A 143,594-nucleotide genomic window follows, 5' to 3' on the forward strand; every position below is an offset into this window, starting at 1 on the left:
CAAGTCCTCTTGCCTATGGGTATGAACAAAGGCTAGAGAAGCCTTGTTGTAGAAGCATGGCAGTGTGATCCTAGAGACCATTTCCAAAATTCCAAGTTTTGTATCGTTTCATTGGGTGGTAGCTTTGTGCTACAAAGGTTCACAACTTTGGATCGGTTAATTAACACATGAATGGCACCTTTTCATAGCACATCTGGGCCTGTACTGGCTAGTTTTGTGTGTTAACTTGACACAAGCTGGAGTTATCATGGAGAAAGGAGTCTCTGAGGAAATGCCTCCAAGAGATACAGCTGTAAGGCATTTTCTCAATTAGTGATCAAGGGAGGAGGGCCCAGTCCACTGTGGGTGGAGCCATCCCTGGGCTGGTGGTCCTCGGTTTTATAAGAAAGCAAGCTGAGCAAGTCAGGGGAAGCAAGCCACTAAGTAACATCCCTCCATGGCCTCTGCATTAGCTCCTGCTTGAGTTCCAGTCCTGACTTCCTGTGGGGATGAACAGCAATTAGAAGTGTAAGCTGATGAAGGGGCTTGAGACCCCATATGAACAACAATGCCAACCAACCAGAGCTTCCAGGGACTAAGCCACTACCCAAAGACTATACATGGACTGACCCTGGGCTCCAACCTCATAGGTAACAATGAATAGCCTAGCAAGGGCACCAGTGGAAGGGGAAGTGTTGTTGTAAAAATATAAAAATAATAAAGAGTAACGGTGTCTTTTACCCCGCTAGCTCTGTACCGCAGTGCCCAGATATCTGCTAGATATCTTGTCGGAAACACATCCCAGCCGCACACTTTCCTACACTCAAACCCTCACATAAAAGAACACACAACACAATTGTGTTAGATCAATTGGTAAGATATAATTGCCCACTTAAACATACAATGCCCGGTACTATCCATCCCTTGAGAACATTAATAACAACCTGTAAATACACAGAGCAGAATCTTAACATCACCTGCCATTTTGTCCTGCCACGGCTTCTCAGCCCCTCTCCTCCACCCTGTCTCCTCCTCTCTCCTAGTCTCCTCCTCTTCCTTCAAACTTCTCTCCCGCCCATCCTTCCTTCTCCTCCAATGACAGGCCTCCTTCTATCCTGTACCTGCCTCACCTGTGACATCATCCTACCGGGAAGCCCTTGGTCCTGCCAAGACTGAACCCCCAGTGAATGTGATTGTTGGGGGGAGGGTAGTAATGGGGAGAGGATGGGGAGGGGAAGCCCATAGAAGGGGAGGAGGGGGAGTTAGGGGGATGTTGGCCCAGAAACCAGGAAGGGGAAATAACAATCAAAATGTAAATAAGAGATACTCAAGTTAATAAAAATTAAAAAAAAAAAAAGTGTAAGCTGAATAAACCCTTTCCTCTGCAACTTGCTACTTGGTCCTGATGTTTGTGCAGAAATAGAAACCCTGACTAAGACAGAACCTGTCTTGGGTTTGGCTCTTATCTGGGCTGCAATGTGCCTGGCCTCTGAACACATCCGAGCCTACTTCTGAGGTTTAGCTCTTATCAGAGCGGTCTGGTCTGAAGCTCCTTTCTCTCAGGCATTATATTATCCCAAGTCACACAAACTGGTTTCGCTTAGAAGCAGGCACGGTGTCCTTAGAGATATAAAAGCTGTCATGCCAGGAGCAACAAGCCTGAGATGTTGGGGTAAAAATATTTACCAGACTAGATAGCTCAGTCAGTCCATAAACTGTGCAAGCATGTTTACTGTGCAAGCAGGAGGATTTGAGTTCAGCCCCCAGAACTCTCATTAAAGGCCAGTGGTGGTGCTACATGCTTATAATTCAATGACAGGGGTATCTAGGACTTGCTGGCCAGCAAGTCCAGTCAAACCTATGAGCTCCAAACTCCAATAAGAGACTAGATCTCAAAATACAAAGTAGATATTTCCTGAAGAACAACACCTATCGACCTCTGGCCTCCACACACACACAGAAATGCATACATATTGTATAAACTGACGACATGAGCACTCCGTGGTGTAGTTAAGGGGACGTTTTTAATAGTGGACAAGAGAGAGAGGACAGCCAGAGGCATCTGGAAGAGTTCAGAGCAGAGAGAGGAAGAAGTAGACTGAACGAGAGAGAGAGAGAGAGAGAGAGAGAGAGAGAGAGAGAGAGAGAGAGAGAGAGAAAAACTAGAGAGTACTGTAGCTTGTCTTTGCTACTTTGTGGGTTTTTTCTTTCTTCCTCTTCTTCACTTTTTTTTCTTCCTCAACCCCCTAACACTAGATAAGAAAGAAAAAGGAGGTGTAGGGAGCCGATGTTATCATTAGATGACTCATTAGACTACTTCTTGCTGACTAGGGGCACGAGGTTCCTTGGGACAAGTTTGATCCTCACCATCAGGATAGCCGATTTCTTCTTGTTGTTTCTTCTGTGCACGCAACCACTTCACAAACTTCAACCAACAACCCCCACCCCACCTCCGAATCAGGGCTCTAACATTTATATATCTTCTGAAAAGTCCCCAGAATTCCAAATGTCACACAATCATAGGAACTGTCTGCAGCTGGTGAAACCATGCCCCTGCTAGAGCATGAGGCAAATCATAGTCAGCTGCTGTGGACGGTCGGAAGCAGCAGCCCCATGTCCCGTACTTAGGAATAAAAGAAAAACATATTTTTATAATATTTCTGTGTTTTTTTTCCCAAGAAACCAAAATTCCCATTATAGAGTATGGTCAAACTGTGCAGACTTTAAGGCGGGGGGAGGAGGATTTTGAAATGTGTGACAGGTATTTGTGACACTGAGGGAGCCTGGAGGCCAGCATGCGCTTTGGTATGCTGACAGGCACCTCAGACAGTCATTTGTCCCTTCTGCCTTTTGGATTTGGGGAAATGGAGTTTCCTTTAGACCTGACACACATATGCGCACACACACACACACACACACACACACACACACACACACACACACACACACACACCCCACAGTAGGTGCTGTGAATAGAAGCACAAAGGCTCTTTGTTCTGTGCAGTGCGTGCCATGGTCTCCAGTAGTCACACTGTCATTTTTGAATGAGTTTACTAGGTCTGTGATAAGGCAACGTGAGAGTAAATCACTAAAGCTAGGGAGAGAGGCAGGTAGGGAGAATAACATCCACGGTGGCGTTAAAAAACATGAAACAGAAGTCAACGGGAAGAGGTGCCATTGAGACAGCCAGCTGGATTTCACAACAGAGAATCCCCAAGCAGAGCAGAGTGTCCCCTCGGGGAAACTTCCCTTCCAAGGAAAGAACAAACCGCACTAGACAGAGATAATATCAAAGGGTGTGCCCAAAACACACAGAAGAAGCTGACTGGGGAAGTCGAGGCAGTTAGCTGGAGTTTCTAATTGAGCCCTCCTCTCCACGGCTGAGCCTCCGACCAGACAACTTCTGCTTCACCCTCTTGCAGGCACTTTTGTATCGTGGGATGAACAATAGTAACCTCTCTGTTGGAAATCATTTACTCTTTATCTGTTCTCAAGGACACAGTGTTTTTCATCTGGGGCTGTTTTGCTCTTTCTGGGCTTGGCCAGCCCATTCTCAGACAAGTGGCCTTGGAGGACACTTTTAGTCAGACTTGCTTGAAGGTCTGGAATGGAGCTGGGCGGTGGTGGTTCATGTCTTTAATCTCAGCACTGGTGGGGCAGAGGCAGATGGATCTCTGCGAGTCTGAAACCAGCCTGGATTACAGAGGGAGTTCCAGGACAGCGAGAGAAATTCTGTCCCAAAACAAACAAAAACAAACAAACAAACAAAAGTCTTGACCGGTGAGCGTCTTAGTGAGTTCCAACAGCACATTATAATGACCAGGCTTAGCTTCTTGTCCATCAGTACTGAGGATCCCACCTCTGGTTCTCCCTTGTGAGGCTGTAGCCACTGACCCATCTCACTGGCTCTCTGAACTTTTTGATATTTGACACAACTCCTTACAAGTGAACCTAACACGCCCACGTGACCCAGCACCCTCAGGACAATTCCTACAAGAGAAGTAGGGGTTGTTGATTCCCGACTGCTGTCTAGGGAGTAGGCTGATGATAAATGTGGAAGTCATCCCCGCCCTTTGACCTTTACCGTGGGTGAAGGCCCGGGACATAGACAAGCAAACAAAGCAAGGCTGGCATGACAGATGGGATCAGGGCCATCCAATACAGGGGAGAGCGAGTCACGAGGATGCTCTGATCACGTGCTGTCAGGGGAAGCCTCTCGAAGAAGGTAACTCTGAAAAGCAGTTACTCATGGGCTGGGCAGAAAGTAACTCTGGAGGGGTGATAGTGCACTAGGGGACCTGGGAAGAAAGCCAGGCAGGGAGTGCGAGGGGCTGACCGTGCTTATTGCTGTGCGTCTTTAGAATTTTGCACTACATGAACATTCCCCAGCACCATGCGGAGTTTCCTACACACGGCAGAAACATGCTTAAGCATGTAGTCCTGGGGGAGGGGGTGCCTCCAGATCTCTTGGGGGTTCATTTGATATATGTTTGGCCAGGATGTGGAAGGGCTGCGGCTCTCTTCCTTCAGCACTGGTGTTGGGAGGGAGGCCTGGAGGACTCAGATACTCTCCAGTTGCCAGACATTAAGCTACGGTAGAAAATGGCTGGGTTTGGCTGGGTGTGGGGTGCTTGCCCTGCATGCATGAATCCCTGGGTTCATTCCAGTACCGCATACACCAGGTGTGGGGAAACATGCCTGGAAGCCAATTCCCTCCACAGCCCAAAGCACGTTAGAGAGCATACCGGGGCAAGAGGCTCCCTTGGTTTTTATTCTAATGCAGGTGGAGATTGTGTCTTTCCCTATCTACGCAGGGGCTGGTCTCACAGTCTTTCATGATTGGCTAGCTATAAAAGAATTAGCACTAAGGATCAGAAGGAAATGGGAAGGCCATTAAATCCCGGGAATTCGGCATGCCTAAAACAAGTTTATAAGGTGGGAGAGATTTATAGAATATTGGCTCTCCCTAAATTCTCAGCCAGCAGGGGCAAGGGGCTCCATTTCCTTTCCATGTCTGTTTTTTTTTTTTTTTTTTTTTTTTTAACAGTCCCTTATTTTCCATCTCACCTTGGCTGTGGGATATGGCCAGGGATCAATTTAAAAGTCTAAGGAATCCACCTACAGGCCCTAAACATTCTTCTGTAGAGTGGATGCCTTGTTAAGTATGCAGTCTTTTCCTCCTTTGATGGGAAATGTGGATCCAAACCAACTGAGTAACAAAGAGGCTTTATTGTTGGGAGATAAACTCCTGAACCAACTTTTTAACCCTTAGGATGATTGGCTAGTAAAGGGAGGGGTGTCTGCATCTTTCTGGAAAGGGGTGGAGATTTTCCTGGCATTCAGAGACTCCTTTCTTTCCTTATAGTTCCTTCCTTGTTGTCATGGAAATTGTGGACTGTTGTGGCTTTAAAGAGATGTTGGTTTCTCTCTCTCTCTCTCTCTCTCTCTCTCTCTCTCACACACACACACACACACACACACACACACAAAATGAATATAATGAAATTAGAAGTTGTATAAGATCACCCTGCCAGTGGTCTTAGTCCAAAACCAGTTTCAGCCAGTCTACTTGAAGAGGGTGGGACTTCTGTCTCCGGTGCAGCCTGGACTCCATGGTATGCAAGGTCAGGGCTGGTTAGTGTTGTCAACCAGCGGACTCTAGAGTCGTCTGAGGGGTGGGTCTCTGAGCATGCCTATGGAGACATTGCCTTAATGGGGTGGAGAGATCAGATCTGTCTTCTGATGATGATGCCATTTCTTGGTTGGATCTTAGACTTTATACCTGGAGAAAAAAGATCCCAAAGAGCAACAGAGATTCATCACCCTTTATTCCCGACTGACCAGGAGCTTTGAGGCGTTCCTTCTACACTGTATCACAAACTGTGAGACAAAACAAAGCCTTCCTTTCTTTCCTTTTTTTTTTTTTTTTTTTTTTTGGTTTTTTTTTTTCGGTGCTGGGGACTGAACCCAGGGCTTTGCGCTTCCTAGGCAAGCGCCCTACCCTTTGGATAAATCCCCAACCCCAAATCCTTCCTTTCTTAAGTTGCCTTTGTTGGGGCATTTTATCACATCGACAGAACAGTCAGACACTCCTGCAGGAGATCCAGGGTGTCTTAATTAGGGTTTTATGGCTGCGAAAAGACACCATGACCAAGGTACCTCTTATAAAAAAAAACATGTATTAATTAGGCTTACAGTTGCAGAGGTGCAGTCCATTGTCATCATGGTGGGAAGCACAGCAGGGTCCAGCAGACACGATGCTGGCAGAGTTGGGAGTTCTACATCTTGATGCAAAGGCTGCCAGAAGGACACTGCTCTTCTGCGGGAAGCCACAAAGAGCCTCTCTTTTGCACTGGGCAGAACGTGAGCATAGGCTCTCAAAGCCTTTCCCCACGAGGACAAACTTCCTCCAACAAGGCCACACCTATTCCAACAAGGCCACATTTGCTCATAGTGCCACTTCCCATGGGTCAAGCATATTCAAACCACCACACAGGGTTAATCCCTTTTCTCAGCAAAGCTTTCATCTGGATAGTGGAGACACCTCCGAGGACAGAAACAGGAGGCTTACATAAAGCCTCAGAGGGTCTTTACCTGCCAGGAGACCCCTGGGTGAGACAATGAGACTAAGAGGTTTATTTTTGTGGCGCTCGGGGATCCACCTTCAGCAGTGTCTTAAGCAAGAGATTGGAGGCGATCCGAAACTCACAAGCACCTTTTATACATTTTTTTTAAAAAGGCACATTACAGTAACAGCAACTAGGGAATTGGTTATGGGTAGTTAGGATGACCTTTTGGCTGATTGGCTGGGCCAATATCGGCTCATCCTGGGAGAGTACTTCCGTCGCCCAGAGGGCCCAGGTGCCCTTCGGCCAGTACATTTTATGGTTTTTCTGAGAAGTGTCTCCTCAGTCATTTCTGGGAAATCGTCCTGGGGCGGGGAGCGTGAAACTCTCCCTTGGGGCCTAACGCCCTTTCCTGGAGCCACCTCAGGGTTGGGTCAGAGTTGCTGAATCTTATCACTTATAGGAAAAGACCTGGGAAACTGAGGTAGCAGAGGCTGTTAATGCCACTGGGTGACAATAAGACCATGACCACAATTTCCGAGCCAAATGTGAAGCAAGCTTTACTAAACACTGGCTAGGTCCATACCCAGGCTTCCCAGAGAATGGTACCAAATTACAATAGTCAGAGGTTTATAAAGGCAAACCCCACAAGACTCTCTATTCTTCACCTTTGTCCAGTCGGGGGCAAGCACACATCCTGATGTGCTTCCTGCTTACGTACATTCTGTGGAGTTGAGGAAAGTTCCAAGAATTCCTCCAGAACTTAACCTATCCCAAACACACCTTACCCCACCCTGGAATTCCCCTAAAAGGCTTTAAAGGTGAGCTTGTAATCACTCAGCATCTCCATTTTGGTAGATGGAGATCCCTGCATGCTGGTAGGAAGTTCTTTGCCGAATCTTGGACCCTCCTACTTCCCGTTAGTGTAAGTAACAAGCCACATACGTCTGCTGATTAACAACTCAGGCTAGACTCAGACTTGGCTCGGGCCAAGTGGCAGGGCAGCTCTTGATTGGCTGCCCACAAGGGGAGTTTTGCCTGGAATTTGTCTTGCTTTGGACTTGTCCAATATTAGGAGGCCTAGTCCTTAAACTACAAGTTTGGAGTCTGCCTGGCTTAGTCCCTGGCTTGGCCCTCTCAGAACTTATATTTTGAGCAAGTGGGCTTATAAGTTAGAGGCATTTTTGTCTTATAGATCTCTTAAGCACAATGGTTTAAACTTGAAACACAACTCTAGGCATCACGAGGCCTAGGGTATATACACTCTAACGTCCTCCAGCCTCCTATGATGTAAATGTCTCTTTTTATCTCCTCTGTGAAGGGATGAGAGCTGCCTTCAAGGTGTGCAAATTCATGATTTGGGCTGAGCCGAGAGCATTTCTTTCTCTGTTCTAACTAACTCTGGGCCTAGGCCTGGAAGCTTCTAGCCTCTATATAATCTAATCTTCCAAATTGACAGATTCAATCTGGCTTCTCTCTATGTCTGCCTGAATTGCTAGGCTTGGCCTCAAACTAACTTTGGTAACATGTTCTAATCGTCTAATGGCTCTGAAGGACCCCAGGGGCTTTCGCCAACCTTACACCCACCCGCCTCGGGTCAAGGCTAGGCCAAGTTCCATTCTCCACCCAGTTCTCCGGAGGAGCAGGGACATACTTGAAACACTGAAGAATGTACTGACTGATAGACACCTGACGCTCTGGTCCCAGATAGAGTTCGAATGCGTGTCATAACCTGCCTGTTCTTGCTAGCCAGTAGATTCAAAGGTCAACCTGCTTAGCCAATGAGTTTAAACTGTAATCTTGCTGATGTAACCTGTACCTCTAAAAAGTCCAGAAACTGTTTGCTATAGCCATTCAGGGTCGCCTTCAAGTCACTCGAGGCTGATTGAGGGTCAACCCGATGTGCCTGAAAATAAACCTCTTGCGTTTGCATTGAACTCGTGTCTCACTTGGGGCAGTGTGTGTGTGTGTGTGTGTGTGTGTGTGTGTGTGTGTGTGTGTGTGTGTTTGTGTCTTCAGGTAGTTAAGCCTCACTTCTTCTCATTCTCTGACTCATTCTAGCTTGTTCTCTCTAAAACCTGTCTCTGTAAAACTGTTTTTTTTTAAAGATTTATTTATTATATATGCATACACTGTAGCTGTCTTCAGACATACCAGAAGAAGGCATCGAATTCCATTACACATGGTTGTGAGCCACCATGTGGTTGCTGGGATTTGAACTCAGGACCTCTAGAAGAACGGTCAGTGTTCTTAATCACTGAGCCATCTCTCCAGCCCTGTAAAACTGTTATACACACACCACCACCACCACCTTTTTCCTGCTCTTCCTCCTCTTTAGTAGGCTCTCCTGTGCCATTCTTGTGTGAGTTGGGGGTATCCTATCTCTGACTCACCACACCAAATCTCTGACTGGTCACTCTGTTTGCCCCTCAAGTAGATGTCACTTTTAAATATGGCTGCTTCCTTCTTACAAACTGACCTTACCTTCCTTGTTAGGGATTAAAGATCTGTACTTAAGAGCGTGTCGGCAGTCCACCCAGGCCATACCTTTGGATGGGACTCCTTGCCAGAACAGCCATGTTGCTAGATTTAAAACTCCTCTCCACTCTGATACCAAGTACGACAGGCACCTGGAGAGGATCCTGCTAGAGAGCTCGTGGTTATGTTCAGTTGTGTCTGGTCCCACCTTTTCTCTGCTGTGACCTTCTGACCCTTTCCACACCATCTAGACAGGCCGTGGGGGCCTGAGACCTAATTACCTCCACACACCCCGTGCTGCTTTTGTAATGAGTGTTAGAGAAACCCAGTTGTTAGGTTTAAAGTCTTGGGGGCTGGTGAAGCAGCTCTGTTGACAGATTACCTAGCATTCTGAAGTCCTGGCTTCCATCCCCAACAGAATAAACAGAGTGTGGTATTGTATGCCTGTAATCCCAATGGTCTGTGAGCGGAGGCAATGATATCAGAAGTTCAAGGTCCTCGTTGGTTACGTACAATGCGTTGGAGGCACAGCCTTGGTCTATGAGATTCTACATCAGAGAAAGCTATCAAAGGACAAGCAGTCTGAGTAAGACACACGTTCTATAACCAAGCACCATTCTGAATCAAAGTGGGTTTAGCATGCTTGGCCCGTCCATATATCCAGATTGTTGGGGGGGTCACAGGGTGTGCAAATAATGAGGAAAGGACCACTGAATTCAGAAATAAACCAAAAGCAACTTGTTCACCTGGGGTAGAGGAGGACCCTTCTAACCGTTAGGATCTCGGTCAGTCTCGGGAGCGGACATGACCTTGAAAGGGAGGCGAGTAGTCTCCTTTTGAAGGGCAATCCCAGGAGCAGATGTTCGGGGGATAATAAAGAAGGAATTTGTAAACTGAGGGTTAGTTCTCAAGCCCATGGTGTGGTGGACCACAGAATGTTGGCAACAGTAATCTTATCTAACCTATTTGGGGCTCACGAAGGCCAGGTGGTTTCACTGTGAGATGACTGCAGGCCTGAGGACACGCAGTAAGATGGGGGTCAGCAGGCCAGTGCCTGGAATTGCTCTGGGCTCTTTACACATTATGGTTGTGGCTAGAGAAAAAAAAGACGTCATACAGAAAGTACCTCTGGTGACTTAAGAGCCCACATTTGCTTTTTATACAGAGCCTGGTGCACTCACCAGTCTACTCCGGAAAGCGCAGCTGGGCGTGGCTGAGAGTCACTTTAAGCAGTGTACTCGCGTTGAGCTTGTTCGCATCGCGCCTGTTCACGTCGCGCCTGTTCACGTATCAGGCTAGGGTTCACTTGGCCATTTTGAGGCTGCTATAGGTTAAACTTGACCTATCCTTAGTACAGAGGTGGATGTAGGGCAAGCCTAGTTTAACAAGAGTATACTGATTGTAGCTGTAAGAATTCTGTCTCTAGTACATATGCAGGCCCAATAGCACTGCCCCTGTCCCTGGGAGACCAATGTCCTATCACGATCCTTCGGTGAGAGGGGCTGACAAGCAGATGGGTAAATCTACAGTTGCTGGTGCCAGTGGGAGAGCCTGCAGCTTTACTTGAGGTCAACATTTTACTGTGAGAGTATTTGTCCAGCGGACACACAGCCCACAACTTCTGCCAGCAGCCCACAGATTCAACTATCCTTAAGAGGCCCTCAGGGATATAAGGGAGGATCCTTGACTGCAGAAAAAAAAAATTAACAGGAGCCAGGAGGAAGCAAAGCTAGAGTTTATTAGATTTTCAATATGTTTAACTTTTTTTTATTCGTGTTGGTGAGTGGCACAGTGCATGTGTGGGGGTCAGATGACGATCCTCAGAAATTGGTTTTCTTTTCACCACGGGGACCCCAGATCACACTCAGGTTGTCAAGGCTGGCTCCAAGCATCCTTACCCCTTGAGCAATCTCATAGGCCCCAGTAACCCAGTAACATCCGGTGAGGCCTTGAGATTCCCACCGTTTAACAGCACCCAAAGACGGACCAGGCTTCCAACAAATGAACCTTTGGGCTTAAGAACCATTTAAGGCTTTAAGCTCTTAAATGAACCTTAAGAGCTTAAGTCAAGTTACTCTTGTGTTTGGCAAATATACTGGATCTTGAACCCTTTGGCTGTGCTGAATAATTGTACAATAACAAGGACTGATTTGATAAAGACACAAAGTTACGTTTCAAACATCACATTAACTGTAGTCTAACTTAGGGCTAACCGCCCCTCATGCCTTTGATAGCTATCTCTTTATTTCTGTATCACAAGTGTATTCCTCCTTGAACAGGAAAACACCCCAAGGAGTCGAGGAACATGGAGACAAAGCAGATCTTGTTCTAGCACCGACTGAGGACTGAGACTTTTCATGTTGGCATTTGTATTTAGTCAGTGTCTTAGTCAGTGTCCCTATTGCTGTGATGAAGCAAAACCAAAAGCAACTTGGGGAAGAAAGGGTTTATTTGGCCTACACTTCCGTATCCTAGTCCATCATCAAGGAAGTCAGGACTGGAACTCACAAGCAGGGCAGGAACCTGGAGGCAGGAGCTAATGCGGAGGCCCTGGAGGGATGCTGCTTACTGGCTTACTTACCCTGGCTTGCTCAGCTTGCTTTCTTATAGAACCCAGGACCACCAGCCCAAGAGAGGAAGGGCTGGACCCTTACCCATCAATCACTAATTAAGAAAATGCCCTACAGAAATTCATGCTTAGAACTTGATCCTTATGAAGTCATCTTCTTAATTGAGCTTCCCTCTCAGACAACTTTAGCTTGTGTCGAGCTGACATAAAACTAGCCAGCATAATCAGTTTGTGGTGGAAGGGAAATTATATGTAGGCCCTCTGGCTAAGGATGCTAAATGTTCACAAAATAACCTCGAACCTATTTGTGTAATGTCATATTACGAGATTTTCAGTTATTCACAAAAGTTAGAAAGGCCTGAAGGGACAATTAACAAACCTGTCACTTGGATTCACTAGTTGTTACATTTGTTTTAAATGCCTTTGAAGCCAGCAGATAGTGGAAAAAGCCCTTGCTGCCAACTTTTTTTCCTGTTTTGTCTTTTAAGACAGGGTCTCTCTATGTAGACCAGACTGACCTCAAACTCAGAAATCTGCCTGCCTTCACCTCTGAGTACTGAGATCCATAGCATGTCCCACCACCACCCAGCAGTGTCCCATTCGATTTGGATGTGCTGGTATGTGCTGGTTATCCCAGCTCTTGGGAGGAGGGAAGCAGGGGGATGAGAAAGGTGTTCAAGATGGTCTTTGGCTATATAAAATTCTGACCAGCCTGGGCTAGATGAGACCTTGTCCTAAAAACGAAAACCAAACAACCAACTCTCCCTGAATCCAGTTTAGGCATTCTTAGCTCTAGAATGTGGCCCATGTATTTTTGACAGGTTGCTGGAAACCATCAGTAGAGGCAAATTTAAACCAGGAGTGGGGTTAGGGTGGGGGTGGGGTAACGTTTCAAGGGTCTGATCGGTCAGCAGGGTCTGCAAGTAGCCTCAGGTGGGTGGAAGCCACGGATGACACCAAATGTCCTACAGCGCCCAGGGCAGTCATCCTTAAAACCCTATCACGTGGCCAGGCATTGAGGAGGCTTACCCAGAAGACCTTACCTGCCTGGGCTAACCTATCACATTCTAGGCAGGCTAGACAGTGAGACCCTGTTTCAAGCAAAACAACCCAATACTCTCTTGCCAAAGTTACCAGGTCCATGTCAGTAAGAGCTGGGTGGATGTGAAGGCTACTTTTGGGTGTCAACTTTCCTACATCAGGAATTAAAACCCCAATGACTGGGCCCACGAGTGACAGATTTCTGCTTAATTAAATCATTTGATTGGGGTCTTTGAGGCAAAAAGATAATACCTTTAACCCAGACCTTTTGAGATGGGAAGAGTCACCCGTAATGTGGCTCTTTTGAAGTGGGAAGACATACTTTAATCTGGGGCGAGCTTGCTCGCAGCCTATTTAAAGGACATGGGATAAGGGAGCTTTTGCTCTTTGCCTGTTTATTCTCTGTCTCACTAGCAAGTCCATTCCTTCACTATCATTATAACCTGCTTGAGATTCCAGCGTATACTGAAGACCAGCCGAGACGTTCAGCTTTGGGGACTGAACAATTACTGAATCCCTGGACCCTCTGTTGTTAGACAGTCATTGTTCGATTAACTGGACCACAGCCTGTGAGGTATTCTAACACGTACCCTTTCCGTACATATATATTCATTCTGTAAGTTCTGTTCCTCTAGAGAACAGAAAAGCCCAGGAGGATCACCAAGGAAACAGAAGTGTTCTGTACTGTCACTCCAGCCTCCTTCCCATCGCGCCCTTCCTTGTTCCTGTCAGCCTCCACTACCAAACATTAAACACAACAACAAAAGCTAATCATCTCTCAATTCTCTCTAGGATGGCTGCGTCTCTACTGAAATTCGCCCTCTCTTCGGTCTGTGACTATGTTGCTCCTGCCAAGAATGTCATCTGAGACAAGCATTTTAATATGAGCAGGCACATATCAATCTTACTTTGAAAGAAAAAAGGTGCCAGAGAAATCTCTCAAAGAGTTCAGCGAACTAACAACCGTGCTGCAGGTTTGGAGTGCGCAAAGGGCTTTCCAATAACGTCTCGTAATTCGACCTGGCAACACACTGGCAGGAGGCTTATTACAATGCGGCAGTGCTACGGCACTCGAGGAACCAGGTCGGTGACCGCCTGGATCCAGACACTGGGCTAGAGGAGGGTAGGAGACAAGAGCGCGCCAGGCTGAATGCAGACCGAGACGAACCTTCAGGTCCCGCATTTGACTTCCCCTCAATCCAAACCATCCCGGACGTTTCCTCTCTCTCCTTGCCCACAGCCAAACACGTCCTCAAAAGGCATCTTAACTGGAACCAGAGTCGCACGGATTGACGTGCGATCGTGGGAAGTCCTGGCTTGCAGCCTCGCGAGGAGCCCGGGGTGAGATCTAGAGTAGCCGCTGCAGCTAGGCCAAGGCCGGGTGTTTGCGGCAGGTGTTCGCAGGAGGCCCTGAGCTTTGCAAGCTGAGCCTAGTTCCTCGGCCTCTGCGCAGTGCGGCGTGCAGTAAGGCGGTGTGTCTTCAAGGGAGCATGGGGAGTCTATCCATATTTTTAAAGGGCTCGCGTCCTGCAGCCCAAAGCTGCTGCTCCGCAGTGACGAGAACGCACCTGCGCTGCGCAAGGTCATGTGACCGAGCCTCATGCATCTCCGCAGCTAGCCAGGCCCGAGACAGACGTAAGGTCCCAGGACAAAGAGGCAGGACGGTTCCTGGAAACCGTCCTCCCGTTGAAGAGTAAATGCCAACGCCCGTTACTCTCCGTTCGTGTTTGTCTTCCCGACCCTGTTCCGCTTCTAAGAGGGCCCGGGTGCGCGTACCGCCCGTGGCTCCCCAGCGCGTACCTGGCAGCTACCGGCGCGCGCCCCACCCTCCAGGTGAGCAGCGCCAGGCTCCGCCCTCGCCCCAAGGCCCCGCCTCCCACTCGCGCCTGCGCAGTGCGTCCGGCGGCGCCGGGCGCCGGGGCGGCGCGGCCGTCGCAGTTCGGCGGGCGCAGTGCGCGTGCGCCGTGGCGGCTGGGGGGGGGGCGGCGGCCGCGGCGAGGAGCGGGGGGGAGGCGCCGTCTGGCCGGGTTGGGCTGGCGGGGAGCACGAGCGAGCCACGGCGGCCCTGCTGGCAGCCCTCGGTGGCCGACAGGTGAGACGCGTGGGGGCCGGGTGCTGGGCTGTGAGGGGAAAGGAGGGGCCTTCGCGGCGCGCGTACCCAGGTGAGCACAGCCCGCGGGGCCCCGGGCGCATTGTCGCGGGCGGCGCCCCAGCGCCCCCCCGCCGGCCGGGCTCGGTGGGGGGGGCGCGGCGGGCTGGGGCCCGCGCGTGCGCGAGTTCCTTTGTTCGTTGCCCCCGCCCGGTCCCCGCCGCCCCCGCCAACATGGCGCTTGCGGGGTCCCTGCCCCAGCCCGGCGGCCGCTTCCCGCGCGCTTTGTTCCGTGCCGGGCGGGGGGCGGGGGCGGGGGCATTGCGTAACCCGGCGGGGGAGGGGCGTGGCGGGACCCCCGCGGCGGGTCACCGCGGTGACGCCCTGCCTGGGGGGCTCGGGCGCGGGCCTGTGTGACCTTGGGTTTGCCTCCCTGAATGCGCCGGATAGATGTGCGGTGCGGATACTGCGTAGCGCCGGGGGTCGCGGTCCCTGGCGGCTTCCTGCACGGATGGTGCGTTCTGGGCCTTTCCGGGAGGAGGGGGTGTCGGGTTGAGAAATGGCTTCAGTCATCCACGTCGTTGCATGCGCATCTCAAAGTTTGTTTACGCAATTGTTTTTATATTGATTTGGTTTCGATGATCTGTGGATTGGGGTTTTTCTGTGTGTGTGTGTGTGTGTGTGTGTGTGTGTGTGTGTGTGTGTAGTCTTCTGGTTTAAAGGCTTGTTTATTTCTCGTGTACATCGTAAAGCCATACAAGAGAAACGTTTAAGTGTTGTAAAGGATTTCAGTGTGACTAGCGAGGAAGATGGTATCCGTATCGAAATGCGAATGCCTCACTAACTTTCCTTGGAATTTTCTGGAAGAAGCTGCAGCCTGAAAGGATTGATGGAGAGTAATTGCCTTCTGCATAGCTTTTGTTAGGGAGAGAAAATGAAACCCGATCTTAGACGCTTTCTTACCTACACATCCTGAGCACACTTCTGAGGTGGTGAAATTTTGGAAAGATAGAAGAGAGGAGGTGTATCTTTAGCCTTCCTTTTCACCATCTCAGCATTTAATAGGCGATCATGATTTACAGGATGTCCATGATCAGATTTCACAATTGTGTATTAACGTTGCCTGCTATATTTATTAAAACGTAGTGTTTCTTCCAATAAGTAAAACGAAATTAGCTTAAAATCCTACCGAAATGTCTAAGAAATGAATCAAGCAAAAGGGCTTTTAGTCTAAATTTGTATGAAGTCTCCTGTACTCTTAGAACTCAGTATCCTTCAGCCTGGAGTACAAGCCAGTGAGGGGCCATCTTTTTATACATTTAGGGTTTTTGAAGTGTATGTGTATGGATGTTTTGTCTGCGTATTTGCCTGGTTACCACATCTGTGCCTGGTGCCCAAGGGGTCCAGAAGAGGGCTCTGAACTCCCGGGACTGGAGTCAGACAAATGTGAGTGCTGGGAATCAAACATGGGTCCTTTGGAAGAACAGCCAGTGAGTACTGTTAACCGCTGAGCCATGCTTAAGATCTTTTAAAAATAGATTTTTCACTGTTGAATTTCTCTAGTCAAGCCCACTTTTAGTGTTCAAAGGACATTTTCTAAGACTTTCTGGGATAGCTAAGCTCTGATGTAACCTCTTACATAGGATAGTGTGAGGTTCCACATCCAGTCTTTGCCCTTGGTCAGCCCTCACCAGGCCTAGTAACAGAACTGTAACTCCAACTGTTGGGGAGGTTTGGAAGTTCAAGGCCAGCTTGTCTCAAAAAAGTCAGACGTTGTGGTAGAGCAGTTCCTCTTCACATGCTGGACTCAGGTTTTGCCTCCCAGAACCACAAAGTAACTACAATGTAAACATTCCTTCAATAGAGTAGGCTGTTTCAGGGAATGAAGGCATTCCTTTCATGTTGTTGATAAACTCCCACCACATGTCCCCAGTCTGGATAGAGGCGGGGCTGGCTGTTTAGGTAGTGTCTTTAATTGCCAGCTCCAGAACAAGACAGCTGTATGATCCAGAAGCCCTGAGCCTGAGGCCCTGCCATTCTCTGTCGTTTTGAAGGATGAGGTGCCCTGCTCTTCTCTCCTTAGGATCACAAGTCTCAGTTTTCATTTTGGGAACTCTGAAAAATACTGCTATTAGTGGGCTTGGAACTTCCTTTTATGGGGCAGAAGAGGGCTGAAAACAAAGGGTGAAAGGGATTGGTGGACTAAAAGTTACTTCCCTTGCAAAGTGGAAACTGGGAGAAGTCAATAGAAAAACAGCTAGTTCCACATCATATCACTTCAGGATGGGGTTAGCAACTCACAGAGGGGAGAGAATTTGTTTTGTGGATTGAAATGGCCTGCTGGGGAAATCAGGTTGTCTTTGGTTTTTCTGAAGGTCAGATAACTTAGTTTCAGTTTGGGTAGCTTCCATAGGAGTGACTGTTTTGATCTCTGGGAGTCTGGTGCAAGACTGGGCTTGAAGACCATGGCCTCGGGACTTTCATTTGACTGTCCTATGTCGTGTCTCAGGTAGTAGTCCTCCCATTAGAGAACGGTGATGTGAGATTGATGCGATTTGTGTGTGCTTCTTTGTTTTGTGGGTGGTCCAAATTTCACCCTCAAACCATTTGTAAGAGTTAGTCTCCTGGGAAAACTTTTTTGTAGAGTTTGATCTTTGGGTTGGCCAACACAGTTACATCTGGACTGACTGTATTGTTAATTGTTTGCAGCATTTTTTTTCTACTGTGTTAGAAATAACATGAAGGGAGCCAGACATGGCTTATACCTGCAATCCCAGTGCTAAGGGATGGAGGAGGCAGGCGGATGAAGGTGCATGCATCACAGACCCATTGCTGTGGAGCGTTTGGGGGTTGGGAATGATACCTGCCCATTAGCAGAACCTCGGTTTGATGGAGAACATCGAAAAACAAGTATTTTCACCTAAAAGTCTATTCTTTCTCTCTTCCTAAATGAGAAGCTGCGTTTTTTTTCTTCCTTCTATCTGCTTTATTCAGTTTGGAAGCCTGGAGTTGTGAGAAACATGGCTTTCCCCTCTGGGTGGAACTCACCTCTGTGCAGTCCTGGGCATACACCTGGAGGGGAGGCTTTAAAGCCTTCCGCCTCTGAGCGGCAGCCTTCCTCCCAGGCTGCATTGCCTTGTAGAGTTCCTCAGTGTAGTTCCAAAAACACAGCTGGACAAGTCAGGGTTGACCCCTTCCCCTTCCTTCCCAGCTCTGCCACAGTTACTAGTGTCTGCTTTGTCTGTGAGATGAAGTAAACAGCTTGCTTGGAAGAGCCTTCATATTGAGTCTAGTTTAAGTTGTTTTTACTGGGTGTCTACTGTAAAATATTCCTGAGTCAAAGCTGGAGAGATTGCTCAGCTGTTAGGAGCACTCGCTGCTCTGGCAGAGGACTCCTGTCTGGTTCCTTGCACCCACGTGACAGCTCAGAAAGGTTTGTGGTTCCAGTTCTAGGGACTCCATTGCCCTCTTCTGGCCTCCATAGACATTGCTTGCACATGGTGCACATATACATACAGGCAAAGCATCCATGAGTGTAAGGTAGAAATAAACCCTTAAAAATAAATAGTATTGCCCTTCCTGTGAGTCCTGCAGGACTAAGGTACATTGTAAGAAGTTTGCCTTTGCAGTCTAATAGTTTGCAGGAAACTATAGTTATGCTCAAAGGGATTTATGTGCCCAAGAATATCTGAGAAGAAGATGTACAGTAGGAGAGAAAAGTTCAAATGGTGGGTGGGAACAGTAGGAACAGAGCTGATGTTGGTAACAGCTAATAGCCTTCAGGGAGAGGAAGTTATCCGTCCACTCACGATTTGAATTCCAGCTAAAAGTTAGTAGACGTTACCTTTACTCCCAGGAGGCCTAAGTACCATATCAGAAGTAGGCCAAAGTTCACTATACTTCATTCTTGGCACACAGTCACTCCAGTGGACACTGAAATGTGTTAACACCTGTGGTTTTATGTGCCTGATACTTGTATGACAACAAATTTGGGACTAGATTTTAAATACTGTATTTTACATGAATGTAGTAGGTATTTATAGTAGAATGTTGTAGTTGGTATTACTTGAGGCAAGGTCTCACTGTGTGTGGGACAGTGGACCGTGCACCATGCCAGGAAACTTGGTAAGGTAGAGCCTGTCTGAGATGGTAGGTGCCTCCCTGCTCCCTGCTGGATTCCTGGCCTAGAACACAAGACCACTTTCTCCTGGTAGGTCAAAAGTGATTTCTCCATGCTAATAAGGTACCTTGAGGCCCTGAGGGTTTAGCCAATAAGCTTCCCTTCCTGGACACTCCTCCCTGCAAAATTTCCGTTTCCCCCTTAGAAGTTGGTATGCATCCATTTTTCATGATAAACAGTCAATTAACGCTATGGATAAACGTAGACTGTGTACTGACTGGTTTTGTTTGTCAACTTGACACTAACTGAAGTTATCACAGAGAAAGGAACCTCTGTTGAGGAAATGACTTCATAGACCCAATGGTAAGGCTTTTCTCAACTAGTATCAAGGCAGGGAGGACCCAGCCCACTGTGGGTGGTGCCGTCCCTGGGCTGGTGGTCTTGGGTTCTATAAGAGAACAAGCTGAGCAAGCCAGAGCAAGCAAGTCAGTAAGCAGCATCCCTCCATGGCCTCGGCATCAACTCCTGCTTCCTGACCTGTGTGAGTTCCTTTGGTGATGAACTGCAATATGAAAGTGTAAGCTGAATAAACCCTTTCCTCCCCAACTTGATGTTTTGTGGAGGAATAGAAACTCTGACTAACACAGACTGTCTCTTCTATCAAGACCGCCATGGGGAGAATGGAGAAGGCCTTCGCCTAAAGAGCACAGCCTAAGTCTCCCATAGAAGGTTCCTCCATGCTTCCAGACAACCGCCTTCCTTCACTGATGAGCTGAGCTGGAGTGGCCGGAGTTTGTTGTTGTCCTTAGCCCTTGGGCCCTTGCAGCCTGTGGATCCCCAATCCTTCATTTCCTGACTCTTCTCTGGGGCACCCCAGCAGCAACTGGGTGCCGGTGGTCAGGGAACCTCAACTTGGGCCTTCCCATCTTAGATTGTGTTCTCCGACTCCCTGAGTGGTGTCTCAATGCTACCCTAAAGCCCAGCACCAGATGGTGGAGGTACAGGGAGAGGCAGGCATTCAAGTGCTCCCTGCATTTTGCCTCCCTGGCTGTGTGTCCCACACCCCAGCAGGAGTAGAACATGGACTGGCAACTGTGCAGCCCTTGGGCTGGCCTTGAACCCAGAGATCTGCTTGCCTCTGCCTTCCAAGTGCTGTGGCTAAAGGAACAAGCCTCCACGTTTCCAGGTGCTTATTTTTTAGGACAGGAAACTATATCAACGTAGGACCAGGACTAGACTTCTGTTCCAGAGCATCGTGGAAGGTGGGTGGACCTCTTAGAGACGTGATGGAAGCCAGCTGAGGCTGGGAAGCTGGTCTGGACTTACCAGCATGTTCATGTCATATTGAAGTAGATCTATTCATTGTGGGCATTAGTCACATTTTGGCAGAGTAAGTGAAAAACAAAGGTTGTTATTTTTCTAAGTACTGAGGATCAGGCTTTGTGCAGAACAAGGCCTTGAGACTTGAGACTAGTAATTTAAACAAAATACTTTTTTTAAAAAAAGATTTATTTATTCAAAAACCATGGGTGTGGTGGGTGGGGGAAGAGACAGCTCAGTAGTTAAGAGCACTGACTGCTCTTCCAGGGGTCTTGAGTTCAAATTCCAGCAATCACATGGTGGCTCACAATCATCTGTAAGGAGATCTGATGTCCTCTTCTGGTCATCTGTCTGAAGATAGCTACAGTGTACTTATATATAATAAATCTTAAAAAATGATTTATTCATTTTATGTATTTCTCTATCTGCACGTACACCTGCATGCCAGAAGAGGGCATCAGACCCCATTATAATTGTGGTTGCTGGGTATTGAACTCAGGACCTCTGGAAGAGCAGCCAGTGCTCTTAACCACTGAGCCATCTCTCCAGGCATCCATCCCCCCTCCCCCCTTTTAAGTCAGGATCTCTTGTAGTCCAGGCTGGACTCAAACTTGTGTTCCTCCTGTCTCAACGTCCCGAGTGTGCAGTGTTGGGATTCCAGGTTTACACTCCCACGTCTGTAGGTTTTTTGCCTGCAGTCACTTCATTGTAAAATCCAGGCTTTAGGTTTTATGCTGGGTTTGTCCGTCTTACTGTAGACTGACTGACTTTGCTACAGCTAACTTGAGTTGTATCCTGACACAGGTGATAGGGAAAGAATATTCTTTTTCCTACTTGTGTTGGTTCCTGGGACTTGTCACCATGATGGAAAGGCCCTGAGCTTTATGCAAGATTATCTTAATGAAGTTACTTGCTGTGAGGAGAACCACCCACTGAGGCCGGCATGGGTCCCTGACTGAGATCTTGGACTGGAGAACTGAAGGAAGGGAACAGATGCATTCTTCTCTGTTTCCTGATTGTAGGTCATGGTGCCCTGTGACCGGCAGCTTCAACCTCCTGCTACCTTGATTTGCAAGTGTTCTCTTGAGCTCTGAGCCAGAATAAACCTTTCTCCCTTAGGTTGCTTTTTTTTTCCCGGCGCTGGGGACCGAACCCAGGGCCTTGTGCTTGCTAGGCAAGCGCTCTACCACTGAGCTAAATCCCCAGCCCACCTTGGTTGCTTTTGTCAGGGTGTTTTATCACAGCAGCAGAAACGAAGTGGTGATACTATGCAGTACAGTCTTTTTGTCTTGGGGGACTCGGGGTTACTTCCCTTTCACCTGGATCATTGTAGACGCCTGATGTTTATTTATTTATTTGTATCTAGAGTTTTTATCATGCACTCACTCCTTTTCCTCAGCTTGTTCCAACTTGAGAGCATAGTGGGCCTTAACTTGACATGCTGTGTTAATGTTAGACATGGGGGGTTTGCTTCCTATTGTGAAATGTCTGGGCTTCAAGTTTTAGTTTTCTGCCAAATGCTTATGTTGTTTTAGCTCCTGTGGTTGGGAGTGGAGTTTAGGGCCTGTCAGCTCTGTTATGTCCTTGCTACTGCTACTGTCCCACTTCCATTGCACTGACTTGGGATGGACATACATTTTGATGCTGTGTGCAATCAAGATAAGTACTCGAAGGTTTTACATTGAATTCATCTGTTTTTCCTTTGATCTTGAAATGTGTAGTCTTAGCAACATCAATGCAATTGCATTCCCCCACATTGCATAGGTAGTCGTTTGAAAATAATTAGTAGAGCAGCTCTAGGATCTGTTTGACCAACAGTTCTTTCTGTCTTTAGAAACGTACCTACATCTGTTGTATTGTTGATATTCTGAACCAGAAAGCCATCTAAAAATGTTAGCTGACTTGGTAGTAGTGTAAACGCACTTGTTCAGGCAAACTTGAGCACCATCCTTATATTTCACAGTAGAAGGAAAAATCAACCTCCACATGTGTAATGTCATGAGAACACACACACACACACACACACACACACACAAAAGCTCCCTTGAAAAAATGTTCAGTTGTGGTGTAAGTTTGGTTTATTTGCATTAAATCCTTTCTTAGTTTTTACGGGTCAATATAATGCTTTTAAAGTTTGGTATTTTGAGACAGGGTCTTAAAACCTCTTGGCTCAGCTCATGTTCTGGGATTGCAGACCCAGCCACTGCATGTTATCTGCTTTAATTTTCTTACTATGTTTTTGTTTGCTTTTTTTTTTCTTTCTGCCCATGGCACATATCCCTGTGAGCAAACATTAATATAATTCAGAAATCCGAACAGTTTTCAGGAGTCATAGTGACATCTCTGTTGGCCCGTCATTTGTCCTGACTCCCCAGTGATGTTTCTCTTCCTTCTTGCTGTATGATTTTTGAAAATAGAAACACCTGTATTTTAATTTCCTCCTTTTGTGCCATGGGTTGCTTGATGTCCAATTCTAGGGCGTCGTGGTGGAGTCTTCACACTGCTTCCGAGCTCTGTGGAACCGTGAGTTGTTATCAGGAGGAAATGCTGGTTTTCTTGCCTTCCGTCCAGGCACAGTGCCTCTTCACTTTTCCTTAACTTTTGAAGTTTGAGGTTCAGTAGCAAAATTAGCATGAGTCTAGTGTTTTTTTTTTTAAAAAAATTAAATTAAAACATTTAAAATAATGAAGTTTCTTTTAGTATTTATTTTTATTTTCATTTCCAAATAAATGTGCTTGTGCAATAGTGTATTGTATGTCATGTGTCTGTGGTTCCTGGTGGAAGCCAGAAGAGGGCATCACATCCCCTGAAGCCATCAGAAGTTGTGAGCTACCTTATGGAGGTGCTGGGAACTGAATTCGGGCCCTGTAAGAGCAGCGCAGGCTCTTAGGTACTGAGGCATCTCTGCAGGCCTGGGCTCACCCTTACCATAGAGCCTGACGACTTTGGCAAACTTTTTTTTTCTGTTTTGTTCTTCCCTTTAAGTCTAGAATTTCCACGGTTTTTTCCCTAAAGGTATGCTATGACTCTCTTTGGCATATCCAAACTGACAGTAGTACTGTATTTGTACTCTTCCTGTGTAAACTGAGATTTGAGCATGAGCCTGCAGGTTCTGCAGTGGTGTGGATCTGGGAGCCCCTGTGCCCCAGGTGATTCCTGGGTGCACTGCATAGGTGGGTGGGCGGAAGGGGCGGGGTTTCATGCTGCTACTCAGCTTGCTTTCAGCCTGCGTTTGCAGTGGTGGTTGAAGCCTCCCTAGGGAAGTGCAGGCATCTTGTATTTGTTGATTTTCTCTTTACAATTCCTTATCTTCCTTTGGTTGTTTTTGATCACTTACTTTGTTGGGTGTGAATTGGACTGGAGATGCTAATGCGTCGGGTACGTGCTACAGTCTCAAACAGGTTTCTGCAGGTCTTGGCCTCACTGAAGTTCATACTCCTAGTCCTTCTCAAAGTAAGGGAGTGTCGTTTTGCTTGATAAAATTGAGTAGTTTTCTCAAAAAAATTGAGCTCTATAAAAGCGGAGATTGTTTTCGTTTTGCCCTTAATTACTTTCCTAATACTTCGTTCACTCTCTAGGTTTTGATTTGAATGGAAGGAACTCAAGGCTGTGAGTTTAAAGTTTGTGGTCCGCTCTGCAGGTACTCACCCACCTTATGGTGATGGTTAAGTAAGCACTCACAGCTTTTATTCTTCTTTCCCATGTTGGTGATTGACTCTAAGGGCCTCCAAGTCAGTCACCAACCTTCACCTACAGAGAAGCTAGAGGGCAGCCTGCTCAGCCTTGATGCTGCTCTGCACAGCCCTGTACCTGTGCAGCGCCACCTCCTGGCCGAGCCAGCCACTGGGAAGGAGATCTGGGAGTGCAGTTCAGCTCCTGCAGAGTTAATGCACTACACACCTTAGTGAGGGAGGGGCTCAGGCTTAAACCAGGTGTCCTGTCAGTGGCTGACAGCCATAGTGCAACCAGAGTGCTGATGGATGTTAATCAGCTTTTCCTGACAGGTATTCATCCCAGCCAAGAAAGGGCACCAGCAGACCAGACAAAGGATTTTGTGAATCAATGAGTTTATATTTGGGTTACTTTACCAGAGCTTGATTTACTTCTGCAGCTCCTCCACCAAGAAATTCCAAACTGGTGAGCTGTTTAGTGGTTTCTGGTTCTTGGAAGGGAAGGATATCTCCTGAGTCCTGTGCCCAGCCCTCTGGGAGAAAATGTTACTGGCCCCATTTTGGATCTCCTGAGGGGTCTTCCCCAGCCGCTCTGCAAGTACTGCGATAGTGAGTCTAACCCTAACGAGCTGCACAACAGTGGGGAGGGCATTGATGTGACAGCACTGGAAACCCAAGTCAGGTCCAGTGTGTGCTCAGAGTCAACTGAGCCAGACACCTTGGGAGCTGTGCCAGTGGGAGTGGCCTTTCTGGTCCAACCCACAGAGACCCACCTACCTCTGCTCCCTCCTCTGGCATTTTTCTCACAACCTGCCCCACCAATCTTCTAGACATGTAATGAAGTGACTTACCAGAAAAGTGTACAGTCTTGCCACTGTGCAAACAAAAGTGAGACTATGTGGGATGAGATTTTAAGTGTGGAGTAATTATGGTCAGAACATAGACCCACAACAGTTGCATATAGGTTTGTATATTACACAAGGCGCTTCACAGATAACCCAAGCCCAAGATTTTGTACATCTCAGGTGTAGAGCTAATACACTGATGATAGCATTTATTTCTTTGACAGATTCTTGCTGTGTAGCTCAGACTGGTGTGTGGGCCTTGCTGTGTAGTCCAGGTTAGCCTGAAAGTAGCAGTCTCCTACCTCAGCTTCCAAAATGCTAGAATTACAGGCCTACGTTATACTTTACATTCTCTGTGCTGTATACTGTGTCAAGTGACTAGTGTGGTTCCTGGTTACTTTGAGACTAAGTTAGGAAAACTGTTCAAATGGCATTTGGGGAATTACCAGTAACAAGAGGAAGAGAGGCTAGGAGATATGAAAAGTAGAATTAAAACTCCAGTGGTGGCTGGTGAAGTCCCAGGGCTCTTTGTGGGAAAGGCATTGTTGTGACATTTCAAGTAGAATTTGGTGGACTAGTACAGGGAGGGACCCCCTTTATCTGAGGGGTATGGGAATTTGAGCACAATTTCAGGGCAGAGTAGAAAAGGTGAGACCGATGTAAAAGCGCTGTCTATTCCTGTGCTCAGCAGTGACTGTCTGCATGCCTCTCAGTCCAGACCGGTCACTTATGGGAGAAGGGACCTTGCCGTATTGACCAGGGCCAAGTAAGGTGCCAGACACACTGGAAGTCTGCTCTCCCCAGTGCCCCATTGTGGCCATCCACGTTCTTCCTGAAAGGCATCTTGTTTTTCCTTAGTGGGAACTCTCACTTTCTCTCTGTCTATAATATTGATTCAGTATTACTTCATTTTGGATTTATCTGGCTTTCTTCTGAAAAAATTCTTCACTGTAGCAGTGATGAAATTAATTAGTTATACCTGAAATATTTTGACCAGTAGCTGTATGCAGAAATCAGTCTATAAACTCCAAGTGAATGGAGATCTTCAGACTCTTTAGTGTGCAGCTGTCCACTCTGTCCCTACTGGGGAACATCAGTGAGGATCAGTTTCTTATTCCTTCTAGACTTTGATGCTTGGTGTGGTGTAGACCAGGCTGACCTTGACCCCCTGATCCTCCTGCTTCTGCTTTCAAACTGCTGCCACCCTTTCAACATCATTTTCTCAAACCAAATCTAAGGTTTAAGTTTTTAGGTAGGGTTTTACTGCTGTGAACAGACACCATGACCAAAGCAAGTTGTATAAGGACAACATTTCACTGGGGCTGGCTTACAGGTTCAGAGTCCAGTATCATCAAAGCGGGAGCATGGCAGTATCCAGGCAGGCATGGTGCAGGAGGAGCTGAGAGCTCTACATCTGTCTGAAACTGCAAGCAGAATACTGGCTTCTAGGCAGCTAGGATGAGGGTCTTAAAGCCCACACCCACTCTAACAAGGCCACACTTTTTAATAGTGCCACGCCCAGGGCTGAGCATACACAAACCATCACATTTTTCTCCCTGGCCCCCATAGGCTTGTTCAAACACATGAGTCTATGGGGGCCATACCTAAACATAGCATAATGCAAAATACATTTAATCCAACTTCAGAAGTCCCCATAATCTATAGCAGTCTCAACAGTGTTAAAAGTCCAAAGGTCAAGGTCTCTTCTGAGATTCATCCAATCACTTAACTGAAATCTGCAAAGGAGGACAAGAAGCCAGTTGGGCAAACTCCAAACTCTGCATCTCCATGTCTGATGTCAAAGCAATCCTCAAATCTTCAACTCCTTTTACATCTTTGTTGACTGCAACATTCTTCTTTCTCCTGGGCTAGTTCCACTCCCTGTTAACAGCTTTCCTCAGCAGATGATCCACAGCTCTGGCATCTGGAAAATCTTGGGGTCTCCAAGGTAACGTCAATTGTTACAGCTTCTAGTTTCAGTGTCTGGATCCACACATGATCTTCTGGGCTCCTCCAAAGGACTGGCATCACTTCTGCAGCTCTGCCCTCTGTAGCACTCTAAGCTCAGGGTGATCCACACACTGTTGTTGGTGACCATCCTATGATACTGGCATCTCACACGGGGGTCTTTTGCTGCAACTAGCTTCACCAATAGCCTGTTATAGGTTCTCTTTGCCAAGCCTCAACTCCTTTGCATGAACCATTCAATCCTGGGCCATCAATTGCAGCCGAGGTTGTACCTTCACCAATGGCCTTCCATGGCTTCTCACAGCCAACCCTCAGCTGCTCAGTACCACCTGGGTGACTCTTACACATTCCCAATACAGCCCCAGCATGAGGTACAACCTTGGCTATCTCTGGAACATAGCTTCTTTGTACTCTCAGAAAACACTTCCCAGGAGATTTCATCTCAGTTATGCTGGTCTCTTCTAAATCACCACTGATTTCTTGACTTCGGATAACCGAAGCAATCAATTGTCCCAGTTATCCCTGCTAGTCTGGACTCTAAAGCTGCCAAGTTCTGCTGCTTGCTGGGGCTGGAACATGGGCCCCTTGTTGTTCTATTACATTATCACGAGCTTTTTGCTTTCCAACTCCTTTACAGCCTAAGTTGGCTGTCCTGGAACTTGCTCTGTAGACTGACTTTGAACTCCGAGATCTGCATGCCCGTCTCCCAAACTCTAGGTGTGGTCCACCAAGCCTGGATTTAAGTTTTTTTCCACCTAGAACTTGCTATGTTCTAGGCTGGTCTTGACCTCAGAGATCTGCTTGCCTCCTGGGATTAAAAAGCTTGTACTATCATGCTTGGACTTAAATGTAGCTGGGTGGTACCTTGTCCCAAGGTCACTATTCCCTTAATTTAATTTAATATCCTTGAACACAGGATTCAGTTCCATCTCCCTTCCTGGTGTCCCTTTAATACTTGAACCATATATTTTATATTTTTCCTTTCTCAGTCTGCTTGTTTAAAATGCTCTTCATGAGACTTAACCAGAGAACACAGTCTATGAAGGGTGTTTCTGAGATTTCCTTTGTCAGTGCAATTAATCTGAATCTCTTCACTATATCTTCAGGCAGACTCTTCAGACAAGAGCAAAAAGTAGTCATATTCACCAAAATACAACAAAACCACTTTCTAGGCCACATATTGAAATTCTCCACTGAAACCTCTTGGGCACAATTCAAATCACACTCAGTAACAAAGTCTTCCATATTCCTACTAGGATAGCCCATTAAGTCCCATTTAAAGCATTCCACTGCTTTCCAAATCCAGAGTCCCAAAATCTGCATTCTTCCAAACAAAAGCATGGTCAGGCCTTCGCAGCAATACTCTGCTCCTGGTACCAGCGTCTGTCTTAGAGTTTTAACTTCTGTGAACAGACACCATGAGCAAGGTAAATCTTAAAAGGACAACATTTCATTGGGGCTGGCTTACAGGTTTAGAGATCCAGTCCATCATCATCAAGGCAGGAACATGGCAGTATCCAGGCAGGCATGGTGCAGGAGGAGCTGAGAGTTCTACATCTTCATCTGAAGGCTGCTAGCAGAATACTGGCTTCCAGGCTAGGATGAGGGTCTTAAAGCCCTCGCCCACAGTGACACACCTACTCCAACAGGGCCCTGGGCTGAGCATATCCAAGCCATCACAGGTGGTACTTTTAAGAATTCATTTTATTGTTAGAGAGTGAAGTAAAGGCTATGTAGTCTTTCCTTCCTCTAAACTGACTGCTGCCTCCCTCCCCCACCCCATCCAGATGTGAGAAAAGTAGCTAGTAGACACTTCCCTTAGTTGTGAAGCATCTGTTCTAGAGTATGACTCCTTATATCGAGACATAGAACTGAACATGGGGGTGGGGGTGGGGGTGGGTAGGTTAATAACATCAGAAGGTTTCTGAGTGTGTTGTGACCAAAAATACTCGGGGAGAAACAGTGAATGAATCTGAGGCATTGGACAGTACTTGCCTGTGTTGTCTGTGATGACTTCCCCATGTGTGGACTTGTTCTGTACCTTTACTCTTGGGGTTGAGCCGTTCCCCCAGTGTCCACAAACACTGCCTGTGCTCAGCTTAGAGCTGCTGTAGTCATAGTGTTTTCACTGTGTATACAAAAATTTCTGATCCTCAGAAAACACACACATAATTTTCCTATTATTTCCTAGCTTGTAAGTATCAAATCAGTGTAGCTTTGGATTATATTGTATTAGTGTTTGACTCTTAAAGTTGCTGTTTGAATGGTTTTATAAGTGAATCATTGAGCAAACTTTGATTTAGAATTAGGACAGAACTTTGAACATTTCTGAAAACCCAATTCTTTGTACTGTTCTTTTCTGTGATGGTGCATTCTTAGCAGTGATGATCATAGAATCAGAAATACCTGCCAACTGTGAAAACATGGTGACATTCTTCATCTTGCAGTCTCAAACATTTCAGCTAAGGTTTAATTCTTTGTGTAAAAATAAAGTGCATTTTTATTAGTGAGAAAATTTGTTTTCATTTTTCAATAAGATTAGAGTCTACCAAATAATTGTTCTGAAGTAAATTTCACTGTGACTCTTCAATAAATGTGATTTGTGTATTTATCATGTTTTTATCTGCAGAGTTATGTAAAATTTCTCTTGCAAAGTTGAGGAAGCCCTGAAAAACCTCAGCTTCTCTGCTCCTCGTGTCAGTGTGGTTTGATAATTCACTAAGTAGGCACAGAGAGTACAGTCTTTTGTGATTACAACTTTGTGTCAGAAAAGGATGCGAAGGACCAGCCAGAGGAGGTCCTCAGAGTGAGGCTGTGAGGGCATCCTCCTGTGCAGTCAGGTCAGATGACCCCTGGCACAGCCGTACACCAGCATACGGAGTGCTGTCAGTCAGTAGAGCTCACATGAGCATGTGTGTCACAGACTACTGATGGTTCATGTGTCATCTTGATTGGTTGAGTAATTGGCATCTCCTTTCCTTAGATGTCTGGCTGCTGTCTGGGGCTCAAAGCTGCAGTCTCCGATCCCTTGATTGCCCTTTCTGTGTGGCTAGTCCCTTTCCCAGTATTTATAGTGTTAATTAGCTGAGAGCTCAGCTTGACTCTGAGACAGTCTCGACCTTGGAAGTTTTGGGATATAGAGAACTTTTTGAGGATCTGCATAAAGGCTGCGAGCTTTGGTGTGCCATCCATGATTCTGCTTCTCCAGGGTAGCTGAGGACTCCACCCTGAGCTGCACTGTGGTCATTGATGCTTGAGCGCCAAAGGCACAGGGCTAGTCTTTGCTGGAGTAGCAGGTCAGTGGCTGCCACAATTGGTGGAGCTTACCTGTTTGAGGTCTACAATATGTGCAGAGAAGGTTGGTAAGATCTGTGGCTTCTCTTGAGAGTCAGGTGCAGTGTATTGTGTCTTCCTGGGGCAGGGGTGCTGTATTTCAGAAGGAAGGTTAAAAAATGAGAGTATTGGTTTCCACCATCTGGATTTGTGGTCCTTGTTAAAAGTTGGTATCTGGGGCTAGAGAGATGGCTCAGCGGTTAAGAGCACCTGATTGCTCTTCCAGAGGTCCTGAGTTCAATTCCCAGCAACCACATGGTGGCTCACAACCATCTGTAATGGGATCTGATGCCCTCTTCTGGTGTGTCTGAAGACAGCCACAGTGTACTTATATATAATAAATGAATAAATCTTAAAAAAAAATGCTTTAAAAAAAAAGTTGGTATCTGTGGGTTTAGTCAGAGGGATGGATGGTTTTGCTTAAATTGTTAAAAGAGTGTTTTGACCTTTGAAGAACTTAGATACTTCTTAAAAGTTTATGACAGCCAAGGTGTTCAGCAACTTGAAGTAATTGAGTCCCTTTTATAATTTTTATTTTTTGGTGGTGCTGTGGATGAAACCTAGGGCTTCTCACATACAAATGATCTATCGCAGGGGATTCATCCTTCATCTTCACATTAACTTTGATGTCCAGAGGCCTTCATTTAGGCTTAGGTAGTGTATGAACAGTGTTACTTGGGATTTCTAGTGAGACTTATTTTACCCCCAAGAAGGTTCTGAATTGCATTTCTCAGAAATAAAGAATCTAAAGCCATTGCCCAGTTGACACCTTTTGCTCTTGACTTCTGTTCTTCAATGTGGGCTCTCCCCCACCTGGTGCCTGGATTTAGGTGACTTTGTCTCAGAGTGATTGTCCTTTTATGGTGGGAGGTTTTGAGAATGTTGAGGAAACTGCAATGAGCAGGTAAATGTCTGTCTGTGGATGGCTCCCTCCAGCTTCTGTGTGGGCACGTGTCACAGTGTACACTTGGAGGTCAGAGAAGTGTGGAGTTGGTTCTCTCCTTCCATCCTTATGTTGGTTCTGGGGATCCAGGTCAGCTGGTCAGGCTTGTGCAGCTCATGCCTTCACCCACTGAGCCACTTCGCAGGCTTCATTTAAAAAGAAATACTGTACTAGGAACGATGGCGTGGAGATGGAGCTCACTCGCCAGAGTGCATACATAGCATGCATGAGGCCCTGGCCTCCTCCTTTCTTTCTCACTATAAAACCAGATGTGGTGATACACAGCACAGGAGGCAGGAGGATCAGAGGTTCCAATGCATCCTGGACTACGTGAGACCCTTTCTCAAGAAAATCTTCCAGTAAATTCCATCCTTTAAACACAGCATCTGTGCTGCAGAAGCCAGTGCTGACCTCAGCCTCCCCCTGACTTTCCTCTTCAGCTCGTAAGGGACAACAGGCTTTTTCACTGAGGCATCTTGCTGGCCTCTTGACGGAATGAATTACACACAGTGGGGCTTCATTCTGACACTTTTACACCTGAGTGAGGTAGGTATTGATCAAGTTCCTCTCCATTACCTCTTCTCCCTCCTGCTCCTGCTCCTCCCTTTTCCCAGCCAGCTCCTTGTCAACTTTTCTTTCTTTCTTTCTTTTTCTCCATCTTTATTAAATTGGGTATTTCTTATTTACATTTCAATTGTTATTCCTATTCCGGGTTTCCAGGCTAACATCCCCCATCCCCTCCTCCTCCTCTTCTATATGGGTTCCCCCCCCCCATTCTCCCCCCATTACCGCCCTCCCCCCAACAATCACGTTCACTGGGGGTTCAGTCTTGGCAGGACCAAGGGCTTCCCCTTCCACTGGTGCTCTTACTAGGCTATTCATTGCTACCTATGAGGTTGGAGCCCAGGGTCAGTCCATGTATAGTCTTTGGGTAGTGGCTTAGTCCCTGGAAGCTCTAGTTGCTTGGCATTGTTGTTCATAAGGGGTCTCGAGCCCCTTCAAGCTCTTCCAGTCCTTTCTCTGATTCCTTCAACGGGGGTCCCGTTCTCAGTTCAGTGGTTTGCTGCTGGCATTCACCTATGTATTTGCCATATTCTGGCTGTGTCTCTCAGGAGAGATCTACATCAGGTTCCTGTCAGTCTGCACTTCTTTAGTTTGGTGGCTGTATATGTATGGGCCACATGTGGGGCAGGCTCTGAATGGGTGTTCCTTCTGCCTCTGTCCTAAACTTTGCCTCCCTGTTCTCTCCCAAGGGTATCCTTTTAAAGAAGGAGTGAAGCATCCGCATTTTGGTCATCCTAGAGTTTCATGTATTCTGTGCATCTAGGGTAATTCGAGCATTTGGGCTAATATCCACTTATCAATGAGTGCATACCATGTGTGTTTTTCTGTGATTGGGTTACCTCACTCAGGATGATATTTTCCAGTTCCATCCATTTGCCTATGAATTTCATAAAGTCATTGTTTTTGATAGCTGAGTAATATTCCATTGTGTAGATGTACCACATTTTCTGTATCCATTCCTCTGTTGAAGGGAATCTGGGATCTTTCCAGCTTCTGGCTATTATAAATAAGGCTGCTATGATCATAGTGGAGCATGTGTCTTTGATGTATGTTGGAGCATCTTTTGGGTATATGCTCAAGAGAGGTATAGCTAGGTCCTCAGGTAGTGCAGTGTCCAATTTTCTGAGGAACCTCCAGACTGATTTCCAGCCTTATCGACTTTTCATGTCATTTGTTTACTTATTTATTTTATAACTTGCTGAGTTTGCTTAGGGTTAGGTTAGCCAAAGGAGTATGGACGGCTAACTTATCAATGGCTACGTCACTGAAGAACACCCCCTCTCCAACATTAAGTGCCTATAGATGCTCAGATTCCTTAAGTCTAAAGGCCTCATGAGCTCTTCCCCATCATGGCATAACTGACTGGCCCAGTCTTGTGGAGATTTTAGGCAGACAGCTGCTAAAATTCAAGAGTGAAACACCCTTGTTATACTAAAAGTGTTCTGTAGTGTGCCCCTTCTCCCAGCTTGCACTTTCCTCCCCTTGTCTCTACAGCATTTCCTTGAGCTGCAGAGGGCGTCATAAAGATGTCCTATTTAAGTCTGGGCGTAGTGATGCGCACCTTAACTCCCAGCACTCGGGAGGCAGAGGCAGTGAGTGACCTCTGACTTGGTTAGCCTGGTCTACAGAGCCCAGGACATCCAGGACTGCCCAGAAATTCTGTCTGGAAAAGAAAAGGTCTTCTTTTTAGGGTGTGTTCCCAGCACTTTGACAGTTAACTGTCGTCCACTTCAAGAAGTAACTGACCAGAGCTGACACTGACACTGACACCATCACTGTGAGGTCATTAGGTTATCAGGGTTTTGCATCTTTGCACAGCACTAATAGCAGGTGTTTCCCTACTAGTGTCTGTGTTGGTTTTGTTTTTAAGGTAGGGTCTGTATCCTTGACTGGCTCGGCGCTCTGTACAGGGAAGGGTTGAAATTACCATCCGTGTGTCCGAGTGGATAGGTTCTCTCCTCATCAAGGTTCTGTTGGCTGTGTAGGCTTACCTCCATCATCACAGATTTCCAAAGTTGCCTTCGATGGCAGGTGTCATGGCCCTTTTAAGACAGACTTGGTATTCTTTGTAAATGACTGCCATGCCTAAGAAAATGACTCTGACTTCTTGTCGGAGCACAGAGGCCCCTTCTCATGTAAATGCGCTTGATAATGTCTGTTCTTCCCACCATGTGCTACTTTTCTCTGTCACCGAGTCGGGGCTTTTCCTTCAAACCTACACGTTCTCTGTGGGCACTGACTGTTGGTTGGTTTTACAGTTTTACTTAGTTCTGACAACACTGTCTACATGGGAGTTGTGGCATCAGACCCTGGAGACACCCCAACACTTCATCCAGCCCTGCTGTGCGTCTGGGTGGTCATCTTTCTTTCTAGCCCATAGGCTGTACCATTTGTTAGAACAGCTTGCCTCGGGAAAGGTGTGTATTTGCTATCTTTTTGGTTTACTCCACAGACCCCCTGGGATACCTACCTCTCTTCTCATTGACATGGGAACTCTCTGAAACGATGGTTGAGTTTTCATGAATCCTCATTACCTCGGCAGGATTGGGTACACTGTTGGCCATTGCTGACTGAGTCTGCAGCCCCTTTTTCCTCTCTGGAAGTTTGGGCTACAGGTTGAAAGTTCTAAACTTCTCGCCCTGGAAGTTACCATTGGCATTTGGTGTTGTGCACACATTATTCACATGAGGATCTGGTGTTAGCAATTAACCAAATTTCTTACAAAACAGTGTTGGTGATAGCAGCTGGCTTTAGACTCAGGTTGGCCTGAGGTAACCTTCCTGCCTTACCCTCTTGAGCACTCAGATTACAGGTGGCCCAAACCATCATGCTTGATGTCCAAAAAATTGAAATACTCATTTCTTAACTTCCATGGTACAGTGTATGTCACTGATTTGTGTGTGTGTGTGTGTCCACCCCACCCACAGTGTCACTGTAGCTCAGGTTTGCCTTGAGGGCTCTTTGTCGTGCCTCAGTCCACACCTTCAGTGCTGGGTCACAGGAGTGCTCTACCACGCCTGCTTGTGTGTGTGTTTACAGTAGAGCATTTATTCCAGCAAGTTCCGTGACCTTCATCAGGTTATTGTATTCTGCTGATCTCTTCTGTGTTTCCAGGGTGATGCAGGCGTGGTTTCTGCAGCATGTTGTGTGGAAGGCAGGAAAGAGCCCAGGGAAAACACAGCCAGTCATTTTTGCCATTCTGTGCCCACTTCATACAGTGCATTTTTATAAGTCACCTCAACATTTTACAAATGGTCTTTGGGATCATTACTGAAGGATAATCTTGTTTGAAAATTAACCTCCTGAGAGAGATATTAAAGATCAGTAACCAGCCTGGGTAATTAGCTTCAGTCAACAAAGATGGACCAACTCTGTAGTACTGTGGGAATCTTAAGTGTTGATGAATGTTAATTTTCCCCATTCACTGTGCCCTTGTACATGTTTTGAGTTTCAAGTCAAAACATGACCCCAGCTTGTAGAGTCAAGGGTCAGCTGTGAGTACTTACCATGGCTTCCTGAGTGTGTTCTCACCAGAGCGAGGGCCCTAGTTGCATGCATAAGAGGAGAGAGATTTAGTAGGTAACCTAAGAACCTTTCCATTGTCTGTTCCCCCTTTTTTACCTGTTTTTTTTTTTTTTCCTAAATATATGTATGGTGGTTTTGCTTTCCTCTATGTATTTTCACCATAGATGGAGAAGCAGTAAGAGCATGTCAGATAGACCTTGGAACTGGAGTTACAGGCAACTGTGAGCTCTATGTGATGTGGGTCCTGTGAATTTAACCCAGGAAGAGCAGGTCATGCTCTTGATCAATGATCCATCTCTCCAGTCCCCTGATCCTTTTTAGCAACTTGCCAGTAAGGTCCACTTGGTGACTTTCTTATAGCACTGGGGTAGGAGAGGAAATAGGTATAACATCTGCTATCCTAGAAACCACTACATTTGTTTAATTCTTTCCTTACTAAACCAGCCACATAATAAAATAACTTGAAGATGATCTGTGTCTCTAGAAAACTGAATGAATTAAATTAGTTCAGTCAAAAGAGCAATTCTATTTTCAGAATGCTGCTCTTTATCTGACTTTTCAAAGCACCCTGTGGCATCTATTGAGACGTGACAGGGCCCAGCAGCTCTGAATGCCATCAATGTGAAGCAGTTTCATGGACTTTTTATGGTTTGGGAACAAAAAAAAGTCATAAGGCAAGGCATTTTCAAGTATATTGGTGGAAATATCAGGTAGGCAAGCTACAGCAAAAATGGGTAATGTGTTATAAGTCCAGATACTATATGAAGACATTTTGTTCATTCCCGATGGTCATGAGGATGCTAGGTCACACACTGAGGTGGACAGTGAGTGCTCTGTAAAGGAACTGTTTGGCTCACTCCACAATCATGAAGTTCTAATTAGTCAGCAGTAGGTGGGCTTTTTTCTAGGAACTTTACTGCACATTATTTTGCTCCAAGAGTTCCCTTGTAGAGCTGGGGAGATGGCTCCGTGGTAAAAGTACTAATGCCAGCAGTGGAAAGACAGGGACAGGAGAATCCCTGGCAGCTCATCGGGTCAGGCACAGCTGGGGGTGGGGGGGACCCAGACAGGGCAGGGTGAAGATTGATGGACACCTTGGCTGCCCTCAGATTTCTGCACCCCTGTTCCACATGCTCCGATGTATGTACACATGACAACAGAACACAGGAGACTCATGTTTGCAAGTCCTTAGTTTCTCTTAAAGGTTTGTTAAATTCAGCTTCAAATAGCAACAGAAAATGTTGCCATGATAGTTGAAACCTAAGGAGAAGGACACACACTCTTCAGAATATTCGTGACTGAAACTTCAGTGCATTAATATTTATACAAGTTAAAGTTTTTCTTAATTTTTTGCATTAGTTTTATAAATGCAGAAAAGAGAAGTGGAATTATGGCTACTTTATTATTATTTATTTGTTTTTTAAAGCAAATTTAAGGTGTACTTTTAGCCATGTATAGTGGTACACATCTTTAATTCCATCCCTTGCGAGGCAGAGGCTGGTATGTTTCTGAGTTTAGGACAGCAAGGGCTGGTTGTGCAGTAAGGCCCTATCAAACAAAAAAGATTTGCTTTTATTTTATATGTAGAGAATGCTTTACCTTCCTGTGTGTGCCATCTGTCTACCTGGTCCCGAGGTCAGAAGAGAGTCAGATCCCCTGGAATTGTGGCTTCTGCATTGTCCTCGAGTTGGTTCTGGGAGCTAAGCCTGGCTCTTCTGCCATCTTTTCAGCCCCAGGAATTGGCTTTCAATGTGATACACTGTATTGTGTTTATTATATGCTGTGGATGCTCTAGTGGGGAAATTCATGTAGAGGAGAGTTGCAATTGGCTGAACCAATGACAGGACTGAGCCTGGAGGGTTCAGGACAGGGTCTCAGTTTTAGAGTAGCAAGGGGCCCTGGGTGGCTGTCAGTTAGGTGTGGTGGGAAGTCCTTTATAGTGCAGTGGTCAAGCCAGTGTGCTGGGTTGTGGCTAGCAGTGCTGAATGCTGCTCATATTACGAGAGAGTTGAACACTACATAAGAGCTTGCATGTTTTCCCTTCATAGTTAGTGCTTTATCTAAGCACAGCAGAAGGGGAGCTGGGCCAGGGACCGGAAGACTGGGGGAAACTGAGCACAGGGAGGAGCACCATGTGGGTTCTGATGGACCCTCCCTGTAATCTCAGCAAGAGACTGAATAGGGAAAGACGGTAAAACCATGGAGTGGTGCACAGAGCTCTGAAATTGTTCATTTAGCCGTTGTAAGTAACATACAAGACCTAACACAGGAGCAGCAGCACCAGGACCCACCCTGCAGCAGTTGGAAAAAAATGTCTGATTGGGAAATGTATGTGTGGAAATGTTTCACTCCCTGGAACTGAATTTGATGTAAATAGTACTGCGTTTCTGAAACAATTTAGTATCTGCGTGTGTAAGAACTTTTTTTAGGAGTTCTCTTGGGTTTAATGGATCTTTATGAGAGGTTGGGAGCAGAGAGGGAAAAATGAAGTTATGTTGTCTTTTTCCCAAGCTCTGGTCTGCCAGATTCATCTTACCTCCCTGAGGGACCTGCACCACCATCATCTCTCCCTGAGAAAGGGAGCCCCATTAAATCCTGGTGCCCAGCAGCAAGGAACTCTTATTTAGGCCATAACAGGACAGTGAGTGCTCTCTGGGCTCTGCACAGCCTCTTCCCCACACTGGCTCTGACCTGGGAGCTGTCATTGCTCCAGGGATCGGTGCCTTCAGTTGAGAATTATGCTTACATTTCCTGTTATGTCTAGAGGCTCACTAGGCATTTTGCTGTCTCGATGCTCATTTTACAGAGTGCTTGGGATTCCATGTGTTTTTGCTGAACTTGTAAAGGCGACACCTGGATGGTGGATTAACAAGAACACTGACCTGTGGGCAGCCTCAGCTGAGAACATTGGATTTTCACCCTAGTCCAGCAGCTCTGCTGCTCACATAGATGCAGATGAATGAAGACCCCATTCGGGAAGACACCTGGCCAGCGGTCCAGAGCTGATGCAGGTAAGCACTTGAGTGCTGTGTGTGTCAGCGCGCTGTACCCTTTAGAGCAGGGGTTTCACATAGCGCCTGGGCAGGGTGTGCCCTTCTCCATGTTTTATAGCTTGCTGCATGTGAAAGAAGAGCTCCGATCTCTTGAGTAAGGGAACCCTTAATACCACTATTGTTTTCTATACAACCTAGTAAGTGATAAAGGAATTTGAAGTAGCAGAATGGAGTGAAATCAAGGCTTTCTTTTTACGAGAACGTGAGGTGTTCACGTTCGCTTGTTGGATTCGGTGAGACTTAGGAGACTGGATCCTTTAGGGTAGAGGGAGGTTTTTTTTTTACTCAGTTTTTGTTCACTTATTTAAAGCAGCTTTGCTGCTTTGGATCTGAAATGAACGAGGCCTCAGGAGCCTGTAATTCCAGCGCTCTGAAGTGTGGAGTCAGGAGGACCAGGAATTCTAGGCCATCCTCCATTACATAGCAAGTTCCAGGCCAGCCTGGGCTACATGATGAAGTCTTGTCTCAAACAAAATAAAAGCCAAGCGTGTATACCTCCCCTGCAACAAGAATCCACTCTGATCTTTGTGGCACATGACTAAAAGCAACAGGAATAAGGGGTAGGTTTTTGAGATAGTATTTCTCTCCCTGGCTGTCCTACAACTCACTCTGTAAACCAGGGTGGGCTTGAACTCTGCCTCTCCAGGTCTGGGATTGTTACAGGCAGGTTTGCCCACCACCACCTGGTTTAAAAGTGTAGGTTTTTCAAACCCTCTTTCCACAAACAAAAAATGATCATATGGGATGTTTTATAAAATTAGCAGATGTGCCAGCTAGCCTGCCTTCCTTTCCTTTTCCCCTTCCCTTCCCTTCCCTCCCCTCCCCTGCCCTCCCCTGCCCTCCCCCTCCACTTCCCCCTCTTTTCTTTTCTTTCCCACCCCAGGATCTTGCACATGTTCATCCTCCTGCCTTGAGATCACAGGCATGTTCCACATGCTATGCTGACAAAGAATGCTCTTGAGTCCTTTTTGTGGCATTTGAAAACTGAAAAAGTCTATGACAGGGTTTAAGTGAGGTGGTTAGTGATTAGAACTTGTTGCCCAAGCTGGCCCAGGTCCTTGTTCTCTTGCCCATCAGCCCCACAGCCTGCATGCAGAGTATTTCCAATTTAAAGAAGTCCAGCTTTTGTATAACACCATGGGGAGCCTCAGACATACCTCACGCAGGCCTCCTGCTCCTCACTTCTGGGATTGTAGCTGTACAGCTATGCCTGGTTTCTTTCTTTGTTCTAAATGATTTCGTCTCCTCCTCGGCCCTGCTTTTGTGTGTTGCTCACTCTTTCCATTACCTCATTCTCTGGTTCTGTGATTAGCTCAACCTCTTGGTAAACCTGTACGTTAGGGTGTGAGTGGCGTGTGCCAGTCTCAGCCACCCAGCCTTAGGGCACAGGACAACTTAGTCAGCCTTTACAGAGAAAACTGAAGTGTGTGCTCAGTCCTGCTGGCCGACTGGGCTCTCTTAACTCCAGCAGTACCAGTCGAAGGGCTTCCTGCACAGCTTCCTGTGCAGGGTCTGACTATCCAGGTTGTCATCCTGTCCTCCCTAACCTAGAACAGTGCCGGTCCTGTGACTTTCCATTCTCTGATATCTAAGAAGCATGGTGGAGATTTTTGGTGTTTTCCTTGTGATAAGGACGGGATGAGCAGGAACATCTTAAAAACATCTTAAACTCTATACGAGTTGGGCTAGAAGCTGGAGGTTGTCTTGGTTACGGTTTATTTCTCGGAGCTTTGGCCTCTTTGCATGGCCTGTGTGTCCTCAGTCCCTGGACTGCACCATTGTTGTCAGTCATCTGACTGCGGGCAGCTGTACGTTCAGACCGAGGATTAGGTGATTTTGGCGTAGTGCTTACTTACTGCTGGTTACTCAGTAAACTAGGTTCTTAGTAAGAAAGTCAGCACAGGACATGATCTGTCGAGCATCGTGAAGGGCTTTGCTTTGAGGGACAGAGACAGTGACCTGGCATTTGAGGTGCCCACAGTAGAATCATGCGTGCAGGGCTGGGTTGTGAGGATTAGGATATTATGGGATGGGAGAGAGGGAGGGCACACCTGGTACGGTATCTACAGTTCTAGCGTGCCTTGAATGATTCCTTTCTCTGAACCTTGTCAGTGGTGTTTGAGGACACTTCAGGGATGGTTGCTCTCACTCCTGCTCTACCTGTGGCTGCCACACACTAACCCCCCTTTCCCCACACCCTTTCTTCCCTCAGTGGGTCTTTGTCTCTGGCTGCATAGCACCTTAGCTGTTGAAGTTGTGTGTGCCACTCCATCGAAGGCCCAGGAGCTGGCAAATAGTGAGTGAGGAAGCCTTCCTGCCTCAGTCCTCTGGCCTCCCACAGAGCCATTTTCTGCCCTGTGTTAAAGCCTTCTTCATGCTCTAATGTGTACCCCTGATGGGAAACGGTGCTGCTTGCTTTGCAGTGTCCAAGTGCTGAGACTTTATTCTTTCCATTTTCGTTGTGACTGTGTCTTATACTGCGAGTTCAGGATCCGGTTTAAATGCTCAGAGAACTTTGCCCAGTTTAATGCTGACCTAGGCAAGCAAATATATTTTGTATAATTTCAGGATGTTTTAAGGATATTATTAGACTCGTGGTGTGAGTCAGCATATAGCTAGTATATGTGGGGGAGTGTTAACCTGGACTCTAGAGGAAATGCATGTGACATGGCTTTCAAGCTGTCTGTGGGGCTTCTCAGGTATCTGTGGCCTTCTGGTTTTCCGCTCTCCTGTTCAGACCAGTTGCCAAGAGGACAGTTTATATAACTAAATATATGTGATACAGATGCCCCCCAGGGGGTTGCTTGTTTGTTTTGGATTTCAGGACTCTCTAATTAGGCTTATGTGTACTTAAGGTTATTGTGTTTTTTTGATTAATTAATCATACTGTATTGAAGTTCTTTTGGAATCCATAGAGACATTTGTCCCGAATTTATATCTGTGGGGTTTGTTTGTTTGTTTGTTTGTTTGTTTTGTTTTTGGTGCAGCTGGACTGTTTGTGTGCAGGGCCCCCTGTTGTGGTTGGAAGGTACTTGGGCTGTCAGTGGGTGGATTGAGGGTGGATTTGCTGTTTGACAGCAGATTTTCGTTTCCCTGTATCTGCTGTGTTCAGAAGTGCTTCCTGTTTAGCTCTTGTGGAGAAGATACTGTCCGTGGTGTCGGAAGTTAGTTTAGGGGTCCTCTGCACAGCTCCCTCCCTGCTTGTTCGTCAGTCTGTGCTCAGGAATTTCAGCAAAGCTCTACTTTGGCCGTTGCTTTTCCCTGCTCCTCTTTTCTTCATTGAGTCCTAGCTTCCCATGTGTTAGATAAGGGCCTGTTGCTCTCTGGGTCTCTAGGTAGGACTGGTTTCATTCTCACGTGTGTGCGCGCGTGTGTGTATGTGTGTAGAAGGTCAAACCAAGGGTCTTGTGTATTCTAGCAAATGCTTTAGCAGTAAGTTAGACACCCAGACCTGACCTTTCTTGTCAAGTGATTTTGAAGAAAGGTAGTAGGACATTTTGTGAAGCAGGTGCTGAGGGTGGACTTGGTACTCTGTTTTCTGTAGGTTGTTAAGGACGTCTTGCTGAGTCCTGTTTTTTATTTTGTTTTGTTTCTGATGACTCCACTAGTCTTAAGAGGTGGCTGGATGGGATTTAAACAGTGGTTAGGGTCTGTGATTTCTCAGAATGTATTCCTGTTCGGATTCCTGTTTAGCCAGAGTGTGGACCCCTGCTGGACCCCAGCCCACTTAGCTTTGGAGTTCTCTTCTGAGTATCTCTCCTTATCTATACTCCTTATCTATACACTATACTGCTACATGCTAATAACAGACGGTCCTCCTTAACTCCAGTGTGGCACTCTGCTTGGCAAGGTCCTGCCCACTTCAAATGCCACTATCCAGAAAAGGCTTTCAGAAATGGATTCAGGGTCATTGGTGGTTGCCTTGTTTGAGGGTTTGCTGTCTGCTCCTATAGGCCTTTTCTGCCTGGTGTCTCAAACCAGATGGTTCCTATGTTTTCTGGATTATAGAGGGGAAGACGAGTTTCATTCTGTACCATTTGTTGTTGTAATGGAGTAAGCATTAATTTTATACATGTAACTGGTTTTGTTTTTATGGCTAATCTGGGAGTGAAGAATCACTGGTCATTTTGTCTGCTCAGAAGTATCTACTTTTCAGAAGTCGATAAACATGTTCTAATACATTGGTGGTTATTGATCAATTTCAAGCTTTATGAAGTAGGGTTTCGTTTTTAACCCACTATTTGCTGACTCTAACTCGACTCTCTTGTAGGCCATGCTGGAGTCTCTGCAAACATGATGAAGAAGAGGACATCTCACAAGTAAGCAATGCTTAAGGCTGTTTCTCCATACCTAGCACCCGCACTACCCACCTCTTACAGAGCCAGGGCTTTTATCCTCTCTTCACTTAAATAAAGCCCAGGGACTGTTCATGCTCACCCTCCCTGTCCCTTCTCTTTCCCTGGGCTGGATGGTGTGCTAGGTGTGCACTTCACCTGTTAGTCTCTGAGTCGCCGTCCTCCTCTATCTTAATGGGAGCCAGCTGCATGGTGGGAAACAACAGTGGGGAAAAGCCCATGTGAAAGGTAAACCTCTAGGTGTTGATCTGCTGTAGACCAAGGAGCTGAACAGAGGTATCTGATTCTAGGGTCGCCTAGCCAGCTGCTATGTTCTGTCTTGTACCTGTAATTTATAATTTAGTATTTTTATTTATATGTAATATAGTTTATATAAAATATAATTTAAATCCCATTTAAAATAGAATTAAACACCCTTTTTTTCTGAAACATTGTCTCACTATGTGATCTGAGGTGACCTAAGACATGTAATTCTGACTCAACCTCCAACCTGCTGGGGTCCCATGTGTGCCTACATGTCACCAGACCTGGCATTTGGGGTGTATTTAAAATGACAAGTGTATCCGAGCCCTGTCGTTGCTCTGCATTCCCACTTCATGGAGATCCCACTTAACAGTGACTTGAGAACTTAGGGAGTGTAAGTTACCGTTGAAGGCCATCCTCCTCCTGCCATGTGAGTGGTCGGTGCAGTTACTCCCAGGCAGTCACAGAGTGTGTTTGAGTCCTTTAGTTGCATCAGTGGAGCTGAAGGGAAAAGGTTTCTTGGTCATGGGGTGCCTTCAGTAATGGCTGATGATTTAACCAGTCTTGTCTCACATTCAGTCGAGTACATAGTATACATATAATACTCACTAAAGAAATGACCTAGAAAGCAAGAAACTGTAAGGTAAGTGGTGTGCCTTTCCCTGAGATGAAAAACCTTACCTTACCTTACCTCACCGTCTTCCTGGTTTTGCTGTATCCATCCAGTGATGTGATCGTTTATGTGGGGCTCTCCTCATTGGCATGGTGTAAATGCTAAGCTGACTCTTGCCTCAGACAGCAGAAATACAAACCTCACATACTGTGCAGTGGGTGGGAGACAAGTGAGAGGCCACCTTTGTAAGATCAGAGCGGTTCACTCAGATTAGATTTTGCCACCTAAAAGAAGAATACAAAGGTATAGTGTTTTAGCTCCTCCACTCCCCCATCCCTTCTTGTTTTTGTTTTTTTTGTTTTTTTTTTCCGGAGCTGGGGACCGAACCCAGGGCTCTACCACTGAGCTAAATCCCAACCACCCCCATCCCTTCTTAAAACCTCTATTTTGAAATAATTACTATTGGTTAAAATGTCGTTGACTTAAGAGGTCAGACATTTGTTTGACTCCATAGTATGTGCATGTATTCGGTACAAAGGATTTCTCGTTCCCTTTCCTGAGTAATGCTACACATTCATTATCTCATGGGTTTGACTCCTTCAGGCACAAGAAATAAACACCTGCGTCTCAACGCTGTCAGTATAACTGATTGAGATATATGATATACATGTATAAAATTGTCAAAGAATAAATTAAAAACAAAACACTTCAGGGTTCACAGGCATACCAACCAAAGAGCTCATGTGCTCTCACATCTGCGGAGCTCCATCCGCTCTGTCATAGCATTGCTGCGCCCCAGAGAGTGAAATGAAAGTAGTTCTCACTGGAGAGTTGAAGGTGGACGAGGCTGAGGAAAAGCAGAGGTTCCTTTGTTGGGTGCTGGCTGTGTCTTGAATGAGAGGAAAGGACACTGCTTTGCAGGTTCTTCCTGTTTGATGGGTTGGACCAGATCACTGAGTGTCTGGAGCTTGGCATAGGTTTCTTTCTACATTTCTTAAAAAATGAAAAGTAAATGCAAAACAGAACCTCAGCTTCTCTCACCACCCCATCCTTGACAGGGCTGCCTTGTGGGAAGGCTCAGGGAGACCTTAGAGTTAGATGCTGAGGGAAATCAGCAGAGCTGCAGTCAGAGCTCCCACAGTTGTCCCTAGGAGGTTCTAGGAGGATTCAAGGTTCAACTCCACCTCAGCAGAAATGGTAGAAATGTCGTGAAATTTGACTGCTGTCTCTGCTGTCTCGGTTGGGGTCCAATCCAGGGAGGGCCCCAACGAGCTAGGCAAGTGCTATAGCCAGCTTTTAATTTTGTTTTCAGTGGGGATCATCTTGGCTATCTGCTGGGTTTGGGAGACTAGCATCAAGACCAGCCTTTCTGCCTTTTTTCCCCATGAAGTTATTTGGGATGCTGTTGCCATGAGTGAGAATTCGCTTGGGGAAGCATCCACGTGAACTCAGGTGCTGTGGGCACTCTTGTTATTTTTAGATGTCATGTTAACTCTCCTCCATTTGAATGGTGGATGGGTCTTCATTTTAGGGTACTGTCCTGAATAAACAAGGTACCACGTGTTTCACTAGTTTCGTTTGACTTTTTTTTTTTAAGTTATAAATTCCCACTATGTCTGTACCTCTAGCTAGCCCCGAATTCATGTAGATCAGGCTAGCCTAACTCAAAAAGATCCTGCTTCTGCCTCCCAAGTGCTAGGATTACATGTAAACATCACCACACCCAAACCACTAATTTGCTTTTAGAGAGTAAATGCTGGAGGTAGACAGTCTACAGTTTCCCTGGCAAGCATCGGACCCTAGTTTAACGTCCAACCCTTGTTGAAAGGCAGCTGCAGTAGTGCACATTTGTGGCCCAGTGCTGGGGTAGTGGTGGGAGTGCGGAGACAGGCGGTCTGCTGGAGCTCCCTGGCAGGTCCCCTATCCCAGTCTTCTGACTTCTGTGTTTAACGAGGGATTCTGTCTCAGAAAATAAAGTGGAGAGTCTGAGGTGTTAGCATCCAACGTCCATACCTAGGTGCGTGTACATGCACAGGCAGACGGACTACAGGAATGTCCACTGAAGGAGTCCACTGTAAATAAGATGCGAGCACACCACTAACCGGGGTGTCAATCACTACCCCTTTGTTGGTTTGTGGTGGGATCTTATTTTCACGGTACCCTTGTCAAGTTGGAGTCATGAACTCTTAACTGCAGATTCAAGAACTGATGCTCAGGGGTTGGGGATTTAGCTCGGTGGTAGAGCACTTGCCTAGCAAGCGCAAGGCCCTGGGTTCGGTCCCCAGCTCCAAAAAAAAAGAAAAGAAAAAAAAAAAAAAAAGAACTGATGCTCAAAGAGATTAGGGAACGTGTCTGAGGCTTGACTAGTACCCGGTAATTGAGCTAGGTCTAGAAGTGGGTTAAATACCACATCACATCCATCGAGCTTCTTGGGGACTGAGTCACACTCAGGTTAGACAGCACTTGGTGCAGGCGTCCAAGTGAAGCACAGTGTTAACAGGTGGTGTTAAGTCTGTCAGAACGTGGACCACTTTCGTCGTCTTGGTTGGCTCAGTTAAGTAATGTGGAGTTTCCTCAGGCATTGCTGGTATTCTCATAGGGTTTACATGAAACCAGGGTGTCTCGAATGAAGAGACTATTCTATCTCATCTTGTTTTTATGTTGTCATTTTAAATCAGGAAATGACAGCACCACCTGGGAATTTTACAACATAACAACTGCTATGTTTTTCTCTTTCTAATTGTTTGCATCTTGCAAAAAAACCCAAAGATTTTTGTTTATTTCTAAATTTTATAGAATCCAAAGAAAAAGAGTTGCTTTAACCTAACAGTACCAGCTATGGTGGAAAGACTCACCAGTGGTACTTGACAAGGTTGTTTATTGTACATTGTTTTAGTTAGGGTTTTACTGCTGTGAACAGACACCATGACCAAGGCGACTCTTTATAAGGACAACATTTAATTGGGACTGGCTTACAGGTTCAGAGGTTCAGTCTATTCTCATCAAGGCGGGAGCATGGCAGCATTCAGGCAGGCATGGTGCAGGAGGAGCTGAGAGGTCTACATCTTCATCTGAAGGCTGCTAGCAGAATACTGGAAGCAGCTAGGACGAGGGTCTTAAAGCCCACCCCCACAGTGACACACCCCACCCCCACAGTGACACACCCACTCCAACAGGGCTACACCTTCTAATAATGCCACTCCCTGGGCACAGCATATATAAATCATCACATACATATATGATAGATTAAGTATGGCTACCAGAATAGGGCTTCTTTTTTTTTTTTTTTTTTTTTTTTTTTCCTTTTAAAATTAGTAATGGATTTCACTGTGGGCTATTCATGCATGCCCAGTTTGTTGATCTCTGTCTGCCCCTCCCTGTGGACCACCTCAGCTTTCATGTCATGCATTCTGTATTCTGACACCCTCTTTTTCTTCTTTTTTTCTTTCTTTCTTGTACCTAGCTCTTTCTTGAGCCTTTTAAAATCCAGGGACCATGTGTGAGAGAGCACATGGTCTTCCACCCTTTGCTGGTTTGCTTAGGTGGGATTGCTCTGTCCATCTGTCTGTTGCTGATGTCAACACCAGTTTGGTGATTGTTTTTTCTTTTTAGTTTTCTAAGGAATGTCCTTGGGATTGTGATGAGGAGTGCACAGAATCTATAGGTGGCTTTAGCTTTCAGTGTGATTTCTGTCAGTTCATGAGCACAAAGATCTTTCCACCTTCTAGTATCTTCTTTTTTTGGTCTATGAATTTTCCACTGTAGAGGCCTTCCATATGCCAAGTTAGTTTTCCCAGGTGGTCTTTGTTGTTTTGATTTGGGGGCTAAGGAGAGGTCTAAGTAATTAAGAGCACTTAGTGCCCTTTAGGAAAACAGGGCTTAGCTCCCAGCATCCACATGGCAACTTGGAATCTCCACTTAAAACTGCAGTCCCTGGGGAGTCTGACCACCTCTCTCTTCTGACTGCTCCCCATCTCTCACATACACACACACACCCCCATAAGTAGTTTTTAAGGCTTCTGATGTTAATTATCCCTTCCATGTTCTTCCCTCTACCTTGCCCCATTTAATTTTCCTTTTTCTATTATTCCCTTTTCTTCTTTATATCACTACATTTTCTTCGCTCTTGAAATATACTCTCCACTCCAAAATTTTCCCATTTCTTTGAGAGCTTCACAAAGATCTTTCCTCTGTTTCTCTTTCACTTTCCCCCAATAGTGAGAGAAGTGAGTTTTCTTTAATCACAAGAGCAAATATTTTTTGGATTGCCCTTTCAGCATCCTGTGTGTGTTTACATTGGTGGGCTGGGGGTGGGGAATATGTGCATTTGGAGGCCAGTGATTGACAGATTTCTCACCTGAACTCAGAGCTCAGTTCAGTCTAGCCAGCTTGCCCCAGGGATCTCATCTCCTACCAAAGGGCAGTTGGTGTGAGTGCTGGAGATCAAACTCATCACATAGGTTTTCCTCCTGCTTGTTCAGGAGGCCCATTGCCCACTGAGTCATCTCAACCTCTCAAGCATTTTCAATTTCACAAGATTCTGAAACAGTTGTAGAATTGAAAGTCCCAGTGGTAACTTGTCATTCTAGTGTTTGTTGTTTTAAAAATTAATTTTTATTCTTTGAGAATTTTGTGCAATGTAATTTGATCATATTCACTCCTTCTGAATTCCTCCCAGATCTGCCTTCTCCACCCTCACTTCCCTACACATCAAACTTTGAGTTCTTTTGTTCTTTCCTTTTTAAAACAGTATTTTTCTTTGAGGGTTTTAGACAGTGTAGTTTTAATTAAAATATACTTCCATCATTCCTTCCTTTTCTTCCTCCAACTGTCTCATTTTCTTTCCTTCCATCCTATCATTTCCCAGCCCCTCGCAAATCGAGAGCCTCTTTTCCGGTGTTTGCGTTTGAGTGAGCCACTGTCTGGCAAAGTCTTGCTCAGGTCTTGGGACAAGACTTTGAATTGTCTTGGATCCCTTGTTTCTACCCTGCCTGGGATTCAGTATGTGTTTGACAGCACAGAGATGCATGGAATTGCTGGAGCAGGCCAGTGGCCCTTAACAAGGCCTTCAAGCAAACTACATCCATCCCCAACTTCATTGGAAAGACCCCGGAGTTAGCAGCAAAATTTGGCTTGCATTCATGTTTTTAAAACATCTTTAAGCTCTTATTTATAATTTAAGATTTCTTTCACAGAGTTGGCTATCAAACCCGTTGCTTGGATCTGGTAGGTGAGCACTCCACCAATGAGCTCCCTCCTTGCCCTTCACTGTAATAGCTGCATTGTTACTTTGGGGTAGTGACAGAGTTTAATTAACTAACTAACATCCTCTGTTTCCTCATTAATTGTGTCAGTGAATATTCATTATTTTCTTTCAGTAAAGCCCTAAACATGCACTGCCTTAGGATATTGCTGTTCTGCATGGAGAGGCTTTGACATGTGTGGTACCTTGTTGATTCATGAGAAGGATTCTCTCTAAATAAACAGATAGAAAATGGTACCCTGAACTGGGCATATGTCATAGTTCTGTTCTGTTGCTGTAAAGAGACACCACAAGAAGGCAACTTAAAAAGAAAACACTTACCCGAGGACTTGCATGCAGTTTCAGAGCGTGAGTCCATGGTGGTCATAGTGGAGAGTGTTACGGCAGGCAGGCGGGCATGCACAGCAGTAGCCGAGAGCTTACATCTTACCCACAAATGTAGGGCAGAGAAACAGTAAGACTGGGTGTGTGTGGGCTTTTGAAACCTCAAAGCCCACTCCCTAATGACACCTTTCCTCCGAGCCTTCCTAAATAATCCACTGGGAAGCAGACGTTCAGATCTATGAGTTTGAGGCCATTCTCATTCACATACCTTGTATGTGCACCTTGCTTCCAGCACCCAGGGTTCTGAAGCAAGGGAACTCACTGTGAGGTCAAGGGCGGTCTGGGCCATCGAGTGAGACCCTGCCTTCAAAAACTGAAAAGGGCTGGTGAGTTGCCACAGCCAGGAGAGAGAGATACTTGGTGCTAAACCTGGTGATTTGAGTTTTATCTCAAGGTCCACATGGCAGGAAAGAACTGATTCCTGCAAGTTGTCCTCTGAGCCACATACACACCACGGTACTGATACACACACAGATGTGCACACAGAGTAAATAAGAAGAAAAAGAAAATGCAGGATTTGCATCAGAATCAACATTTGAAGTAAAGTAGGATAAGGTAGGAAAAGCCTACGTTACATACTGACTTATGGCTGACTTCATGATTTACTTAAGACAGAATTCATACTGTGGAGATGAAAGCCATCATTCAGTATAATCTCCATCACAATCCCAGTGATATTTCTTGTGCAGAACTAGGAAAATAGCCCCTGGTTCAGAGGGCAGTGGTGGAGATTTAGAGTAGACAAAGCAATCCTGAGAAGAAATGAGAGTGTCTCTTGTTTAGGATTTGGGGTGCTACAGTGGCCATGTTGGAGTTAGGAACTGGGATATGTGACCAAGTCTTTTCCTTGGTCAGGTGAGGCACCTGCCTTAGGCTTTGTTGTAAGCCTGCTCCCTTACAGGGGAGTTCACTGGGTCACGGTGTAAGAAGTGAAAGGCAATGACTAATTGCCTGAAGACAAAGGTAAAAGTATCACTGAGAAGATGGGGTGTTCTAAGACCCTCCGAGATCCCTCCCTCCCCCAGAAGGTTGTTCCTGGAAATGACACGTATCTAGAAGTTCTCTTTTGAGTCTGAGTGTTTTTTGGTAGTTAGAAGCTTTTGATGGGTTTATTGAAACTTTTCTTCTCTTATACTGGTTGTGTGTGAGAGAGATTGAGAATTGTGTTAAATCTATGTTTACAAATGTTACATATTTTGATTGATTCTCAAATAGTATGAGACTGACATGTGATTCCCTTACACCTGAAATTGACCCGGGAGGATTTGTGACTATTTGAGGGGTAAATAAAGTATGTCATGTATTAAGTAGTTTGCAGACAATATTATTTCATCATTTATTGCCATAAAATATACAGTTTATTTTTAAGTGGACAAAATATGTCAGAACTGCACAAAAGCACTGTTTTCAGAGACATAAAATCATGTAAAGGTACTACACCATATTGTAGTATTGTTAGAAGCAGCTGTCAGCTGGTCTGCCACTTCAGTCTCTCAGCTGCTTCCTCTTCCTGTTAGGTGAGCTTGAGTCTTGTGAGTTCTACAGAATCACCACCATCCATTGCTGCTCACCCCTGAGGGAGCAGTTGTCTCCACTGAATTAGCAATCTCAGTAATAAGCGATCTTGTGGGAACTAGTAAGATAGCTCAGAGAGAAAAAGTGCTTGCCTCACAAGCCTGGTGACTTGAGTTCAATTCCCTAAACACATGTAATGCATAAGAAGAGCCTCAACTCTGACCTCCTCAAGTGCACTGTAGTGTTCACATGCTTGTGTGCTTATACGCTGTTTACGCAGGCCGCCACCTCAGGTTTGCTCCAAGCCTTCCTTCACCACTCATGTCTGCATAAACAGAAACCTATGCACTTTCCTCAGGTCCCTCTAGGCTGTCTACATGGGCGAATTCTCTCAGTTGTCTGTTTCTGCCCTTGCTTAGCTTTTTCCTGCTGTGTCTTACCTAACTATCTCATTCTGAGCTTCTCTGTTCTGTGGTACATGCTTGTATGTAAGAGTTCTCTGGAGCAAGACAGCCAATAGGAGATGGAAGAGAATTAGGAGATTATGAGGAGTTGAGTCGTGCAATATGGAGGCAAGGAAATCCTCTCAGTCATTAGTGTGTGAGCTTGAGACCCAGGCGAGCTGATGGTGGAGTTCAGTCCTAGTGCAAAGCTGGAGAACCAGGAGCGAGAAAACCATTGTCCTGCCCTTGGGTCTAGGCCCTCAGCTGAGTGAAGCCCATTTGCACTGCTGAGGTCACATTCTTTTTCCTCAGCCCAGACCTCTTTCCAGAACATTCTCAGACAACGCCCAGAAACAAATATTTAATCTGGGCACCTCTTGGCACAGTCAACTGGACAGCTTCTCTTTCCTTTGCTTAGTGCCAGTAACAGTTTTATCTGACATGAATATATTTTCCTGGCCAGCCTCTGCTGCCAATCACAACTCAATCAAGAACGTTTCTTTCCTCGTTAAGGTACTTTCGCATATTGTCCAGCAGGACTCCAAGGCTGGAAGGGAAGGGAGGAGATAAGTAGTTGCCCCCTTGGCCTCAGACTCCCCAAGCTTAGCTCGAGCTGGCTTATTTCAAACAGGCTCTTCCTTAGCCACCTGAGTCTACTGCTTTGGTTGGTTTTTTTGTTTGTTTTTCTGGATCTGCCTCTGGACTTTACTTAATTCCTGGCTCTATCCACACCCTGCTTAGTCAGGTGGCTTAGTGGGGTGGCCTGGGGACATGGCTCTCCCTAGGAAGAAGGTGTGCTGCTTTTCCAAGAGGTTTTGAGGGCAGGGGATGGGGGGAGGAGGTGTAGAGGTGTCTGGCTTCTAAGAGCTGCACTTTCCTCACTCCTTTTTCCAGCCCCACTGTGCCCCAGCTTTTCCCTCCCTCCTTCCTTTCCTCCCTCCCTCCCTCCCTCTCTCCCTCTCAATGCCTTTTGGCTCTGAAGTTCTTCCTCATATTTTCAAGAGACTATTGTTTCCAGGGCCTCTACAAGGCTAAGAGCATGTAAACAATATATTTTTTATATATCTTTAGCTATTGTAACTGTGTGTTGTTGTTATTTTAAGAAATTGTGATTGTCATACATGTTTGTAAAATGGAAAGGAAGCCTCTTCAGCCGTGCTTTGCTCTTGTCATATAGCAGTGTCTGTCAAGTTGTTTTGTCCTCTATTGGGCCTCGATTGCATCCAAGCCAAGTCTTGTCCTTTGTCCTTTTATTTCAAAGTCAGTGGGTAAAGTGCTTCCTGAATTAGCATAAGGACAGGAGTTTGGGTCCCCAGATGGGCCATTTGTTTCTAACTTCAGTTATTTGTGGGCATTGCAGAGATGGGTGGATCCTGGGAACTCGTTGTTAGCCAGTCTAGCCTAAATAGGAAGTTCCAGGTTATGTGAGAGACCCTGCTTTGAAAAATGAGGTGGAGAGCAGTAGAGGAGGACACCTGATAGCACCTCTGACCTCTGATACGCGCATTCTCGCATGTGCATGTGGGCATACACACCAATAGCATTTTATATAAATATTTCAACCACTAGTAGTAGAGAAACACCATATAGTTTGATGTTACTGCAATATTTTTCGTATGTTAGTATTTGTCATAAACTATTAAAATGTGCTTGTGAGACATTCTAGTATATGAGGAGATAAACTGTGCTTCTGAAGGAACTGTATTGCATGCACGCACAGTCCAATCATTTATAGTCAGTTTTAAGGTTACTTAGAGTTTAAGGGAGGAGTGAAATACTGTTTTTTTAATGTGCTTATGAGTGTTTCCATCATACATATATGTACACTACATACATACCTGGTGTTTGAGGAGACCAGAAAAGGGCATTGGAGCTGAGGACAGGCAGTTAAAGAATACCATACGGCTATTGGAAAACGAATTTGGGTCATTTGCAGGGTCAGCAAGTGTTGTCACCTACCGAGGCATTTCTTTAGTCTGTTGTTTTTGAAGCACATTTTGCTATGCAGCCTGGGCTGGCCTCACACTTGGCAGTCCTGGCTCGTCAGTAGGATTTCGTCTGTGCCTTAGGATCGTGTATAATGAACATGCAAGCTGGTGGCTATATTGGGTCTAGATATGCATTCTTGTGAGAATAATACATTGTATGTGTGAATACAGAAAACATCGGACCAGTGTGGGACCAAGCAAACCTGTGTCCCAGCCCCGGCGGAACATCGTAGGCTGCAGGATCCAGCATGGGTGGAGAGAGGGCAACGGCCCTGTCACCCAGTGGAAGGGGACTGTCCTGGACCAGGTGCCTGTGAACCCTTCCCTGTATCTCATAAAGTATGATGGATTTGACTGTGTCTATGGACTAGAGCTGAACAAGGATGACAGAGTCTCTGCACTTGAGGTCCTCCCTGACAGAGTCGGTAAGTTTTAAAGTTATTTAAAAACAATGTTTCTAAACGTGATAATTGAATGCTTTTGATTCTCATTATCAATGTTTTGATGTGTATTAGACCTCAAGCACCTCTGATAAACATCACTTAAAGCAGAACTGACCCAGAGCTGCTGTTCTGAAGCCGTAGTTCAGGTCTGATGCAGGGAAAGGGTATAAGGATACATCCTTGACTGGCGGTTTCCAGTCTGCAGCCGTTGGGTGTGGTCGGGTTAGCATTGGCTCGTTCCACCCGTCACCTTTCACGCCTGTGCTTGGAACTGCAGCAGAAGCACCTAGGAAGTAAGCTCTGTCCTTCCTTCAGGAAGGGTGAAAGTGGAAAGCCTGAGGTGATGTCAGGTGGCCTCAGGCCTGCCTTATAAAATGTCTAAGCTAAAACTGCTGGTTATTGATGGCATTTTAAGTAGGATATGCACAACGAATGTTACTTAAAAGTATATGTTTCAGAGCATTTACTGCTGTTAACTGCTACTTAAAATACTGATTTATTTTCTTTCAGAATTGTCTTTAAGGCTTTGTAACTTTTGAAAAGCCCCACAAAGCTAGAACGTCTTCTCATTCCAGTAAAACACAATTCTATTTTCAGAGTTTTATGTTTATGTTTTCAACTTTTTTCTGAGGAAAGATCTACAAATGGTTTTAGCCCCATCTAGGGCAGATCTATAGCTCACTTGACTCTTACCCAGGCTGGTCTCTAACTCAGGAGCTCAAGCCTCCTCCTGTCTCAGCCTCCTGACTGACTAGCTGGGGTGATGGGCATGTGCCACACAGCTGGCGGTGACTCTTCTAGTGTGGCAGCTCGAGTGCACCTGAGGTCAGGCCTCCCACTGTAAACGTGGATGTTAAATTGCTTATTGGCACCTTAGAAAGCTGTAACTTCCTTAACCACCGTGTTTCGGGTGTGTTAAGTGGTGCCTAAGAGGTGTGAAGATGAATCTTCTGACCCAGGATTTCAGTCTGTGTCTGCTTTCTAGGGAAATACTTCTCACCTGGCTGCACAGGGCAGAGAGAGACCGTGTGAGCATACCTGGCTGTGTGTTACCAAGGGCAGCACGTGGTCTCTATCGTTTTCTCTTTTCTGGTGCTAGTCAGATGGCGTGGATCATGGTTGTAAACTAAAGCAATTTGAAGAGAGAAGTCCAAAGGATGGTTCATGTCAGCAAGTTACTCTGTGTCTGATGCAGTCAGTAAGGAATTCAGTGCTCTCCTGGCTGGCTGGCCTCCAGCTCACTGCCATCTTCCTGCCTTGACCTATGGAGGGCTGGCTAGGATTATAGGTAGGAACAACCATACTTGGCTAGATACTTAAAAGTCTTAACTTTAATGCTCACTCTGAGAGTAGGATGTAGAAAGTTACTTGCTTTCTTGAGGAAACAGTCTTCTAGCTCACTCGAGTGTGTATATTGAGCTGTGTAGTGATGCTAGGGCCAGGGAAAGAGCTAGCTGCAAGCGTGTGAAGACACAGTAGTTCAGGCGAGGCCCATAGGGTGCCCAAGCCTGTTACTTTCCTAATGTTAAGGTAAGCATTTGTCCCTTCACCCTCAAATGAGTTGCACAGTGTGAGTTCCCTCTGTCTGTTGGAAAGGTCAGCATAAGTCAGACCCCCCCATGCACACACACTCCAAGCATATCAAGATAGATAAAGATGGCCAGTGTGCAGTGTAACATCAAAAGCAGTGCAGAGTTTATTATTTAGAACTGTTTTTACGTGTGTAGCGTTTAACGCTAGCACGTTAAGTCGTGGAGCATCTCCAGAGCCTCTTCATCTTGCAGGTGCGAAGCTCTGTAATTGTTAAGCATCCTTTTCCCTTTCTCCCTGCCCAGCCCCCAGCCCCCAGTGCCCACCATTCTTGTCCTTAGGAATTTGGCTACTCTGTATACACACCCTGTGAATGGTGTCAGGAGAATTGGGTTTTCTCTGACTGATTTATCTCATCTAGTGTCATGTATTCAGGGCTCATTCACAGAGTAGCAGGTGGCAGGAGTGCCTTCCCTTTCAGGACTGAAAGTCACCTCTAGTGTATATACATTTGTACCCCATTTTGTTTATCTGTGAGCCCTTCCATGTTGGAAGCTGCTGTGAATGTCTGGCTGCCCTGAAACCTTCCTGTTCTTCTGGGTGGAGAGCAAACCACCTGCCCAGAAGTGGTTTTGCTTGATCATGGCATCTTCTAGTTTGTATTTTTTCAAGGGAACCGCCACAGTGTTTCCTACGTTGCTGACCATTTTACAGCCCCACCAGCAGCGCACAGGGGTTCAGTTCTCCATCTCTGCCAGCATTACTGTGCTCTGTTTTGATAGTGACCATCTGTAGGTGTGAGGTGTGTAGATAACAAGGTTGAGTGTACCTGATGCTTAATTGCCAGCTGTGTATCATCTTTGCAGAAGTGTTCCTTCAAATTCTGATTTTTAATCAGAAGAATATTTCAATGTCAGATCATTGTGGGGCTGGATCTCCTATAACTGAAAACATGATAGTTTGAAGTTCAACATGAACATGGTAGTTGAATGAAAACTACACCTTAAGGGAGCCAGAGAGATGGCTTAGCACTTAATATTTGCTGAGCATTCAGCAAGATCACAGCCATTCAGCACCCACTGAACAGGAAATACCTATCACAGCCGCTCCAAGGGATCCATGGGTACTTCTCTGGCCTTTACACGACTGTATAAACATATACGCACACTAGCATATCTTAAACATTTTTAATCAGGCTTTAAGATTTGCAAAAGAATGTGAAATTGTTTTACTTTTACTTAATTTTTAGTGATTGCTGGTTTGAAGAAGCCATTGGGTGTATGTGTGTGTATCTGTGTGTGTCAGTGAGTGCGTGTGTGCAGGCTTCCTTCCATGTATGTTTTAAGTATTCGGTAGAGCAGATTTCATGCTATTTCTGATTGCAGTTGCATATGTAACACCATGAACAAGTTGTATGTCCTGAGTACATTGAGTAGCAGTATACCTGCCAAGAAAGTCTGAATTTCCTTTCTTCTTGATTTTTAATAGAGAAACTGGGTGAGTGACTAGAAAGGGGAACTGACTAGTTTTGAAAGACAGTTGTCCAGAATGTGAGGACTAGACTTATAACCTGTCCTGTATTAAAAGCAACATGCAAAAAGACTGGTAATTCTTCACCTGCTTTTTGTATGAATGGCAGAGTAGACCTAGGGCTGTTCCTGGGCTGTCTCCTGGTACCTCACAGACAGCCTGAAACTGCTCTAAGTGCTAGGAACAGAGATGGCCCTGCTCCATGGGTATATCTAGACACTGCTCAGGTCAGCAGCTCCATAAAACAACAGCTTTAGGTTATGGAGCTGCTAACCAGGAACAGAGCAGCACATGGCGGCTGTGGTAGTACCACTGGTCCCTAGTTGTCCTGGAGAGTTCTAAGGACCTTGCTGTGGAAATAGCCTGTCCCCTGAAGAGAGAAAGAACTTGGTCTGGGTAGTCTGAGAATACCTCAAGTTGAGGAGAGAGACTGAGGGACTGAAGGACGGGGGCATTTTAAATGACAGTTTTCTTCAGGGACCATAGTGATCACTCTAGTTGCTATAGAGAATAGATTGTAGGCATAAGAATAACTTCCCAGAGCGGTGATGAGAAGTGAACCTGTTTCTTTAAGAACAATAATAAATGCATGTTAGGTTTATTCTTTGTATTATATATGTAAGGCTGGGTGGGCACGGGCACTAGGAAGAGGCAACATGTGTGCTGCGTATAAGGACTGCTCTTCTTGCCTACCAGTGAGTCTCATGCTAACTCTTAGCTCAAAGTAACTGCTAACCAACTGATAATGAAACCACTTACAACCTGTGGTTTGGATATTTCATACTGAGCAACTGAGTTCAGAAGGGAAGAAAACAGATCGTTTCCCCCCTTGGGGCAGATTTCTTCCTGTTTAGCCCATGTCTGTGCTGGACTAGACCCTGGCGTTTGGTTTGGTAGTTGGTTGCTCATCTGAGGTCCGTTGGCCACTTGTTCATTAATGCATTGCACGGGCACAGCTCGGTGTCCTTTGGTAAACTGACTCTTGTTGGTAACACTTGCTGAAGTACTTTGCTCTTTTAATTCCAGCAACATCTCGGATTAGCGATGCACACTTAGCGGACACAATGATTGGCAAAGCGGTGGAGCACATGTTTGAAACAGAGGATGGCTCTAAAGATGAGTGGAGGGGGATGGTCTTGGCGCGGGCACCTGTCATGAACACATGGTTTTACATCACCTATGAGAAAGACCCCGTCTTGTACATGTACCAGCTCCTAGATGATTACAAAGAAGGCGACCTCCGCATTATGCCCGATTCCAGTAAGTGACACTTGGCGACTTGGCTTCGGTGGTTTGAAAGGAATTTGTATTTTAACTAAAATATTTGAGTAACAGGTTTGCAGGTGTGTTTTGGGGTTTTGGGGCTTTTTTTGTGTACATAGTAAAAATTTTTCCTTGTGAATCTTAAATGATAAAGTAATCACTTGGAAAAGTTACTTTAAATTATTAAAAACATTTTTGTGAATTTTTTTATTAATGGAAAGTATGTAGCCATGTAGGGAATAAAGTAAATCCATTCTGTTGTTTTTAGTAGCTACTCTCATTGTAAGCCCAGTCTTACCTCCTTCCCCCAGATGATTTATTTTGAAGCAGGTCACTGGCATGGGTAATTTGATTGTGAACGTTGAACTTGCAAGAATACTGGTTTCAGAAAAATGCTTAATTGGGACCTTGAGATAAACCTCAGGGCTAGAGAGGGGGCTTTCCATGAGGCCCTGTGTTACATCTCCAGCACCACAAAAACACAACTGCACTGGAGAGAACTTTGAGTCGCGCTGACTGAGAGAAGAGTGGAAGTGGGTGGTGGCATGGTTTTATGAGCTCAGGCTTTGTCCTCTGAGACGGTAGCAGAGAGAGGTTGCCGCCTCAGGCTCCAGAGTGCTGGGGTTAACACGAGTCTACCCTGTGTTTATGCAGGTTTTGCTTCAAACACAGGGCAGCTTCATTTTGCTGGTTGGTTGGTTGGTTGGTTGGTTGGTTGGTTGGTTGGTTGGTTGGTTGGTTGGTTTGGTTGGTTGGTTGGTTTGGTTTTTGTACTGTAAAGTTAACCCTGTGCGTTTCGGTTCGCTGACAGCAGTGTGTGGTATGGGAGCAGTTAGCTTCTGTGCACCGCTGCCTCAGAAAGGCCATGCTGCCTACCACCTATTTTGAGATGGTAGTTTGGATGATCTTGACCTTTCTACTTAGTTGAAGATGACTCTGAATTCCGCATCCCCCTGCCTCCACCGTGCCCAGTGTTTTTATTTATCATCTCTCTGTCCTTTACTCATGTGAATGGGTCTTGTGTGGTCTTTTGTAACTTGTTTTTATTTAGCATGCTTTCAGGGCTCCCCCTGTTGGAGCATGCTTTAGGATTTATTCTCTGTAGATGATGATCAAGTATAATTTATTGTATGGATTATACCATATTTCATTTGTCTAGCTGTTGATTCATATTTGGGTTGTTCCTGGGTTTTGGTTACTATGAGTATTGGTGTTCTATAAACACTGAATGTGAGATCCTCTGTGGGTCTGTGTTCGCATTTTTTCCTTAGTATGTACTTTGAAATGGAATTCCTTGGTCTTGGTGGCATCTCCAGGTTGCAGTGTTCAACTGTGCCTCTGTACATAGCCTTCCGCTGTGGGTGAGGGTCTGCTCTGAGCACCGGCCTCACCAGCATGTGCTGGTTTTCATTCTAATGGTTCTTCTACTGGGTTGAAGGAGTTTCTCATTGTGGTTTACTTTGTGTTTCCCTGGTGACCAGTGATGTCACAGGGATCTTTTTGTGTGCTTAGTGGGCATTTGTGTATCTCTGGAAGTGACTGCTTGGAGTTGGTATTCTAGATCCATGTCTTTCATTAGAAACAGGTTGACCGATAGTCTCCTTCTGGGGTTGTCTTTTCTCATGGTGGGGTGGGTTGCAGCAGATCCTTGCTGCGTTGCTTAGGCTGGCCTCAGAGTCTCCATCCTCCTGCACTGTGTCATGTCCCTGTGCTGGGAGAGCAGGTACACTGCTTTTTCATCTGTCTTTTCTTATGATGACGGACACTTAGTCCAGTTCCTTTGTCTTTTGTTACTTGTGCTTTTGCTGTTTTCAGAATCGCCCAATCTACGATTGTAACTTTTGTTTTCTTTTAAATGGCTTGTGGTTAGACGTGTTTTTTAACTAGCATAGTGTGAGGTCAGGGTAGAAGAGGCCAGCTCATTCTTTTTCATGTAGCTCCCCGGGTGCCTAAGCACCATGTATTGAGAGGACTGTTCTTTCCTCCATAGAATGGTTTTGACATCTTGTTGGAAATCATTGGCTGTGGATATGTGAATGTGTCTGGACCCCCAGTTCTGTTCACTGTTTCTGTGTCTCTCGTTGCAGCTCCCACACTGCATTGACATTGTCGTGTAGTAAATATTGGAATCACAAGTGTGAGATTTCTGCCCTCGTTCATCCCAGGACTGCCTTGGCTGTTTAGTCTGGGTCTCTTGCAATGCGTATGAAGTCTGCTGGGATTCTGACCGGGTTGGTCATGTCTGTGGGCAGAATGTGCTGCCCTCTGTTAGCAAGTACAAGCAAGTCTTCAGTCTGTGACAGAATGCCTTTTAAAGCTTTGAGATCTGTGATGTTTTTCAGCAATGTTTTATAGTTTTTAGAGTAAACATTCCTTTGTTTTGCCCGTAAGAAATTTTTTAAAGTTATTATAAATCGAATTGTTTTCTTATGTGATTTTTAGATAAGCCTGTTTATTCAATAATTAGTATTTGATTTGTTTTGTTTTGAAAGAGTGTCTTGCTATGTTATCAGGACCTCAAACTCAGAATTCCCTAGCCCAGCCTCCTGAGGGCTGGAACTGAGGCACATCAGGCTAAACCTGTTCTATAAGGATCATCTCCTTAGGCACATGGACGCTTGACCTGAGACTTGTGGCTGGCAGGCCCACACTCTTAGCATTGTGACAGTCATTTCTATTTTTCTTTAAAAACCTTTTAAAAAAAGTTCTTCCTATGAGGAAGCCAGTTAAGAGGACTTACTAATGAACATGTCTGGTCTGGAATGACTGCTTTGTTTTTAAAAAGTTTTTGTTCATGTTTACAAAGGAAATATTTATGTACTAGGATTTATATTCAGAACTGTGTTCTTTAAAAGCATTCTGCAGCCGAGAGAGAGAGAGAGAGAGAGAGAGAGAGAGAGAGAGAGAGAGAGAGAGAGTCCATCACAACAAGTGCTACTGCTCTTAAGAATAGATGTGCACATCACACTAACGCTGCATCTTCTCCAACTACTTCTCGTGCCTTTCTAAGCTTCCGGATTTCCTGTCAGTTGTTTGGAAGTTTGTCTCCCATTAGAATTGTGCTGGCATTCTGGTAGTTCTGAAGCAGCCCCATCGTTGTGGGTTGAATCCAGTCCTTTTGCTGTCTAAGTAAGCCCCAGTAGTAGGAGGTCTAGACTCTTTAATTTTAGAGTTTCTGTCAGTCAGTTGGGACCATGCATTTGCAGTTCCTTGGTAAACTCGGAAGCTTTCTGTGCAAGTGTGTGGTAATAGGATAATGCCACCAGAGGGAAGAGAGTGTTTGAGAAAAGCTATTTCTATTTTCACTTTCCGGTTTAAAAGAACTGACCGTGTATGTGATCCTGTGCAGTTTGTAGCGTGTGTGTTTGTACCAGTGATCACTGTTGTAGTGGGTTGTCATTGTCATCCAGTGAGAGGTTAGAAACAAAGATTGTTAGTGTAGACACATTACATGAGCTACACTAGGAAGCTGTGTGGTAAACTCCTATGCTTCCAAATGTGCAAGGTAGCTTTGTGTGCCTGAGACATCTGGCCACCCTCAAGCCCGTCTGCCTATAAGAGCTTTAATATAGTCTTGCCCCCATCCCACTTTGTCTTGTTGTGGGCAGTAGTGGCTTGTTGTCATTTTGTGTTTTCCCAGGGGTAACTATAACTACAGCCTGGACTCTTGGGGATGGTGCTGATAACTAGGCCATCCTCCCGGGATCTGATTTTCCATTTTCCTGCCTGGGTGGAGTTCACCTAGTGCTTACTTGTAAAGCATGGAGAATTTATCTCCTTTATTCTTAAACTGGGTGGAAGGTGGTTGGCTGCATTGAACCTGAGGAAGGGAAGCTTTAAGACCTACAGGTAGACCCTAGTGATGCTTCCACACCGGGAATGAGCGGCACATTCTCAGAAAGCCCTGTAGGAAAGTCAGTTTCAGAGGCATTTAAAATTAATATAAGATGATTGCAGTTATAATTTAATGTGATCCCAAGGAGTTTGGGGTATAATATTTAAATCACTCATATCTGTCTGGATAGAGCTCAGCAAACACGTGAGAAGTATTTTGCTAAAGCACATCTTGGCAGTTAATATCCGGATTGCCCTTGATCACTTTGGTGCTGCATTTTCATAGATGAGAGTTCGGGGACATGGACCATGTATCTGAAATATTTACAGGATAGCCCTTTAAGAAAATGTTAACCTGACCAGATCATGATGAACTCAGGCTGTCTTAAAAGTGTTTATATTTGCTGCAAAATGTGGTAGTGATATATCTGAACATTGACGTGATTTTTTTCTTTTTCTTTTAAATACAGATGATTCGCCTCCAGCAGAAAGGGAGCCAGGAGAAGTTGTGGACAGCCTGGTAGGCAAGCAAGTGGAATATGCCAAAGAAGATGGCTCGAAAAGGACTGGCATGGTCATCCATCAAGTAGAGGCCAAGCCCTCTGTCTATTTCATCAAGTTTGATGACGACTTCCATATTTACGTCTACGATTTGGTGAAAACATCCTAGATGTCATCACAAACTCTGCCAAATTTGTGGAACTATTAAATGTATAATTTGTAGACATAAAGACTCGATTGCTTTCCAGTTTAATGAAAGCTTAGATGTCCCTGCGAACCCACAATCTCCACCAGCAGAGCTGGTGTTGTTCTGAATAGTGCAGACTGATTCAAACACAAGGCATCTGTGAGGGGTCCTCCCTCTTCAGAGCGTCTGTGTGAGGGGTCCTCCCTCACACTCACAGGAAGGCCGTCTGGGGGTGACAAGCAAGGTGGTAAAGTTAAGCTAGCATCATAGTCACTTAAACCTGGATAGGTTGTACCCATTCCCCTTCACTCTGACACTGTCTTATTCTGCTGCCACAATGCAAGCATAGTTTGTTATTTTTGTTACTGCCTTTTTTGAGAGATTATGTATCTATATAGCTACCTGTCTAGATCTGCATCTGTGTGCCTATGTATATATTATACACACACAGAGGCACTCACCACTGACACGCCTTTCCTTGCGGATTGGGGTGGGGGTGAAAATGTTTTCTCCAGTTCAACAGGAGTGCTCGATCCAAGTCAGTCATATTTATAATATGCCTGCTCTTTGTTTGAAATTAAATTTGGGCACAGGAAGCACACAGAGACATTTAGGTTGTTTCAAAAGTCAGAATTTCTGAGTACCATTTCAATCCGGAGGCTTTTGGCTGAGTCCAGGTATAAATTAGCCATAAACAGTCAATGACCCACAGTAGAATTCTGGTAAACTGTTGAGAAATCTGGGTAAAAGGCTGCCTTCAATTCTAAGCTTTATTTTTTATTTTTTTTTTTTTGTGGTTTTTGTTGTTATTGTTTGTTTCTGTTATCGTTGTTGTTTACTCTTTAATCATAACTACTTTGACAATAGAGCCCGGGTCCTTGGTTCACATGGAATAATATAGATGTGCTTCTAGACGGCACATTAGTCCATTTGTTCACACCTGTCAGCGGGGTTTTACTACATGGACTTAAAAGGCAACAATAAATCCAGGGTTTGTATGTGCCGTAGATCCCCGCAAGAACAGTGCATTTGTATTAGAGATGTAAGTTTTAAGTATGGCATTGTTGCCTTCTCTCAAGTTCTCTGGGACTTTTTAATTTTTATTACTACTATTGTTGATATATGATTATGGTCAGAAGGCCTCTTCTCCCCTTCCTTACTCTCTCCCACTCCTCCTGGCTTTCCCCCACAGAGAATGCTAGACCAATATGGCTTCTTGCCTTGACCCTGTTGTGGCAGTGTCTGTTCTTGCTCCAAGTGTGTTATTCATGCAGGTTTATCCCCTCCGTGGCCTCCGGGCTCTGCATGTCTATGATGTGTCACTGGACGGTCATCCTTGCTGGTTATGGGTGGATCACAGCTCTTCGCCATCAAGTGCATTCATGATTTGCTCCTGTGAGGTGGTTTGAAGCTGAAATAGAACTGACATGCAGTTGGTTGACTAGCCAAACCTCTGCTCGCTCTCACTTTGTCTTGTAGGAAGCCTGGTAGCTTGTCAGCTGGAGAAAGACAGTTTGTAGAATCAGTCTCGTGGAGGTTGGAAATCTATCTGTGGCTGCACAGTATTGATGCTGTCAAGCAAACAGCAGAGGCGTGGCCAAGTGTAGGCATGCTTAACTAGTTGGGGTTCTTCCTGATGACCAAGTGTAGGTATGCTTAACTAGTTGGGGTTCTTCCTGATGACCAAGTGTAGGTATGCTTAATTAGTTGGGGTTCTTCCTAATGCAAGAAGTCAGTCACGGTTCAAGGCGCATGGCTATTGGATATCCATTTAGTCTTCACAGAGGCTGACCGCCCTGTGCTGCAGGGTGGTCACAACTGCTCACCATGTGAACACAGTACCTCAGTTCCGTCCCTGGCTGCAGTCACCGTGTGCTCAGTGTTTTCTCCTAGGCACCAGGGACAAGCTTCTCAAAGCCGTGTGATCTACCCTAGTCTTGGGTGCCTCTAGTATACGTGACCGGGTGTTGTCCTGCATGTAAATCTCCGAGCAGAGTCTGTCTCTTCCAGCCCATACTGGTAATCTGTGGTACAAGTGGATGAGAGTGTCCTGCATGCACCAATGGTGCAGAACATGCACGGTGACTGGAAAGTCAAACTCCTTTCGAAATGTCCCGAGGACTGGATCAGTTCCAACATGTCTGCCATTATCTGATGCCTTGCATTGTGGTTTTCTGCAAGCAACCTAGGTTGGCTTTGGTTACCCGTGACCTCCCGGTCTGGGGTTGCAACAGAAGACGGGGATGACTTTGCTCACTATTCCAAATACTGCCTTTATGTAAGGCAGAGGGAAGGGGAAGGTTTTTATTTGTTTGTTTGTATTTTAATTGTTTCACCCCTCCTCCCTCTCTTTTCTTTTGGTGGCTTCCACCACCCTGAATGGTGACGGACTCCTGAGCCTGCCGCCTTGGGCTCCCCTTAGGCTCACAGTTCAGATCTGCATGCCTTGCTTGCATTGTCCTGGTATCTGAATGTTGACTCCTCATTTAGGAGTTGAACATGAATTTCCAAAATTTTCATGGGGCTTGTGGCAACACAAGCAGTGAATCTGTGTATAAAATTTACTGGCCTTCCTCACTTACCTGCTCTAGTATCGTATCGTGTGTGCGTGCGTGTGTGACGTCAGGCTGCCACGTAAACTTCAGAGAAGAACCTTAAAGCAGACCATCCATTTTTGCATGCTCTCTTCTAAGTAGAATGTTCAATGTAACTAACTAAACCTGCATGTTAAAGAGACCTAGGTTCTTTCTTTCTTGCTTTCTTTCTTTCAATTTGCTTTTGGTTTCCTGTATATTTGCTTACTGTGCTGTTCTAGTGGTTGTAGGGTAAAGACGCACTGGTGAAGCAGTCGTAGCGCCGACAGAAGGTGATTCCAGTTGTATATGTCACGCAGCATTCGAAGGGACTGTGCACGCTCTAAAAATCACAGTTGCTTCTAAGCCAGATTTCATTTCTGTTCTTGTTTTATGTGCCAAACCCCAAAGTGCATTGGGCCTGAATCTCTGAACTCTGTAGACCCATTAGAAAGAAGACTGTTCTGAGCAACACAAACTGTAGTGCCTGAAAACACTTAACACTGATTGTCTGAGAGACGGAGGTCCTCCAAAGATGACACAGGAAAAATACTCAAAATAATCATGGCCGAAATGTCTGTGTTCCTTGGGAATGCTGCGCTCTCTGTATTCTCCACCATTGGTGCAGTTCGAACGAACGAACGAGTAGAGTTCAGAGGTCTTCGTGTTCACATTTAAAACTAGAAAAACGACCTCATTTTTTGAGCTTGAATTCATTTTTAATTTTAATTTTATTTTATACAACGTGTAGACAGTTCCCTGTTCTCTGCATTTAGAAGTATACACAGTACAACTCTGTTAATTCTGTAAGTAATTTTTATAATTATGATGTAACTCTATCCTTCCTTAAAACATTCAAAATAAACCCTTTATGTGCAACTTCTGGCTGTGAACTTTGTGCTGCTGTGTCGAATCTGCTTCTGAAAGGGGTTCTGAAGTCAGGCAGTTTTCCACCACATGGAAGTGTCAAGGTTGATAGAACAAGAAGGAAATGAAGGTTTGGTGACAGTAGTGCCATCAGATCTGGGCAGGCGTAGCTGTCATTCCATGGATCTAACTGTTGATGTTTTGATTTGACATTAATGAGAAGTGTTAGTTAACCGTGACTTTTAATCTTAAAACGATCATTGTACAAAGGACTCAGTAACGGGTGTGCAGTGTTCTCACACCTCCCCATCCTTTGAATGCTGCCCACAGTGCCTTTGCTCTTACTTACATAGCAGTCAGTGAACTTGGTAGTGTAGGATGCCGTTAGCTCCTGTGCTCTGTCCCGTGGGAACCCGAGTCCACACGGTAAGTAGAAAATAATGTTCTAAATAGACTCCTTTTTAGTGTCTCTGTATTTATCCTGACTAATGTTACTGTGTTTAAGGGTCAGATAGGGAAATTCCTGCATTCCTCTGCTGTTAGAATGGTGTGTTTGGTGGCTTCAGGGCTTGGTGCTGCTGGGGTCACAGTGAGTGTCTGCAGCCAGGCCTGTCAGAATCTGGGGTGGTGGAGGGAGTGGGCCCACAACTCAGTCTGGCACATGAGTCACTGTGCAGTGTACTGAAGGTACAGCTCAGTAAGTATTTTCTGGAAAAAGTAAGAAAGTTTAGTCGGAGGGTTGGACGCTTCTAGCCAGTGAATGGAGTATGTATTTAAATAAGCTGTGGCTCTCTGGGAGACTCGGAAGCCAAACTCTGATGATAGAAACATTTAATACTTAATGGGGCTTGAGTAGATGTTTACTTAGTAAGGGCCATGCTGACAGCTGGCTTGGAGTGTTTTGTTTTGTCACTTTGTTACAATTAATCCTTTTCTCCCTCCTCAGAAGAGAAGGGCAGGGCAGGGCATGGAGACTGTCCAGGGATTTTAGGGGAGTGTGGACTTTACCCTGTGTTGTCTAGGTCTCTTGAGGCCTTGGGCTTAATCATTAATCACTTCAGTAGTCAGTCCTTTAATACCTTGTGAATTGTTGTTGTTGTTGTTGTTTAGACTTGAGAGTTAATGGCAAGCCAGATCATCTGTGTTTGTTTACATGCCTGTACTTTGAAGTAAAGATTCACGTTAGCCAAGACTGGCCTCAAATCCCTGATCTTCCTGAATGCCACGGTCTCTAGAATTCAGGCCTCTGTTTCTCCGTAACTGAAGAACTGATCTAGAGCTGCTCTTGATTCATTTACTCATTCGGTGGCTTTGTGTGTGTTGTGTGTACTGTCGGTGCAGTAACTCCAGTAGTGGCTGGGAGTAGAAGGCAGTGGGTGTCATACTGAAGCCCAGAGTCCCCAGTGCAGCTCGGCTGGCCAGTGAACATCGGGGATCCCCACCCGCCTTCGTCATCCCCTCACTGTTGGGATGACAGATGTGTGCCTCTGACTTTTTACATAACTTCTGGAAATCCAGAGTCGGGCCCCTCCCTTGTAGAAGACACTTTCTAGACATATTCCCTCCCCGTCACATTTTGGATTTTGGAGCTCATAGTCCAGGCTGATTTCAAACTCCTAATCCTCCTGCCTCTACCTCCTGAGTGCTACAATTGCAGGCGTGCCTAGTCCTGTGTCATTTTTAAAATTATGCTGGGAAGGGAATTTCGTGGGCCTAGCATATGCCACCTTCCACTAATTTTTATGCTGAGTGGTTTGTCCTGTTCCCACACGTTTCCTGCCTACAGTGTCTCAAGAGAACCAGCCATTCCGGATCGACAGCTGCCTTTAGACTGGTGAAGACTGCAGACAGTAAGGCACAGCAGGTGGGTCTGACCTTGGCACATAAGATAACCTAAGAATGACGTTCTCTGTGTGTGCGTCCTGCCCGCCCAGCACGGAGGGTCCCCTCTCCCTGCATGGCCTCTCTTGCATTTGCTGTCACAGTGCTTGAATAGGCTCATCCTGGTTCTTGAAGTGTCATGGTTCCGTTCACTTTGTTCTCTTCAGAGAACTAGGTTTTAGGTGTGTCTGAACCACCCCAAGTCCATCATCAGAGTGGCCAATGATGCATGACTTCAAAGTCCTGTTTCTATGTCGGAGCTGGAAGCTGACTGAAGAGAAAGGGTTGGAGGTTCTCAAACCTTGATGCTCACATAGACGGCTGTTGCTGGTGACCCAGGACTGGGGCGCACCTCCTGATTGTTCTTATGTACAGGTTGAAGTACCCGAAATAGTTTTGAGACTTATTGTCCTGAACTTCTTGTCTCTTTGGACTTCAAAGATTTGACATAGGACAGCCAGGAAGAGGGACAGTACCCGTAGCTTGTTGATAAAGTTGTCCTGTGTCTCGGTGCTCTGTAAACTCTGGATATGTGCTATTTACTGGGGACCTGGGGGCTGGTTGGTTTGTTTGTTATTTTGGGGTGTCTGTTTTTTTCTTATTAAGTTGTTTATTTACTTTACCTGTTTTTTGTTCTTTAATGGGCGTATGTATGTGCCACAGGTAGTCTGAATGTTTGAGGGTTCGTTCCTGATTTTTGGGTTCTAAGGATTAAACTCAAGTTGTTGGGCTTGGTAGCAAGCACCTTTACCTCTGGTCTATCTTGCCATCTCTGGAGACCTGATTTTAGCGAAATGTTGTTCAGAGTTTCTCTGATTTCTGTGAAGAAGTGGTTTCCACCATTCTTGTTTCTCAGTCTAGTGTTTAAGGACATTTTATTTGTAGTAACAAGTGTGGGTGTGTCTGGGTTGGAGGATGTGCGTGTGGAAGTGGCTGCCCTCAAAGGCCAGAAGAGTGCTGCTTCTCCTGGAGTTACGGGGGCTTGTAAGCAAGCTGGTGTGCGTGCTGGAGACTGAACCTGGGTCCTCTGGAAGAGCCCCGGATGTGCTTAACCACCGAGCCGGCTCTCTTACCCCGTCTCAATCTAAATGTGACTCTGCACACTAGGAAGGGCAAGGTTTTCCACAGTGAGACTCCACCTGTAAAGGAGGACTGTAACTGTCCATGAATTGCTCAAGTGTCTGAGACGTCCAGTCGGCACCACACAGGACTGCGGTCCTTAGTCCGAGCAGCCTGGGGTACAGGAGAGAGTGGCCTCTTGACAGTGCCTGACCAGGCTATCCGTGTTCATGACTTACATGAGAGAGCTGCAGTAAGCAAGCTTGCAAGGACAGTAAGCTCTCATTGTCTGCTCGGTTAAGGCCAAGGAGACCTGGGATCCTAGCTTTGTGGAAGAAGGTGCCACCTCCGAGTTTGGAATGTGTAGTGAAGCTGACCATCTAGATGGCAAAGGCATTCCACATGGAATCCTGGCTCCAAAGGAAAGCCACGTCCTTGAGCAAGGTGCCGCTGGCTGTGTGTGGGAAGCAGCCCCCCACCCCCAGTAGATTCCAAATGAGTGGCTCATCTTTGTAGAGGTTTGATGGGTTCGTGCTTCTAGAAGAATCCCTGAGTCAAAACTCACCTTAGATTTGGATGCTGACTGCTAAATATTCATGGCATAGCTCTCTCATGTGATTGTCCCTCATCCCCCGACTAAAGAAAACTAACTGCTTTGTCCCCGAGTCACATTCTCTTTACGGGTGCTTGGGTGCTTGTTTTTTTTTTTGTTTGTTTGTTTGTTTTGTTTTGTTTTTTTTATTTTAAAATCCTGAAATTGTAGAACTGCCATGTTCTTCCCCATGGGACTTGGTGCTGTGCACTGTATGGTTACCAGCAGTTGTCAATGGTTGGTTCTTGCAAGAGAGGACAGTGAGGAGGTTGCCTTTTCGAAAGGATTAGCAGCAGTTCTGCGCTTTAGAAAACACAGCTGCAAGTGTTCAAACTTGTTCAGGGTAGCGTTTCAGATGTTAATGTCCTCCAAGACTTCATTGTAAGTCGTTTCTAATCTAGGTCGACTTTAGAAATCTTTTTAATTGCATTTGTTCAGGGTGGAGGGCACTGTTCTCGAGCCGCGGCAACCATGTGGTGTCCGAGGACAGCTTGTGGGAAGGAGTCCGCTCTCTCCTCCTGCCCAGGTGTTAAACTGGAGTCATCCGATTTGTTAGCAGTCACCTTCACACACTGAGCCTGTGTGTGGCTTCACACACTTCCTGGTGTGGCTTTACTGCTCTTCAGATGCTGACACAACTGTGTGCTTCCTCTGACTTACTAGGTCTTCTTCCTTTTCCCGTTGCACATCCCCATCCCTCACCTCTAAGTCTCCAATGACCTCCAACTTGTTCTGCCTCTGCCTCCCCATGGTCCGATTACAGTGTGCACCACCACATTCAAGGACTCTCCTAACCGAGCTACACTGTACCTCACTTGTGTTATTTTCCACGGTCGCAAATATACACATAATTGTTTTCACTTAAAATACCTTAGTGGTATAAAATAAATGGGTATGTGGCTCTTCTTGCTATTTCTCCATTAATTGTGAATTATTAACTTGTCATGTAGAAGATTCCCACCCCCACCCCCGGATAATGTGACTTGATCAAGTATGACACCGGCTAACTTCAGAGACAGCAGAAATGGCTTCTAAGATTTGTTCCTGTTACATGTTTTGGGGAGACTTTGTGGGTTTGTCTTTTGAGACTGTCTGGTGTGTTCCAGGCTGGCCTTGAGCACACTGTCTTGGTAAAGACAACCTTGATCCCCCCTGATTCTGCCTCCTGAATGCTAAGGTTGCAAATGTGCACCAACATGCCAGGGTCATGTCATGTTAAGACTCAAACCCAGGATGTCATGCTTGCTAGGCAAGCACTGTCCTCACTGAGCCGCGGCCTCGGCGACATGTTTAGAAGTTGTCAGCGGAGTTCTCTGGGGTTATGCTGAGCAATTTGGAAGTTGTGATGGGGCAGCTGCTGGACTTCACAAATGCAGTGAACAGGGTTTTATAAGGACTGGCCTTTGGCAGGGATTTGGCACTCTGGGCTCCGATCTTTAAAATGTTTCTCAGCCTCTTAGGGGCTTTTCTTGATCATCTCTGAACACTTAGTTCCTTTATGTGTAAGAAGAGGAGTGTCTGTTTTGGAGAGAATAACTTATTTTTGCTCAATTTCAGAATCAGAAACGGGAGTAAGGCCATCAGAGGCCTAGGAAACTCCTGTCAGTACGTCATGGTGCCTGCTGTGTGAGCAGACTTGCTGTCGCCAGGCCGCTCTTCTAGGACTGTCCCCTGACTGTCCCCCCTGGAGTGGATGGTGATGTGTAGTAGCTGAACAGACACTTGTGACTTCAGGGTTCTTCCCATGTTGCGCTGAGGAGCCAGTACCAAAGATAACCCAGCAGGCGTCCCTGTCCTTGTGAGAGAGCAGCTCTGGAGTGTGACTTGAGAAATAAAACAAATGGTTTGCAGCAGCTGGCTCTGCAGACACTGTGGTAATGCTGAGAAAGCTTAGGGGCTGACTAGGGGTCGCAGCGTTCCACCAGTTCCTGGGAACAGTTTGCTGACTAGGCAGTACCAGCCGTGACTCCTCTGTTCCCCATGGGCACTAGCCTTCACTTTCGTCATGCATGGAGCATGGAAGCTTCCAGTCCTTCCCATGACGTACAGAAAAATCCCCAAATTCTCATGTCTGTATGATGTGGAAGTTTCTTCAGTTTCTTTTTTCAAGTATGTGTGTGTGCTGGCAGGTACCCATATTATTGGCCTCTGGCTCTGTGATACCAGGGAGGAAGAGTCGCAACCCCTTTACTTGTGTGCCCTTCATGACTGAAGCCAACACCAAATCAGCTTCCGGCCTTCATGGGAACAAAGAATCTTTAGGCCTTAATCCTTCACACGTCAGATGCTTGGCTAGTGAGGTCCTGCCATGGGGAGGCCTGCTGTAGTAGGGAGTGTAGGGGGGTTCTGCCTTTTATTCCGGGTTCCCTCACCTGATCTAATGGCTGCAGCATTAGATCTCCAGTCATCTCTTTCTCCTCAAACTTCATGTTGTATGTTTTTCTGCCCCATTTGAAAGTCACTGTAGGCCTGCATAAGAATGACTACTAAAAACCGTGAGTGTGACAGGATATTAGGCTGTCCTGAACACTCCTCCACCAAAGAAATTACTCCATCACTATGCTTCGCCTCATGCAAGCTCTTAGGACATGGGTAGAGAGAAGCCATATTTGTCAAAATACCACACAAGAACGGTGTCAGCCTCGTTGCTTATACCCCACCTCCGACCCCCCGAAGCTCAGGATCCTCAGTCCTGATGATGTCTTTCTAAGTTCTTGTTAGGATGCCCCATTATTCTCTGCTCACCGCCCGCCTTCAGCCACTTTCCTAGTGCAGAATGCAGTCTTCCACATTCACCCAGAAGCTGGCACAGTGAGGCTTTTCCCAAGAGACCTCTGCTCCTGGTGTCCGTTTCTGCCTTAGTTACTTTCCTGTTGCTGTGACAAAGCACCATTGCCAAGGCAGATTCTAGGAGAAAGGGGTTTATTCAGGATTCGGGTTCCAGGGGGTCAAGAGCCCGGCATACCATGGCAGGGTCGCAGTGTGGTAGTTGGTGCAGCCAGCTAAGAGCTCTTGTCTCAGACCACAACCGAAAGGTAACTGGGAATAGGGTGTGGTTCCCAGCTTAGCCTATCATCAGTGACATACTTCCAGCAAGGCCACACCTCCTAAACCTACCCACATACCCACAGTGCCACTAACTAGAGAGCACGCATGCAGATGCTAGAGTCCATGGGGAATCTTACTTGGCACACCTTCCTGTCCCTCTGTGTTTTGCTACGTTAACTTGCTGGGTGGGATTTACTATTGCTTACACTGGTTGGCAACAGGCTTCTGGGACCTACCTATCTGCATCCCCCACCACAGGGGTTACAGTGCCGTACCCAGGCATGCATTTGTTCATTCTTCACTCACTCATTCATTCATTCATTCATTCATTCTTTGGTTCTAGAAGTCTAAGCTCATGTCCATGCTTGCGTGGGGAGCAACCACATCAGCTGGCTGGCCCACAGTTCCTTATCCTTTAAACCACTCTGGTTTTATAGTGTCCAAGTCGGGCCAAAGAATGAGGTGTTGGGTCCCCCCCCCAACCCACCCCCGGGTGCCATATTCAAGGTGACCGGACAAACTACCCTTTTTGGATACACGTTCTCACTGTATCCCAATCTGATCTGAAACTCTGTCCCCCTGCCTCAGCCTCTGTGTACTAGGATTACTACTGTGTTCAGCCTAATCCTTGTTTCTTCATCTCCCAACTGTGAGGAAAAGCTAGCTTGATGTTTTTTGATGGGGAATACTGTGAGATCTCATCCAGCTCATCGTGAAAAGGTTAATATATCTTGAGGAAGGAAGTTGTTAAGGTGGGTCTTCAGTGAACCATAACACTAAGAATTCTTAGTTAAGAGTCATTTATGTATAATTTTGTGCCTTTTTTAAAGGGGTGTTTGTGAGTGAGTGTGCAAGAGAGAGTGCGCTTGTGTGCTCACAAGTATTCAAGGAAGCCAGTGGATCATCAGCTTCTTTGGAGCTAGAGTCATAGGGGTTGTGAACTGCCTGATATGAGTGCTTGCAGCAGAACTCAGGTCCTCTACAAGAGCAGTGCGCATTCTTAAAGGCTGAAGCCCCTTTAATGATATTTAAAGGCAATACAGTAAAAGCAAAGAGTGTTTATTCTACAGAAGTCCAGCATGTTGGCTGGAGTCTACCATCTTCCAAGATGGAGGCACCACAGTGAGCTGACAGCTCTGATTTAAAGCACATTACAGGAATTCCAGGAAAGGAGTAAGTAACCTCTGTCTTATTCTGTTGGCTCTATCTCTAGGGACATTCCAAGACCATTGCTGGGGCAAGGGGTGCTGGAAACTATTGCCCGGGAAGTGTGGAACTGTTGTCCTTGCCTCAGGCCAGATGGTGGGACAGCCTTTGAGGCTCTCTGAAACAGATTTAGGCCTAGTCATGGAGTTAGCCTGTCTCAGCCCTGTGTTACGAACAGTCTTGTTATAATTCTGAGGACATCTTGGGTTCTTGCACACAGCTTTATCTGCTGAACCACTTTTCAGGCATCTGGGCTGTGTTTCTGAGGTACATACCAGCTTACTCGTTCTAAACAGCCTGAGGCACGGAGCTTCATCTGGGCTCTAGCTTATGTGTTAGGATCTCACATGCCTCCCTCACGCTGCCCTCAGGCTCACTGTGGGGCAGAAGATAATCTTGAGCACCCTGCTGCTGCTACCACAGGGTACTAGGGTGGCAGGTGTGAGCCCCCATGCTGGCCCATAGGCTCCCAGGGCCCTGTGTTCCCTAGGCGGACACCACCAGCTACCTCCCGGTCCCGCTTAGGTCTTATGATTCCTGTAACTATGAGCCTGCAGAGAAGGCTTAGTGACTAAGAGCTCTGGCTCTTAGAGGACTCTGGTTCGATTCCCAGCCTTCACATGGTGACTCAAAACCATCTGTAACTCAGACTGGGAGAGAGCTTCTGGCCTCTGTAGGCACTGCACACACTGTACATGCAGACAGAACACCCATGCACACAATTTAAAAGTGGGGGAGGGGGATTCCTGTAATAGTATGTGGATGTAGTTTGTGATAGCGTTTCTGATGAGTTGTAGATGCTTGAAGAAAACAGAAAAGGAAGGTGCGCTTCTGCCTCAGGGGAGACAAGTAAATAGGGACTCCTGGTCCTGGAGCCTTCGGACTGACAGGCAGAACAAAGGGTTACAAGTTAATTACCTCAGATAGTTCATTAATAAGGAAACAGTATGAAGCCAGTGTTAACCCAGTTATGCCATATCCAGACAAAATATTACAAGAAAACCACAGGTCAATAATCCCCAGGAATAGTGAGGTACAGTCATGAACATTGATCTGCAGGAAGGCCAAGGATGGGCTGGAGAGATGGCTCAGAGGTTAAGAACACCGACTGTTCTTCCTGAGGTCCTGAGTTCAATTCCCAGCAACCACATGGTGGCTCACAACCATCTGTAATGAGACCCGATGCCCTCTTCAGACACACCTACAGTGTACTTACATATAATAAATAAATCTTTTAAAAATGTTTAGAAAATCAAGTACTGCATACTAAATATATCAGGGAATAGAAGGCCCAGCTCATCTGGAGAGGGAGAAAGCACATTTGGTGATGTCTAGCATCTGTGGTAAGCCCTGGAAAAAGCCAAGTTAGAAGGAGTTTTCTCCCGCTAGCCATAGGCTTAAAAAGCAGGCCAGTAGCTGAGGCTCTTGCCATGTAGTCCTGATTGCAGGTCTGTCCACTACAAGTCGTCCTCTGACCTCCACAAGAAGGCAGCAGATGGGTGCCTAGCTCCTGCAGTGGGGAATGAGGGAGGGACTGAAGTGTCTGATAAGGAGGCCTTCATACTATAGCAGAGTAACTGCTCAGCTCCCAGCCCCTGCATCAGGTGTCTACAGTACCTGTAATCCAGTTCCAAGGGGGGCCCTGAGAGTCCACTGGCCTCCCCTGGCACCTGCAGTTATGCCCTCACACATACATAATTCTAAAAAGAAATACAGAAACCATTTCAGGAAGGTCCAATGTGGATAAAGTATTCTAACAGTTATGAGAACGTTATCAACAGTTTTATGCTTTTGAACAACATAGGCAGCTCTCTAGAAAAAGTGGTAATGAAAACTCACAGCTAAAATATAATTTTAAAAACCCTCACACAGGTCTGTAGCTGTTAAATTAAATCAGGAAAAACAAAACAACAAAAGAAAACCTGTCCATAGAGACAGAACTCAAAGGGCCAGGAGAGGTGTGGACTACGGAGCTCCTCTCATAAACAGTGTTTGGATCCCCAGCAAGATGGAAACTAATAACAAAAACAAAGCCACAGATCTCAGTTCGCACTTCATTACAATTAGTAGTTTTAGTACTGAGACTCCGGGAGCGTACCTTGGAAAAAGCAAGGCAGACTTTTCCACAGGGAAGAACACAAAAGGTTCAGAAGTCACACAGAAGACCAACCTTTTAAAACTTTGATGACCCTGACATTTTAGATCTGAAGGAATTTTAGGTACTTTAGGTTTTGAAGTTACAAGTATCCGAATAAATGAAAAGAATTGTTTTTCTCTTTGTCTTACCTTTAAGCCTTGACTATAAGATTGCTTAGAAATAATGATAGCTCAGTGGCAGTAAGCAGCACTTAAAAAGACTGGATGTAACCCAGGATAGCCTCAGACTCAATGTGTAACCAAAGATATCTTAAATTTCTGGTCCTCTTGCCTTCACCGTCACCACACCAGGTTTACAGAGTGCTGAGTAAGAACTCCACCAACAGATGCACATCCATTCTGTAGCCCATGTTTTTTATAAAATTTGTGTGTATATATCAAGAGAGTCTAAGAGAGTGGTATTTCCTCTTTTTCAGCAACTTGGCTGTTGAAGCTAACCTTGAGTTCCTAATTCTATCCTCATCCCTGGTCTCTGGCGTGCCTGGGAGGCACCGAAGGGCAGGGGTTGGTACCTTAGAAGTTCCCAGAAGCCCAGAGAATACCCTTCAGGTCATAAGGCCTATAAGCTTGTGAGGCAGTTAGGGAGATATTTTCAGCCTGAATGTCCCAATGACCTCAGAGCCCCAGAAGGACTCCAAACAACCTGAGTCCCCCAACACCATAAAAACAAAAGCAACATGTCTCCAGTTTCTCAGGTCACGAAGGGACCCAGCTCCCCTTCCATAGCCTTCCCATCTGATTGCTTGATGATATTTTTACTTTCTCCCCACTAGGGGAAACCATCTCCTTAGAGAGTCAATTACTGGCAAGCTGGTGTGTTCAGCAGAGCAGAACTATTTCATGTGTTTGTGTTAGTGGGTGTGGGTGTGGGGATAGCAGGTGGGAAAGGGGGAAAAGAGGGCAGTGAAGCGAGGCAAAAGCTTCCTGTCATGGTTTCTGGTGTAGAGGGAGATGACAGTGTAGTTTATGGTATCAGGCTGGTGGTCCTGCTTTCACACTGTGCTTGCCTCCGTAGGCTGCTCCATAGCTGTTGGCTGAATCTCCGTTACTCCCAAAAGACTGCCATCTATGCTTAGAGACTGTTTTCAGACCTGCAAGCTTCAAGTGTAATGTAGCTAGAGAGAAGTCCCCGGGCAGAGCTCAGTGGTTGACTGGCTGGTGACTGAGGGTGTGCACCCCCCACCCCCTGTACATGTTCTTGTATTCATTTGGCCACTTCCAGAGTGGCAGTCTGTCACCCTGGGTTGGGGAATAAAAACAGTGACTCTGATGAGCCTGGAAGATATCAGTACAGTTGGGACCAGAAGAAAAGGGGTTGTTCAGGGAGGATATGTCCCCTGGGTTAAGCAGGACCCACTGGGAAGATGTTGAGATCTTGGATCTGTGTGAAAATGTATCCAGACTGCATTTTGTTTGAGGGGTGCCGTGGGATCACAGACAACAAGTAACATCATTTGTTTTTCTTGGATTGATGGGCCCAGTGTATTCATCCCTGAGATCATGTCTACTAAATACCTAAGGCTAACTGTGCATACTTCACATACCAGTTGTGATTCAAGAAAAGATGTCACTTCAAAACAGTGGCTAGTGTAGCTGGCAACTCAGTTGCATGTTGGACAGTCACTGGCTACTCAGTCATACTGCAGCGCACAAAGTATTCATGTGTCGGTGACGTGTTTGTGGTATCGTGGCCACGGTAACGTCCTGGCGCAGTGCATCTGCCTGTGCTGTGGTGTTTGTCCGAGAGTCATCCAGTGATTAGTTAACAGGAGTTCGGTGCCACTGACTTGATTTAGATCTTACCGGCTCTTTCTCCAGCATGGCTTCTATTTTAGCAAGGTGAGCCTAAGTAGGAAAAAGGAGGAAAATATGTTAGTAGTATTTACAAAATCTGTCTGCCACCTCTATGGGGTCATAGTTTATCAGCAAAGACTTATAAAAATCCAGTTTTTCCTCCTGGCCCCAGGCTCCCGGAATTAACGACTCAAAATAAATACAAACACCTTGGCTATAAGCCTTGTTTGGTTCCCCGATTAGATCATAACTTTTTTTTTTTTTTTTTTTTGGAGCTGGGGACTGAACCCAGGGCCTTGCGCTTGCTAGGCAAGCGCTCTACCACTGAGCTAAATCCCCAACCCTTAGATCATAACTTAATGTCCCATTTATTCTAATCTATTTTCTACCACGTGGCTGGTTACCTCTGCTAAGCTCCCATCTTCTATTCTCCCTGATTCCTTCTCCTTGCTTGGCTCTCCTAGACTCCAGTCTCCCTACCAGCTGTCCCACCTTCTATTTCCTGTCTATGCTCATTGGCCAATCAGCTTTATTTGACAGGTGAAGCTTCTGAACAGATATAAGAGATTCCTTCTACAAGGACTTAATCACACACATTGGAAAACTGTCTGAGGTGATCATTAGAGGATAGGTCATGACTTACTTGGATTTTGAGGCTTAGAAATGTCAGATTCAGGCAGCTGTCTCTGAAAATCTTTTTTGACTTTTTCCTATACTAATGACGGCAGCAGCAGTCAAAGTCAGGAAGGAGAAGGTGGTTCAGCGAGTGGGGGGCCCTGTTGCCAAGCCTGATGACCCGAGTTAATCCTGGGACCCACATAGTAGGAGGCAACTGACTCCGGCCAATTGTCCTTTGCCGTTCACCTCCTCCCAAATAAATAAACAAACAGAAAATCAGAATAAAATAAAGTCAAGAGGACTGCACCAGGTAAAGGGTCCTCCTTTTTAATGTCTTTATTAGCATGCATCAGTTATACATAATAATGGGTTTATTATGGCATTTCCATACCTGTACATAGAACATTTCAATCCTAGTCTTCCTCTTGCAGTTTTCTTGTCCACTCCCCACTCCTTTCCTTCCCGACGAGTCCCCAGGGCATTGTTACTCTTATATGGGGGACTGAGGCACCATTCTGAAAGAATGGATACTCCACTGACCACGCCTGAGGGAGCCGCGGAAAGGCCTGTGTGTGCTGTTCTGCCCGTGCAAGTGGCTGACTTGGATCACAGTATTAGTGGAAAACACAAGTCCTTATCCAGTAAAGTGCTTTGTGGTTTCAATGTTCTCCTGTGACTTTTTTTTTTTTAAAGATGCATCTTTAACTATGTAGAGGGGTGTGTGTGTGCATGTGTGTGCTACTCTATTATATCTAAAGAGATTTCTTTTTGGTGAGTCTGAAGAAGTCAGACAGAGGGAGCTTTGTAATCTATAGCAAAATGTAGCTCAATGTAAAGTAGCTAGAGCCCAGATCTGAGTAATCCAAGACACACTTACATTATACAGGTTGTCTTTAAGACCATGGAGAAACGGGCTGGAGAGGTGGCTCAGTGGTTAGGAGCACTGACTGCTCTTCCAGAGGTCCTGAGTTCAAATCCCAGCAACCACATGGTGGCTCACAACAATCTGTAATGGGATCTGATGCCCTCTTCTGGTGTCTGAAGACGGCTAAAGTGTATTCATATATAATAATAAAGAAAAAAACAGTATATGGTAGCATGTCTGTATTAGTCATGGTTTTCTAGAGTAACAGAACTCAGAATGAATTTTTCTATCTATATAAAAGTATTTACTAGAATTATTTACAGTCCAGTTAATCAAATACTGCCTGGCTGTGAACAAAAGATCCAAGAATCCAACAGAGGCTCAGTATACAGCCTGGACGTCTCAGCTGGTCTTCAGTGTATGCTGGAATCCTAAAAAAGTAGGCTCTAATGACAAATGAGGAACTGACTTGATAGCCATGAAGACCTTACACACGTTTTTAATGAAACTCCTTCCTCATGGTTTTAAGACAGTTCCATGTGTCACGGGCTGACTTCGAACTCTCTATGTAGCCAAAAGTCTTGAAGCTCTGATCCTCTCCTCCACCTCCCACATGCTAGGAATACAGAATTGTACTAGTACTCCTGGTTTGCATGGTGCTGGAGGTTGAACCCAGGGCCTCATGGGTACCACTTGGCAAGCTCCTCACTAGTCAGCTAGCTGAGCTACACCCCAGCCTACAAAGAAAAGAGTCTGTGTGGCAGCTAGAGAGACGCCAAGGTGCCATGGCCTTTGATAAGTGATAAAGAGGAATAGAGCTGGAATCTGAAGGTGACACTGACACTGACAAACTCTTCAATGACCAGCAGCAGTGAAGGAGAAGGGCTAAGTCAGAATACAAAGACAGATGGGACTTCTGACCAAGGCTGCTAGCTAGGGGCACCAAGGGCTAAGGGTGTGTGCGTGTGTGTGTGTGTGTGTGTGTGTGTGCGCGCATGTGCGCTGTACCAGGATTCTTCTCTGAGACAAGCCTCTGGGTAAATCTGTGACGGAATGTTTCTTGTCCACAATAATGGCTCTCGTGACCTTTTTCATTTTATGTGCCTTCTGGTCTTTGGCCATATCCACCCTCTCTCTCCCTTTCTTACGCAGCCACTTGGATTCATCACGAGGCTACATTCTAATGGCATTCTCCATCTTAAGTCACCCCTCTGTCCCCTCCCCAGCCCTGATCTGATTAAGTTTCTGCCCTCTTAATGGCTCACCATCGGCATTAGCTTCTCAGCACAGTATGTGGCTATTCGTGTGTGTATCCCAGTCACGAAGGCCTCACGTTGTCAACTTCTGGGCACACACACCCTATCCATACAGGGAAATAACTCAAACGTGAATATTTAAAGCCAGGAAATCCAGTGCGCTATCTGTACCCTGGTGTCTAATTTGTTTGCTAATCAGATAAAAATTCCATAATTATATTTGTATATTCATAAGTAGCCCTCCAGAGATAAGTGGGTCACTACCGTGTGCACACACATTTTCTGGGGGGAGGGATTTCTTGCTGAGCCCACTTAATGGCATTCTTGCTGAAGGCAGGTCAAGGGAATCCGATAGCAATGGGAGATGGGTGACGCTTAGCAGGATTCTTCTCTGAGTCCGGTTTAGGCAGGCCCTGTATACAACTTGAAAAGAAAATTAGAAAGGTCTTCTAAAGCTCAGAGCAATATTTATCACAGTTCTGGGGATGGAACCCGGAGCACTGCACGCGCTAAGCAAACACTCTAGCTGCGCGCATCGCCGAGTCTCAGTGGGATCGGTTTATAAACACAGTGGATACACTAAGTCACTCCTTAAACTCCAGTCTGTTTTCACTGCTTCTGTTTCACCTCACTCCCCAAATGCGCCGGATGAAGATGAAAAGGATGGGGGAAGAGCAGAGCGCCGCCCCACGAGCCCTGTGGCTTCCGGTCAGAAATCTGAGACGTTTATGCCGAACACCCAGCGACTTTCCAGCTGCATCCAAACAGAGCCCCTGTTGCTGCGAGAACGAATGGCGTCTCCCTGGGAAGACCAAAACCAAGACTCCCCGGTAACTTGTATCTGCCCCCGAGCAAGTGGAACTTGAGTTAATCTCTTCTCCAAACCTGCTGCGGCGGGGAGCTCCTCGATTGCTGGCTCCGGCGTCACCAGCTGCTTGTGGAACTGAGCCTCCCATGGCCATGGTGGGTGGCAGGATGAGCGGAGAGGATCCTAGAGAAGGAGGCTGCTCGGGCCATCATTAAAGCCCATGCAGGGCACGCTAAGATTAGCTGAAGTCTGGAGTGAACTGATTTGTCCTCATTCTTGCTCCCACCTTAGTTGCGAGGTAGGATAGGGGGCAGGTGCTACCAGTGTGTAGTCGGGGCGGGGGTAGAGGTTGGGAGGCACCCGGGGAGGTTCCTTTGAAGACTGGCTGCCTTGGGGTGGTCAGCAATGACCTTGAGAAGTTGGGACTCGGTTGGGGATTTGGCTCAGTGGTAGAGCGCTTGCCTAGCAAGCGCAAGGCCTTGGGTTCGGTCCTCAGCTCCCAAAAAAAAAAAAAAAAAAAAAAAAGAAAGAAAAGAGAAGTTGGGACTCTATCTCAACTGTCCAGCTCTCTGGGCACACTCGAAGGCGCTGCTTATAGCTCCCCACGTACAAGCTCACACTGGCCCAGGCCAAAGCAGATGTCCTGGAGTGGGGGAATGGGGTGAGTCTGTCTCTTTAGGACCCCAATACTCCAGAGGACTCCTTTGTTTGGAGTACCTGCCTCTCCACTGCGCATGAGGGCGCGATGAGCAAATTTCTGAGCTGAGACGTAACTCTCTCTTACAAGGGAAGCTTCTGCTTTGGTTCATGTCTACTCCGCTCTCCAGCCCACCCGCTCATGCTGGAGCTTTAGCTCAAGTCAGGCCTCTGCACACGCAATATGAACTGCTTGTGACTCCTCTCAGCCCCTTCCAGTTGTCTCTGCCTTTCCTCTTCCCAAAATGGTCGTGACCCATCACAGTACAGTGCCTCCATCCCACTGTCTTCCCTGGCCAAACCCGCTTGACCAACACACCAGACAGGCTGAGCCAGCAGGAGAAAGCCTCCGGCTCCTTCCGTCTTATTCGGTGCTGAGATGTGAAGACTCCATTACCAAGGGTCTCTCACCTCACCCACCTGGACCCCTCTGGCCACTGAATATTAAGTCGCTTTCCTCCTCCCTCTGACTCTTTCACACAATGTTCAAAATACCTCCCCCACCTCGTCCTTCATTTTTTAAAAAATGATCTTAAGGGCTGGAGAGATGGCTCAGTGGTTAAGAACACTGACTGCTCTTCCAGAGGTCCTGAGTTCAATTCCCAGCCACCACATGGTGGCTCACAACCATCTGTAATGGGATCTGATGCCCTCTTCTGGTATCTGAAGATAGCTACATTGTACTTAAATATAATAAATAAATCAATCTAAAAAAAAAAAAAGAAAGAAAAAGAAAAAATGATCTTAAATAGCCCAGGCTGGCCTCATACAAAGTGGAGAATGGCTTTGAACTGATTCTCCCTCCCAAGTGCTGGGAACACAAGGTACATGCCACCGCACCTGGTTTGTAAGGAGCTGGGATGAACCGGGGCCTTGTGCATATTAGACAGGCGCTCTATCAACTGAGCAATGTTCCTAGCCCCACGCCATTGTCCTGCTCTGGATCAGAAAGCAATCTGGAGATTAGTCCAGATAGAAAGACAGGAAACTGCTAAGCCGGTGTGGAAAAGGACAAATCCCATACCCTCACCACCTGTGTCTGGCTGAGTCAAGAGTCTGGAGACTCACCCACACAGAAACTACACACAGAAAGGACACTCCCTCACTGAAAATATCACAGCCTTAATCCATCCAGTGAACCATGCTCACCATCAAAACATGCCTGGGTCTTTCTGTGACCTTGAAGAGCAAAGTTACTTTGATTTTTAGAAGTTGTTTTGGTTCAAGGTTTATAGTTAACCGAACCTTCTCCTCAGATATGAGCCTGTCTGTGAATCACCTTATAATTTTACCTATAGGAAAAAAACAAAAACAAGCGGAACAACAACAACAACAACAACAACAAAAACAAACAAACAAACAAAACAAAAAACAAAAAACCAAAGCGTGTGGGCTCAGCCTGTGTGAAGAGGACTTCCTGCTCTTGCAATGGATTTGAGTTCCTTTCCAAGAGCCCACATCACGAGGCTCACAACTGCCTCTAACTCCAGCTTCAGGGAAGCCAGTGCTCTTCCTCTAGCTTCTACGGCACCTGTACAACAAATAATTCTGAAATAATCCTTTCAGAATAATCCTGTTGTTTAAAAACCCAACATCTTACAACAAGGAAATAAGACCAACAACGCTTTTCACACTTTCCCCCAGCCTTGGTAAATGGAGAACATTGTCACATTGTAACACGGAATGTTACATCACATCAACAACTGTTTGTTCAAGTGTGTTTGTCCTTCTTCATCAATAAAATTGAAGCTTTGCTTGAAGCTCTGACTGTTTTAAGTGCTGTGGTTTGTATATGGAGGCAGGAGGATAGCCTTTAGATTGCACCTTCCACTGAGATCAGGGGACGGAACTCTGGTGGTCAGGCTTAGAACTTAACCACCAATATTTTAAGCCACTGAGAAGTTCTACATCGAAAGCCACGATCCCCCCATGTCTCTACAGAGTCCACTGAAGCTCTGAGAGGGGAACCAGTCCAGTTGGGGCACCCAGGCAATGTGGAATCCCAACACCCCTGCAAATGATAGGCTGACTCTGCAGGACGGCAGCTGAAGGCTTCTAAAATTAGACCCGACGGACATTCCATAGTGTCTGTTGAATAAGCTAACGTTTGGCAGGTGCATAGGGGGAAAACACACTCTAACTTGATGCGGGGATAGAAGAGTGACTAACTACGGTGAATGAGACAGCGCCGAGGGCTTAGTCACCCCCACAGGGGAAAGGCGGGTGTAGCTCAATTACTGGAGATGAACAACAGGTCCTTGGAGGGATACACGAGATGAAGGCTCCAGCAGTTTGTCTGGGACTCGTGAAAGTCCATTTCCCCTGGTGGACAAAACTCTAGAATCTTTATTGACGGTAGTTCAGTTCTCTCCGCAAACCTACCTTGAGGCCACAATGAGGAAGCACAGAGAAAAAACTCTCCCCCTTTTGCCGTTTGCAAAGTGCTTTCAACTCCAAACAACCAGCGCACCAAAGTGGCAGGATCTGGGATCCCACATGCTGGTTTTCTCCACCGCCTCTAATTTTTTTTAAAATAATTTCCTAAAACCTCTTTGCAATATTTTTATTTATTTTTACCTTATGTGTATGAATACTCTGCCCATCTTGCACTGCATGTATGCCTGGTGCCCGTGTGATCCCTTAAAACTGGAGTTGTGCAAGTTTTGTAAGCCACCCTGAGGATGCTGACAAAACACAGGTCCTCGGCAAGAGCCACCAGCCAGCGCTCTTAATGACCCTGAGCCATTTTTCCAGCTCCCACTCTTTAATTTTTTAAAACGCTGCTCTTGAGAGTTATTTATCTAGGTTTGGGGTGTGCCGGTACACGCCGACCCACAAGCTCCAACTTGGCAGGGAGCTGAACCTTTTTTACTGTAAAAACTTCTGGACCTTCACAGTGCCTGCGTATCTTTAACACTCTGGCTCTCCTCGTGCAACCTTGAGACCTGCCCTCAATTTTCTTCCAGAATTCCAGGATCTGGGCGGTGGAGGTATACATCCGGAACACAAGAGCCCTGGCTCCCCACATCCGGCCGGCCTATTCCGACTAGAGGCAGAACTGCCCTTTACTTTCCTCGTCCCTTTTCAGAGGCTCTAAGGGGAAACAACAGCTTCCAGGGGGGAATCCACCGTAAAGGCTCAATGAAGGAGTGGTTTTCTTGGGGTTGGGAGGGAGGGCTGGAGATGGCCACCTGGAGCCAGGAAAGCTATTTAAAGGCTTATCTGGGGCAGGAAAATTCTCCTGGGAAGGATGAGGGGCGCGGCGTGGTTGGAGGAGTGGGGTCAGTGGGCGAGGCAGAGCCTTGGCAAGACCAGGCTCTTTTGGGTGGGTTGGGGAGCGGACTGGTGGGCGGAACAGAACTCGGGTCAGCAGAACAGGGCAGGAGTGGACTAGGTGGGGTGGAACTGGGCGCGTGGGGTGTGATGGGGGGTGGATCCGAACAAGTCTTGGGTGTGGGACTGGTCGCAGGTGAGGGAGACAGGATGCTGGTGGGCGGGGCGCGGGTGGGCGGGACGCAGGTGGAGCGGAGCAGGGTTCTGGTGGATGACGTGGGGGTCCGGTGGGCAGAGTGGGTCTGGAGTAGGCAAGGCAGGATAAAATAGAGGCTGGGAGAGGTTGATGGCGTGGCTCTGCTTTTGGAGTCCGGCACCCAGCTGTCATCGCTGCGGCTGGAGTGGCCACTGCGCTCCCTCCTCCCTAGGGCTCACCGTGCGCTACTCTAGAGGAAGGCGGGGCTGAGAGGCGCCGAGTGCAGCGGGAGGCTCCGCATTCCCTTCCAGCTGACAGGTGGCCGTGCAGCCCGGGGCTCGTCTCTCCACTGCGTCCTGCTCACGCCGGGCTCCGGGGCGATGGTGGACGTGCTGGGCGGGCGGCGCCTGGTGACCCGCGAGGGCACGCTGGTGGAGGCCGAGGCGGCGCTGCAGAACAAGGTGGTAGCTCTGTACTTTGCCGCAGGCCGGTGCGCGCCCAGCCGCGACTTCACGCCGCTGCTCTGCGACTTCTACACGGAGCTGGTGAGCGAGGCGCGGCGGCCCGCACCCTTCGAGGTGGTTTTCGTGTCGGCGGACCGCAGCGCCGAAGAGATGCTGGACTTCATGCGCGAGCTGCACGGCTCCTGGCTGGCATTGCCCTTCCACGACCCCTACCGGCAGTGAGTGGGGACCCGGGGGTCATCAGCACGGGGTTGGCGCTCTGGCTCCTCCGGGACAGCTCTCCTGCACCGAGCTGCTGTTTCATGCGCGGGTCCTTCACTTCCTATCCGGCCTTTTTTGCTGTTCAGGTCTCAATGCGGGTCAATTCCACTGACTCTGGGTTTCAGCGCCCGTGGTGCTCCGGTCTGCCAGCATTTTCTGCTTTTTATGATTAGGGGTTCAGGGATTCGTATATCTCAGGAGCCCCGGAACTGGTCCTGATGCTGGCTGGTATCCCTTAGCTTGTAGGTTCCTTAATCCGAAGTGGGGGCTACGGATACCTCCCTCGTCCACAGAGCTGTGTTGGGGGGTACCCCGAGAGAAGTGGGGAGGGCCTCATAGCGGGAGGAGCCAGGTGCTAGCCATCTCTGAGATTTCTTTTTTACCTACAGCGAAGGAGTTCCCTAACTATAACGTTTCATTAACATGGACGCTTTCACAATGCGTGAAGAGGAACCCGGAGTAGGCAGATGTTAGAGCAGGCAGGGCTGAAGAGTTTCAGAAGAACCTAGAAAGGGGGAGGAGGGTATGGAAGAGTCCAGATGGAGGTCTCATTGCACACGCCCCCAGCCCTGCCCGCTTCTACAACAGATGCCAGTTTCTGGGTATCCTCTGACTCTGGGTCCTGGGTTTGTTACCCATTTGCGATGCTACCTGTGAATCCTTTCTGGAAAACGAAGCAAAGCCAACTTTGAGACGTCCCATAGACTCATAATCACTAGAAGCCCCTCTCTCTCTCTCTCTCTCTCTCTCTCTCTCTCTCTCTCTCTGTGTGTGTGTGTGTGTGTTTGTGTGTGTGTGTGTGTGTGTGTGTCCATATGTGCACGTTCACAAGTGTGCACTTGCGGGCGCATGCCAATAGAGATCAGAGGACAACCTGAGCACAGTCTCTGCTATTTCTCAGCTGTCATCCACCGTGTATTTCTGAGGCAGAGCCTCACACTGTCCTATAAATTCACTAACCTGGCGGGCCAGTGAGCCCTAGGGCATCAGTCTCTGCCTCCTCAGCTCTGGGATTATGAGTGCTTTTTATGTGGTTTTCAGGACTGAATTTATGCCCCCTGTGCTTTGGGTCTTTACTGACCGAGCCACCTCCCCCCATTTTCCTAAACTCATTCTCTTTGGTGGGGAATCTGCTTAGCCTTGGGGCAGGTATGAGGCCTCACTTATGCTGGTACCGTGAAAACCCCACTGATAGTAAGTCTAAGTGACAGCTGATAGCCTTTGCCTAAGGACTCCCTGGAGAACGGCTCCAAGGGCTGTGCTTTAAAATGTGACTACTCGGTGGCGCACTCAATTACACGTAGCTTTAACAGACACACTTGTTTTGCAGTCGGTGCTAATTAGGCAGAGAATTCTGCCCCTCTGGAGACTAGGGCTCTGGGTTGCCCAAGAGGATGGTAGGAAAGAAGGTTAATGGCTAAGTAAAAAGATGCACGGAGAATGCAGTAGACCTAGTCCGCAAAAGGGTTCTGTTATGTATTGCTTTTCTTATTGCTGTGACAAAATATTTGACAAAAGCAACGTAGGAGAGAATGGGGAGCTGGCTCAGCGAGTAAGCATGCAGGTATGACGACCTAAGTTCAAATCCCCAGCCTTCAGTTAAGAAAAACAAAACCCAAACCAGACAGGGCTGCATGTAACCCTAGCAATGGAGGGGCGGAGTCAGCCAGAAGGGGCGGGGTCAGCCCGATCCTGGGAGCTCACCCGCCAGGCAGCCAGTCTAGCTGAAACAGACAGCTTTAGTTTCAATGAGAGAACCTGTCTCAAGAGAATAACTATGACATCTGTCCCATCCCTCTGGTCTCCGAATGAACGCATGGGCACACCCCATCCCTCCCGCACAAAATTAAAGAAACTTAAGGTGGGGAGGGTTTATTTTGGTTACAGTTCGAAGGCTGGCCCTTAGGGCAGAAGCAGAGGCGGGTCTCTGTGTCTGCAGCCTGGAGCTGGAGCATTCCTGGATGAAGGAAAGCTGGTAGTGAACTTTCTACTCCTCAGCCTTTTCCAGGGTTTGCCTCCTAGATGATTGTAGACCCCGCCGAACAGACAATCAACATTAACCACGCCAGGCTCCTAGCGATGTCGGCCGTGAGAGGTCAGCTTGTTGGTGTATTGCTGGTGTAGGCACACAGTCCGTTCTCCTGGGGTCTGCCTTTGTACCCTGGCTGATGTCTTTTCCCAGGGGTGATTAGCAACCGACCGCAAATGTACATTGACTCCCTTGAGAAGGGTGTTACTTTGGGGACCATGTAGGTCTTTCCCCCTTCCTTCTCCTCACTTCTATTCCAGAACCTTTCTGCTCCAGGTGTGAACGAATGGTCCAGCTGGGCCTTTGAGCACAGGATAGCCCAACTCGTCTGTTCTGCATTTCCCAAAGGGAGTTTCCGGTTGTAAACTTAGCTATTCATCTTTGTCCCTTCCCAGTACTTCCTTCCTGCGAACCAGGAAGTAGAATATTCTGAGGGGATTGCTGGAGCTGTGCCCTCGATTCCATTATCTCAGCTCAAATTTGTAGAATCAGACCATGGGCCAAAGGAAAAAGAGCCACAACTGGGGAGAGGTAAAAACCGCACAAACCATCCAGGGGGTGCTCCCGAAGTTGCTGTCTGCTGTAGTGGGAAGGCAGGACAGGAAAGTCGTACAGGCCCTGACTGGGAAGTGAACCAGGAAGGGACCGTTGTGTTGTGTTTTCTCAGGTTGAGGGTTCCATTTTATCCCCCTTCTCTGTGACTGAGTTTATCTGTCTAGAAAGAAAGCCTCCTGCCTCAGCCTTCCTGAGCACTAACTTTGTAGACGTGTGTTACCATACCTGGCGGAACCAGGTCTCCAAGCAGCTGCAGATACATGTTCATGCTACAGGTTGCCACTCCCATGAGAAGCCTTGAAGAACTTACAGTGACCTCACTGCAATGCCGGTCCTCATAGGCTGGGATGTGGGCAGCGTCCATGGTGCCGAGCAGGCATTTTCCCCTCCTCAGGCCAGCACAGCCTCTGATCTGCCTTCTGGAACATTGCTTGGTGTTGGAGCACCTCTCCTTTTAGCTGATGTGTTTTGGCCCTGCCTTGTTCCAAGTCCTTTCTAGATGATGTCTTACAGTCTCCCTATGCTATCCATGCTGGTCTCAAACGTATGAGTTAAACTAATCCCTCTGCCTCAGCCTCTTGAGAGGCTGGAACTACAGGCTATTTGAGTTTTGGATAACTGTATTTTTAGTTCCATGGGAGTTTGATTGTATCTTCAACTTGACATGTATATAGTACGGCTGTCTCTTGGTATCTGGATCCTGGATTCCCTGCGGTTGCATTCACATCCCTATATAAAATGGCAGCATTTGCACAGAACCTACCAACAGCTCCCTTTCCTTTCAGACCTGCTCAATGCTAACCCTCTGCCCTTCTGTCCTCAGTGAGCTGAAGAAGAGGTATGACATCACCGTCATCCCCAAGGTCGTGGTCATCAAGCAGAATGGAGCCGTCATCACCAACAAAGGGCGGAAACAGATCCGGGAGCGCGGCCTAGCTTGCTTTCAGAACTGGGTGGAAGCAGATGATGTTTTCCAAAACTTCTCAGGGTGAATCTGCAGGGACCAGAGCAGGTGCTGGAAGTGCAGGGCGACCTGCCTTCAAGGAGGGCTTAACTGGTTCTCTTCTCTGTTTGGGGGTGTCATAGCCAAGTCACCAAGCTGTGGCAGAGAGCGGAAACTGCTCAGGGAAGAACTACATCCACCCTCTGTGGGTCCTAGAGCTCCTTCAGGGTGAACTTTTATTACTTATAGCTTCCTCCACCCGTGCCTAGGCTCCAGGACACATGGGCAGTGAGCTACCAGAGACCTATGCGAGATACTCTTTCCTGAGGTTTCTCTGGAAAATTGACCTATGAGGTGATGCGTTTTCTGACTACCTATCACACTTTAGTGATGCTTTGGTAAACATCTCCATTACTCAAGTTTGTCCATGTGTAATTTAATAAACCAACATTCACACTTTGAGCAGATCTGATGTTTTTCTTCCTCCTTTCAAACCAAGTACCGACAGAGGGACAAATCAGTAAATACCGTGCTTGAGCTGTTCTTTTATCTGAGGAGGTTCCTTACCTGTGCGCCTCATCTTGGAAGATTTTTCTAACCTTTGTCTTTTCTCGTGCTTTTCTTTCTTCTCTCCTTCTTTCCCTCCTCCTCCTTCTTTCCCTCCTCCTCATTCTTCCCTTTTCTTCTTCGAATACCATTTTTTCTCTTTCTCCCATTACCTTCCTTCCTCCCTCCTCCCCTCTTTTCCTTTGGAATTGGGGATTGAGTCCATAGCCTTGCTTGTTAGGCAAGCACTCTATCTGGCCCTCTGTGTCTGTGTGCATTTTATAGGTGTACATGGTATGGGGGACACATACATGTGCACATGTGGGCATGTGTGCAGAGGTTGATATCCAGTGTCTTCCCTGACGGTTCTTTGCCATTTTTATGATTTTTCTTTTTCAGTGTGTGTGTGTGTGTGTGTGTGTGTGTGTGTGTGTGTGTGTGTGTCTGTGTGTCTGTGTGCAGGTGCCTGTGGAGGCTAAGAGAGGGCATCGGATCCTCTGGAGCTGGAGTTAGCGGCAACTGCGAGCTGACAGATGTGTGCTCGGAACTGAACTCTTGTCTTCGGAAAGAGCACCAAGCACTCTTCACCACTGAGCCATTTCTCTAACCTCCTTGGCTTTTTACGTTTGCATAATGCTGAGGAGTGAATCCGTGGCTCTGTGCATGCAGGACACGCGCAGTATTTCTGAGCTATACCCCAAATCCTTTTATAATTTTGTTTTGTATTTTGAGAGGCCCCCTCACTTAGAGCTCATTGATTCGTTCAGCCAGGGTGATCTGCCAATAAGCTCCAGATGTCCCCTTGACTCTACCTCCCAGGGACGGAGCTTCAGAGGACATGTCATGCCTGGCTTTTACACAGTCCCACGGATCTGAACACAAGTCCTCACCCTTGTGTGGCAGGCACAAGACTGTCAGAGTCACCACTCCCAGCCCTTTACCCAACCCAACTAGCCCCTTTTATTTTTGATAGTATGACAATAACCCAGAAAGAAATTAATTAGTATTTCAAAGGTATAAAGTCACGCCGTGCATGCTGGCATGTCCCTCGGTGACAGTCTATGTTTCCAACAGTGGCCCCATAAGATTATAGTGGCACCAAACAATTCTGTTGCCTGGTTAGTTCTATGATATTTGCACTATTCTAAAATTATATAATACTTTCCAATGTGGTTAATGCTGGCAGCAGGGCAGGACCTAGAAGCACACGACCTCTGGGCATGTCTGTGTGGCAGTTCCTAGGTTAGATAATGGAGGTATGAAGACTCACCCTGAACGTCGGGTGTCACTGTTCTGTGGGATGGGGTCTGCCTTAGTCACCGTTCTGCTGTCCTGTTGTTATGAAGAGATGTCATGGCCCAGGCAACCCTTATGAAAGAAGCCATTTAACTGGAGGCTGGCTTTAGAGGTTCAGCCCATTATCGTCACGGCAGGTAGCATGCTGGCACGCAGGCGGATGCTGGAGCTGAGAGATACTTCTTCATCTATAGGCAGAGAGAGGGGCTCTGGGCTATCAATAGGCTTTGGAAACCTAAGAAATCACCTCCAGTGATGCTTTTCCTCCAATAACATCTCACCTTCTAATCCTTTTAATCCTTTCAAATAGTATCACTCCCCAGCGACTAAGCATTCAAATATATGAGCCCGTGGGGGCTGGGATGGATAGTTTTATGTCAATCTGACGTAAAGTAAAGTCATTTGAGAAGGAACCTCGATTAAGAAAATACCTCCATAAGGTCAGGCTGTAGGCAAACCTGTAGGACATTTTCTTAACTAGTGGTTAATGGAGAGGGCCCAGCCCACTGTGTGTGGTGCTATCCCTTGGACTGGTGGTCCTGGGTTCTATAAGAAAGCAGAGTAAGCAAGCCTTGAGGAGCAAGCCAGTAAGCAGCACCCCTCCATGGCCTCTGCATCAGCCCCTGACTCCAGGTTCCTGCCCTGTCTCAGTTTCTGTCCTGACTTCCTTTATTGATGGGCTGCAATGTGGTAGTATTCACCCATATAAACCCTTTTTGGTCATTGTGTTTCATCACAGCAATAGTGACCCAACCTAAGATAGGGGTCATTCTTATTCAAGCTACTACAGAATCTCAGACTGAATCAAGAGGGGAAAAAAATGAGAACTGGGGAGTCAGATTGAAAGAACCTGAGTTGGGGTCAATCTGGGGCCACTGGGAAAATTCTTACCACAAACCTCTGAGCACAAGGACCCCTCCCTTCCAGGAAGAAAAAGCTGGTCTAGTTCCTGGAACAGCTACAAGCCAAACTGTAACACGAAGCTACCTGTGACTTCCAACCGACAAACCCCCAGCTTGGGAAGGTCTTGAATGGCACACTGAGTCCAATCTGAAAGTTGTTTCACTCCACCAGATATGCATAGTACCCTGCCTAGTTACTTACTATTGTGCAAATTCTGCCCCAATTGTTTGGATTCTGCCCCAATTGATTGCAAGGTACATAACTCTCTGTTAGAGTCTGCTCAGAGTCGTCTCCCCTTGAAGTGGGAGGACCCTGACATGTTGGAATTAAACTCCTCTTGCTTTTGCATCGATCACTGCCTCTGTGAGTCTCATTCAAGAGGTCCTGGAAGAGGTTCACCTCGGACATCACAAGTTCATTGTAAGGAGTTCTCTATGCAAGTGTAACGACCTGAGTTCACAGCTCCGGGACTCACATAAAGCTGGGTGCGGTAGTGAGCATCTTTAATCCCGGTGTTCCTGTAATGAGACGGATGGCAGAGACAGGGGAGTCCCTAGAAGCTTGCAGCTAATTAACATAAGGTAGCAGCAGTCAAACAAGTCCTCTGTCCAGGTAGAGATGAGAACCAGCACTCAGGGTTGTTCTCTGACTTCTTCATGCACTCACATGAACGTGCACATATACAAACAGACGTATACACGAAGTTTAAAACAGAGAAGGAGAAGGCGGGCTGAGCGCCAGCACATTCTCTTTGCCAACAGTAGGAGAAGGCTGCCTACAGTTCAAGTGTCCAGCCTCCTGCCATGGACACTTACTGGATGCCCTCAGGACTGTGATTCTCATGGACCTGCAATGCCATTCTTCTATAATCTGATACAAGCATGACCCATCATAAGCCTGGCTTTCGTTTTTGAATCTTGTCAGTCTGCTGGGTCCCTCAGCTGGAAATTTGGAGCGAGGTGCAAAAATACTGTCATTAGGTTATGCTATCTCTTGGGTTTTAGGAGAAAACTGTGTTCCTGTGTGATTTATTTTGAGGCAAATATAGTGATAAGAGAAACTGTGCCTAACAATCTTTCATTGATGCAGGGGTGCAAGGACTGTCGTGCTGTGCTCCCAACATTTTTGAACATGTGTTCTTGAAAGGTAAGCATTCCTCATAGGTGGATTTTCAAGATGTTCATTTATATGTGAGCCATACCATAGATTTCTCCTAAAGGGTAGAGAGGGCTCAGTGGATGAGTGTTTCCCATGCATGCACGCAGGAGGACCTGAGTTTAATCCTAGCACCCATGTAAGCAACAGGGTTATGGTGGCACAAGCTTATGATTCCAGCACTGGGGAAGTAGAGACAGCTGGGTCTCTGGAGCTCACTGGCTCTGTTGGTAGCCTACCTGGTGAGTTTCAGGCCAATGAGAGACACTCTTAAAATTAGCTCAGTGGGTCCTTCAGCAACACATAAACTCAAAAGGGTAATGTGGACAGCTCCTGGGGAATGTCTGAGGTTAATACACACACACACACACACACACACACACACACACACACACACACACACACACACACAAAGAGAGAGAGAGAGAGAAACACAGACAGACAGACCAGACCAGATAGATAGACAGATAGATAGACAGACAGACAGACACATACACACACACACACACACACACACACACACACACACACACACACACACTTACACATGAATGTGCATACAAAGAAGGTTCCAGGGCAGAGAACAGAGAAGGTGACCTCCCCTCCCCCCCAAGACTGGAAGAGTAATGGATCATTTATCATGTTGATGGGCTTGGGGTAGCTTTTAGTGTAGAGCCCTAGCCTAGCATAGCCTAGGTTCCATTTCAAGCATTTCCAAGAAGTAGAATCCTAGTTCACTGAGACACATTCTTTAATATTATAGTGTCCCTAACAACTAGTTGTCTGAATGTCCGCTTCCTTGTAGAGAACTATTACATCTGCATCACGACTTCTATTACAAAAGCAATAGGTGCTCCCTAAGAAAAGAGGGAAATGTTCTACAACAATTTCGTCTCATGATAGCCATGCCTCCCTTTCCTCTGAACATCACTTTCCACCTTCATCGCCTTGCGCCCCTCAGTGTGTTCAAGACTAGCAGCATCATGTGGGCGTGTGGGGCAGGGGGACAAGCTGAGACAAACACAGACCCTCACCTAGGCAGAGATCCTAGTGAGTCATGCATGTTCGAATCTGGGCATTATGGGCCCATCAAGTGACATGTCTAACTACGTTTTTGGAAGTCAACCCATGGGACCATCAGTGTCTCACATTTAATGACAAGCGAGGCTGCTCTGGTCACTGGGATGGATTGGGTTTCTTTCCCTCTACCAGGGATTTCTTCCTTCAGATTACCTCTAAACCCCTACAAGGTCCTGGAAGCTATGTTCTCAGGAAGTCCTTCACAGGTTAAGGAGCGTCTTATCACTCAGTAGTCTCTCTATTATTGTTTTTTTAAAAACAAAATCTCAATCCTTCGATTTTACTATCGGAAACTCAGGAGCCAGATGCTGGGGTGAAACGCTGCTAGCTCAAAGAAGCAGAGAAATCACCCAGCTGACTTTCATCCTCAGCCAATGTCTCACAAGGAATGTCCCTCCCTTCTACTTCCTGTGTGTCTCTCTATCCATCCTCCTGATTTCCTCTTACTCTGTGCTCTTTTTTTTTTTTTTTTTTAATATTCCTATGCTCACTTCCTGCCAACTGGTTGCTTGTTCCACCTCTGGTTGGAGTCACCTGTGGTTGACTTTATTTAATTCTGTTTACAATATTCAAGCAGAAAGCTCTCGGATTAAAGATGTGTGCTAAGGCTGAGCCATACCAAAGCTAGAACCAGGTTTTTCTCGTAAATAACACAATCTCAGGGTTAACAGGATGATCAAATATCCTGCAACCCTTCATTGCCCATATGACTTTAGGGGAGGGGGTGCCTTGTGCCTCTGCCAAGTTTCAGGGACTTTCTGAGCTCTTTCAGTTGTTTGGTTCCTGAATCTTAACAGAGCTCTGTTTAGAATTTCCCGGGTCCTTAACAGCCTTCCCTCAAAACTTCTGAGTCTGTAGAATTTATTGCATCTGAACAAAACTTCCCCATAGAATGGGAGATTTTAACTTGTAGGAAGTTGCTATACAACAGTCACATCTTCCCCCCATCTCACACCATGTTGCATGGACACACTCTACACAACACACCATAACGCCTGCCCGCAAACCACATACTCACGCAAACACAAACACATGTCTCGGGTGGGAGGAAGAGGATGGAAAACACAGGCTTGCCAGTCAGGAGGAAGGCGGCTCCTCTGGGCTGCACACACTTGGGCTGAATTTAAAAGCACAGAGGCTTGCCAAGTAGGTGCCCACCACTCACTCAACATCCTGCATGCACTTATAGTTTTAAGCCTTCATCCTTCTAAGGTGATGCCCTTTGTCAATTTTAGTTGAAAGACTATCAGTGTTAAACTACCTTTGATCTGCTAATCAGTAAGCTTAATTGGCTAATAATTTATCATCATCATCATCATCATCATCATCATCATCATCATCATCATTAATGTGTATGTGCACATATGAGCATACTTGTTGGGGTCAGAGGCCAGCTTCAGGAATAGCTCCTCAAGCGTCATATACTGTATGGGTTTTGTTTCTGCTTGAGACAGAACTCTAAATACAGAGCTTACCAAGAAGGCTGGACTGACTGGTCAGTGTTGTGGCTTGCTCTTCGCTGGCCTCTTGTCTCTTGTCTCTGCCTCTCTAGCTCAGAGGGGACAGGTGCCACCAAACCTTAGGTGGATGCTGGGGATTGAACTCAGGCTTTTAGAGTCCTGTGGCAAACAGTTTATCGACTGAACCACTTCCCCAACCACTCACATGCTTCCTTAATTCTTGCTACGGTCCAAATGTTTGCATCTCCCCATAATTTATATATTGACTCCTACACCCAAGGCGGTAGTATTAGCAGGTGGGGGGTCTTTGGAAGTAATGAGGGCCTGAAGATGGAACACTGTGAATAATAGAATTAGAGTGCCCTTATATAAGAGACCATGACCTCAGGAGCCCCTTCTATCCTGTAGGCACATGGGGATTGTTGTTTGAAAGAGAATGCATCCCGTAGGTTTGTATATCTGAATGCTTCATCCCCAGTTGTTGAACTGCTTAGGAAGGATTAGGAGGTGTGGCCTTGTTAGAGGAGGTAGGTCATTGGGGGTGGGCTTTGAAGTTTCACGAGCCCACACTATGCCCAGCCTCTTTTTATCTCTAGGTCTGCTGCTTGTATATCAGAGGTAAGCCTCCAGCTAGTGCTCCAGTGCCATGCCTGCCTGCCTGCCTGCCCGCCTTCCGCCACAATCTCTGCCATTCAGTCATGTACTCACTCTCTGAAACTTAAAGCAAGCCCCCAATGAAGTGCTCTGTTTTATAAACTGTCTTGGTCATGATGTCTCTTCACAGCAATAGAACAATACAGGGGTGTATCGACATCTGTGAACTCATCAGACTCTGCATGTGCTACTGTCTGAGTCTTAGACTTCAGTCTCCAAAACTAGGAGCAATAAATTCCTGTTTTTAACCACTCAGGCTTTGGTATTTTGGTATAGCACTCTGGGTGGTTGTGCTGGTTGGTTTTGTGAGTCAACTTGACACAAGCTGGAGTTATCACAGAGAAAGGAGCAAGGAGAAAGGAAATGCCTCCATGAGACCCAGCTGTAAGGCATTTTCTCAATTAGTGACCCAACCCATTGTGGGTGGTGCCATCCCTGGGCTGGTGGTCTTGGGTTCTATAAGAAAGCAAGCTGAGCAAGCCAGGGGGAGCAAGCCAGTAAGTAACACCCCTCCATGGCCTCTGCATCAGCTCCTGCCTCCTGACCTGCTTGAGTTCTAGTCCTGACTTCCTTTAGTGATGAACAGCAGTGTGGAAGTGTAAGCTGAATAAACCCTTTCCTCCCCAACCTGCTTCTTGGTCATGATGTTTGTGAAGGAACAGAAACCCTGACTAAGACAGTGGTCTAAGACAGTACCTACAAACAATCCTACCTGAATCCTGTACAGATCATCTGAGGCTTCTCCCATTTCCATCTCCTCTTGAGACATGTGCATGTCTCAGGTGGCTCGTGTTCTACTTCCTTGAGGAAGCTTCCAGGCACTCTATAGTCAGGTAAACGCTATGTCTTGTTCCCCTTGGTCAACTTGGCCTTGCCTGTTAGAATTATCCAGAGACTCTCCCATACTTCCCGTCTTCATTGAGTGCCTAAGTCTTGTTGGAATTCATTCTCATGTGCTGTGAGGTATGGGGGAGAGAAACCCAAGGCTGCATAACAAAGACCCTCTCGGTGTGCTGGGGAGAAGGCTTTGTTTATACCGGGCCTGCCACGGAGGCATGATGTCTTAGGGTTTCTGTTGCTGTGATGGATCACTGTGTCCAAAAAAGCAAGTTGGGGAGAAAAGGGTTTATTTGGCTTACATTTCCGTATTGCTATTTATTACTGAAGGAAGTCAGGACAGAAACTCAAGCAGGACTGGACCCTGGAGGCAGGAGCTGATGCAGAGGCCATGGAGGGGTGCTGCTTCCTGGCTTGCTTCCCCTGGCTTGCTCAGCCTACTTTCTTATAGAACCCAGGACCACCAGCCCAGGGATGGCCCACATTGAGAAGACGCCTTACAGCTGGATTTCATGGAGGCATATTTTCTCAACCAAGGCTCCTTGCTCTCTGATGACTCTAGCTTGTGTCTAGTCCACACAGAAAACCAGCCAGGACACATGAGAACCAGAGTCAGATCACCAGAATGCTTGTGAAAAGCCTGGTTTTCCCCTACAATCCCAGTGCTGGGGACATGGAGATGGGAGAAACCCTAGAGCTCACGGGATAGCCAGCCAAGCTCAACTGGTGAGCTCCAGGTTCAATGAGAAACCTTGTCTCAAAAAACCAAGAAGGATGGTGGTTGAGGAAGACGCGTGAGGTCATGTACACACACCCACACACCCGCATGGATACAAACACATAGATCCTTTATTACTCTAAGTATAAATTCTAGGGATTAAGACTTCACGACTTGTATGTGAGCGTTTGCCATGGATGCACAGGACATTCCTTGTTTCTTCCTCGCGAGTCTTCCATTTCTTTGTTAACTTTCGATGCCATTGTGAGTGCTATACTGTCAATCATTTCTTGTTTACGGGTATGTGTGTACCTGCATGAGTTTTATATGTACCACGTGTGTGCAGTGCCTGCAGGGGTCTGACGAGGACATCATATTTTCTGGAATTAGCACTGTAGGCAATTATAGGGCGAGCTACACATGGCTGGGCGCCAAAAGGGGTCCTCTGCAAGAGCAGTAAGTTCTCTTGATTGCTGGGCCATCTCCCCACTCCAGTCAACCTTTATATCTTCCTGTGTTTTATCTTCCCCTTTGATTCATCAGAGCGAACTCTCTTCTAGATCAGAAATTGCATCTGGGGCTGGAGAGATGGCTCAGTGGTTAAGAGCACTGACTGCTCTTCTAGAGGTCCTGAGTTCAATTCCCAGCAACCACATGGTGGCTCACAACCATCTGTCATAGGATCGTACACCCTCTTCTGGTGTGCATGAAGACAGCTACAGTGTATACATAAAATAAATAAACCTTAAAAAAAAAAAAAAGAAAGAAATTGCATCTGCCTGGTTCGTACAACTCATGCATGTAGGAACTCTAATGTTGCTGACTTAACTGAACTCTTTTCCAAGTCTGTACAACCTGTTAGTCTATGGACATTTTGATCCATGTGACTAAGTCCCGTGTCAGTCGCTCTGATGCCCCTCTTTATGAGTGCATCAAATGTCCGTGTAGATATGCATCCAGGACTTCCGTTGGAATACAGATAATTTGGTTCACGAATTACGACAGGACTTAGGATGATAGCTCTGTCTGTAAAGTGCATTTTGCAAGCATCGAGACCCGAGTCTGATCTCTTGGTACCAATTAAAAATAAAAAAAGGACTGGGCGTGGTGATGCATGCTTTTAATCTCAGCACTAGAGACGCCAAGATGGCAGTCCCCAATACTTAATGGCCAGCAACTTAGCCGAAGTGAGAAACTCTGTCTTATAAATAGCGAGGTGGAGGGTACTTGCAAAAGAACAGCTGGAGTTGTTCTCTAGTCTCCGAATCATAGTTTGTTTGACCCTCGAGCCCCAGTCAACATAGGTACCTCGAATGGGAGTCTGGGAATTAAAGGACCTGGGTGAGAGAAGAATGGAGCCAAGACAAAGTTCTGATCAAGGCTCAACTTTATTGTAAAGCAGAGGCTTATAAAGGAAAAAAACAAACATAAGCCCCACCCCTGGACACGAGGGATGTTATAAGTCACCTCATGTCGGCAGCCAATGGCATGGGTTTCCATTTCTCACCACAGGCTTCTCTTATCAGGCCAAAAGCAGCGCTCCCAACTCGGGAGGGGAAATTCCTCCTGTGACGGCAAAACAGTTGATGTGGCAACTTCTGCTATGCAGGCCAGAGCAGAACCTCCACAATAACCCATGCACATGTGCTTCTGCACACATGTGAACACACACACACACACACACACACACACACACACACACACACATTAACAGGGACCTGCACTTCCCGTGTTTGCCTTTCTGCGTGGCGGATCAGCTGTGTCTGTCTACTTATGGGGTAATCCTCCTTCCACTAATACAGTCTGACACTCACACCGTGAGACACTAATCTCCTACTAAAATAGTGAGGACACGGAGCTGTGACTCGCACTGCAGTCTTCCATCACTGCTTGCAGACTTCCCTTCTGGGTGTGGCTGGGATGGGCATTCCTTCCAGGTTGGGCTATCTGGATGGTGTCTGCTAGATGGATCCATGTGTCTGTGGCCAGTGGGCGGGCAGGCAGGTGGGAATCTTGGTCCCTCCTCTGCGTCTGGCAGGCTTGATTGGGTTAGTTCTCGTGATGGATTCAGAATCCCAAGCAGATGGAGCCTTGCCTTGCCTCCCCCTCTGTGCCACTTTGACTCACATTTCATAGGTGACCTGGCCAGTCTGTCCTTTTTGGAAGTGGAGCTCGAGTGGACAGGTGACTAACCTGACCTTTTCTCGGCTTGCTTTTGGGCTGATCACTTGTATTGTGGATGGAGAACCAGGGGAGAGAGAGGAAAGCAAGCTAAAGGGGGGAAAGACCGATTGTTGTGTGTATAGGCACATATCGCATATGGGCACACGTGTGTATGTGTATATGTGTGTGTGTGTGTGTGTGTGTGTGTGTGTGTGTGCGCGCGTGCGCGCTTGTGATGCTGGAAGTGGGTGTCGGGTGTCTTCCTTGATTGTTTTCTACTTAATCTATTGAGGCAGGGCCTTAAAGTTTAATCCAGAGCTCAACAATTAGGGTACTAGCTAGCCAGCTTACACAGGGCTCCTGTGTCTCCCTAGTGCTGGGATCACAGCTGGCTGCCACATCTACCCAATTTTTCTGTAGGTTAGGAGGACCTGGACTCTGATCCTCATCCTTGTACAAATGTTTTATCCACCTAGCCGTATGTCTCAACCTGATAGGATATATATTCTATACGAGTACACTGTAGTTGTCTTCAGACACACCAGAAGAGGGCATCAGATTCCATTACAGATGGTTGTGAGCCATCATGTGGTTGCTGGGATTTGAGCTCAGGACCTCTAGAAGAGCAGTCAGTGCTCTTAACCACTGAGCCATCTCTCCAGCCCCCTGATTTTTTTTTTTTAAATAACTTTTTGAGACAGGGTTTTACATATCTCAGGCTAATTCCAGCCTTGCTGAATATCCAAGGATGACTTTGACCCTCTGCTTCTTCTGCTTCCACCTACCAAATACTGGGGTTACAAGCATGTGCCTCTGTGGTCTGTTTGTGCAGGGCTGAGATCAAAACTGGCGTTTTTTGTGTGCTGGGTAAGCACTCTCCCTGTGCTTTTCGTATGCTGGGTAAGCACTCTCCCTACTGGGCCGTGTCCTCAGCCCAATAGGCAACTCTTCGGTGCCTCGATCTCACTCTGGAGTGTCAGCATATGAATCTAGGGACACACAAATACTGTCTCCCTACAGTCCTGCTGTAGTCTGCAGTAGTTGTAAATACCCCAGAGAGCGCCTGGCTCACAGTGGCCCTCAGGAGATGATAACCACCTTTGGTATTAACAGTGGCAATGTTCCCTTGGCTCTGGGGACCTTCAGGCTTACGTTAGCCTTCTAGGAAGAGCTTGTAGCTGCCAGGACTCCTGTGAATGTTGGGCCGTCCCTCCCTGACCTTTAAGGAAGCTGAGCTTGCACGGTTGTCTGTGGCCGTGAAGATGCCTGGCAACTGCTCTGTGCTCCGGCATCCGGGACACCCACCAGGCTCCACAGCAGAGGGGACACCAGCTTTTGTGCCCTAGGGTGCTTTCCTTTCCCAAGTAACCCACCTGCCAATCAGGGAAGCCAGTGTTTCTTCAGCATGGCTGTCCTACTTTTTGATTTGCCTCATTTCTCTGGCACCAATTAGGAGGGGAGGGGAAATAATCAGATGGAAAGATTAGGATCACTGTCAGTGGTGAAATTGGATCGTTTCAATTGGGTTCCTTGTTTTGGAGTAACTGCCTGAATGCCTGGCATATCATTTTCTTGGAGCAACTACCAAAGCGCCAGAGAAAATCCCCTTCATTCCCCAAGTTGGGTTCAGGGTGGAAGCCTAGAACGCTCACCAGATTTGGAGGCTTAAAATGAGAGCCCTACTTTCTCTTGAGTGCTCAGCAAGGCAGCAGGCTTAGGGTCTAACTGTGTCTTCAAAGGGAGACTGGACGCTTTCTTTCTTTTTTAAAATTATGTATATGAGTACACTGTCTTCCGAAACACCAGAAGAGGACATTGGATCCCATTACAGATGGTTGCGAGCCACCATGTGGTTGCTGGGAATTGAACTCAGGACTTCTGGAAGAGCGGGGCCAGTGCTCTTAACCTCTGAGCCATCTCTGCAGCCTCTGGACAACATTTTTAAGGAACCATTTTTAAAGGGTGGGAACCAAAGCGAGGGCACCTGGCTTCAAGGTCCTTATGCCAGGTTCTCCTAGACATTAGTTCTGGAGCTCCGAGTGGCAAGGGGACAAAGGAGAGGGCCAGCTGCATTTAGTTATATGGTTATGTATTTTTACAACATATGCATCTTGGTTTAGATAACAGCAATTTCTATCTTCTTTACCGATTAACGGACAATAAAAAAAAAAAAAACGTTTGGAGAAGTGGGAAAGGTGTTGGTTCCCAGGCCTGGGAATAAACTTGTTTGACCCTACCAGCAAGATGGAGAAGTTGTCCTTGAGACGTCTGGACTCAGACCACTGTTTCTTTACAAGTTGTCCTTGACATGTCTGGACTCAGACCACTGTTTACAACAGGAGCTGTTCAGCTATAGAAAGGTCCCCAGGGCCCCCTAGAGCCTGGGACCTTAAATTTAGTTTCTCCCTATGATTAAATGGAGTCTGAAAACAGAATGGTAGTACTTAGATAAGTAAGTTTCTTTTGCTTGTACCCAATGCCCTGTAGTGTAGAATCTATTGGTAAATTTCTGTGCGCTGTTTGAGCTCACTGAGAACCTGGCTCTTCAAGTAGCGTTGGCCCTTGATTCTATTTCAGACCCAAGCATGTTTGTCTCAACCTCCAAGGTCCCTTGTCTAGGGATGGCCTTCCTCCCCCACCCCCAATTCCATGCCAGGAAGGAAAGCATAGCAAAACTGCCCAACACTGCCTTGAGAACAGCTGAAAAGTGACTCATTACTACGTTGATCCCGTGATAGAGAAGTGCCTGAGGTGGGGAAGGGAAGCTGGAAGCTCGGCTCTGGGAACCTCAGCCGTGGAGAGGAAGCTCCCTGGGAGAGGACTGCCTCAACCTCCCTGTTGAGTCCTGCTGGATGTCATAAGAGCCCGTTTCATAATATTATCGCTAGTTGCTGTCATTTATCCCTTTCCCTAGAAGCCTCACCCGAGGGCTCTCTGTTCTGCCTGGGGACTCTAACTGGGAACTCCAGCTGTCTGCTAAAGTAGCCTCCTCAATCTATCTCTGCTGGATGTTTTAAGTGCCTGATTTGGCACTTCCTTCTCTCTGTTCTTGCTTTCCTTCTTTAGTTTTTTTCTATCCATCACTTGGTATTTATTCTTTCACATTGACTTCTTATATACATAAACTCACTCATTCAAAATGGAAAGCGTAGCTCTCACAGATCATTCTGTGAACCTTACGGAACATCCACTTAGCCACACATTCTATCTTTAGATCTGAGCAGGGACAAGGAGATTTGAAACCGCATGTTAATCTGCCCTGAGATGGATTACCTTTCTGGGTCCTGAGTGGGGTGACTCAATGAAGACAGCAGTTAACACAGGCAGTCCCACTTGGAAGGAGCAGATGATGGGTGGTACTGGCATGGTGCAGGCTCAGGATGGGGTTTGCTGCTGATGTCATCACTGCTTGCTGTTCAGTAATTTCCTCTGACTTGAAACATTCCATTCTGAAGGGAAGTTTGTGAAGACTTGGGAAGTTCTATAGCGAAGTTTGCTGAGACTCAGGAAATAATGCACAAGTCCCAGGAAGTCCCTAAAACTGACTAGATACAAAAGACTCCTCCAGCCCTAAGGTATATAAGTAGTAAGGACTGCAGTGGAGACTTGGAGCAACAGAACCACCTGGAAGAGACTTTCTGGTCGGTCAGCTGCCTGGAGGCCGTGCAGAGAACCCCAAGGCTGCAACTTTCATGAGTCATCACTCAATCCTGTTGACCTAAGTTTTATCCCCAGAACCCACTGGTGGAGGGAGAGAATGGGCTTCTATAAGTATTCTTTCAGTGACTCAGCCTCTTTTAAGTTGTCTGTGCTCCTTCAAGTATCTCCAATAAACTCATTGACTTACCACATTTGACGTTAGCAGTATTGATACTTTGGTCTGTTATTTGTTCCCCTTCTGCAACGTTACGTCTCATCTCCCTATAAAAAGTATAACAGGGTACTGCTGTGGTTGGATTTGTGGCCATTCCCATTCTTGTTGTAGCATGTGTCTTCATCGTGGATCTAGTAGGACTATAGCTGCCCAATTATGTTTTACTACAAAATATAAAATGGTCGTTTAATGTTCTCTGGCATCTCTGGTATAAATAACTAACTAGAAACATCAGAAAGGTTGTGAATAGTATAGTTCGAACTATGGCTCATTTTGGGAGGTGGGGGCAGGGCACAATTCCCTAGTGTGTGAAGGAATTGCTTTCAGCCCTCTTCCCTTCCATCATGTACTCTGTATTTAGCCCTGTACTCAGACTCAGGATCCCGAGATGGAGTCTTTTAGGAAGTCATCCAGGGTAATGAGGTTAGAAATGTGAGTGTTCATCCTGTAGGATTGGTGCGTTTATAAGAAGAGGAATAGGTTTGGTGGGATTGCTTAGTGGGTAAAGACACAGGCCACCAATCCTGATGACACAGTTCGGCCCCCAGAACCCACACAGTGGAGGGAGAGAGCTGCTTTCCACAAGTTGTTCTCTGACCTCCACACACCCGCCATGATATGCACCCCCAGCCCCCCGTTCCTAGATAAATTCTAGCAGACCTGATGGTGTCTTGCTGTTGAACTGCCTAACTTCTGGAATGTTCTTAAATAAGTCCCTGTTGTTCTTGTGGCTCCTGAGGGGTTTCTGGCGTAATGCTGTGGCAGTGTGAGAAAGATGACACAATCCTCCAACATCCGGTGAGCAACACAGCCCGAGTCTGGGGCAGAGAGAGCTCCCTCTCCTGGTCCCCAGTCACCTGAGCACCAGCTTTGTTTCCAGGGGCTCCAGGAATCAGAGGCTTTACCTCTGGCTGCCCTGCACCACAGGAAGGGGAACCTGTGAGCTGGCCCCTGTTTCCATTTTCTCCCATTCCATTTGGTTTCCTGTTTTCTCCCTCATATGTGGATTTTAGCCACAACGTACGCATATTTGTAAACAAATGTATGTGTGGGTGGAATATAGCATGAAGGAAAGAGAACAAGAAAGGCTGACTTTAAGGGAATACGGGAGGACTGAGTGAGGGGATTCACCAGTTATGAAAGAGAATAGAAAGCTTCTCATTCTTGAGTTCTTAATGGATAAGTGCATAAAAATATATTCAATGGTGAAAGTTCAAGAAACCGACTGGGAAATGCCTGCCACCGCTTCAGAATGGCTATTCTGACTCTGTAAAAGTTTGTTGACATGTACAGTTTCGGTCTGGTAAATTTTGACCCGTGATTGCTTTTATTTGCAAGTTTTTAAATAATAACATTTTTAAAAAGTTATGTATGCGTGTATGTAGATCTTTGTCTATGAGAATGTAAGCCACATGTGTTTAGGTGTCCATAGAGGACAGAAGAAGGTGTTGATTTCTGGAGCCAGAGTTACAGGCTATTGTGGGCCACCAGATGTAGATGCTGGGATCTGAACTCTAGTCCTTTTGAAGAGTAACAGGCACTCTTGATAATGAGCCCTCTGTCTAGCTCCAGAGATGGTCGCTTTTAATCTTCCCTGTCTTAGTCAGGGCTTCTATTGCTGCAATGAAACATCATGACCAAAAAGCAAGTTGGGGAAGAAAAGGTTTATTCAGCTTACACTTCCACATTGCTGTTCCTCACCAAAGGAAGTCAGGACAGGAACTCACAAAGAGCAGGAACTTGGAGGCAGGAGCTGATGCAGAGGCCATGGAGGGGCACTGCTTACTGGATTGCTTCCCCTGACTTGCTCAACTTGCTTTCTGATAGAGCCCAAGACCACCAGCCCAGGGATGGTACTACCCACCATGGGCTAATCCCTTCCCCATTGGTTACCAATTGAGAAAATGTCTCTTGGTTGGATCTCATGGAGGTATTTCCCGAACGGAGGCTCTTTCCTCTCTGAAGACTCTAACTTGTGTCAAGTTAACACACAAAACCAGCTAGTACATCCCATTTGGCTGTTTCTTTTGTGAGTGATTTCCATGCTTCCGTTATTAATTCTTATTGATCAGTGATAGACATTGTGAGACAGATCTCCATAATGGCAGATTTTTTTTTTTAAAATCTCATGCTTTTTTTCCTTTTGAGCATACATTCAGTTACATCAACACTCTATTCAAGATGTGAACATTGTTTCTTGAGGCCCCCTAGAGTAAATGTGTATACGACCTGGACCTTTCCGCCTTGCAGAACTGTTTTTTACTGGACTTTCTCTTCCCCTTCTTGTTTTTCACTTATATAATTTTCTATCTACATTTGTTATATTGTCTCAAATTTTTGATTTCGATTGTTTCTTTGGTTTCTCCTTTTCCCCAGGTACCTTTACTTCTGGAAACTTCTATAAGCCCATCAAATCCAGACTGTTTGATCTCTATGTCCGTGGTATCTTTTTCTTGCTGTGGCTTCCCCTTAACTCTCTCAGGTTAGAGTCAATGTTTCTTTGCTCTTATATTTTCTCAGTTTCTCCCAAGAGCATTCCAGTAGCTACGTAGGGAAGGTGCAGGAAGGATCAACTACGTGAAGTGTGCTCAGAGGCGTGGAAACGTCTTTAATGCTTTGTACGTTGGATGGAGGTGTTGCTGAGCCTAGAACCCCAAGTTGAAAAGAATTTTTCCTCAGAATTTTCTAGGGATTAGACTCTTCACAGGGATCCAAGGCAATCAACATCTTCACTGATCCCAAGGTGCAAAGTTTAAGAGTCTAACACGGTTCTTTGCCCATTCCCACCCTGTAAGCCACTCACCAGTTCACTTAACAGGGCGACAGGACCTGGTGTGTCAGAGCAGTCATTTAGTACAAGTTCGCCCGGAGGGCCGCTGGGCACCATACTATACAAATAGTATTTGCCTTCATCATGACGCTTAGTGTCTGAGGAGATGCTTAGCCAATAAACTGTGTGCCACCCAAGCATGGGGCCTCAGTTTGATCCCCAGAACCCATGTAAAAAAATGGGCATGAGATGCACATTAAGGGGTGTAAAGACAGATAGACCCCCCTGACCTTTCTGGCCAGTCAGTCTGGCCTATTTAGTGAATTCCAGGTCAGTTAAAATTCCTGTCTCTAAAAGGAAACAGTAGGCAGTGCCTGAGGCATGATGCCTGAAGTTGTTCTTGGGCTCCTCATGAGAGTGCATGTACACACACATACACACACACACACACACACACACACACACACACACACACACAAAGGTTCACAGGAGTCAACACCACTTACACTCTGTCATTTTCTCGACATTTTGTTTTGTTTTGTTCCTGGTAATATTTTTGTTAGAAGCCCGTGAACCACCTTGTGACTGTAATCCTTTTTAAACTGGAAAGACTCCTGGGGAGTCAATGCCCTTCTAAGTAGGGCTCCCTAAGGGAGGTGCCCAAATACTCTTGACTGGGAAGGGGAGGGGGGTTTCTAAAGGAAGCACTGCTGTGTATGACCAGGGCCACAGCCACTGTGTGTGTGTGCGTGTGTGTGTGTGTGTGTGTGTGTGTGTGTGTGTATGAAAGGGAGAGATAGAGAAACAGAGATCAGAGTCACACACAGAGAGGGAGGAAGGGAGAGAGAGAGAGAGAGAGAGAGAGAGAGAGAGAGAGAGAGAGAGAGAGAGAATGCAACCCTTACCTGGAACTTGCTGTTGTAGACCAGCTACAACAGCAAACCTCTTGCCTCTGAATTCTGAGTGCTGGGATTAAAGATGTCCGCCATCAGAGCCAATCACCAGGGCCACATCTGTAACTGGATCCCAGGTGCTGGAGAGAAGTGGAAGGCACAAGCTTCCCCAGCCTTACTTATAGCCAACCCCACTTCCCGAGACTGTTTTCTAAACTTCTCCTGTTTCCCTCGGGTCCATTACTGCACCACAGTGAACCCAGAGCATACTGGGGGGTGTGAGAAGCAACAGAACAATCGAATTCCCCTCTGAACACCCTTCCCTTTCTGCCCATGCTCTTCCAGCCTGGGATGCCACAGGCTATGGCGTCTGAAGCCATCATAAAAGACTGGATCTCTAAGGTGACAACCCCTAACCACACCTGGTGGTCATCCTCTGCCCACCTAGGAAAGGCCCAAGAGCATAGGAGAGAATAACAAAGGGAACTCCTCCCACTGAGAGGCCCAGAAACCTTGGGAATAAATAATTTCTCCAGGAAGCAAACTGGCTCCTCAGAGGAAGCCACTGACAGGGGCTTTGATCAGTAACAGCCCTGGCCTAGGGAGGATAGGCCTGCGGCTGAGTCAGCCTCTGGGACACCTGGCTACAGGAGATAACAAGGTCGTCACGGAGCTGGTTTCTGGAATTCCTCAAGGTCTTACCAAATATAGAGAAACTGACATAGTAGCCCATCAGAGCTGTACTAATGTCACCGCTCTGCCCCTACTAGTCATACTAGAGGTTACCCGATCCTTCTGGAAAATTCCCCCAGCCCTGCACAAAAGGGACCTGTGAACCCTTCGAGTCGTCGCCATTTTGATGAATGGTTGGTCCCGGAATGCTGGTAGTTTCTGCAGAATAAACACTCTTTGCCTTTGTATACTATTTGAGTCAGGGTTCTTCCTTTAGTGATTCTTGGGCTCTCACACCACGAGCCCCACCTGGGCTGCTCATTTCCACGTGCGCACCATGTCACATGCATACCAACGGACACACGTGTACACACCCACCCACAAGTAAATAAGGTAATAATAAATCAGGAGGGTAAATAAAACAAAACCACCGTGCCTTCGCCCAGTGGCCATTGGCGATAGGCCTTTCTGGGTTGGGCATGCTTCTCACTATAGCCTTAAGGGGTCAGAAGCCGGAGTAGGAGTTCCAAGAGTGAAAGTTTGTCACTTGTCACAGTGGTTAAGTCAGAGCATATCCCTAGGTGTCCAAACTCAAGGCATCTGGTCTTCACTTGAGGAAGGAATTCCTTGCTCTGCTGGGGCGTCTCTAGCATGAGGAAGAAGGCAGTTTCCACAAGGAAACGGGGGGTGGGGGTAGGGTGGCTCGTCGTCGGTGAGAAAACTGAGCGTACAGATTGCTGTCTTTAAATGCAGTGCAACTGAGACAGTCCCTGAAAGGCTGACTGAGGCAGGACTGGAAGCTCTAAGCTCCCCTAGCTCAGCCGAGGACACTGGGAGACCAGCCCTGTCACTTACGGTCAGGCCTGAGCCTGCCCAGAGCCAATGCCAATTCATCTCAACACCTGCTCTCTCCCTGACGTTGGACAGAGTTTGGCTTTCCTGAAAGCCACTGTGACGGGCTTCTGGGAGCATTCCGAGCAGCGGGTGGGGAGCCCAGGGTCGCTCAGCCCATTGCTACCTCTTTCCAACCAGCCCTGCGATTTCACAAGAAGGGAATATGCTCACAGTAAATAAGGCCCAGGTGTTTAAGGCATTTCTGGGACTACAGCCCTGAAATTCTAGATCAAAGCAGTCTGTCTGTCCAGGCATCTTTCCAGGGCCAGCAGAAGATTGCGCAGCTGTGTCCCCAGGTCCCCTATCTGCTGTTTGGGTAGGTTAGCTCCAGGCTGGAGGGATGACAGAGGCTGGGAAACATTTCACGGTCAGGGCCTAGTGCAAAAGGGAAGACACCTCTTATGCTTTTGTTCTTGCGATTCTGTGAAAAGGACAAACAGTTGTGCAGGCATAGGCTCCAAGTAAATGTCCTCTGGAGTAGCAGATATGTAGGTGTCCCCATTCGTCCTCTCCTGTCCTTCAGCTAGACAAAGGGAGAGGAGTGTCAGGACATTTTCACCTCCTTGACGGATGCAGGACAAAGAACCAGGCCTTGTGTCAGGGTTTACATGAGTCTCTAGATACCTTGAGGGAGCAGGGTCTTGGGGTTGACACTTCTGGGAGCCAAAGGGGTTTTTTTTTTTTTTCCATTGCTACTAGAAAGGACACTTAGACCCTCATTCTCCTCCCTCCCCTGCTTCTATTCCTGCTTCCTGTTTTGCCCCACCCACCTTTACTTTGACAGCCTCTTGGCTCACTTTACTATATAGCTGAGGATGACCTCGAACTTCTGATCCTCCTGCCTTCAGTTCCCAAGTGTTGTCATCACAGGCGTGTGCGACCACCCCTGTTTATAAGGTGCTAGGGATGGAACTCAGGGGTTTGTGCAAGCAAGCTGAGTACTTTACCAACTGAACCACACCCTTCAGCCCTCTCCAGCTTTCTTATTTACCTCGACAAACAACCTCAGACTGTCAAACGCATAACCAGCTTTCTCTCTCTTGGGTTGGTGGAATTACAGTGAAATTAAGATGTAAGGCCAGGACTCCAGCGTCCCATGAGTTTGTTCCCTACGAGGACACTGCATTCACAAGTCATGAAGTATGGAGGGTTTTTAGAGAACACTCTACCAGCAGGGGGCCCATCACTCCAAGTTAAGAAAATAGTCCCCCAGGAGGGGAAAAAAAAAAACAGCAAAATTCTGGAAATACAATAAAGCCACGAGGTCCCACAGCTGCCCAAGTCTCCTCAGGAACATGACGTGTGTTGAGGAGTTCTTTCAGCTGGTAGGTCTCCCTGGATTCTTTTAATGGCTAGTACTCCACCGTGAGAAGCTCAGTTTACTCTCAGTTCCTAGGTTTTTGAACATCTGAGGCAAAATTCTTGGAACATCCCCGTTGATATACATTTTTTTCCTTTGTGTCTATTACCAGAAGTGGAATTAGTAGGCCAGAAGATTTTAAAAATATTTATTTTCTTCATGAATTTATTTATTTATTCACTTTATATCCTGGTTGCAGCCCCCTCCCTCCTCTCTTTCCGGTCCCATCCTTACATACTTCTTCTCTCGTTCCTCTCTCCCCATCTCAGAGAAGGAAAGACCCCCACAGGTACCACCCCACCCTGGCACATCAAGTTGAAGGAGGACTAAGCACATCCTCTCCCACTGAAGCCTGACCAGTAAGTCCAGCTATGGGTAGGGGATCCAATGTCAGGCAACAGGGCCAAAGACAGCCCCTGCTCCAAATGTTAGGGGACCCACACAAAGACCAAGCCTCACAACTGCTACAAATGTTTAAGGGGCCTATGTCCAACCTCTGTGTTCTCTATGGTTGGTGCCTCAGTCTCTGTGAGCCCCCATGGGCCCCAGTTAGTTGACTATGTAGGTTGTCTGATGGTGTTCTTGACCCTTCTGGTTCCCTCCATCCTTACCCCCAACTCTTCCACAAGACACCCCAAGCCCTGCCTAATGTTGGGGTACGGGTCTGCGTCTGTTTCCATCTGCCAGTGGTGGAAGCCTCTCAGGAGACAGTTATGCTAGGTTCCTGTCTGTAGGCATAGCAGAGTATCATTAACAATGTCAATAAATGTCCAACTGAAGAATGGATACAAAATGTGGTACTTTTATATAATGGAATACTATTTAGCTACTAATAAAGATATCATGAAATTTGCAGGCAAATGAATGGAACTAGGAAAATATCCTCCTGAGTGAAGTAACCCAGATTCAGAAAGACACACATGGTATATACGTATTCACTTAGAAGTGAACATTGACCATCAAGTACAGGATACCTTAGGCTACGATCCACAAACCCAAAGAAACTAAGTAACAAGGAGGGCCCAAGGGAGGATGCTTGAATGGCACTCAGAAGGAGAAACAAAGTAGACATCAGAGGTGGATGGAGGGAGGGAACTGGGTGGGAGAGAGGGGTGAGGAGGGGAACAGGGAAATTATTTTTTATGTTTAAGGATTAATATTTTGTGTGTGGCATATATCCATGAGTGCATGCCTGTGTCAAGATCAGAGACTCATGTTGAGTGTTTATCTTCTCCATTTTATTATTTGTTTGGTTGTTTGGTTGTTTGGGGGACAAGGTCTTTCTTTATAGCCCTGCTCACCACACAACTCACAGAGATCCACCCACCTCCGCCTCCCAAGTGCTTGGATTAAAGATGTATGTCGCCACACCTGGCATTTACTTGTTCAGTGTGCATGTGTTTGTATGTCTGAGTGTGTACACACACCCGTGTGTGTCCGTGTGTGCATGTGTTTGCATGTGTCTACCCAGGCCGCCGCACTCACGCAGAGGACATAAGGCAATCCCAAAGAGTTGGTTCTCTCCTCCTATGTGGGGGTTCCTGCTATAAAACTCAGGCTGACCTGCCCTGTTCCAAGCACCAACAGCTGCTGAGTCATCACGCCAGGCCCCTTTCTCTATCTTATTTTTTGAGGCGGGGTCTTTCATTGGACCCAGAGTTCAGCATTTTGGCCAGACTGGTTTGCCAGCTCCAGCGGTCTGCGTGTCTCCTCCCCTGGGGTTAGAGGTGCTTGTCACCCCAGCCAGATTGTCTGTGGTTGCTGAACCCAGGTGCCGAAGCTTGTCCAGTACCTGCTGTGCCCACGGAGACGTTATCTCCAGCCCCAGAAGATTTTTAAAAATATTTATTTTTATTACTTAGATATGTGCGTGAGTCTTGTGAGTATGTGTGTAATGGCAGAGACAAAGAAAGAGAGTTGGATCCTCCCCACAAACTGGAGTTACGGCAGTCGAGAGTCACGTGATCCGGGTGTCCGGAACTGAGCACAGGTTCTCTGTAAGAGTGGCGGGTACTCTTAAGGACAGAGCTATTTCTCTAGTCTCAATGTGTACTTTCCTTTCTCCTTCCCTTCCTTCTTTTCTCCTTCCCCATCCTCGACACTCATCGCCTTCTGTGGTGCTAGGGACCAAGCTCAGGGCCCCGTGCCCCATTCTTGTGGGACAAGTGCTTTACTGCGGAGACACATCCTAGCTCCCAAATTTTTTTTTTTCCAAGCTTAAAACATGAACGGTTAAATTTTAATTGTCGAACGCGTTGCTCTCCTTTGTAATTTCACTGGCAGGAGAGTGAGTGTGCAGGAGGGAACGTACTAGGCTGTTCTTTCTCTCAAGAGTCTTGGCGCATTCGGTGCTCTACACCTCAGAGGGTAAAGGCCATTCTAAGTTCAGCACTAGAACCCTTGTCTAACCAGCCCAAGGCCCCGAGTTCCATCTCAGAAACTGGTGGTTGGGGGTGGGGGGTGGAGTTGGATAAAAGCCACCTCAGCAAGGCTCACGTCTAACTCTGTCCTTATTTAATGCCTGTGGCCAAACATTTACACTTGTTTGCGTGTTCCTGTTTCTAAATTCTAAGGCTTTTGCTCAGCTAGGTTCTTCTCATTTGACTTGTGAGCTTTGAAATGCAGCCGTCCTGGGTGCCTGGAAGGGACTGGTTCTACGCTTCTACCTGGATACTCAACCCCCCTTGTAGAAAATTACAGGCTTCTACCACGCAGGGGAAAGTCATTGCTGACATGTTCTGTTTGCCCAGTTTCCATGATATCAGTTTTATATTTAAGTTTCCAGTATATTCACTGTTTACTATGATTTATGTCATGAAAGGCTCCAATGAATTTTGTTTTCCAGAAAAGATCAATGTTTTCCCAGCTGCGCGTATTGGCTAGTTCAGTTCCTTTGGTTTATGTGTCTTAAAAATGTGTTGCACGCAGGTCTGGAAAGGTGGCTCAGGGGCTATATATAGGTTCTTGTTCTTCTAGAAGAACTGAGTTCAGTTCCCGGCACCCATGTCAAACCGCTCACAAGCACCTATGAGTCCAGCTCCAGGGGACCAGAAGCCCTCCTCTAGCCTCTGTGGCAACCCTCTATTTGGAGCATGCATTCACACACACATAAATAGAAGTAAATAAGGTTAAATGAAAACATGTTACTTTCTTTTTTAAAAAAAATTATTTATTATATACAAGTACACTGTAGCTGTCTTCAGACACACCAGAAGAGGGCATCAGATCCCATTACAGATGATTGTGAGTCACCATGTGGTTGCTGGGATTTGAACTCAGGACCTCTGGAAGAGCTGTCAGTGCTCTAAACCACTGAAGCATCTCTCCAGCCCAAGGATTTTATTTATTCTTTTTTTAAACGTTTATTTATTTATTTATTTATTTATTTATTTATTTATTTATTTAGTATACATCATACAGCTTTCTGCCTGCATGTATGCCTGCAGGCCAGAAGAGGGCATCAGACCTGATTATAGATGGTTGTGAGCCACCATGTGGTTGCTGGGAGTTGAACTCAGGACCTCTGGAAGAGCAGACAGTGCTCTTAACCTCTGAGCCATCTCTCCAGCCCGATTTTATTTATTCTTATTTCAAGTATTTAAAAAAAAAGATTTATTTATTTATTATGTATACAGTGTTCTGCCTGAATATATGCTTGTATGCCAGAAGAGGGCGCCAAGATCCCATTACAGATGGTTGTGAGCCACCATGTGGGTGCTGGGAATTGAACTCAGGACCTCTGGAAGAGCAGTCAGTGCCCTTAACCACCGAGTCATCTCTCCAGCTCTTCTTTCAAGTTTATGAGTATTTTGCATGTGTGCCTGTCTGTGTGCCACTATACATTCAGTGCCCACGGAGACCAGGAGAGGGTGGCTGTCTCCTGCAGCTGGGGTTACAGGGCTGATGAGTTCATGCGTGTGATGGCCAGGTTATGTTCAGAAGCCAGCACTGCAAGGCATCCTCCCCGTCCTCCCGCTCAATGTCCTCTCTTCCTCCTCCTCCATGATGTCCCCTGGGCTTCTGGTTTCAACCTTACATAGATGTCTCCTTCAAGGCTGAGCCCTAAGTTACATTTTTATAGATTTTTACCCCGTCCCCCACTGCAACATTTAGTTTAGGGTTAGTTATTCCCTACCACAGACGGAAGACTTCTGTGGGGAGTCTCCCTTCAAATCTAAGATTTGTGAGGTTCCTCGCTGGCAGGTGAAGACACATGGTATAGTCTTGGCCCTGGGCAAGTGAGGGGTAATTTTCTAAATCTCTAGTTGGCCTCGACTGGTGTCCTCCTGAAGAAGGGGTAGCTATTCAACTGAGCTGTCAGAGACAGAGCTGTCCATCCATCTGTCCATCCATCTGTTCATCCATCTGTCTGTCTGTCTATGGGTCTAGCTGCCTTATCTCCAAGTCCACTGTATTCTCAACTTAAGGAGCCCACTGGTTTCTACATGGTTCTTCCAAGCTTTAGGCCCTGGTGAGTTTGGATAACTGACTGCTCACTACAAGCCTTCACTATCTGTGTTCAGGGAAGTGAGTCTATGTACATGTATATGTGAGTACGGGCATGCTTGTGTGTGTGTGTGTGTGTACAGTAATCTTGGGTACTATTCCTCAGTAACACTATACACCTTTTCGGTTGGTGTTTTTTGAGGTATGGTCTCTCACTGTCACGGAACTTACTGAGTAGGCTACGGTGGCTAGCCAGTGATGCCAGGGATCTGTCTATTCTCAGGTCTGGGATTTTAACTGAGTACCATTCCACCTACCTGTTTTAAATGTGTCTTCTAGGGTTCAAACTCAGTTCCTTATGCTTATAAGGCAAGAGCTTTTACTAACCGGGCACCCCTAACTACCTCTTTGGAGAAGTCATGGCTTCTAAGACAGACAGGATTGCCAAGATGAAATCTGTCTGCTCTGAGGCCACACTCAGGAGCTCCACACCATAAAGCCAATGACAATGTGTGTTTCCAAAAAGGAAAATAGTTTATGCACATTTCTGTTGGTTCTCAATGGGAGGGTCAAGACCCCTTTGGGGAAAGACCACCAGGAAACACAGATATTTACATTACAGCTCATACCAGGAGCAGAATTACAGTTCTGAAGTAGCAAAGAAAATAAACTTATGGTTGGGGTCACCACAAGATGAGGAACTGTATTAAAGGGTCACAGTATTGGGAAGGTCGAGTTTCTGGTCTAAAGTTTCTACCTAACTGGGCTCATTGGTAGATGGAGAACTGGGAACGTATAGGTAGATGCAGAATTTTCTGCTGTATCTGGAAAGAAAGAGTCTGGATGAAGGGGCACAAACCCTGAGCTCCGTGAACTTGACAAATGGGTTGGCTGTGCTGGCCATGGTGCCGTGCTCTGTATTCTCAGAATTTGGGAGGCAGAGGCAGAGGCAGAGGCAGGTAGACACAGAGTTCAAGCCCAGCCTGGGTTACACAGTAAGACTCTGCTTTAGTTACTTTTCTTGCTGCTTTATTACAGCAATCCATCAAAGCAACTTAAGGAAGGAAGGAAAGGCTTCTTCTGATTCACAGCTGGGGAGCTTGTTCATCGTGACGAGGAAAGCAGAGGTGGACATGGCTGGTTCCAGTGCGTCTTCACCCAGGAAGACGACAAATTAATGCTGGTGCCCAGCTAGTTCTCTCCTTTTCAGGGGGGTTCAGGGCCCAAGCACAGGGAAAGGTGCTTTCAGGGTGTGTCCTTCTACCGAGATTCCTATCTAATCCAGAGCATCTCTCACAGGTGTGCCTGCAGGCTCGCCTCCTGGGTGACTCCAAATCCTGTCAGGTTTGGCTAGACATGCCGTTCTCTTACCCAGCCCGACCTCAGTTGTTGGTGGGGACGCTCCCCTAGGCTAGCAGAGGGGCCCAACCAGGTCACTCAGGAATAGTCCTGAAATGTGAATTCAGCCACATTGAATTGTGTTTCCATGTGCCTACACTGCCAGCCCCACTCCCACACAAATTCAATCCCCATACATGGACACAGAGCTAGTTCCACTGGCTTCACCCCAAGGTCACCATGTTCCTAAAGTCTAGCTCGGCTCAAATATCTTTACCTACTATGGTCTTTTTTTTTTTCACCCCCTGTGTGCCGGACCTACCATTTTCAGTAGCTGATAGAAATCCAGGGTTTATTTTTCTCTCCAGTAGAAAATCCACAGCGGGGTGAGTGTGACCGAAGCTGCTTTTTCTGTCAGCTCACTGTCAGTGCCCTCGAATAAATGACCATAATTAATAATGGGACTTAAAGGCATTCATCTTGTTCAACGACCAGTGGGGCAGACAGATACAATTATAGACAGAGAGACAATATACACAGGGCTGCCTCGGGTCTACATATTTACAGCTGTGGGATGTAAGGCAAATGAGCCCATCCAGTAGCAACCGGATGAAATTCCAACCGGGAGATTTATAGCTGCTACTGGCAGCAAATCACAGCTGATATTCTGGGCCGAGTTTAGCCCAGCGTGTGAGTCTTACTCAGATCACGCTAAATATAGACTTGGAGCGGCCACATGGAGGAACATCCAGAGAGAGAAGGATCCGCCATCTGGAATTGCTATGTCTCTTTCCAACAGAAGTGAATTCTTCCCAGAGTGTGGTTTCCTTCAGATCAGGCAAGAGATCCGTCTCTTGCTGATTCCTGGAGGGGTGGTGCTCAGGCTGCTGGAAAATAGGACCCAACTTACATTTGGCTGTCTAGCAGTCTGGGACAAAATTCTCCCTCACAAGGTTATCACCGTGATTATTCTCATGAAGAGACTCATTCGTGAAAATGAGAAATGGTGGTATGTATTTATAGTACTCGCGCTGGGGAGGCTGAGGCAGCAGGGTTGCAAGTTTGAGGCCAATCTGCCTCTGCAACAAAATGTAAACAAAAGAATTAATAAGGGTGTGTCTTACACGCTTTCTCTATATGCTCAGCGGCACTGCCAAGAAAAGTTGTCAGAGCTGTTTTTGCCAAAACATCGGAGAGGTTCTGTATAATGGGTTGAGTAAAAAGTGTCCCCCATGGGTTCAGTTGCTTGAACACTTGGTCCTCAGTTCGTGGTGCTCTTTGTGGAGATTATGGAACTTTTAGTGGGTGGAGCATTACTGGAGGAAGAACATCACTGGGAGGCTTTGAAGACGAAAGCAAGACTATCCAGCTCCCGAAGCCATCCTTTGCCCAGCACTGTGGACTGTATTCCTGCAGACCCATGAGCCAAAATAAACCCTCACTTCCCCAAGTCACTTTTTTGTCAGTATATGTCACCATAGCAACAGGAAAGAAACTAATACATCCCAGATTGAGTATTGTGATTCCCACACCCCTCAGGCCCATTGGTTACCTTCAGGAAGTGTTTTTTGTTTTTTGTTTTTTAAGTTTTTAAAAACTTTGTAACAAAGCTCTGGGCACAAAAGAGAAGGAAGTTTCAAGCTTCCGTAACAGGATAGGGGCCCAAGATTTTGAATTCTATAGCTAATTAGGAGCAGAGGAAGGCATGGTCTCCTGGAACCTGAGAGCTTCTCTTATCTGCCTTTGGTTGAATATAGACTTAAACCTCTCCTTGAACTGCCTGTCCTCACACTGAGGTAATTTTTGGAAGATCATTTGGCTGCAAAGGGGCGAAGGGGGTAAAATTAGCTGCAGGAGCCAAAGGAGAGAATCCATGTATGACCTGAAAGTGGGCAGAGCTGTGTATGAGGACCAACCCTCAGGGTTTGCTGACCATCGGATGCTGAGGTAAGGGGGAGAGGCGAGGAGTGACACCCAAGGCTGTGTCAGGTTGTGTAATACTGGGCATGTCGTTAAAACTGTCAAGGAATCTCTGTAGAGGTTATGAGCCAGTGGAAACAAGCCAAAGCTAGCGGCCTAGGCATTTATTCATATATAAGAAGTCTCAGAGTCATTAGTTTGGGGAACTGCACGGGTGGGAGAGCCCACGGTTACAAATCTCAGCGGGGTAGAAGGTTTGAGGTAGGAGATGAGTCTGATATTAGCCACGCTGAACTTGAGAAATTTGCCATATTCCGTTTAGGTTGTTGAGTGGGCAGAAAGATGCACGGCTCTGGAATGGGAGGAAAGGAGGGTTCTGGGATGGAAACATAACACAGTTGTTGGCCACACAAAAAGGAGATGACTGCTGTTCCCTTCTGTATAAAAAAAAACAAAAAACAAAACAAAACAACAACAACAATAACAACAAAAAACCCCTGGCCAAAAGCAACCTAGGGGGTGGGGCGTTATTTGGCTTACACTTCCAGGTTGCAGTCCATTCTTGAGGGAAGTCAGGGCAAGGATTTAAACAGGCTCCTGGAGCAGAAACCATGGAGGAATAAATCAATCAGTCAGCACGAACCATTTCTGAGACATTAGCCTTCTGCTTGCTCCCTGACTTCTGGGTTGCTCAATGGCTTGTGTTCATCTAGCTTTCTCATACAGAGCTCAGAGCCACTTGCCCCGGGGTGGCATCGCCTACAGTGGGCTGGACCTTCCTACATAAATCAACACTCAAGACGATCTCCCACAGACATGTTCCCAGGTCAGTCTGATCTGGGCAGTTCCTCAACGGAGGCTCTCCTCTTGGATAACTCCAAGCTGTGTCAACCTAAAGCTAGCTAGGATAACTGAGAACGTGAACAGAAGGCTACTTCTCAAGAGGTATCCAGGAAGACACATGAAAAAGACATTAAAGGAAGGCAGTCCGAGGAGAACCAGACATACGTGGTCAGTGGCCCACATCTCAAGCTGAGCGAAGCCAAAGTCCGAAGCCTATTAGACCCTACTGGAGGTGAAACAACAACCTTTGGCTTGGAGAACTGAGTTCCAGGGGCAATTTTGATAATATGTGTGTCTCTAGGAGTTTGTCATTTTTTATATAGATTATCTAATTTGTTAGCATACACTGGTGCTATTTTGTAACACTTTTTATTTCTATTTAGTTTATAAAACGTTTTATTTCTGATTTAGTAATTCGAGTATATATTTTTCTTCACCATTGCTGTGATCAAATCAAATCAAAACAACAACAACCACAAGATGGCCAAAACCAACTTAGGGGGATGAAAAAGATTTATTTCAACCTATACTTCCAAGTAATAGTCCCTCACCAAGGGAAGTCAGGCTAGGAACTTACGGCAAGAATCTATATTGGAGACCATGGAAGGCTGCTTGATGACTGGCTCCCTCTGTCTTGTGTTCAGCCAGTGTTTTGGTTTTTAGGAACTTTCTTTTATTATGCTAAAATAGTGGTGCTTTTAGGGTTTACACTACTGTACTCTCCAATACGAAGTATGGGGTGTGTTAAAGGGTACAGCACACCATTTTCATACATGTACAACATTGGTGGACGAAGAATGTCTTTTAGCAGTAATACGGGATGTAGCCTCTGGTTTCACCAGCTGCATGCTCTAGAAATATCATATAAGTAAAAACCTCTTGTGATACTGGAAAGTGATTAGAATGCACAAACTGGTAGAGTAGCTTTCGTCGGCCTCTTACAGGGTACCACCATGGGAAAGTCCGTTTAAGATGTTGGTAGGTTTAACAAGGTTGGGATGCTGGCCCTGTTGACGTGGGCAACAGTTCTTCAGACCTGGGTCAGAGCTACAGTGCATTCAGTGCATTAAAGCAGCTGACATGATGACCTTTTTCAGGCCTTTCCAGGCACGGAGGTTTTCCTGTTAATTTGCCGCACTAGGTCATAGAAGATCTCATTAACACTTGTTTTGGACTTTGCAGAGGATTCTAAGAATGCACAGTTGTTTCCCTGTCTTGCCAGGTTCTGACCTTGTTCCTTTCCTACAACTCTTTCATTCAGCCAGCATTCTTATACCACGTAAGACCGACTGCCAAGGAATAGCATTGCCCATGGTGGGCTTGGCCCTCCCATATCAATCAACAAATCAAGACAGTTTGCCACAGATATATCTGGACAACCCCTCATTTAGGATGTCACTTTCCCAGGTAACGTTGGCTATGTCAAGATGACAATGAAAACTAATCAAGACAACTATACAATCCAGGCTGCTCTGGAACCTGTAATCCTCCTGCCTCAGCCTCTTTAGTATTGGGATTTCAGGTCTATGCCATCGGTCATTGCCATCTTGTCAGTGTTGGAGAATAGACTCCAAAGTCCCACATATGACAGGTAACTACAGAATGTTCCAGAAAGTTTTTCTCACTAAACAAACCCCCAGTGACCATAACTTCTGCCCAATCACCAGACAGATTAACTAAAGACAGTTTCTAACAAAGGTGGCCCATTAAAATTTCTCCGAGGGGGTGGGAGAGGGTGAGCAAGTCACCATCAGCTTTCATTGTTCTCGAGAGTCCAGATTTTCTTTTGCATTTGTGCCACACAGCTTGATTGTTGTCAGAGATTTCCTGGCTTTTATGGAGAGGTGAGCTTCAGGAGTCCTTAGTCCACCACCTTTTCCTGTCACCCTTTGGCACAGAGGCACTGAATTTCCTGAGGGTACTTGGTTCCTGTGTTTTTAATGCATGCCCTGAACAAACTTCTGGTCCCATAATGGATTTTTGTTTTGTTTTTCTACTTGAATGAATCCCTTAGTCAATGGCAACTGAAAGTGGAGCTGAGTGTAAACTGCTGTCTAGAAAGCATTGCTATATACAAAGAGAGGATGTGGAGACTGGAGCATGTGTAGATTTAAAGGAGAAGTTGAACATGTTCATAAAATATGGCAAGAAAACCATTGATGAGAGAAGACTTAATTTCTTTATTTAACACATCTGTCCATTTATCTTCATTCTTTGTGTGTGTGTGTGTGTGTGTGTGTGTGTGTGTGTGTGTGTGTGTGTGTGTGGTTATGTGTGAGATTGTGTGAAAGGTAGAAGTTTTAAGGTTGCCTCTCCGTCCTAGACAAAGGTTCAGAGTAGAAGAAAAAAACCGGTTAGGCCCTGGGATTGTATGTTCCAGGAAGCTTCTCCTAGGACAACAGAATGGGTAATTACATCAGCCGGTTCGACAACTCTCTCCCAGGAACTAGCTGACCATAAAGTTAGATTAAAATCTTAGAGAACAATCTTGAGAAGCAGGAAGCTTCTCCCAGGAACTGACGGACCATAAAGTTAAACAATCTTGAGAAACAGGAAGCTCCTCCTTGTGATTTTTCACTGGTATTCTCGACATTTTCCAATGACACCCTCCCTACCCCCTTGGGTTGCGGTTTCTTCCTTTAAATTCCCCTTCTCTTAACTACTGGTGATCAAACTCCACTGCCCCTGCGTGGGATACGAGTCTCGACCCCAGTGCACTGGTTCCTATCAATAAACCTCATGTAAATTATAGCAAGGACGGTCTTACGTGAGTTCTTGGGGGGGGAGGTCGAGTGATCCTGAGACTTGAGTGAGGGTCTCCCCGCTCTGGGGGTCTTTCATGTGTATGTGATGACATGTGTGGTGTGTATATATATGTGTGTATGTGATTATGGGTGTCTGTGTGTGTGTGTGTGTGTGTGTGTGTGTGTGTGTGTGTTATTGCTGTAAGACTCCATAGTGGCCTTACCTCAGGAGCACAACCCACAGAGCACAGATTGACAAAGTGACCACTGCAATAGCATGAGGCTTTTAATCCACATACGTGGGTTGCTCATCCACACAGGCAACCCCAAACTCAAAAAGCACACAACTTTTATTCATTACAGAGGGCAGACTTCAGCAACAGGGTTAGCTGGCCCATTCTCATTGGTGGTACACAGGACAAAGGATCTGGTCAGGTATTGGCTCAAGGGGCTGTTCTTGGCTCAGTTGGTCACTTTCCTCATCCAGCCCTACACCTGGCCTTGGAGAATCACTGGGAAAGGGCTAAGTTGGCACTTGGAGGGGGGGTGAACTGGGTGGTCGGGCAGGGTCAGGATGACATCTGCGGTTGTTCTTGGAAGTTACCACAGGGAAGGGTAGGGGGTTTTTCCTAGTACAGTTTTTTTGCTTAATTAGCTTAGTCAGAATCTCGATCACCAAAACTTTATCATATCACTGGGCATCCTGACATCAGATGTATCTCAGAAAGGTCACAAGTTTGTCGTGGGCATCCTGACCACCAGATGTATTTCTCAAAACCTTGTCTTTACAATTTTGCTTTTCACATCCATGAAATTTTATTTCTTCATTACAGGCCAGAGGTTGATACTAGGTGTCTTCCTCAATTGCTCTCCTCCTTTTAACTTTTTTAACTACAACAATTTATTTTATTTTATTATGTATATAGTACTTTGCCTGAAGGTAAGTTTGTGTGCCATGTGCATGCCATGGCCAAGGAGGGCAGAAGAGGGCATTAGATTCCTGGAGTTGGAGATACAGAAGGTTGTAAGCTGCCACATGGGTGCTAGGAATTGAACCTGGGTCCTCTTGAAGAGCAGCCAGTGGTCTTAACTAGTGAGCCATCTCTCTAGCTCCCCCATTGATTGATTGATTGATTGATTGAGACAAATCTCTTACTGAACTTGGAGCTCATCAATGTGGCTGGTGTTGGAAGGCCAGTGGGCTGCTGGGTTTTACCGGTCTCTGCTTTCCCAAGTGAGATCTCACGCACATACTTACAACCTGGCCTTTTGGTTTTTTAAAAACGTGGTTTTTAGGGATCCGAACTCAGATCCCTGCATCCATGCAGCAGATACTTTACAAAGGGAGCATGCCTTTTTTTTTTTTTTTTTCTTTTTTCGGGGCTGGGGACCGAACCCAGGACCTTGCGCTTCCTAGGCAAGCGCTCTACCACTGAGCCAAATCCCCAACCCCAGAGCATGCCTTTTTTATTCTTTTTTTTTTTTTTTTTGGTTCTTTTTTTTCGGAGCTGGGGACCGAACCTTTTATTCTTAACAGCTGTCGTCCTTGCTGACTGAAAGTGAGGAAGCTCTTCATTTCGACGGAGGCCCTTCTCTTCCCTTCTCATTTCTTTACCAGTAGATGCTTATGGCTAAATAGATATTGTGTGACATATAGTGCACACCATAAATATTCAATATTTCAACGAGCCTGGGGATTTCTGTCTCCTCAGTGCTGGGCTCACAGACAGGTTACACACTCGTTCAGCAAGCATTTGCGTGAGTATGGGGGATCCAAACTCTGGTCCTCAGGACTTCGTGGCAAGCTTTAGATTCCTCGAGCCATCTTACAGATGCTTTCCTACAATTTCTCGATTGGGTTTCTTTTGTCCAGCTTTAAGAGTTCTTTCCGTGTTTCTGATCCCGGATGGGTTTCAAATGATCCACTATCTCCAATAAGCCGTGGGGCTAAGCAGTAAACAAAGCCTAGGTGTCAGGTCTCTGCTCAATACCTCATTGGCAAATACAGTCTCCCAGTCTTTGGTTTTCTTCTCACTTTCTTCATAATGTGCCTTGATGTACAAAATTAAAATCTTAACCAAATCGATCTTGTGTATTTCTTTTCTCGCTGATGCTTTTGGAATACTGATGAATCCACTGGCAAATCAAGGGCCCTCAACCAAATCAAGGGACCTCGAAATTTCACACTTAGGCTTCGTTATGAACGTGTTATTAAAGTTGTCAGAGTTTCGGAACGTATGAGGCAATAGGTTAGAGCGCTCTGCGGTAACAAACTATGAAATCTCTTATAGCAAATTAACAGGTCGGAAGCCAGATACCATTTACCACAGGGTGCAGCGCGCAAAGAGTGCTCATCGCACGTCCCAAAACTCCAGAGAATGAGAAAAACCTGAGAGAGCAGGTCTCAAAAAAAAAAAAAAAAAAAAAAAAAGCCTAATTTTTACTTGCTTTCTATTGGCCAGCACTCAGTCACTTGGTCTCGGGCTTACTACAAGGGAAGCTGGGAAATGTAGTTTTCTCTGCGAAGGAACGTCAATAGGAGTTTGCAGCCAGCTCATTCGTGTGCTTTCTAGACTCAGTTGCTAGCTTCCTGTGCTGAGCAGTACATAAAATAAACAAAACTATCTATTTAAAAGGAAGACATTAGAAAATATCACTCGGGAATTTTAGGGCTTGCCTTTTGCCTCCTTTATACTAGGATAGGTAGTTCATGCTGTAAATACAAACGACTTTAGTATTTTGAAATTGTCTGTGAGTTGCTTGTCTAGGGGGAGCCTGGAGTTCCTGGACCGCTATGGACTCGAGCGATGCCTGTTGGAAGGCAATGCCCGTGAAGTGTCTGCGATGCCCTTCAGATGGCAGCCTGCTACCGGATAAAGAATGTGAACGGAGCAGCCTTGTTCCGTGGGTCTCCCAGGATGTGCGGTCAGGGATTGGAGGCTGGGGCAAAGCGAAGCAGAGGATGGAGACAGAGGGGGAGGAAAGAGAAGGGCAGAGAAGCGAGGCAGGAGGGAAGTGAAACAAAGGCGACGACTGGGAGAAAAGAGGAGACTCCCAAGGCGGTGAGAGCGACTGCTCCTGGAGGCCTTGATCCACACACAGAAAGGAGAACGGCGCTGAGCTGGGTCATTATCCGGCATCTTGGCAGAGAGCGGGGACCATACTGGGGACCCTGTGTGCTCACATGTGTTCACCCGTGTTCTCCCGTGTGTTCACATGTCTGCCTGTGCCTGCAGAGGCCTGGGACCAGCCTCAGTATTGTTCCTCAGGAGCCACCACCTCGTTCTCTGAGACAGGGTCTCTTACTGATCCACTAGGCTCCAAACACATGCCAACACAACCCAGCTATTTTTCACAGGGGGGCTGGGATTGAACGCAGGTTGCCGTGCTAACGTGGCACATGGGTAGGGGTGGTGGGGGGTGGTGGGGTGAGGGGTGGCAGGTGGGGGGTTTGGGAGAGTAGAAGGGTGGGGGTGATGGGGGTGGGGGACACCTTCTTGGATTTAACACAAAACTGTCCTTCTAGTGATGTGACCGTTGTTAAGTTGCTCCCGTCTCTGTACCAATCCTCCACTGGGGAAGGCAGGCAGGAGGCTTATATTAAAAGCATATTCAAGTTTTTATAAAGGAGGAAAGTTCTGGAGGCTGGGGGGATGGCTCAGTTGGTAAAGGGCTTGTCCTGCAAGGCCGAGGACCTGTGTCTGATATCCAGAACTCATACCGGAATGCCCAGTGCAGTAGCTTGTGCTTGTAATTCCAGGCGTGGGAGTGTCTTGGGCCCACTGGCTGGTCAGCTTAGTCTACTTGGTGAGTTGCAGTCCAGTGAGGCACTGTGACCCAAAGCGGAGGTCGCCTGAAGAATAACACCCGAGGTGGACTCTGGCCTCGATGGGCACCGGCACACACACACACACACACACACACACACACACACACACACACACACACACACGGGCATCCTCACATATCCAGCCCTGTACATAAACACACATAATTCACTGTTGGGGTTCGGTCTGGTGCTGTGTATACAAATGCTAAGTTCTGAATCCCAAGATCTGTTGTCCCCAGATAAGTGAATTCTTAGGTACACTGGCCTTTGTTGTGTAAAACTTGCTCTCCAATTTTAAGCTATTGGTTAAATAAAAGTGTTTACAGCCAATTACTGGAGGACAAGGTAGTTGGGGTTTTGGTTACTGGGCTGGGGTGTGTGTGTGTCAAAGGTAGGGACCATAAGGTGGAGAAAGAAAAGGAGAAAGAGAGAAGGAGAAAGGAGACCAAGATAGAGGAGAAGGCCACCATGAGGCCAGATGGATCATGGCCAGGAGACGTGGACCCCAAGGACAGGCTGATGGAGCAGAAATAACCCCGGGCAAGACTTAAATATCAAGGAACACGGGACCTATGATTTGGATATAAGTTAGAATAGCTCAGAACCTGCCCAATCTTGGCTTACAGCTTGTCAAATAAAATATCAGGTGTGTGTGTGTGTGTGTGTGTGTGTGTGTGTGTATGTGTGTGTATGTGTGAGTGTGTGTGTGTGTGTGTGTGTGTGTGTGTGTGTATATATGTGTGTGTGTGTGTGTGTGTGTGTGTGTGTGTGTGTGTGTGTGTGTGTGTGTGTGTGTGTGTGGTGTGTGTGTGTGTGTGTGTGTGTGTGTGTGGTGTGTGTGTGTGTGTGTGTGTGTGTGTGTATATATATATATGTGTGTGTGTATGAGTGGTATGTGTGTATGTGTGTATGTGTGTGTATGTATGTGTGTGAGTGTGTGTGTGAGTGTGAGTGTGTGTGTGTGTGTATGTGTGTGTGTACCATTTATATGGGCTAGCTGCTTGAATGTATCATTCATCTGCAGCACACAAAAGCAGTTCTGGGTGCTCAGACTATGCTACAGTTTTTAAAAAGTACCATGGGAGAAGAGGAGTCTTGGAGAACATGGCTCATTCGTCACCGTTTTGTAGGGCTGGGGTTTGAGCCCAGTGCCTCATACACACCAGGCAAGGTCTATACCAATGAGTGATACCCTAGCCCAAGAGAGACTATGAACAGAAGTTCAAGGCAATGTCCCAGTGAAAAGCTTTAGTCTGTAACCTTGCAGGGACCTGAGCTCAGTTCCTCCTTTATCTCTTTAGCTCCCACCACCTCATCTGCCCCTAACCAGGGAGGCACCCTGACGGCTGATATAGAACTGACTCACGCATAGTTGTGGGCACTCTGTCCCAGGCTGCCCCAGCTACAGATGGAATATCCACTCCCGCTGGCTCTGGGCTGACTTTGGGGCAGTGATTGTGAGTCAATAAGAGGTATGGGAAGAAAGTGACCCATGCTCATTAGAGACCTCATTGCCCCAGTTTTAGATTCCCTAGATGCCACAGCACTAAGTAAGACTTGGCTCACCAGCGCCCCCTCCACTTCTGAAATCTCCATGGAATTTCTAGTGCATGAGCATTATCCGTGTCTGTGTCTGTGTCTGTGTCTGTGTCTGTGTCTGTGTCTGTGTCTGTGTCTGTGTCTGTGTCTGTGTCTGTCTGTCTGTCTGTCTGTCTGTCTCTCTCTCTCTCTCTCTCTCTCTCTCTCTCTCTCTCTCTCTCTCTCTCTCTCTCGTGTGTTAGTATATGGACCTATGTGCACACTGGGTCCTGGAAGTCAATGTTGAATCTTCCTCTGTTGCTCTCCAATTTATGAGAAAAGATCTTTCATGGATCTCACTGAGATGCTAGACTTGTTAGCCAGTGTGCCCCCAAGATCCTCTTGTCTATACCTTTCCAGTATTGGGACTACGGATCTGTTTTGTCACGCCTGGCTTTCAAAAGGTTTATTTTTATTCATTTATTTATGCCTCCCCCAGTGTGTGTGTGTGTGTGTGTGTGTGTGTGTGTGTGTGTGTGTGTGTGAGAGAGAGAGAGAGAGAGAGAGAGAGAGAGAGAGAGGCCAGAAGTGTCAGGTGTGTTCCGTGATCAGTTTTCACCTTTTTTTGAGACAGGATCTCTCTCTGAACCTGGACTCAAGTGTTCTTGGGTAGGCTGCAAGCTAGTCCACCCTGGTGATTCTCTTGCTTTTGCTTCTCTTTGAAGCTGATGTTACAGGCGTAAGCAGGATGGCTGAGTTGTTACTTGGATCCTGGGATCTAAACTCTGGTCCTTATAATGGCACAATAATTGCTCTTAATTGCTGAGCCATTTATCCAGGCCCTCCAGTTCTATATTATAGGACAGGGACCCAAACTATCCAAGGGAGAGGGATTGGGAGAAGGCAGAACCGAAGAGGAGCCAGCATCTTTGGAAATCATTCATTAGTCAGTCGGCTTGCCCAATCATGGCTCTGGCTCTAGGCTAAACAAGCAAACCGTCCTTCAAAAATCATGTCTTCAAGGAAAAAGTGGGCCCCCTGCAAGCCTATGACTTAATGTAGTTCTTACATTAAAACAAGGCATGTTATTAGTAATTATTTAAACTTTTTCCAAGCTGGCACCATTAATATCAAATAGAACATATTTACTCTCTTTAGGATATGATGAGAAAGACAGGAAGGCTTCCTCCCAGCTGGCTAACTTTTGTGGTACCAGAAGGTGCTGTGTAGGCTGATGGGGGAGAAAAACAACATTCATCCAGTTGTGAACCCTTTGAGCTACAATAATGACCAGCATGGTAAGGTATGCCCATGGGTACAATATTGTCATGGATGTTATGTGGGTAGCCAATTGCTCAAGGCTTCACTTCTAAGACCCACCCTACAGAAGGAATCACATGCCGGGTACTGCAGGTCTGACCATGAGCTCTCAGGCCTCAGGGGTGAAACTACTGCTGTTACTTTGCTCAATGTATCCAACTGCCCTCTGGATTTGTATCTTTCTCTTCATAATGTAGTGTCTTGCTTGCTGCTCTCAGAGCTCCTCAGAGAAGTTCCTTTGTGCAGTGGATGGAGATTAATTTAGAAACTCACAGCTGGTCAAAGTGCAGAGACTAAGTATCCGTGGAATGCTCAGCTGCAGATGGGAGATCTATATCACGTCACCTCCCACAAGGCCCAGGGAACAGCACAGAAAAGGGGGCAGAAAGATTGCAAGAGGCAGAGGTTAGGGAAAACAGGGGCAAAGCAGTGTCTTCTGGAAGTGGTAGGAGCCTGCAGTCATGAATGCACGACAGCTGTGGTTGAACGAGACCTGTACAAGATCAAACCAGTCAATATTCCCTCATGGAGGGGGAGGGTTCATCATAGAAGGAAGAGGGCTCCTGCATAGAGGGGGAGGGTTCATGCATGGAGGGGGAGGGCTCATGCATAGAGGGGGAGGGTTCATGCATGGAGGGGAAGAGCTCATGCATGGAAGAGGAGGGCTCATGCATGGAGGGGCTCACAGAAGGGAGAGGGCTCCTGCATGAAGGAGGAGGGTTCATGCATGGAGGGGGAAGACTCATGAGTCTTCAGTTCTAATTGAGGAGTTATTGACAGCTGAAGGCTTCTGGGGGAGGGAGAGCCAGGTTTCTTCAGGAGTCTGGCTCCTGGTACATTGACCACACTCCATTGAATGGCTCCAAACTTATGAGTATATATGGGCAGCATATGTGGGACTTGGTGTGCTATTAAAAATAAAACAAAAACAAAAACAGAAGGACTTGAAGTTGGGAGAGGAGACAGTGTGTGTGGATCTGGGAGGAGCCGGGAATAAATATGATCAAAACATATGCTTGCACATCTGAAATTCTCGATTTTATAGTAAGATAAAGAAGGGAACTGGTGGGTTGGAGATTTAGCTCAGTGGTAGAGCACTTGCCTAGCAAGAACAAGGCCCTGGGTTCGGTCCCCAGCTCTGAAAAAAAAAAAAAAAAAAAAAAAGAAAAAAGAAAAAAAAAAGAAGGGAACTGGTGGTCAAGTGGCCAAAGTGTCTGCTGCTCATGGATCTGTTCCTGGAGAGAGCCAGTACTGTGGCATGGGCCTATACCTCCACTCTACCTCTGGGAGCGCTCGGAGACAGAAGCAAGAGGGTCCAGGGCTTGCCGGCCCCCCAGCCTTGCTGAAGTGTTAAGCATCAGGTGCAGTGAGAGATCCTGCCTCCAAAAATAGTGTGGAGAGCAGTTGACGAAGACACACTGACGTCAGCCTCTGGCCTCCACATGCTTGTGCATACATGTATGCATGTGTGCTGAGCCCCCATCGTGTGTGTGTGTGTGTGTGTGTGTGTGTGTGTGTGTGTGTGTGTTTTCTCACTTTCTGCTTTGTTTGAGGAGACAGGGAGGATTTGCTGTTTCTCTGTGTTAGGTGGCCTGTGAGTCACTGTGCATTCTCATTGTCTTGTTTCCCATCTTTCTGCAGTCACGCTGACATCACAGACACGAGCTACCGTACCTGGCTTTACATGGGTTCTGGGGCTGGGGTCCTATACTTGCATGGCAAATGTTGCATCCTCTGAGCCATCGAATTTCTCTTTGCAAATATGTCACTTCTTCTTGTTCAATGGCCTGGCTAACACAATGGGAACAGAAAAAAAAATTAGTTTCCGCCCGGGGTTTGTTTTCAGAGTGTATTGATTTTTAACTTCCCAGAGATGATTTTCTATGCAACAGTATTTTACTCAGCAGGAAAAATGCCAGTTTTTAAATGTTTATAGATCTGTTTCTCTGAGGGGGAAAAATCACAAGCTAGAAAGAAAAAAAAAACATAAAAACATAATGCCCTACAGAGTTCCAAATGGCAATTGGGGGTTTGAATGGAAAAGATTGTTTTCTTACCAGAAAACCACTAGAAGTCAATTTATGAAATTATATCTGGCAATTTCTGGCTCCGTTTTGGAGACAGGATGTTTTCTGAACAATCAAAACAAGTAGAAATTTGCCGAACTCCTCTAAGACTGTTGTAAGAGACAAGAGAGAGAACATTGTGGAGTTTTCCGGGTATACACGTAAACACCCGTCTCTTAAAATCAGTGTGTGATGGTTCTTCTCCTATTACTTTCTGTGCGTGTGTTCACATGTGTGTGTCACATGCGCACACGTGTGGAGCCCAGAGGGTGTCAGGTATCTGGTTCAATTGCTCTCCACCTTATTTTTTAAGCTGTGTCTCTCACTGAACTTGGGGTGCTCCAATTCTGCTACAGTGGTTGGCCAGCGGACCCCAGGTGCCTCCTGCTTCTGCCTTCTCTGTAGCAGGGTAGCTAATTTTTAATTTTTTAAAAACTTTTTTTTAAAGATTTATTTTATTTGGTTTATGTAAGTACACACTCATTGTCTTAAGTCATACCAGAAGAGAGCTTCGGATCCCATTACAGATGGTTGTGAGCCACCATGTGGTTGCTGGGAATCGAACTCAGGACCTCTGGAAGAGCAACCAGTGCTCTTAACCACTGAGCCATCTCTCCAGCCTCCTGGGAATTTAAATTCAGGAGCTCCCGCTTGTTCAGCCAGCATTTTGCCCAGCCCTGGAATGCTTTTCTTTCAAAAATGCTTACAGGAATCAGAGAGATGGTTCAGTGGTTAAAAGCACTCGCTGCTCTTGCAGAGAACCTGAGTTCAAGGGTCAGCACCCATATGGTGGTTCACAGCTATTTCTGACCCAGTTCCAGGGGATGTGATACCCTCTTCTGGCCTCTGCCAGCATCACATGCATACATGCAGGCAAGACACTCATATACATGGAACAAATTTAAAAAAGAAATGAATAATAATAATAATGATAATAATAATAATAAAGTTGTTTTAAGGTTTTGCTTGTAATCTCCTTTTCTTCCCCATCTTCCCGCCCACTTCCTGCAGGCTTTACATGTATGATAACTGTGTGGCCACATGCTTACCTGCATGGATGTATTTGCATGTCAGCGACTTCTTTCGCTGTTTTAAAATGGAATAATAAGATATGTGACATGTCTTAACAGAACTCCCCCTCATTTATCAATATGACTTTCATACTTTTCTCCTCACCCATCCTTTCTTATGTGTGTGTAATAGGCTATGGCATGGTGACTTAAAACTCATTTGACCTTCCCTTTGCCGATGGGCATCCGTTTGACACTACGGTGTAAGCTCTGGTGTGTCCATTTTCATATGGTAGATGAAAGTGGATATAAAAACATGGGTTTTTGTTAAACCCTCTTTTGGTTCACCTTTACTTTTTCCATTAGGGTTGGGAGGGGGAAGTTTACAGAGCCCTCTTAGTTTCCAAGGACTGCGGGGCTAAGAGGGAGGAAAGAAGTCAACCTTACCTGAGCCCTTCTGCTCTCATCTGTCTGGCTTCGAGCACACGCACTGTTAACCCAAGCACTGGAGACAAGCCAGTGGATACGGTAGCAAGGTGAATTTAAGGTTAGAGAAAAGTTGGTACTTTTGAAAATATAGTGTGTGTGTGTGTGTGTGTGTGTGTGTGTGTGTGTGTGTGTGCGCGCGCGCGCGTGCGTGCGCATGCTTGCTTGCCTTGACAAAAACAGCTTAAATGAGAAAGGGTTTATTTCAGCTCACACTTCAAGGGTCTACATATTCCATAGAGAAGGCACGGCCGTCGGAGCCCGAGGCACTGGGTCACTTGGCATCCTCAACCAGAATCAGAGAGCAGTGAATGAGTGTGCGCAGTCGCCAGCACCTTTTGGTACAGGCTAGAACAGCCCAGGCGATGGTGAAGTCCAGATTTAGGATGGTCTTTCCTACCTCAGCTAACTTCTAGAAACCCCCTCACACACACGCCCGAGGCTGCTCTCCTAGGTGATTCTTGGCCCTGTGAAGTTGGTTCATCAAATTAGGCGGCATCTCTGGCCGTCTTGGAAAACGGTGTTTGGAAATGTGACCCTGTTCTGGCGTGGTCGGTGACAGCAGCCCGACTACTTTCTATCCGTTGTCATAAACATGCAGGTCACAGCCATGAGGATTTTACTACTCAGGTTGGCTTTGGTCGACCTGAGAAGTGACCGTGGGCGGTGCCATCCCTGAGCAGGGGCTGCAGGTGCTATACAAAAGCAAACCAGTGAGCGGGGCGTTCCTCTGTGGCTTCTCCTTCAGTCCCCACTTCCGGGTTCCTGCTTTGACCTCCTGCTCTGACTCGCTTCTGTGACCGGCTGACCTGGAAGTGTAGACGGAAATGAAGCATTTCCTTTCCAAGTCATTCTTGGTCGCAGCGTTTTTATCACAGCCACAGAAAACAGACGGGGACAGAAATCGATATGGAGGCTCTTCCCAAATAACCTTGGGAAGACTTTCCAGGCTTGGAGACAATAAGTTATTTTAGCACGTGCTCCAAGGACTTAGTGACTGCCTCGAAACTGGGGTTTGGGTGCCAAAATCACAGCTCACAAGAGGGAGAACGTCTGGTGGCCGTTCCCCAGAGCTGTGAAGACTGGCTTTTCTCTCATTTCCAGTGGGTAGAAAGGGCAGACAGTGAGATCAGTGTTCCACAGTGCTGCACTCGGACCAGACGACAGTGTGCCATTTTGTACCAGAAAGGGGGATCTTTCTGTGGACAGAGGACAGAAGTGTGGGTCTTGGGTGGCCTTCATGTCAAGCACTGACACATGACAGTGTTAAAAGTGAAAATGAATGCTGGGTTTAACACGGAGAGCAAGAACACTGAGGAAGGTCAAAGTCCTGCTGTGGGAAGACTTGCAGGGGTGGAGACAGCCAAGCTGACCAGGTAGGAGGCAAGACAGGGCTCTGGGAAAGCCAATAAAGCCAGTCTTAGTAGGAATAGCCAACTCCCATGAAGCCCATCAAACATGCACTCACACACACACACACACACACACACACACACACACACATACACACACACACACACGCACATGAGACTGCATTGATGTGCATGTTAGACTGGAAAATGGCTTGGTGAGTAACGGCACTCGCTGAGCAGGCATGAAGACCTAGGTTCAAATCCCCCGCACCCATATAAAAAGCTATGCTTGTGCCTGAAATCCCAGGGTGGAGAAAACGGCAAACCTCCATCTTAGTGTAATGTCTTTTTCTGACGTATGTTTGGCGCAGAAATGCACACATCCAAATAAATACATTTTCACTTAAAAAACAGACGACTATCACAGGCCCAGTAGAAATAAGTGGGAATGAACAATCCCTCAGAATTAGGGCCTCACACCATAGCTGGCAAGAGAGAGCCACCAGTTCTAGAGAACAAAGGTATTTCTTCCCCTTACAGGTTTCTAAGGGGAGCAAGCCCGTGTGCTAGGAGTCAGGTAGGAGGGTACCAGGCGAGAATGTATAACCATTGTTCAAAGTTGCTTGGGTCTGGCCATCAGGGGGCTGGGCTTGCCCTCAGAGGCAAGGTGGAGGGAGAGAGACTTTGGCCACAGTAGGATGTTAGTTCTTTGCCATGCTGTCCCTAGAGAGAGAGGAGGGGCCTCTGAGAAAGCACAGTTAGATCTCTTCAAGGCTGCGGCATCAGCTTTTCTTAAAGTCTGCAACCTAGAGGTGAGTAGCTATGTCTGTGTAGTATTGCTACATTTAATGTATCTAATTGTAGCAGGCTGTGTTATTGGTAGGAACGCCTCCTAAGCAAGCCTGCACTGTTCTAGGACACTTTCTAGTCACTCCATGCATTCTGGGGGACACTTGGTTTTCTTTCTTCCCTGTTGAAATAAAGCTTGATCATTTGCTTGCTTGATGAGTGCCCTGGTATGGATCATTCTCCTTTGGGAGCACAAGAACCCAGATTTCTACATTGGTGGGGGGTCAAAGGGAGACTCCCAGTATCAGCCTTGAACCTCCATATTCACAAGCACACATGCATCTTTCTCCCATGCACACTGCACATCCATACCTATGCATAAAACAAAATGGAGGCAGCTCTACCTCCATTCATGAGGACTCTCAACACTGGCTCTGCTGTTCTGCACAAGATGACTGAACCCTAAAGCGACCACACACACAGACAGACACAGAGAGACACACACACACACACACACACACACACAGAGGCACACACAGACTGAGAGACATAGAGATAAAGAGACACAGACACAGACACAGAAAAAGACAGAGAGACATGGATAAAACAGAGTCAGAGAGAGATAGAGACAGAGACACAGAGAGACACACAGAGACACACAGACACAGACACACACACACACACACGCACAGACACACACAGAGACACACACAGACATACACACAGACACACACACACACAAGACACACACACAGACACACACACACACACACACACAGACACACACACAGATACACAGACACAAGACACACACACAGACACACACACACAGACACAAGACACATACACAGACACAGACATACACGCAGACACACACACACAGACACAAGACACCCACACAGACACAAGACACACACACAGACACAGACACAGACACACAGACACAGACACACACACACACAGACACAACACACACACACAGACACAAGACACACACACAGACACAGACACACACACAGACACACACACACACACACACACACACACACACACACACACACACTGTCTTAGTTTGGGTTTTATTGCTGTGAACAGACACCATGACCAAGGCAAGTCTTATAAATGACAACATTTAATTGGGGCTGGTTTACAGGTTCAGAGGTTCAGTCCATTATCATCTTGGAGGGAGCACGGCAGCATCCAGGCAGGCCTGGTGCAGGAGGAGCTGAGAGTTCTACATCTTCATCTGAAGCAAGCCAGGAACAGACTGAGCACCCTCAGTCAGCTAGGAGGAGGGTCTCCAAGCCCACCCCACAGTGATACACTTCCTCCAACAAGGCTACATTTTCTAATAGTGCCACTCCGTGGGCCAACCATATGCAAACCATCACACACACACATACACACACACACACACACACACACACACACAGACACACACAGACACCTCCTCTCCCCTAATACCACGAACTCTCTGTTAGGTGCCGAGCCTTCCGTGTGTTTAGAAATGATTCCTCGAGCTGGGTTCTGAAAGGATTTCTGGAGGTTAGATAAAGAGTAGCATTCCTCAGAAACTTGTGAGATGGGATTTCCATCCCTCACAGGAGTGCTACTGACCCCCTGCTCCTGCTCATCCTTATAAACCTCATGGCTTGTTCATCCTTTTCAACTCTCACGCACTCTCTGGACACTCTCCCACTATCGTGGTTCTCTCTGCTCTCAGTCTCAGTAAACTCTCTCTTCTTCTTCCCACTCTTCTCTCCATTCCCCCAGCCCCCTGCCCCGACCGTGTCCCATCCGTTTCTCTTTTTCTTCACTCTGGGCTCATCCAGATGCTTAGGATATGCTCCCTCTTTTACCCATAACAAAACCCTTTCCCCTTGATGGAGTGGTCAGTTCAGCAGTCGTTTCTTTACCACGCTCCCTCCCAAGTCTATTGTGGTCCTCACACTCGAGCGATAAGTGCTTCACCCATCCGACCATCTCCTCTGTGCCTTGTACTTCTGCTCGCTTGGAGATCCTGGGAAAACGATTTCCGAACTATAGATTCCCAGAAGCTCATGCCTCTGAGATAACATCTAAAAGGCTGGTGAGGTTTACGTTCCAACGTCTTCCCTTCCGCAGTCAGCACAGACTCCTGAAAGCCTTCTACATTCCCGTTACGCTGTCTGAGAAAGCAATCCTAGCTCTTTTTATAAATGTCCTCTGATCATAATTGCTCCTTGCATTTCTTCTTCGAGTTGTCCCGCGCTTTTAGGACGATTGTTGAGATCTATTTGCTGAGAACATGCCTCGCTCGATTAAGGTTGCTTTCAGGCACCTGGGAGGGTTTTTGCTCAGTGCTGGGCTGTGTGGCCACTTCCTAAACTCAGAGTTCCCCAAGCTAACCCCATGTGACAGGCTAAAGCACAGAGTCTTCCCTACGACCCTGTAACTGGTTCTTATTCTAAGTCTGGAGTGAACTCAAATGAGAAACTAGGACCCGGGGAGCTGCACCCACTGGTAACGCAGCAGGAGAACTAATAGCTGAGTTTGCTGGTGTGAACTTAGAGGAAGGATGCAGTCAGCGAAGGGGGAAAAGCCAGTAGCACATTGCATAGTACTTGTCATATATTCTTCGACCTCTGAAAGGCCTTGCCTCAGGCCATTCTCAAGAAAGGTGTGAGCCGAACTGTCCAGTGTATATTACGTTGTGTCTCTGTGTGTTATATGGTGTCTCTGTGTGTGTGCTGCATGGGTATACATGCATATGATATGTGAGTGATATGTATGTGGTGTGCTGTACGAATATGGGAATAGTATGTATGCGTATGTGTGGTATCATGTGCATGTGTGTGATCTATAGAATTATGAGGGTGTGTGTGTCTGTGATGCATAAATATTGGTATGTGGGGTATCTGTGAGGATGACGTGTATGTGTAATATATATATATGCATATATATACATATATATTATATATATTATTCGGTATGTGTTGTGCTATGCATGTAGTGTATGTACCTGTGGCGGGGCATGATGTGTGAGCATAATGTATATAATATATATGGTAGAGTGTGTGTGTGGCATATGGCGTTTGTAGCGTGTGTACTTGCGGTGGGGTGGATAATTGGTATCTGTGGCCGTGTGTACAACCATGGTACATGGTTGGTGTGCAGTCTTGGTGTGCTGTATGCACGCTGCGTGTTGGATTCTGCCCTTGTTGAGGGGTGTTGTGCCGGCTCACCAGGAAAGGCAGCTTTACCCACACCAGGAAGAGGGAGTGTAGCACCCCCCCCACACACACACACACTTGGGAGAAGGATACTGGCTACTCTTAGCCTATGCCTGACTGGGAAGAACCAAGCAAACAGCAGAGCTTTGGGGGTGTTCTGGTTAGAGTCAAGGCCCCAGCTCCTCAGAGCACAAAGAGGAGGCTCTCAGAGGCCAGGCTCCAGCCAAGGGGGCTTCTAGGAGAACACAGAGCTGCTTCCTGTATACCATTGCATATTCATTTTCAACACACAGGTTCTATCTCAGGCAGAACATACTAGTTTATCAAAGACATTAGTGGAGAGAGGGTGCATATAAATTGCATTTTTAGTTCATTGAGCAAATTCATACACGGGTACCAGACGTCTCGAAAAGGAAAGTTTGGCTTAAGTCTTGCATCTGGTTCTTATTAACCACATTGGAGACGAACCAGGCACTCAACTTTTCCTGCTGCTTAATTTAAAAAGCAATTTGGCTCTCACGGGCCTCTCCTGAAGTTCGGTCTGAGCAATCGCACAGGCACGAGACCAGGAGGAACAGCAATGAATGAGGCAGGCTCTCGATTTCCTTCTCATGCTCAAAAGCAATAAAATCCGCCTCTTAGATTATTTGGAAAATTGGCAATGGTTACTCGAAAACCACCCCCCTCCCACAGGCGAGTTCCAGCGTTTAATTGCGCATTCTCCCAGGGTTCTCACCGGAAGACTGCAAGGTCGTTGTGCTGTTTTGCGCGCGCCCGTCTACCTTCCTATTAGCTCGAAAATACTCTCATACTAGAAGAGGGTGTGCGTGCCTTTGTTATAGCCTTCCCTGGGCCTTTTGTGCACGTTTGTGCATGTGAGTGCTGATGGACACATGTCACACAGTCTTTGCGCGTAGGTCAGAAGGATCCAAGGATCAGTCCTCCCGGTCCACCTTGTTCTCTTCGGTGTTTGTGGCTGCACACCCCAGGTTGGCTGCCTACAAGCTTCTGGGAGTTCTTGACTCCACCTCCCACCTCACTGTAGTGGCCAAGAGGTGACAGATTCATGCTGACCAAGTATTCTTCCAGCTGGGCTGTGTCCTCAGCTCCGGTTCGGTAATAAGATCAAAGGCCGCCGGTAGACTCGCCTAGACGACCTGGGTGGGCGTGGTTCAACTCATTGGAGGGCTTCAACATCCGAGCAGAAGTTTCTCAGTGAAAAAACATACCCTATTCACAGACAACAGCCCCAGACTATTCCCCCACCCCAGAGTCCTCATCGACCCTTCCTGCCTGGTGGATTCTGGACTTTCCCAGGCAGCCCCAGTGATCACACAGGTCTGATGCCTGCTATGCATATTAGATCTCTCTTCACCGTGACCCAAACACCAGAGAACGCAGCGAAAGGGAAGAGAGATTTGTTTTGATGCTCAACTTCAGGGGCTTTAGTTTGTTGTGGGTGGGGAGGTTTCGTGTGTGTGTGTGGGGGGGGGATGGGGGCATGTCAGGGGAGGCATGGCCAGGGAGAAGTGGCAGGGGAAGCTTGGGCGGGGAGAGTATGGTATGGGAGGCGTGGCGGGGGGAGATGTAGAATAGGAGGCGTGGCAGAGCAGACCTGTGGGGAAGCAGAGGGTCTCATTCATCTTTCTGTTCATTTTCTACGCTTTCCATTGCATTTAACCCAGGGCTCCCACCCAGAACGCCTACGTGGCGTTCCCCTGCAAATATGAATTCTCCCTGGCTTCTCGTTATAGATACACTCAGTTTCTTGGCTTCTTTGACTCGGACTCAGCCAAGCTGACAAAAGCCTGACCATTGCAGCGCCTAACTTCCAGAGTTCTGCCTCTCTGGAAGAGCCCTGATGGACCCAATCCTCAGCAATCAACACCCCACCCCAGGGGTCTTCCTCATCCTTCCTCATCCTCATCCTTCTCCTTGCCTTTCCCAGTCACGCCTGCATTCCTTATGTCATATTCTCTAGTGCCCTGAAGACATATGTGGGGGAAAACCTAGAGGAAATTGAACTGCTGACAAGAAACGTAAACCAGGAGGTATTTTAAACTTCCCACATGTGTTCTGTTCCGTTCAACATTCCGTATTTAAAAAAAAAAAAAGTTAACTACAGAAACTTTGAAAGTTTTAAAGGAAACACTCCCCCGAGCTCTGTCCCACCATTAAATTTTTATGACTCTTGCTTCAATGGTTGCCGGTCCGCCCACACGTCCATTGCTCACCACCAACCCTCTTCTCTTTCTTTGTATTTAAAGCACACTGTAGACACCAATACTCGGCTGTCTCAAGAATGTCACCGTGCCATTTATTAATTACAATTTCATATTTACTTTCAGCTTTCTTGCAGGAAAACTTCAAATGCAGAAATGTCCCTGTCTAAAGTATCCCATTCAATAAGTTTGGGCAAATTTGTATCCATTCATTGGACCAGATTACTTCATGCACAGGACACTTTGGTCATCGGGTTTCCTTGGGTCCCTTCCCAGTCTATTTTATTCCAGCAGAAGCAGCTGATCCTATGTTTCTCTTTTGTGAACTAACTCTTACTTGTCTGAAATTCGTAATTCGAGGAAACGGAATCATAGTTCATGCGATCTTTGGTGTCTGGCTTCTTTCGCTCAGAGAGTCTGCCATGGCGAAGCTGCAGCCCTACACAACCAGGATTGAGGGCTGTGAACATTGGTGAATGAGGAGGTGCATGGCTGCCCAAGATATTGATCGAAAGTGATGGCTGAGTCCTCAGTCCTAACGAGATGTTTATACCACACCTTCTAAGGCCCATGGAACGTTGCAGGGGAGGGAATAGGAAGTATGGAAGAACCAAGAAGAGATGGTGTAAAGGGCTGTAAATGGCAGCTTCCAGACTTGAAACAACCATTATAATCACAAACTTATAACCATGATACTTGCACAAGACTGGTCCTGTAAGTCACGGAAAAGGGAAGAACCCATGGTACCTTACCCCTTACTGCTGAACTATTGGCCATTGATAGCTTCTGGGAGAAGGACAGTCACTGTCTTCAGTTGTGTTTCCACTGCTGAATCCACCAGGATCCATAGGATAAGTTTAAACCCATGGTGACACATAATGCCTTGGTTAAACTTAGTGGGTCACACAACATGGATAGACATTAACATAAGAAAGAGATTTATAGGGAAAGAGGGGGTTAGATGGAGATAGTAGGGAGATCTGAGATAGTGGGAGAGTGGTTAGTATGTCATGCATGTATAAAATTGTAAGAACACGTTTACTTAATACTAATAATTTAAGATTTCAACTGTGGTGGTTTGAATATGCTTGGCCCAGGGAGTGGCATTATTTGGAGGTATATCCTTTGTGGAGGAAGGGTGTCACTGTGGGTGTGGCCTTGTTGGAGTGGGTGTGGCCTTGTTGGAGTGGGTGTGGCCTTGTTGGAGTGGGTGTGGCCTTGTTAGAGTGGGTGTGGCCTTGTTGGAGTGGGTGTGTCACTGTAGGCATGGGCTTTAAGACTTCATCCTAGCTGCCTGGAAGCCAGTCTTCTCCTAGCAGCCTTCAGATGAAGATGTAGAACTCTCAGCTCCTCCTGCACCATGCCTGCCTGGATGCTGCCATGCTCCCACCTTGATGAGAATGGACTGAACCTCTGAACCTCTAAGCCAGCCCCAATTACATATTGTCCTTATAAGAGTTACCTAGGTCATTGTGTCTGTCCACAGCAGTAAAACCCTAAGACAACAGCTCTCTTGTATTTATCAGTTATTTGTTCCATTTAAAAAAACAAAACAGAGACATAGTTTGCTGATTGGTTATGCTGCAATGTGAACCTTTCCTTATTGCTGGATACCTTCCAGACATCCTTATATTAATATTTTATGGGCTTGCTCTTATCTTTTGTGTGAATAACCAAGGTTGAAATGTCTGTGTTCCATGTAGGTTTGAGTTCTTTGTTTTGTTTTGTTTTGTGAGTTTTTTTTCTTTTTTAATGAGTCTTGAGTACCGCTCAAACAGAAGGAGGATGACCTTCTGTCTCCCCGTCTTGAATGCTGGAATTACAGGCATTCATTGCCATCCTTGGTTTTTATGTGGTAATGGAAATCTTCATGAACCTTGATGACGGTCACAAGGTCAGTGATGAGCATGAGGCCAAGTGTAAAAAATGTTTGACAATCAATCTACTCACTAATGTCAGATCTTCCTTCAGGTGTTTCCCTTTCACACTCCCGTCAACAGTGTCCTAGGGCTCTGATTGCTTCAATCCTCACAGATACTTGGGCTCAATTAAAAGCCATTCTTAGGAGTATGTAATGACTCACTGTGGTTTAAACTTGCATTTTCTATATGTCTGAAAAGGAGGCACTCTATCCCCTGACAATGCCATCCTTTGATGATCTTCTATAGGCTTCTAACTTGTCCTCTACTCCCAGATCTGTTGGTGGTCAAGGAGACACAATCAAGGGTTATCTTCTAAGACACCAAGTGCCATTTTCATGAAGTCAAGTTGGAAATCTTGACTGCAGTGGTCGATGTGTGGCCAGAAAGTCCTTAATGAAATGCCAAGTTTCCAGACAAGATGAAACACTGTAAGGGTGGTAGAGACTTGTGTCTAGGATCTGGGTAGGAGGCAGATGAGTAAGAAAGTCAAGGAAGAACACGAGATCAAAGAGAATCCTGAGGTCAAAGATGATCATAGGCTCAACGAGGGTCATGGGACAATGAGGACCATGAGGTCATGTGTGGATCATGGAGTCAAATAAGAATCAGAGGTCAATGAGCATCATAGAATCAAGGAGGATCCTGGGGTCAGTGAGGATTAGACATCCAAGGGACATCACTGTGCTCGTGAGAACAATGAGGACCAACGAGACCGTTTGCCCTGTTTGTAGACATCTTGTCTACCCTCATGTATTAGCAGCAGGCTGAATGAACTGGGCAAACTTCTAATCAAGGGATTAGATATGTTTAAAGAATTGTTATATAATTACTATATAATGAATATTTTCCTGCTGTACTTACAATCCCCTCATTTAATATACCCTAACACTTCATCTTCTGAGATGACTCCCAGGTATGTGCATGCTGTGTGTGTGTGTGTGTGTGTGTGTGTGTGTGTGTGTGTGTGTGTGTGTAGGGATGCGATTATGATTGTCGTGTTTATGCATGATGTAACGAGTAGCCATTAATGAATCAGTCATCCTTCCCTTACAGAAAGCTATCTTTCTATGTAAGCCAAATGAGATGACCCAGGCACTCAGAATACAGAAAGGTTTGATGGTAAACACTTCTCAAAGCGGGACTTTTGGGTATATCAGAACAAGCAATTGGGGTGCCAATAACCTTCCTTCCACCTACTTCACCTGTAGATGAACAACTGAGAAGGAGCTGTTGGCTGATGTTCCTGCTCTAAGAGAAATGGCTGGGCCTTTACAAAAATACAGAAGCCTTCACATTATAAATACTTTTTGTTCAGAAAGAAGTTCTTAGATAACTTATTCAATTCTCCAGTCAAAGCAGGTTTTGTCAACATTCATCTTGGACAGCTGGTTCCACAGGAGTCCCACAATTTCTGCATGAGACCCAGGCTTTCTCTGACTTTGTGCAGCTACCTCCTCCCTGGGAAGCAGATGGCAGGAGTCAGCCATCACATTAAGGCCTACCCTGTTCATGCTAGCCCCATGATTGACAGAGCCGTGCGTGGCTCTCTCTGTAACATTTAGGCTATATTTCAGTGAGTGAGACGGTCTGTTAGAGAATATATGATTATCTGACAGGATGAATGGACAATACTGAGGACCTCACCAGGCTATAGAAACAGAAAAATACAGAGACTCGGGATCCTAGGGAGCTGCTAATTGACAATCTGAAGTCTTCAAGTGGATTATGGTGATTGTTTACAATACCCCCGAATTCCTATAGCAGGGTGTCTCTGCTTTACAGGTGAGGGGTAAAGAAGAGAAGGCAGGCACTGAACTCCTGACCCTGGCTTGAAATTCTTTTCACCTGGATTGGTCTTTAGGCAGTAGCTGTGTGCTACCTTGTGTCCTGCACTTTGAAGTTCTGCTACAATAAGACAAAAATATAGCAAGCAAAAATTACCACAGGACAACCCCTCCTCCCTGATTTGATGCAAAGTCTGGTGCATGCCTCACCCTGAACCAAG

The 143,594-nt window shown here is 46.5% G+C and overlaps 2 protein-coding genes across 2 annotated transcripts; both read left to right on the top strand.

Moving 5' to 3' along the window:
* Positions 1–15,110: 15,110 nt before the first annotated feature.
* Positions 15,111–65,608, top strand: Spin1 (spindlin 1). The gene is made up of 6 exons (XM_032885261.1): positions 15,111–15,236; positions 37,818–38,022; positions 42,335–42,383; positions 53,040–53,293; positions 57,398–57,631; positions 61,939–65,608. Exons 2-6 carry the CDS (start codon positions 37,971–37,973, stop codon positions 62,136–62,138), a joined length of 789 nt encoding a protein of 262 aa, XP_032741152.1. The 5' UTR covers positions 15,111–15,236; positions 37,818–37,970; the 3' UTR covers positions 62,139–65,608.
* A 19,817-nt stretch (positions 65,609–85,425) lies between these two features.
* Positions 85,426–89,764, top strand: Nxnl2 (nucleoredoxin like 2). The gene is made up of 2 exons (XM_032884859.1): positions 85,426–85,727; positions 89,178–89,764. The coding sequence occupies exons 1-2, from the start codon at positions 85,426–85,428 to the stop codon at positions 89,344–89,346; spliced, it is 471 nt and encodes a 156-aa protein (XP_032740750.1). The 3' UTR covers positions 89,347–89,764.
* Positions 89,765–143,594: the final 53,830 nt, after the last annotated feature.

This window comes from Rattus rattus, chromosome 14 (assembly GCF_011064425.1).
Source record: "Rattus rattus isolate New Zealand chromosome 14, Rrattus_CSIRO_v1, whole genome shotgun sequence".
Lineage (NCBI taxonomy): Eukaryota > Metazoa > Chordata > Mammalia > Rodentia > Muridae > Rattus > Rattus rattus.

What these genes read in the sequence shown, in the direction of transcription:
- Spin1 (XM_032885261.1), top strand. Translation starts at nt 37,971, where the DNA reads ATGAAGACCCCATTCGGGAAGACACCTGGCCAGCGGTCCAGAGCTGAT. An exon ending in GGTCCTCCCTGACAGAGTCG is followed by an intron (nt 53,294 to 57,397) that starts GTAAGTTTTAAA and finishes TTTTAATTCCAG; the next exon opens with CAACATCTCGGATTAGCGAT. An exon ending in CCGCATTATGCCCGATTCCA is followed by an intron (nt 57,632 to 61,938) that starts GTAAGTGACACT and finishes TTTTAAATACAG; the next exon opens with ATGATTCGCCTCCAGCAGAA.
- Nxnl2 (XM_032884859.1), top strand. Translation starts at nt 85,426, where the DNA reads ATGGTGGACGTGCTGGGCGGGCGGCGCCTGGTGACCCGCGAGGGCACG. An exon ending in TTCCACGACCCCTACCGGCA is followed by an intron (nt 85,728 to 89,177) that starts GTGAGTGGGGAC and finishes TTCTGTCCTCAG; the next exon opens with TGAGCTGAAGAAGAGGTATG.